Source organism: Cydia pomonella, chromosome 1, assembly GCF_033807575.1.
Source record: "Cydia pomonella isolate Wapato2018A chromosome 1, ilCydPomo1, whole genome shotgun sequence".
Classification (NCBI taxonomy): Eukaryota; Metazoa; Arthropoda; class Insecta; order Lepidoptera; family Tortricidae; genus Cydia; species Cydia pomonella.
Genome location: NC_084703.1, coordinates 11,603,848 through 11,717,249, shown reverse-complemented (window position 1 = coordinate 11,717,249; position 113,402 = coordinate 11,603,848). Strand labels below are relative to the sequence as shown.

At 36.1% G+C, this 113,402-nt stretch overlaps 5 protein-coding genes and 1 non-coding gene across 8 annotated transcripts; 1 reads left to right on the top strand and 5 right to left on the bottom strand.

Annotated features, from left to right (window-relative positions):
• Positions 1-4,467: 4,467 nt before the first annotated feature.
• LOC133529504 (sodium/potassium/calcium exchanger 3-like) lies at positions 4,468-24,719 on the bottom strand. Its single transcript, XM_061867228.1, has 10 exons — positions 23,828-24,719; positions 18,505-18,629; positions 14,862-15,080; positions 14,466-14,602; positions 11,104-11,274; positions 9,616-9,841; positions 9,371-9,490; positions 8,383-8,604; positions 6,778-6,879; positions 4,468-4,799 (listed from the first exon to the last, which is right to left on the bottom strand). The coding sequence occupies exons 2-10, from the start codon at positions 18,575-18,577 to the stop codon at positions 4,468-4,470; spliced, it is 1,602 nt and encodes a 533-aa protein (XP_061723212.1). The 5' UTR covers positions 18,578-18,629; positions 23,828-24,719.
• Positions 24,720-32,349: 7,630 nt separating this feature from the next.
• Positions 32,350-61,349, bottom strand: LOC133534811 (sodium channel protein Nach-like). Its single transcript, XM_061874100.1, has 12 exons — positions 59,104-61,349; positions 56,338-56,434; positions 55,271-55,380; positions 54,632-54,797; positions 53,965-54,125; positions 53,206-53,338; positions 51,574-51,738; positions 44,441-44,552; positions 42,149-42,199; positions 41,042-41,177; positions 37,736-37,842; positions 32,350-32,732 (listed from the first exon to the last, which is right to left on the bottom strand). Exons 1-12 carry the CDS (start codon positions 59,283-59,285, stop codon positions 32,491-32,493), a joined length of 1,662 nt encoding a protein of 553 aa, XP_061730084.1. The 5' UTR covers positions 59,286-61,349; the 3' UTR covers positions 32,350-32,490.
• A 6,231-nt stretch (positions 61,350-67,580) lies between these two features.
• Positions 67,581-77,692, bottom strand: LOC133534793 (peptidoglycan-recognition protein LE-like). 3 transcript variants are annotated; one of them, XM_061874072.1, is made up of 5 exons: positions 76,862-77,692; positions 75,974-76,105; positions 73,644-73,829; positions 70,251-70,414; positions 67,581-68,103 (listed from the first exon to the last, which is right to left on the bottom strand). In XM_061874072.1, exons 1-5 carry the CDS (start codon positions 77,232-77,234, stop codon positions 67,693-67,695), a joined length of 1,266 nt encoding a protein of 421 aa, XP_061730056.1. In that variant the 5' UTR covers positions 77,235-77,692; the 3' UTR covers positions 67,581-67,692. The 3 variants fall into 3 exon arrangements, with proteins under 3 accessions (XP_061730056.1, XP_061730065.1, XP_061730074.1); XM_061874081.1 differs by lacking the exon at positions 73,644-73,829; XM_061874090.1 differs by lacking the exon at positions 73,644-73,829 and having other exon boundaries at positions 70,251-70,411.
• A 1,440-nt stretch (positions 77,693-79,132) lies between these two features.
• LOC133534775 (RUS family member 1) lies at positions 79,133-85,361 on the top strand. The gene is made up of 9 exons (XM_061874050.1): positions 79,133-79,664; positions 79,796-79,957; positions 80,388-80,526; positions 81,261-81,418; positions 82,121-82,262; positions 82,526-82,734; positions 82,908-83,164; positions 83,493-83,694; positions 84,266-85,361. Exons 1-9 carry the CDS (start codon positions 79,577-79,579, stop codon positions 84,571-84,573), a joined length of 1,665 nt encoding a protein of 554 aa, XP_061730034.1. The 5' UTR covers positions 79,133-79,576; the 3' UTR covers positions 84,574-85,361.
• Positions 85,362-89,787: 4,426 nt separating this feature from the next.
• Positions 89,788-112,954, bottom strand: LOC133534782 (probable citrate synthase 2, mitochondrial). The gene is made up of 9 exons (XM_061874062.1): positions 112,796-112,954; positions 103,349-103,510; positions 102,044-102,273; positions 98,554-98,710; positions 98,038-98,237; positions 95,692-95,824; positions 94,658-94,803; positions 92,159-92,321; positions 89,788-91,197 (listed from the first exon to the last, which is right to left on the bottom strand). The coding sequence occupies exons 1-9, from the start codon at positions 112,838-112,840 to the stop codon at positions 91,036-91,038; spliced, it is 1,398 nt and encodes a 465-aa protein (XP_061730046.1). The 5' UTR covers positions 112,841-112,954; the 3' UTR covers positions 89,788-91,035.
• Trnay-gua (transfer RNA tyrosine (anticodon GUA)) lies at positions 99,570-99,657 on the bottom strand. The gene is given in 2 exon segments: positions 99,570-99,606; positions 99,621-99,657. It is a non-coding gene; the product is annotated as a tRNA-Tyr (tRNA).
• Positions 112,955-113,402: the final 448 nt, after the last annotated feature.

The following is a 113,402-nucleotide window of genomic DNA, read 5'->3' as shown; positions in this document are numbered from 1 at the left end:
GAGCGTTTTGGGCGTGAATGCGTCTGTCAAAATATATTTAGTTAATTTAACATATTTAAAGCCGTTTTTAGTATAAAAGTTGAATTTTAGGGCAACTTTTAGTTAATATAGAACGCAATACAAGCGTTTTTCAAAAATTGGAAACAACCCTATTGAACTGTGTCAAATTGATAAAGGGTCTAAACTTAATTGAGATGTTTACTTCGTGTAGGTAGGAGGTCAGTCGTGAGGAAGTTACAACAAAAATATTTATAATTATTAAATAAATGTAATTGACACGGTTATTGAAAACCCCGAGTTTTAAACGAATTCATCTCATACAATAAACAATATGGAATGTGTACTTAATATTTTATTACACCGTACCTACTTTAGGGACCATCAAATGAGTTAAATGAGGACAGAGGGGTAAACATTGGACGGTAGCAATTTATCACTATGAACTAGCTACATTAAGCTTGTTATAAAATTGACCCTAGGAATAGCAGCGTTGTGCTTGTGCTGCAATTAAATTGTTGGGTGTAAGTAAACACTCATTTATACTGGAGAGTGTGTCCTTTGTCAAACGTTACCCCTCTATCTCTATATCCAGTTACTCTTATGTTAACTCAAGCTTTATAACCCAATCGGCAAGAAGAAACACTACGGAGTAGAAAGTAAAGCCGGGAATACACTTGCATAGCCCTCCGCGACCCCTCCCTCTTATTGCATGCTAGTAAATGAAATTGCTTACGATCTACTTGATTGCCAGATACTTACATGCCAGTTAGTGTTAGTACCAGGAACTGTTATGTAAGTGTGCCAGCTAAAAGCATGTGTATTCCCGGCTAAACGTCATATTATAAACATTTTTAGTCATTGTCATATGGGTAGGCTACGGTCCCAATTTGTCGGATGTACATTTTAAGTATGGTACAAAGCGCGATTGAAAAAATCCATTTTGAATCCCAAAGGAGGTGACATGTCCTTCTCCGAACTGTAGCAGTACCGGTAAACCTTTTTAAGTAAAAACACCTTTAAACAATAATATTTAAATAATTTAAATGATAATTAGATTGTGTCACATTAAATACTTAGCGTAGTGAGGGATCTAAGTGTGTTACGCCCAAGATTGAAATAATTTTGCTACCATGTGACACATACTGCTTTACACATCACCTGTGAAGAAAATTATGCTGTAAACAACATATATTTAAACAAAAAACATATGCAAAAAATTATAAAAATAATGTCCTAGAACAGAAAAGTGCCATTTTGATCCCTCCTGGAAGATAAAGTCGAATTGGTGACGTGAAAAATAATGTTTTACCATTGATTAACTTTTGACATTACTATTTCAGTTTATAACTAATTATTATATTTTATATTTGATTGCCATGCTTTACGTTGTAGCGAATACATATAAAATATAAACAGACAATGCCTTACTTCGTTCGTAGCGAATACAACCCTACCTTCTCAGAGACTACTTTCTATAAGCTACTACCTTTCTATTAGTACGATTTATTGCTGAATGCCTATTATAAAGAGCTGATTACCATATACAAATATATTTTTTTGGGGTTACGTAATCAACGTCTGTCGTCCGTCCGCGGCTTTGCTCCGTGGTCGTTGTTGCTAGAAATTGGATATAAATTTATATGTATTATAGCTGATTTGAGCTGTTTTTGAGTTTTTTCTTAGTCTTCCCTTTGTAGTAGAAGTACCGCTAAACCTCTTTTTTGTTTTTTATACACAGGATACCACCAAATAGCCTCCGTTCAATCGGCAGCTTATTGTGAAGGACTAACTACGGAGCCCTACACTCAGCATGGCCCGAGATGCTGTTGGTCGGTTTTAGTTCTTCATAGTTGTGCAAGCCTGCGTTACATGCTCATATATGAAACAGCCGATAAAATGCAATAGCCCTCTTAACTAGAATTTGCAACAAACAATACTAAATTGGTTGATTGGATTCAAACTAGGTATTCAAAGGCCCACACCTGAGGGCCTACCGCGAACCACGTTTGACGTGTTGCCTCTCTGTCGCACTTGTAAATTTGTACGTTAGTGCGACGGGGAGGCAACACGTCGAACATGGTTCGCGGTTGCTGTTGCCGCCTTTTTTCGGCACTCCAAATTTATCGGCACTCATTGCGAATTTCCTACTATTCGCACTTGTATCGTAATTTACATAACCGGTACGCAAATAATACAAATAGCACAATCGGAATAGAACCAACCTCGAAATCTCTGGAACAGTCCTGAAATATGGTATGTATGTAAATTAAAGGCCCTCTTGTCATGTCCACACCATTTGATATTTGGGGACCTCGAGGAATCGCAGCCATCTTGGAAAATATGTACCATCCTGAAGAAATTAGCGTTTTACTCAAAATCTACGTTATCTAGAAAAATATAGTGTAGGTCTACATTAGAGCTTATTAATTTTTTTATATTAGCTTCCGTTTCGCCATACACAATAATTACATAAAACTCATAGATTCTAAAAAAAAAATAGAAAAAACTAAAAAGACGTATACTTCTTATGATGGCGCCTGATCCTCGTGGTCCCCAAAGCTCGAATTTTAAGGAACGTTAACATGGATCACATAGATTCTATGTGTCAAGTTTGATTGCTGACACTATTGTTTGAACCCCATTTAAGGCGTAAAATCTGTTTTTGCAATCATAAAATTCAGCCCTAAACATTTTTCCTCTGTTCATTTTAGTAATTTTGTATTGCATAGCACTCGTGTACCAATTATCGATCTACTGATGTCTGTTTTATTGAAATCCGCTCAATAATTTAGGCGCTAGACGAAATAATACGATTTAATATTCGGAGTCCTCTCAAGGCGGCTCTACTGATTTTTCTTTAATAAATCAAGTGTAAACAGATTGTGAAGGGCAAGAGGAATCTACCGATATGTCATTTTTTTAAACCCGGCCAGTATCCTAAGCTACAGGTTGTACTGAATCATCAGTACTTAAACCCATAACCCTACTTTCTGGAGAAGTCGCAGTCAAGTAAAATGTTGATATTGGGGTAGATCATGTACAAATGTATACACTAAAGTGGAACTCATATTCCTCAGAGTTTCTTATTAAAAGAATGTCCCCTCGAATTGTATAAGCGCTAAACCTAGATTCAGCAAGTATTTTCTATAACAAGATGTATTTTTTTCGCCAAGATATCAAAGACATAATAATAAGCTTTAATGTTGTCTTACACAATATTTTCCTAGATAACTTAGATTTTGCGTAAAACGCGAATTTCTCCAGGATGGTACACATTTTCCTCGGGGTCCCCAAATATCAAATGGTATGGACATGAATAAGGGGCCTTTAATTTACATTCATACCAAATTTCAGGACTGTCCAAGAGATTTCGAGGTTTGTTCTATTCCGATTGTGCTAATATTTACTGGTGTAGTCAAGGATAACAAGGGAATGATTCCTCTAGGTAGTGAACATTATTTTACCGTTCGAATGGCATATCTAAGTTACTTAGTTAGTTTACTAAAGTTGATTGAATAAAAAAATTGACAGTTAGATAATTATGTTTAATATCAAAGATTGACTTAATCAACCACCGTCCAGTGGCTCTACAGGTACTGGAAGGATCACAGGACAACACATCGACGACCGTATTACCTATGTTCATGGTATTGAATGTATGGGGCTAACCCTAGCAATCAGATCTATCCGACTTACAACTCCACAGTGACACCTTATTCATTAGGTAATAATTACTATCAAATTAATTAAAAGCGCCGGTTCAAAATTCGATACATTTTATTAAGTGATCTTTGATCTCTTATGTGTAACTTAAAATTACTTAATCTTAATAGACACCGTGCCTCTACGGATTTACACCGCGTATGCTTGAGGTCAATAAGTAGAAAAATAAGACTAAGTCGAAGTAGCGAATTAATGATAAAACTCAATTATATTTGTGCTCCAAGATACTTATATTTAAAGTTTTTACATAGAAGTACATAAATGTAAAGTATTTTTTATTTAAACAATTTTAGCGAAGTAGTCTAATGCTTTGAGATCTATATATACAAATAAATTACCACACAGTGGTAACATCAAAACAACCAAGAATACGTTTAGCAGTATGCATTAAAGAGTTTTTTTTTATTAGGCCGCATCCAGATAAAGATTTTAGGTACCTACGTCATTGCATCTACATTAGTCGCTGAATATGACCTGAAACACAACGTTTAAATCCTTCGGTTTCTCTCCTGGGTACGGTGTATGTAATACGCCCTCCCTTTACCCTACACAATATCAGTTGCAGAGCCAACATCTGCACAAGTACGTAACTTAGTCGACATTCGATCCATTATCATTCGATCAAATATTATCTAGGAGGAATGTAGGATATCGGGTTCGAGTCGGACTATATGTTAAATGACTAAGGCAAAATTATATTTACTATTTACAAACTCATTTATGAGTTATCACTTTACTAGCCCGTTAACCACAGAATGCGACTGTTCGATCCAAGATTATGCCCATTTCAACAAGAATTGCAAAAGTTATGAAAATTGCATAAAATACAGCTAGAACACACCCCACTGTTTTCCTGAGAGTAAACTTTCCTATGTATAGAGTTATCCAAAGACAAGAGACAGCTACTATTAAAGAGCCAACGACAAAGTCGATGCCACTGGAATTTATGTACACGACAGCATCTTCGCCCCGCGCAAGCAGCGTCAGCGTGCGGATCAGCCACGGCACGCCCAAGGCGAACAAGATAGCCAAAGAGTTGGCGCCTAGCGCGTTCGAGACTCCCATACCGCCCTCGCCTGGAATCACATTTACAGTGTGAGTAAAATATATCCCATCAAAAACATTACATGTACAAAGATGCAAGTTTCGCAACGCAGTTATTTTACTACAAAAATGTTTTGAGATGGAAAGAGAAATGATGTCGGTTATTTAAGTCAATGCCGGGTGGTTTTAAAGCCGTATCAATATTAGATATCATTATTTTTTTAATACATTGAATAACTTGGCCATCGCACGGCTACATAATGACATAAGGACCATCGTCAACAATTGAAAATGGTCTTAAATGAACATAGCGCTAGCGTTATCACATGCAGTTTGAGCAATACACATACGAGTACGAGTAAAGCATTGAGTGAAAAACCAGGTATTATAAAAATGCAACCTTCCATAATTGACATCGCAAAGAGAAAACAAAAATATTTTCATTTATCATCTGATATCATTGTAATAACCAGGGATCGGAACCGGTTTTTTGGAAAAACTTTGAAATAAACATATATTTCGGTTTATTTTATACTCCAAATATAGGACTCGGTTGTGTTTTTAGATAACGACTTCGTATTATTAGATTGCCCAATTAGAAATGAAATAATTAACAAAGAACGAAAAAATACCCTTTTCGTTCCCATACAAAAAATACCGGTTTCCGATCCCTGGTAATAACTATTTAAAAAAAAAAAACATTTGAAATAAATACTCATACTGTTTTATCTCTGATTGGGTAAAGAGTAATAAGGCTGGATCTGTCCGACCGACTCTAATTTCCATTAAAAAAAATCTTATACTGTTTATTTTAAACTGTCTTTGTATCTTATTTGTTAAATCTGGTCTGAGTTAAGTCAGCCCTAGCGTATATCTCCCGCGCGTTTTAGGCGTCAATGTATTATTGCGTAGGTAATTTAAACTGTTTAAACTTTATTTAAGTATAAGAGATAACTATCTGTTCGTAAGTCGTCTGTATATCACATAATCTGTGATTCAGCGCAAGTCAATTTCTCGTCGCTGGTCGGAGAAGTGCCTTACTATAATTTGATTAACCCATTTGGTTGCTTAATCACGGCCTATTGTGCATGAAATAGGGCGCGAAATCCAATTATAACCGTAGATTGTGGTCACTTGAATCAACAGTCCAACAATGATAAACTGATTTAGGCTTAGAACGCACTGCGATTGCGGTTCTATAACTGCAAGAAAATTAATTTCAGTGCGTTCTAAGCCTTGTATGTCATATACGAAAGAAAAGTGACTAAGGCCTCCAGTGCCCAGGGCTGGGATCGAACCAACCTCTTCTGCATTCGTGGGAGATGCCTTAACCACTAGGCCACCTGAGTTGTTGCGGCGTGGGTCGATTCTTCTCGATAAACACTTAATTTAAGTAGGTTTGAGCCGCCCTTTGGCAAACCCTAAGGTAGAACAGCATAGTTCGCGTCATCCACGATGACGCGCAGATTTGTCAAATCTAACCTTTAATAACACGACAATACGAGTCAATGCACGCATCATGTTTGGTTTGGCATATGGTTTATACGGTGGTTGGTATTTTAATTCCTACTTAGTAGTATTTCTACTTAGAAATAACACAAATCAAAATATTTTCATAAAAATAATTTTATTTGTTATCTAGACCAACCAGGTTTCATAACACTACTTTTGCTTTAGAGGCGCTGATTAGTCGGCACTGAACCAATCAAATTATTTCCACATGTAACACCAGAAATATAAGACTATAGTATAAGAAATTTTATATCGGTTTGTAATTTAATTATTTATGCGATACCTATTTACCAAGCACTACTCGTAATATTTGTTTTTTTATTCAATGGTTAATGCAATAAATGATAATTCTAAAACAAAGTTTCATGTATATTTTTAGGGGCAATTTTGTAATACAAAATCCGGCATTATTATTGTACATATTAATGCCTATTTCATGTTGTTATCCATTAATTATACTCATGAGTATCCAACACATGCCAATTATTATTAACATACCTCTTCTAGACATGATGAATATAGAACACGCTTCAGGTAGGCACCCTCCGAAGGCCAGGAATGTCATCCCCATCACCGAGTCGGGAATAAAGAATGTGTGACCTGAAAACCCCACATGAATTTAGAACTTGTTTCTGTTTTTTTTGTGTTCTGTGAACCAAGTTTGGTAGGACACACTAAGAAGGAATCGTTATAGTACTACTTCCATGTCCATGTCTGTGAATCTCTTGTGTGCGAGATCAACTCGCACTTGACTGGTTTTTTCTTAACTTCAGAAATTGCAGAACGAATGTGCTACTTGATTCGAGCATAAGTAATATGACAGTGTTAAATTATGAATGCAATAAATGAGTTTTCTATACTTTTGATTTCTGTATCTTAACTAGATGATGTACCTTTAATTATGAAAAAATATCAATTTGAGTATTTTTTTCGAAAGCAATTTCTTAGATTTCATATTTTATATAACAATAAATTGAACACACTAGATTACAAGGTGATTGTAAATATCAATCATTTATAATTTAATTATAAATCAATCTGTTACCAATTGCGGTCAATCTGTTGCTTCGGCATTATAAATTCAAATTGGAATTATCGATGACAGCATTACAAGCTAACAAACCATTTTGTCGAATAATTTGCATAACTTTGTATTATATTTCTGTACATGGGGCTCGAAAGGAATCCTGAAGAAATTTATCTTCGTATTTTTAAGACCAAACAACAAAAAATAATATCAACCCGATTTGGCTATACTGCATTTTTTTAAACATATGATTACTTGAAAAAATGGCATTACTTAAAAAGCTGAATATGTTTTTTTACAGTATAATTTACTTAAACGGGACTTAATTACTTATAATTAATCTTTAAAATAATTTCCTCCGACGTTTCAAAGACAACATTACACTTTTTTACATTACGTGGTCTAGACTAGATTACATTGTAGCGCAACTTCGCAATCTAAAAAGCGTTTTGCGTATTGCTCATGATAGTCATGATGAAACCGTTATCAAAAATTATCAATTAAATAAATCTAATCCTGTGAATTCTATAATTACCTCCATTTTAATCTATAGGTACATAAATGTGATAAGAAAATAGTAGGTTAGGTACGAAAGAGATTTGTGCTTTTATAAAGCGAACTGTCATGCAAAGGCTAAAATTTGTTAATATCGAGAGATTTTAAAGTTGTAGATGTATAAAAAATATCTAGTTTTATATTCTTCTGGCACTAACGAAACACTGTTAAGTTGAACACTTGATTTCCTAACTTACACAAACAAAATAAAGCAAAACCAACTAGCAATCAAAAACTAGACTTAGGAAATGAACGTGTACTATAAAATGCTACCTATATTTAATAAAAAGGACGATACAGACACTCGCTCCTTTAGGGCCACCCCACGTCTCCAAAGCGCCGGCGTCTAGTCAACTTTATGGCTGTTGCTCGACGCAACGCGGTTGGCGCAACTGCGCAGTGCAACCATTTTTCATAGCGCTGATTAGATGCCGACGCTCAAAAGACGCTAATGTGGGGTGGTGCTTATTACACTCTAAGGCTTAGAATTTACATTTAATACGAAATGCAGAGATTCAAACCTAGAACTGTCATACTCCACGTGACGCAGTAAGAGTTGACTCCTATCCAGATAATGCACATGAAGAAAGCGAACGGGTACCACTTCCGCCTCGTGACCGGCGAGGGCACCGTGATTCCCAGCAGCAGCTTCAGCGGCCACGTGTACAACCACCAACACTTATATGGCCAGCCTTTCTCTTTTGGGAACCTAAACAAACTCTTCTTAGGTTTACTTGACTCATCTGTAAAAAAAAAAACATGTGCATGAATTTCAAACATTTTATACATAGTTAAACCCTTAATTAAGTAGGTCATTATTTATGCACACTTCCGAATGGAAAAATGGAATTAAAATTACCCATAACAATGTATGACTAATTTTAGAAAAATAATAGAATCTATTAAAATCTAGGCTTATTAAAGTTCTTAACTGGTTTTTTTATTATTAATCCATTTATCGATACTTAATCGAGTATCTAATAATTGCATTGATAATGGTATCGGCTTATATTAAAATTTGATTAGGCATAATACCAACTTATGCTAATAGAACTTTTTAAATAAATCATAAATAAATTCTCATTTTGTTTATTTAGTTTGAAAATCTATCAATATAACACATAATGACTGATTCTCATTTTCCAACCACCACCACCGCAGATTATAAAACTGAATCTGTGAAGTAAGTACCAGTCATTGGTACTACGAGTATCTATCAACAAACAAGTGACGAATAAAAATTTATTGTCTTTCAGATTATATTTTTATAATTTAATAAAATAATTTTGCTCTCGATATTGAGGTGAATGTGCAACACAAGATGAAAGTTGTATAGGTATATCACATTCTTTTGAGTGCTTCTCTACTTCTGTGATTATATCATATAATCTGTCATAGGGGATGTATAGAGGCAATAGAAGCAAAATCTAACTTTGCTCTTTTTTCGAAAAAATAGCTATTTAGGCCCGCAAGGTGTTAGCTATCAATATCATAGTCTAAAGTACCTACCGGCGTCCATATTCTTGCTATCGCCGTTGGCGGTATGGCCGTTGACATCTTTGTCTTCGACGCCTTCTTCCACAGGTTTGTCAAGTTCTTCTGTGTTTGGAATGCTCGTCCGCTCGTTTACTAAAAGGTAAATAATATTAACACTATTACAATAACTTTACTATGATTATGATATTTTTATTCGATCGAATGATGAACGTGTAAAGGTTCTAAACGAAGTTTTGTATTTTTGCAAACCAACTTACTGTCTTTAGTTTGGCGTTTGAAGCACTTATTAAATAGCTTGCTAAGGAACATAAACAGCCGCATGCTGTTAAACATTAGGATGAAGTAGAGGATGTACAATATGGCCAGTACCAGAGCCTCGTACCAGTCAACCTGGCCATCCCACACGATGACTACCAGAACGCTAACGTTCACCATGTAAATGAGAACGTCTCTAGTAACTGGCACAGGCTCAATTTTGATTACCTGAAAATAAATTCATATTGACACGCACATATTTTAACTTCACTTCGTTTACTTCGCTACATTTCAACCTGTGGCTAATCAAATTTGGTTTACCACCGTATGCCTGATGATGCAGTCGGAAAGTTTGTCGAGTGGGCTCAATAGAAACGTCTCATGTTTCAAAGAAAAGTAAAGTAGGGAAATAAGCGTTCTAAAAAAACATTATTAGTACTCGTAGATGTTTTTCGCCATCATGATTAAATAAAGAGCGACTCACATCACATCGTGCCGTACCTGGAAAGGGTCTCAGGAGGCGGTGCTTATAAATTATTCCAAACGTATTGGATGGAACACAGAGATTACCTCAAAGGCGATAAGAAACAATCTGAGTTTTGAAGAATTAGTGCTGTTTATCGATCAACCCAAGCCAAAGTTTTAACTAGAGGCAAGCTGTGCATTCGGAGTTTTCATTATCTTTTTATAGTTGGTCTGGCCATACCTTTACTCCAGGATTCTTGTTTTATTGGTCCTTTTGTTTCAGAATTGTTTACATTTAATTCTACAATTCTAACCATTTAATTGCAATAAATATTTATATTATGTTAACTGTAGTATTTATGTTGCTGTGTCCTTACAGGGCGTCACATAATATTAACCAAATAATATGTAACAACTTTATAACTGGTTTGTGACAATGAGTGTATGATTCATTGGAAGCTGGTTAAAGCCACCCCCCGCACCCCCCCACCCCCGCGCCCCTCCAGCATTTCCCAGTCCTTCCGACTGCAATTAGTGAATAAATAAATAAATGCACCATACTTATGCATACATACAAATAGAAAATACTTATATGAATGGAGATCTGACTGTACTATCATACCCTGATTAATAAATATATAAAATTTATTTGTAGTCAGCAACAACGTCTGTAAATGTTACCACAATGCTTAGAAATAAAGGATATGGTGTAAATATTCGCTTTCTTCGGGTAGGTTAGGTTAGGTTGGCAGAGCGATGGGTTGGTATCCCAGAGTCGCTAGTTCGGGTTTGGCCCGAGACTGAGTTTTTCCACTTTTCCATTATTTTTAAGCATTGTAATAAAGATACATTTCACGGTAGCAGGTAAGCTGTGTTAGCAGCGTGCGTCATCCTTTATCTTGTTATTTTATACCACCAATGATTAATTGTCTATCTATCATATCGTTTAAATTTATCGTATTAGTATCGTATTAACTTAAAAATAAACAATAAAATGAAATAACAAATTGAATATGCGAACCCACTCTGATCGCAGCAATGCCGCCAATTGCGGCTACGCCAAGGGCGTTGAAGATGGCGGAGCCGATGATGGTCCCAATGCCCATGTCAGATTCGGTGATGAACGTAGAAATAACGTTAACGAAAAACTCCGGAGCTGACGTCGCCACTGACATGAACGTCGCTGCTGCCACATTCTGAAACAGGGAAAACATAACACTTGTACTGTGATAAACAATTTGAATTTGAAGATGATTTTAAGAGATTAATACTTGTGAAAATAATGCTTAAATCAGGATGAAATTAAGAAGCCGTTATCGATTTTAGTCGCAAAAATGTCAAATTGATAGATTTAGTCAATGAAATTGTACACCTTTTGTTAACTATTAGAAATAACAAGTACTGGTATCTATTAGCACGTCTTGTTATCTTTCATTTTAATAAGACAATCGTTTAAAAACGATTTTTTTCTGATGGATGTTTAGGTAAACGCGCGTAAAGATTTTGTCGATCTTATATGTAAATTTGGTAAAGTTTGGACTGCTAAAAATGGTAATTTTGTATTACACATATCCTGTAGTTCTGCTTTAGTAAACTTCATTTTTGTTATTATAAATTTGAAGTAGTGTAAATGAAAGTTAGACGAAATCAATTTTCTCCAGAAATTACTTCAAAACAAGTGACAATTTCTTTGATAATCGACTTAATTTCAACGTAGTTTTGATATTTAAGCAATCTACAACATTTGCTGAAACTGTTCTTATACATCCTTTTGTATAATTTACCACCATAATTTTTTGATGAACTTTTAAAAACTGTCCCTTCTCGTCATATTACTGGGGACGCACGCTTGTGACCTCATTATTAAAAGGTAAGATGAGAAGACATGCTAATAGAAACCAATACTTGTTGTTTAGATATTACTTAACAAATGCGTACAATTTCAACGACTGAATCTATCAATTTTACATTTTTGCTCTAAAATCGTTACCGGGCTCCTTAAGTACAGTTTGGCCTAAAATACGTTGACAACAATCATACTGTGGCATATTGTAAAAAAAAAACGCCTCCCACATCAGCCGTTTACTCTCGCGTTGTCGGTGCAGCAGCCAAAACACAAGCGGGCTTCTTGCCTGCCTTGCCTCTCTGCCCTGGCTACATATTCGTTTTTTATAGTGGCGGAGAAAAAATAATAGTACTACGTAAAAGTGAGTTGCTGGAGAGATGACGTGTAGCGAGACACGCAAGTGAGGCCGTCGAATCCGAGTCCGAGCCGTTCCTGGTGCAAAGCCTGTCCACAGTAATCCAGGGTGGAAATGCTGCTAGCATCTTGAGCACCGGGAATGGCAAGGAGCGGTATACATGTATACATTTTTGTTGTTTAAATTGTAATTTGTACAGTCAGCGTCAAATACTTTGTAGCAGTCAAAGTGGTCAAATAGTTCGGTACACCATACTAAATATATGGTGTACCGAACTATTTGGCTACTTTGGTTGCTACAAAGTATTTGACGCTGACTGTACTGAATTTTAAAACTTTTAGGCGTAAGGCAACAATATACTTAGATAGCTAACTACGAGTAGAATAACAATGTAGGTTCTAATGACAAATTAAAACAATGAGTTAAACCTAATACAAGGTGATTCAGGAGTCCTGAGCAGGATCAACCCTACGGATTCAATTCAACAAAAGCTAATCTCTCATACTAGTATTAGTGTGAGTTAGTCATATCTTCGTATCTTACATCGTATCTTCCTTAAGTATGTAATTCATACCTAGTGCAACATTACTTAAAATAAATAAACGTATGAAAATCGCATGGCAAATTTTTTTATTGTAAAATCAAACAATAAAACTGTATAAAACATTGAAACAAAATTAAAAGAAACTTCTTTCTAGTGAAATAAGGTAATAATTTTACGTAATTACAAATAATTATTGATACTTTAAAAGTTGCTCCAAATGTGAGCCGCCTTGTTGTAAACAGAATCCCGCCCGTCGCCTGTGATGATTTTTTAGTCTCTCTAGAGCAAAATTGTTTGCTTTGACCGTGTCAAAAGCTGTAATAATGCGTTGCCGTAGTTCCTGCACGGTGGCACTTTCGCGTTCGTAAACATGTTGTTTGATCTCACCCCAATGAAAAAAATCTAGTGGAGTTAGATCAGGGCTACGCGGTGGCCAAGGGACTGGCCCACCGCGTCCAATCCATCGATTCGGAAAAAGATCGTTCAAATAATCACGGACACGATGTTCATAATGTGCCGGTGCCCCGTCGTGCTGATAATACAAATGTTGACGATATTGCAATGGTACATCGTCCAAAAGGATCGGAATCATGTCTCTTAAAATGTCCAAATAAGCAGCACCATTAATTCGTCCTTCAATAAAATGAGGTCCAATGATGGTATTATTCACTATTCCAGCCCAAACGTTGAGACTGAAGCGTGTTTGATACGCATTCCGTCGCGTGAGATGGGGGTTCATAACACTCCAGTAGTGTTCATTGTGAACATTGAAAAGTCCGATTCGCGTAAAAGTTGACTCGTCGGTCCAAAGAATGTTTGCTTGTTCATTCTCCAAAAGCCACTGACAAAACTGCCTTCTTAAGGGGAAATCATCTGGCGACATATCTTGAACCGGTTGGTAGTGATACGGGTGAAGCCCCGTAGCATTTAATAACCGCCAAACGTATGACTGAGACACATGGTATCGTCTGGAAGCTTTCCGTGTACTTCGCCGCGGGTCTCGAGCAAAATAATTTAGAATTCGTCTGTCCAACCTTTCTAAATCACGATGCTGGCCACCTCGTGCTTGAGCGTGAGTGGGCACTGTAAATTGCCCATAGTCACGTAAATTTTGAACCATCCGGAGTATTAATCCATGTGTTGGCACTGGCAAATTCGGGTAACGCTCATGGAATAAGTCCTTTGCTCTGTATGTATTATTGGTCTGGTAGTAAAGCCTTACCAGGTCGCATCTTTCAATGTTTGAATAATGATATGGCAGAAGCATGATTTTAAAGAACTTTTTTTGCAGAATTCAACAATATCAACAAACGTGACTGTTGACAATGCCAAAAATGACAATTTATTTTATTCTTTATTAAGTGCTGTCATTACAGTTAAAGAGGTTGGGTATCTTTATCAATTACTCATTATAGGGTGGCCATGATTAGAGACTTAAACTCTTATTTAACAAATAGTAAAAAATAAATAAAAAGATGTGGTGGTTTAATTAACTTACGATGTTAAACGATGCAGTAATATTAACTGTATATGTAGGGTTGATCCTGCTCACGTCTCCTGAATCACCCTGAATATCAGATTCTCAGGTCAGGTTTTAATTCAACAGACTTCTAAGAAAAATCAGCTCGGCTTTGTAACTCACCTGTGGTATTTTTAAATCGTCGCATATATTTTCCACGCATGGTATAAAGAAGTCATTGCATACTATAGCCAGCAGGGTGAACGAATATATGCCGAAAATGGCATATAGGATGAACGCTCCTGCTCGCAATTGATCATCTACAAAATAAGTTTTAATAGTTATTTACCTACTTATAAGTAAAGCAGAAAAATCCAAATTATCCCTGTAACCGATTATTTATCTGTTGCTATTTTAGAACTTAAATCCGAAATACAAGTTTGTCACGCCAACTAATATGTTAAAAATCGCAGTTAAAACTTAACTATAAACACTGAGTTCACATTTTAAGAAAATCGAAAAAATGGTAGGTGTAACTTATTCCTAAACAGATAAAATGCTTAATGTAAATGTACTTGCCGTCAAATAATCCGTCAGGAAAACTCTCGATCGAATTACCGTCGACGCACGCTGACTCGGCTAACACATTATCGTAGAGTTCTGTTCTGGTGCGCATCCACGGCGTCCAGTGCCACACATCTCGCTCCTCCTCCAACTTTCTTGACAACTCTTCCTTCATATAAACTATATCCCCATTTTTATTGACTACAGCTAAATACACCGGTTCGTCAGTGACATCTGAAAAGAATACGCTTCCGCATTATTACTACTGAAACATGATTCTACATGGCAGGACACTGTACGAGTGGTAATGTTTTCACATGAATCGATAGCCAAATTTTGACACCGACAACGCATTGCCACTCTAGATAAGGCTGTGACCGGTTTTATATTTTCAGATTTTACCATATTAATTCCGCGTAGGATTAGGTACTGTGAAAAGGACTACGGTCTAACTATGGTGGAAACGTCTTATCGAGATTTTTCATCATTTTGTGTTCCGTGAGCATACTTCATAATTCATAACTTATGTATATGTATGATTGAACTTAGTGTAAAGTAAGGACGCTAAATACGAAGAGTTTCGTACATTGACCCGCCTGTTCCTATCTCTATCGCGCGCGCATATTATATTACTGTCCAGCTCGCAGTGTCTAGGCGGGTCAATGTGTGAAATTCTTCGTGTTTATCTTCCTTACTTTAGTCTTGCGTATTGTAAGTCAAACATTAATGTCAAGCCTATCTAGCCTTCAACCGCTAAAAGACAGACAAGCTGTCAACTATGTACTTCAATACATTGTGAAAATGGTTTAAAGGTGCGACCAGACCGCAGCTTAAAAAACGGTCACGATACGGAATCGCAGTGACGCGTCGTATGCGTACCGTTTTTGACGCATGCTCCCCACACCGCTGCTTAAAAAACGGTGACGGTACGGAATCGCAGTGACGTGCTTCACGCGAATCCGAATACAGCTCGTAAGGTGACTTTACTCCATCTTTGGCCGGACCTGTCCTATTAAGAATATATACGGCAGTACTCACCATTTCAGCCCACAAAACCTGAGGGATTTCGTCGTGCGCGTGCATCATGGCTCGAGCTGACTCGACTATAGTCCTATTTTCTCGCTCGGAGCATCCGTTTTGTTCAGGAGTGTAAGGCATAATTAATCTTTGCTTAATTCCACTTGCCTTCAACAAATCCTTCACTCTCTTGTCATCGTATTCACGACCATTGTCGCTGAGCAGCTCTTTCACCGTATGTCCAGCATTCTTAGCTTCAGACAGCATCTCCTTGAGCTTTTCATATACGTCCGATTTGTTCTTCAAGAAGTATACATACCGGTAACGTGTACATTCATCCTTGAATAAAACAAAATATCGATATCCAGAATTGCTTCTTGCAAATGGACCACAGACATCAGAGTGCACCCGTTCTCCAGGCTTAGTGGCTTTATCACGAGTGCCAAACGGTTGTCTATGCGCTTTTCCAAAAATGCAACCTTCGCATAGCTCTCCACTCTTCACAGTCTTGACTCCTAATTCTTTTTCAATCAGTGTCTTAATGTGATTTTTGTCTTGATGTCCCATACGCTCGTGGTACAATTGAAGCACGTCTTTATCCTCAACAAGGTTTAAGTCAGCAACTGGCTGTATGGCTTTACAATCCAATTTGTATAGCCCTCCATATCTTTGCCTTGTTCCTGTCATAACAACCTTCCCGTTGATAGTCATGGAGCACTGTGTAACCTTTGACTCAAACAGGCTATTTGTATTCCTGTCCTGGGTACTGAGCACTGAAAAAAGGTTTTTGCTTATTTTTGGTACATACCACACGTCTCTTAAGTAAAGGTCATGCGTCTTTTTATTGACCGTGGCCTTCACATGAATTGTACCTTGTCCCACAGCTCCAATGACATTACCATCAGCTGTTGTGACGGTATGTGGTTCTCCAAAGTGCTCAAAGTCTGTATAAAGGTCACTGCGCATAGTGACATGGTGCGTAGCCCCGTTATCTACATACCAGCCCTCACTATCTGCGATAGAGTCAATCGAGCTCAATGTGAGCAGCATCATATTGGTGCTTGTTGACTTCTTCTGAGTGTCCCTCTTTGCTTGCGTCGGACAATCCTTCTTCAAGTGACCTACCTCTTTGCAGACGAAACACTTAAATTTACTTGCAGGTTTCTTTGCATCTTTCGATGTGTCTCCTCTGGCTACCTTCTTGCCGATTCTCACAGTCAATGCCGTGCCGCTCGACTCTCCGTGAGTATCCTTAGCGAGAAGCGCCTTTTCATGTGCACAAAGCTGGCTCGTAATGTTCTCCACTGTCCGATCTTTTTTCGCCATCAGTAGCCAACTCGATCTGAAGGCGAAAAAAATTTCTGGTAGAGTGTCCAGAATCTTGCAGATCAATAATACCTCAGGAAGTTCTGCTTGTTTTTCTTTAAGGAGTTCCGTTTTAAGTCTATGCCATAAATTCTTTAGTTTTGACACATGAGTTGCCATGTCGTCGGAGACTTCCTTCTTTAATTGGAAGAATTCAAGGCACAGATCATATAACCGATCCTCATTAGCACCCTCATATAGCCTGTGGAGTTCTTCCCAATCTTCCTTTGGTGTTGACAGCCTTATTACTTTGCCGAGTGTCTCATCAGTAATGTTAGTTGTTATCAAAAGTAGGGCTGTACTTTCCAACTTTAAAAACTCTTTTATTTCTGTGTTGTATGTTGCCAAAGCAGCAGCATGAGCAGCTGGTACAGCAGCATGAGCAACGGCATTTGCCGCATCACCTTCGCCACTGCCGACCAAGGGTCTAATTGGCCTTTGTGTGTTGCCCTCCACAATATCCATGAGTCCAAGACCGCGGAGCAGCGCTAGCATGCGGTATTTCCATGAAACCCAATTGTGGTCGTCTAGTTTGGTGATCGAAATTTTTGACAACTCCATTTTATTTTCAAATTTCCGGCAGCTGGGCCCGTAACCACTTACGCGTAAGTTCCACGCAGTGTCGGATAGGAGTCACAAGTGTTCTCAATTACACTAATCACATCACACACACAAAACAACACTAAATAAATATAACTAACAGTGTTCACTTCTACACTTTTGCACAATGACACATTAGACAGTCAACAAACAGAATAGTCTTTAGTTGCTAGGTAACTTGTTCTTTTTTCAATACCCATAAAGGAAGCAAGGATACGGTCAGCCATAATTAAGTCCGGTCTTATTATTGTAATTAATGTTAGTTTTTTACAATCGTTTTGTGACTCGGAATTTACCTTTTCGTAAAAGCATGTGCGGTCGTAGTCAATCGAGCCGATTATCACTCAATATATAAACAGATCGATGAGATTATCAGAAAATCACTCATGCTCAGTGGTAGATTAAACGTCACTACATTTAGGCACTATTATTCTCTAATCGTTTATGGCAAACTGACTCATTTGACATCGAAATCTTCTTATCATCTATTTGTATACCTACTTACATAAAGTTATAAGGTGATCCTAACTGAATGACTCAGCCTTTATCGTTGTGCCAGTTTGATTTGAATTTTCGCAGTTTTTGTTACTGTTGTTAGTCCACAACAACACATAACCACAGCGAACATATTTCAATTAAGTATGTGTAGTTGATAAAAGTTAGTAACATAACTTACTTAATTCTTCTGTTGCCGAGACATGTGAGATGAAGATGCAAAGAAACACCGCAAGGAGCTTGAGACCCGGCATCACGGTGCTCGAACACGAACCCGCCGTGCCGCCGCTGCGTGTCCCGTAGGTACTTTAACAGAATTATTAAAATAAATCCGAAAATCCTACCACGATAGGCGAAAATTAAATACTCATATAATAGCAATTCAAAGTATATAAGGGCCTCATGGTTGACCGGACACATCCATCCATAACATCTTCGATTTCATTTTCATATATTAAATACTCTCAGAGATAAGGGCCCCGTTCTGAATACGTTACGCTTTTGAATTAGTGCGTACTCATAAAATTACGGTTGATTAGGCCATGCAGTGAATCTAATAGTATCCTAATTAGTACTTAAATATCGTGTTACTACGAAAATTTGTTGTGAGTATACTAGTTAAATTAAAAAACCGGGCAAGTGCGAGTCGGACTCGAGCACGAAGGGTTCCGTACCATTATTTATAAAAACGGCAAAAAAATTATGTTTGTTGTATGGGATAATGGGATGCCCCCTTAAATATTTATTTTATTCTGTTTTTAGTATTTGTTGTTATAGCGACAACAGAAATACATCATCTGTAAAAATTTCAACTGTCTAGATATCACGGTTCATGAGATACAGCCTGGTGACAGACGGACGGAAGGACGGACGGGCAGCGAAGTCTCAGTAATAGGGTCCCGTTTGACCCTTTGGGTACGGAACCCTAAAATATATGTATTTTCAAATGATACATGAAATTTGCCAGCTGTACCTGATTGACGAGTTTTGGGCCAGCCTTTTCCAGCCGATCATAAGCGATCATGTTTAAAATAATTTTCATGGAAAGTCTTTATTAAGGTTTCATGACTTTTTCATATTTTTTGGACCCACTGTTCATGGTCTTTTAGAGTTATTATGTATTTATCCAAATGGCGTTTCTGACATTTAGGGCACATACAGGCGTGTGCGAAGCCAAAGCTACCACGTATGTCGTATAGCAGTGTTGACCATGTGTGAACCGTAAACCGTAACGGAGGGTTACAGTTTACGGTTCGATTTGTAATGGTCAATTGCATTAATGTTTCGACCATCACTGTCATATAGGCCTTTTTGACAATTTAATGAAATGAGTGTGAGTGGATGCTGCCTTTGCCGGTGTCATGGAACGCACGCACAGGCGGCACACGCCAGGGTTAAGGACTACTAAAATTAACTAGGGTATTGGGTGAAAGCACGGTAAACGCAATGAACTAAGTACTATGGAATATAAAACCTGACACGGCTGAGGGAAAAGAGATGTCACTAGACTTTAAACATAGAAAAACTAGCTATTTATGTTTCCACATCTGCCCTCAAGAATGTGAAGGTTTATTATTATTCTAAGTTTATGTATTTATTTAAAGGAGGTAATTACTAATTACCTACTAGTTTATATTTTTTTACTATGTTTTTATAAGTTTCGTTAGTGATTAATTTCGCGAGGTAATCCTTAAGTGATTAAATGGGTATTGCAACGACCCTTGAGTGTCAATGCCACTGGAATGTAAATTATCTGTATTATCTTAGCCTGTCATAATTACGGTATAATTTGTATATCGTTTATCTATAAATTCATAATTACATGTCGTTAATCTAAATCTAATTATTTTTATCTGTATTCATATCGCATACCGAGCCTAGCAATTGCAGGCCTACCAACCTCAACCCATAATAACTGAGACTTATTAACTTAAACAAAGTTAATTCCCTAGAGGAACCTACTGGTTTTGTAATTAACAAAATTGTAAAGAAAATAATTACCTAATTAATTGTTTATCTGATAAGGCTTACGAAAATGTGTAACTTTTAATGGATTTTTCGTATAGTCTAAGATACAATTACAAATTTATGCACCTAAGTATTACCTGGATTATTTATAAATAAAAAATATACTGCTGTGAGCACCTACCACCGATTAAACATATTGTATAAGCATATTTTCTAATAATAAATTAATCAATACAAAAATGTGCAAATTCAGGTCAAAGTTACCATGTTCTTGCAATGTCATTTTTGTAGAAGATTTAATTTACAAATCACTCAAAACTAGAACTTGCGCAGCTTCCCTTATCAACTAGAAAAGACTGACTATCTTCAAACTACTGAACCGATTTCCGCCTAGCTAGTAAACAAACATTATCTTTAAAAACCGGCCAAGAGCATGTCGGGCCACGCTCAGTGTAGGGTTCCGTAGTTACTCTCCCGTCACAATAAGCTAAACTGGAGCTTAAAGTGTAGTAAATGGTACCTTTCACCCGAGTTAAACAAATAGGCAAATTTGCATAATCAGTACCTAATTAAAGTAAGTCTTTTTACTATGAAGGGAAAACTTTTTGCGATAACTCAAAAACAGCTAAACTGATCATGTCCGCTATAGTTTTCATTTAATGTCTTTCTTAAGCTCTACTTCCACGATTTTTTTCATATTTTTTGGACCTATGGTTCAAAAGTTAGAGGGGGGGGGACACATTTTTTTTTTCGGAGCGATTATCTCCGAATATATTCACTTTATCAAAAAATGTTTCTTGAAAACCCCTATTAGTTTTGAAAGACCTTTCCAACGATACCCCACACTCCAGGGTTGAAGCGAAAAAAAAAATTCACCCCCACTTTACGTGTAGGGGAGGTACCCAAAAAAAAATTAAATTTTTAGATTTTATTGTACGACTTTGTCGGCTTTATTGATTTATATATCCATGCCAAATTTCAGCTTTCTAGCACTAACGACCACGGAGCAAAGCCTCGGACAGACAGACAGACAGACAGACAGACAGACAGACAGACAGACAGACAGACGGACATGGCGAAACTATAAGGGTTCCGTTTTATGCCATTTGGCTACGGAACCCTAAAAACGATTTACCCGTCTAATAGGTGCTACGATACGAGGTGCGACAAGGCGCAATCGTTGTTTTTTTTATTTGGCACAAAACGATAAATACCAAAATGAAAATTAATGAATGCACAGAAAATAACAAAATGTAGTCACACCGCGAAGCTTATAACATATTTTTGATTAATAATTGTAGTCTAAGATACATTTTAAAGAATATTTACCCTCCTTTGTTATTTATTTGTGATGAGAAATAAATGACAGATAATATTCACATTGGCACATAGGTTGCCTAATTAAAAGGCGTATAAACAGATTTTTTATACTTTTTTTTATTATTTAATCATATATACATAAATTATATCTAATGAAAGCTTATTTTATATATAATCTAACTGTAATATGTTGCCTTATTAAAAAGGTTGGTCTATGTAGTCCATGGTTGCCTAGATTAACCGATTTTTATCTAAAATCTGGGCAACCGATGGACTGCATCAACTTTTTAATATGACAACTTATTGCAGTTAGACTATATATAAAATATGCTTTTATTTGATGTAACAAACGATTAAATAACAAAAAGAAGTATTTTTTTTCTGTCCGTAGGTACGCAAGTTTACTAGACAACCTATTTGCAATGTGTCAATGTGAATATTACCTATCATTTATTTCTTATCACAAATAAATAACAGACGAGGGTAGATATTCCTTATAACGAATCTTCTACTATTGGAATATGTAATTAACATTGAACAGTCAAATCAATCACGACACAGAAATTAGTGTATATAGGTACCTATACTGTTTACATAACACTAATTCGCCACCGTGACTCTGAAAAAACCCATTAGTAATACTGTCTTGAGATCCATAGAAACGGTCATAAACTTTGTTTTTGTGGGTAAGTCTTATACCTCCTGTAAAAATTACGAATAGAATAAAATAATTTTGGAATTTTTTTGTAATACAAACTAAAACTAAAACACACCGGCCACCTGACCTGTATTAAATTTGGTGTGCGGGCTAATTAGACTCTTCTACGAGTATAGCATCTACTAAAATCAGGAGAGGGGTTAGGTAATAGTACATTTCGATGCTAGTGCGGAAAGTAGGCGAGTGGCAAGACTAGGGACGAGTGAAGAATGACATTTCCGCACGTGTATCCAACGACGTTTTTTAATACAGTTACGAAAAAATAAGAAAAACAACAAGTACTTTTTTATGCATGTTCTATAAGACAAAAACAATTGTAAATATAAAATATTATACTATTATTACCTAAGTATCGTTATTTACGATTATTTGTGTATCGTATATTTAAATTGTATGAAAACAATATCGAATGTTGCCTATGGAAACTTAAAATATTCTTGCAGTAAGAAAAAACGCCTTTGCTTTGACAGGCGTTTCGGCAGCTATTCCGTTCCATTCAAACAACTTATTAAGAACGGTTTTTCAATATTCAATATCAAAAAATAAACGTGTTATAATGATGAAGAGGTAAGTAATAAAATATGAAATATGCTTATATTTATTATTTTTACTTTAACAAAAGGTTTTTTATGTTGATTACGACTTTTAAAGGAAACTAACATTAACACTCATCAATAAGTAGTCATGAATTGGAACAAGTGGAAAAGTAAAAAGCACTAGTTCGCGAAATCTAACTTTCCGCACGCTAAACAGCTACGTAAAGTAGCACTTTATGAGCAAATGTATTAAAAAATAATATTTTAGGGTATTATTCGGTTTCTCGACTTAAAAATTACTTGCGGCGGGCTAGAACCTCTAAGACTCAGGTTTTTGATTGTTTGAGACTTCCACTTCAAAATATTACCTGCCAAAGTGGTTAGACTTTTGATGATTTAGACTACGCTGGATCCAGAACTAAGACTCTATGGGTGACGGGCATTGTGAAACATGGTTTCTTTTTTAATTCTTGAACCCCAAAAACTTGTTTAAAATAATTGATGTAACTGGGTCACAAATTTATATAAAACGGTACAAAACTAAGCTTAGATCTATCAGTCGCTGAGCAAAACCATTTTGAGATAGCTGACATATAGAAATTTTCATATGTTATATTTGCTATGTTATATTTTTTTACGGGGCACTAACAATACTTTTTATAACAATGCTAAGCCACTGGACACAATAAATATTAATATGACTATACTTATATATATTACGATGGTTCCATCTACTACAGTTTTTAACTGTTATGCAAACTATGTATCAGTCTCACTACGTAATTAAGTAGCAGGCTAACTCAAATCAATGAAACTAAATGGTACAGACAAATCGCCATCGCTCGATGTTTAGAAACTCACAAGTCATTAACCCAATTGTTATAAGGTATTTACACTCTCTTAAATATTGCCACATTGTTATTACTTATCTGATAATGAAACAATGACTCCGATACACTTACCTTATTTAAACTGGTGCATAAGTCGTGCTAGCTGTATCTGAACAGCCAATAAATTATTTGTTTGTCGATCTACACTATACCGTTCTTAGAAAACATTCACGACACTGGAAGACAGATATGAATGCGAGGGGTTTTTAAACAGATAATCTGATTTGATAAGACGCCATCGTAATGATTAGTAGATCCAATTACACATAATTCTGCTATTGTGATCGGGTGAGCGAATAATTCATTAATGTCAACCTATGCAGTTCACAGCAGCCCCAGCCCGCTTACACTAAATACACAGCAGTACGTAGCAGGTCAGTCCAAGAATTTAATTTCCGACCCATTTCGTACCATGCCAGAGTGACAATCAATATGAAAGTTGCTAGAGACCTCATACTATTGCCACTGTGACAAAGTACAAAATGGGTAGGAAATTAAATTATTTGACTGTACTATTTATATTAACGTTTCTTGAAGTGATAATGCATAAAAACACTTGATGAGGATGCAGGAACCAGCCATGCTGATGCGCCGTCTAGATCAAGCAAGTACTTCTGTAGTTATGAATGTCGCCATAACCTGCAATGACTGCCGGTATTACTTTATTGTTTTATGGCCTTATGTTAAATACGTCTTTTGTAATTGTTATTATAGATAATTTTCCGCTACCGATTAAGAGAAAATAATGTTTGAGAAATGTGTTGTCACATCATTAAACTTAATGATATGTGCTCTATAATGCATAATGGCAAATTCATAACCGGTAAGCATACATGCATGGTTTATTCTAATATTTATATGGTCTACATTCTGGATAATCGAACCTTTAACGTTAGTTCATTTGTATTCTTATATTTCTTATCCTATAAAAGCAATCACAATTTTTATTTAGGGTTTTTTGTATGATCGTGGCACGTGTAATTAAAATTAAAATAATACATTAATTGATTGATTACACGAATTCGATTGAAAAACATATTTCACATGAAATAACGATTTCAAGTTGAACTAAACATTTGTGCAACATAATTGTTGGTCTAATTAAGAAGTTATAGTTGTCGACCTCAGATCATAACCAATCAATTTTATACCTATCTATGGTATCGACACACAAAGTTGATTACAACGGGAGTATTGAGTTAAATCTATCGATTCCTCGGCTCATTCGTTTGATTATACTTAGGTACATTTAACTATTGTTATTATTATTAAATCTCGTTAACACCGTATATTAAAATTAAATGAACACTCAACACGAAATGAATCAGTGGACTGTTTAATTATATAGTTCGAAATATTGTTAGGATTGATCTCACAAAGTTCATTTAAATTGACCTATTTTACCGATGTGGGTCGCTGATTCTCGATTAGTAGCCGCTGCCGGGTGATATCTGTTTAGTTCAATCTCACGTGGCCAACCTGTTTCCTCCAAACTGTCTCGATGTTCCCAGAATTATGGGGTTCTTACTCCATTTCAAATAATTGCTTCGCTCGATGAAAATCTGACTCATTCCCTGTGGGATAGTTCTAGTAATTACTACGATGAATACAATATTATGAAAGCGACAAATAGTTAAAGCATCAGAGCGTTATGTTTTCAAATAACGGTTTAGTTTAACGCTTTTAACCGTCAAAAATTATGTGCCGACGGGAAGTTTACATAATTACGGAATTATCTTCGTTTTTGTATGGGGATCAAAACTTTTACAAAATGAAAACAACTTTCTTTTTCTTGTGCCCCATGTTTACAGGCATTTCCACATTTTTGTTTACAATCTACCGATCTTTGCCAAAAGAATGCAATGAGCTGGCCAGACGTAATAAACTATGACCGCTTTTGAAGAGTAAACGAAATATGTAATTTAATTTACGGCCGTTGTAATGCTACGGCAAAGAAACAGAAACTGGGCTTAACTCCTGTTTGTTTTCGTTATCTTTTGCTTTGAAACTGTTTGTCCTTATTGACATGTAGAAACATTTTCCGCCTACATGTAACATATTTTTTCAAGCCAAAATTCAAAATGCATTGTTAGCCATTAAAAGTTAAAATAGATATTCATACAGCAAACGTGATTCGGCAAAGTCGTAGGTCATGTCATGGTCATTTACGATATTAAAATAATATTTCGCAGGAAATTCCAATGCAACAATCCTTTGATTTATAAAAAGTTCGCAGTGCTGTTGCATTTAGCATCACTTTTTAGAGCTACACATAATTTTCAGGGTAGAAGTAAAGGCCGATGCAATCGCAAAGAAGTGTTTAAATTGATCGAGTATTTCAAATCAGAGGAGTAAATAAAAAACTTTTACTTACCGAGAAATTGATTACCTATTCTACTCGATTTATACTTAATAGATTCATTTTCATAGCAAAAATGTTATTAGTAGAAAACAGGGCTATTTGATATCATGTGAACAACTTGTGCCACTTTTCCGATTTATTATAACTAGCGACCCGCCCGGCTTCGCACGGGTTACATAAAACCTTAACAAATTACACACCTTAACCTTCCTCAAGAATCACTCTATTGATATTAGCACCATCGGAATAGAACAAACCTCTAAATCTCTTGACAGCCCAGAAATTTGGTATGTACGTAAATAAAAGGCCCTTTGTCCATAACATTTGACATTTGGGGACCTCGAGGAATCGCAGCCATCTTGGAAAATGTGTACCATCCCGGAGAAATTCGCGTTATACTCAAAATCTACGTTATCTAGGAAAATATGGTGTAAGACAACATTAAAGCTTATTAAGTATCTCTTTGCGAAGAAAATACATCTTGTTATAGAAAATACTTGCTGAATCTAGGTTTAGCGCGTATACATTTCTAGGCGACATTCTTTTAATAGGAAACTCGGAGGAATATTTGTTTTTTCTAATTTCTCAGGATATATGAGTTTTATGTGAATATCATTTTTATTAATAAGCTTCCGTTTCGCCATACACAATATTAACATAAAACTCATATAGGTACCTTGAGAAAAATAGAAAAAACAAAAAAACATATACATCGCATGATGGCGCCTGATCCTCGTGATCAAAGCTCGACTTGTAAGGAACGTTAAAATGGATCCTAGAGATTGTATGTGTCAAATTTTATTACTGACACTATTGTTTGAACCCCAATTAAGACCTAAAATCTGTTTTTACAATCACAATATTTAGCCCTAAAAAATTTTCGTCCGTTAATTATAGGAAATTTGTATTGCATAGCACTCGTGTACCAATTACGGATCTACTGATGTCTGTTTCATTGAAATATCCTCAAAAATTTAAGCGCTAGAAGAAAAAATATGATTTAATATTTGGAGTCCTCTCAAGGCGACTACTGATTTTTATCATAGTTTCCTATTAAGAGAATGTCCCCTGGAAGTGTTTAAGCGCTAAACCTAGATTCAGCAAGCAGTTTCAGTTTTTCCGCAAAGATATCTGGGACTTTTTTGTGTAAAATTAAATAAGCTTTAATGTCGTCTTACACTGTATTTTCCTAGATAACGTAGATTTTAAGTAAAACGCGAATTTCTCTGGGATGGTACACATTTTCCAAGATGGCTACGATTCCTCGAGGTCCCCAAATTTCAAATGGTATGGACATAAATAAGGGGCCTTTTATTTACATACATACCAAATTTCAGGACTGTCCAAGAGATTTAGAGGTTTGTTCTATTCCGATTGTGCTATAGGTGAAAACCGCATGTAAATCCGTTCACTAGTTTTGGAGTTTATCGCGCACATACAGAAAGACGCGCCAGGGGACTTTGTTTTATAATATGTAGTGAATAAGTGATAGGTATTTACTATCAGTTCCAGTAGAACCGTAATCGGTATTGTCAATCTCTGTTTTTAATCCCACATACTAAAACGACATTTCGATTGTCCAATTAATTTACAAATCCATGTCATTGTAGTACAAAACCTGACGGATTGGGTAATAAGTGGTAAGTAGATTAGCCCGATCGAGTTTATCATTTTAGTAACTGATATATAACACAGTTTATTAGTATCGCCAGAAAATCCTAGAGAGAATAGAGAAATAGTTATTTGTTTTACAAGGGGCCAAAGCTGTTGTTTGATCGCGGGTGCTAATATAGATCCCCGAGCAAGAGAAAGATTCCAAAATTTAAGTGGAATCTTGAGCGTTGCGAGGGTTTCAAAGCGCGAGGGTTAAACAAACTTTACCTCCGAGTGTAACAAAAATTTTCACCACACCAACGCGAAGAAAATACTAACTATGCAATACCAAAAAACTCAAACGAATTCAAATTGAAACGAACGTAATAAAAAATGGATCATTCAAATGCATCATTTAAAAGTCAATTGTACCAGCTAACATTAGGAAACAACTCAAATATTGCATCTGATTACTTTCCCCACATGTGGATAAAATGCAATTTTCACATTCGTTTTTGACCAATCAAGAGGGCCTTTACCAGTTGGTGTGGTAAAAATATTGTTTTGTTTTTTAAAAATCTCCCACAATTATATGGGCGATGACGTCGTTAATTATTGTTGGCGATATCGTCGAGGGATTTTGCTAATTCGTTGTTCCAAAAAATAGTACCTACCTACTTAGCAGTAGTCTATTCATTTCAAAGTATGCATACATATGCACGGGCAGAATAATCCATTACTTATTCGTAAATATCTTAATGCACCTTACTTTATTTCCGAAATCACTGCACATACCTAGGTACCTCTGCAATTATGAATACTGAATAGATAAAGGAAATGAAAGATAAAGGAAGAATAAAATTGACATTTCGTAGATGGCACAGCGACCTTGTCAGTTTACGGCGGTAAATTCAACAAATGTATGTAAACGGTACACCTCAACGACACGTTTGGCGACATATCTTCTTCGTTTAGATTATTCATCAAGTTACGTTTTTAAGCTACATTTTTATCAAGGATGACTTCTGATTATTTCAATTTAGTGTAGTAAACAGATCAGTCATACATTATCAGCAGTGGTCGTTCGTAAGTACCGTGAGACTATCTGTGCCGTAATTTTGTACCATCAACGTTCGTTTATATATAACAAGCAGCGTCCGGTACATCGACATACAAAATTTGGTAACCCATGGGCGTTGTTTAGGCAAAAAAGCAGTCCTCAGCATTTCTATTGGTGTAAGATGCTTTTTTTTATAACTATTATTATAAAATTATCATTTATCTAATTGAAAAGATGGTCACAAAACAGTATTTTTAACTTAATTAGATTTCGATTAAATTTAATATTTTGAGGCGAGATATTCCATCCACTTGCATATAGATAGAACCTTACCTATGGTATTTCCGCCCTTCTAATTCTGATTACATTTTCCATCAAGCGAACTTTACATAATTTTCAATCTGTAATTTTATTATGAACAATATCAGGAGACTGGGTGGTGGTGGTAAACATAGTGGTTGCTTAATAACAAACCGGCTCAATCTCTTTATTATAATTATTACAACAAAGCTTCATGGTACCTATAATAAATTAAAAAGGTCATCTGTAGACAATTTTGACAAAAGAATAGTGTGTACAGTCATGTCTGAAAATATCGATACGAAAAATGAGCCAAAAATATGTATAGACTACCTTAATATATGAGCAATAAAGTCGTGTATACATATTTTTGGCACTTTTTTCGTATCTATATTTTCAGACGTGACCGGCGTACTATCAAAGATACTGTGTACCTGTTTTTGGAACACTTGAAATGAATCTATCATTATAAATATGTTTATGTATGTATTTAAAAAAAGTGATGAATGTAATTTTACTCATTGGGTAACGCACTTTCGATATCAGTTGGAAGTTTTCTGATATCTGATATATTTACGGAATTATGGTCTGGCCACACTTAACGATTACACCCTGTATAGGTTTATGTATTTGATTATTATATCGTCCTACTTTTATGTGTATCCAAAATTCTCATATTGCTACTGTTCATATTGATTCGTCTTTCACCTGTTAGTGTTTGACCTTTTCGCATTTTCTCAAAGGTTAGCTAGAAAGGATAAGTCCGCCTTTGTACATAACATTTGTTTTGTTTTGTCTGTTTTATGTTAACCTATTTATGTGCAATAAAGTGTCATACATACATATTAGCAACGAATTAATTTCAAAATAGATGCTTGCATGTGCAGTCAAGGTTGTAATTAAATATTGAAACGGACAAAGTGCCAAAAATACATGTTATACAACCTTATTGCCTACACATTAAGGTATATTGTACATATTTTTCGCACTTTGTCCGTGTCCGATATTTAATACCTTGCCTGTACCATATTTTTTTAAGTGTTATAAACATAATCTTCAATATACATACTTTAAAAAAATAACAACTATCGTATCTATAAAGTAAAACTAAACTAAAAACGAATACTAAATAAAACTTAAATTCGTCTTAAAAAGGGTCTAGCAGGCTAAGCGAACTAGAGGTGCCCCCAACGACGGATTTGGTCATTCTTTCAGGTGGTGTACTGGCAAGTCCTAAGAACACTCTATGCTTAATATCAGTTCTCGATCTTCTTTTGTTTTCGAGTTATTCAGGATAATGTAAAATAATCAGCGTATCATGGAAAGTGGCATATTTTGTAAACTGTTCAAGTTAGATTAACGAAACAAAATTATATTTGACAATAATAAAATAGGCTACAAAATACACATTTTTAACCCACGTCTTGTACTTATACTTCATTGTGTAAAAAAACATTTTATTTTTCTTCACATTTATTTTTTTACTTTTCGCGGAGGTACACCTCCAGAAAAAATATGCATGGATAGCCACTAGTACCCGCTACATACACATATAAAAATATTTGCGTAAATCTTCGTGCGTCATGTCAAAAAAAAAATCGAATAAGTAGTTAGGAGCATATGTAAACAAAGTACTAGTGCAGGGTGTAGATAAGTTAGTATGTAGGTGTGCAACGTTTTCTTATAAATCTATTTATAATGCATCGCCGATGACATGTCGACGTTGATAACATTTGACACATATTCTAGCTGCATATGTTTTATTTGCATTTTGTGTTAGAAAATGGATAACACTAAGTGTAAGTCTTGTGATCGTATCGTTCCTCTGAATCACACACAAAATTATTATCATCGGATAAATTATAATCGGAAGCGTCGGAGGTTGCAGACGAAGAGCCAGCATTGCCAAGTGCTGTGCTGCTACACGTAGACGTTGATGCTACTACTCGTACTTTATGTTTATACACCAAAAGTCGACACTTACCACACAAAATATCATTGATATAAATTAGCTTATTTGTGCATTTGCTATATGAATCAGCCTCTTGACCAGTTTTTATGCATTTTTTCTTCCCATCAATATTTTTTAATGTTTTTTCACAAGAATTACACTTAGTGTTATCCATTTTCTAACACAAAATGCAAATAAAACATATGCAGCTAGAATAGGCGTCAAATGTCATCGTCAATGTGTTGACACGTCATCGTCGATGCATTATAAATAGGTTTATTTATAAGAATAGGTTACACACCTACATACTAACTTATCTACACCCTGCACTAGTACTTTGTTTACATATGCTCCTAACTAATAATTCGATTTTTTTTTGACATGACGCACGAAGATTTACGCAAATATTTTTATATGTATATGTAGCGGGTACTTGTGGCTATCCATGCATATTTTTTCTGGAGGTGTACCTCAGCGAAAAGTAAAAAAAATAATGTGAAGAAAAATAAAATGTTTTTTTACACAATGAAGTATAAGTACATGACGTGGGTTAAAAATGTGTATTTTGTAGCCTATATTATTATTGTCAAATATAATTTTGTTTCGTTAACCTAACTTGAACAGTTTACAAAATATGCCACTTTCCATGATACGCTGATTATTTTACATTATCCTGAATAACTCGAAAACAAAAGAAGATCGAGAACTGATATTAAGCATAGAGTGTTCTTAGGACTTGCCAGTACACCACCTGAAAGAATGACCAAATCCGTCGTTGGGGGCACCTCTAGTTCGCTTAGCCTGCTAGACCCTTTGGCCCCGCATGGTGCCGACGATGCTGGCAGCAATTCCCTGCTGTATTGCGATGCTTATACGTTAAGCGAGAAAGCTGCCAGCTCTTCGGTCGCCACTATCGCCAGTGAAGTCGGCCAGTCTTTAGCTCTTTGAAAAGTTGTAGAGTATTAGGACACCACGGGCCAAGAGTCTGTATTTATGTATTTTATATTTGTAAGCTTTTCGGCCGCTGTAACCGCCGCACCTACTTGGTTACGGGTTCCGGTGAGGTGGGAACTGGGAAAGAGCCAGTGTGTCTACACATGTTACGTTCCACACTGGCACCCTTCCCAAACTCCACGGAACCAGAGACATACCGTCCGGTCTCTTGCCATCGTCTCTAGTTATGCCGGTTGGCTTTAGCAAAGCTGACACGTTGACGGTTACAAGAGACCGGTGGATTATGTCATTTAGTGCGGCGTATTTAGAGAAGTGGCCAGCACTTTTCTGACAGGATAACCCGTGGAATCCTGTGGAGAAATAATGCAAACGAATTTAAATTAATTGTTTAATTGTAATTACTTTTTTAATTAGTTATTATAGTTAATTGTAAGCACCGCACATGGCATATTTTACATAAAGCATACAGATTTTAGAACTATTATTTGAAAACTTGACGTACTTGTAATTTTTTTTCAGTATTTTACATTTCCATAGCGCATTTCTGTCTCCCATTCCGATGGTTTTCCAACATAAAACTCTTTCGGGGCGAAAGAGGGCTTTCGCAGTTTACTGGAGTAGTCTCGTTTCAGATTTGCATTGGACGAAATTGTTTTCAATGCATCATAAGCTATTCTGTAGGTGAAGAATATGATAAGATCAAAACCCGATATAAGTGTGAATCCGAGCATCAGACTGAGTAGGCCGCCGAACGAAGCTAAAAAAAACAGTTTGTTAATAAAAGTAGGTAGTCATTTTAATCCTAAGTTGCACCTAAAATCAGCAAGACAGCTGTTAATGTGAATACAATATAGTTACTGTAAAACTATGGGGTGTACCGGAAAAAAAACTGTAAACCTTAAATTAAAAAAACTAATGCGATTGAGAACAAACTAAGGTTTTTAGAATAACTACAATATAAAGCGACTTTTAATTTAGATGTTTGTCAGTTCTTTTATTCATATTTTTCTGTAGGAATCATAGGCAGCTTCTTCTTAGCGCATTCAGTAGCAGCTTTTTACGCACCCGTTATTCATATTTGCCTGCATCAGCCCGTCACCTGCTGGAATTGATAGTGTTTTTTTTTGCATCTTAATACTTCTCTTTTAATACACTTTTGATTGAGGACGGATCTCCAAGAAGTTTGGAGCTCTTACTCTATTCTATGTCAACTACCAAATGCGATTTTTGTACGAAGGAAATTGTATCAGGCATGTAGGATGTTGCAAATTTTCTTGCTATTCGGAAATGACCAATTTTCAGTGATTCTCTCTTTTATTTACCGGTGTAAAGTCGAACAGCGTAAAATCAGAATTATTTATATTGGAATATATAATATAATAATAAGACTTTTTATCGCGGTAAGAATGCCTTAGTCATCTTGCTTAGAAACAAAATTACAGCGACTTGAAATTTACAGTTTTTTTTTTCGGTACAGGCCTTAGGTGAAATAACTTGCCCTGTTAATGCGTTAGAATTAGAATAGAAGCGAAATTTGATCCACTTCCGATTGAGTTGTAATTTGGCATACATATATAAATCGGATGACAATGCAAGATTATGATGATATGAAGCTGATCTTATGATGAAGACAGGAGGCGACCATGGGAACTGTGATAAAACAACGCAAACTATGTAATTGTGTTTGGGGTTGATCTGGGGGCACGGAAGTTTTTACCCTCCTAACTTGGGTTTGGATAGAATTGTCTCGGTGAGTTTTAACTAATTATTTGTGGAAAGAAATATAAAGTCAGCGATAAAAGCTTGTGCCAAAAATTTTTTTTTTGTACCGAAAACTTACTTATCTCAATCATAATAAGATGCTTCTACACAGCAGTTATAAAAAAATATATACCAATTATAGGACATTATTACACAAATTGACTAAGTCCCACAGTAAGCTCAATAAGGCTTGTGTTGAGGACACTTAGACAACGATATATATAATATGTAAATATTTATGAATACTTAAATACATAGAAACAAATATCCGTGCTCATCACACGAATAAATAAATGCCCGTACCAGAATTTGAACCCGAGACCATCAGCTTCATAGGCAGGGTCACTACCCACTAGGCCAGACCGGTCGTCATTGTAAGACAGTGTTTAACTAGGATAAGGTTCTGTAATATGTACAGTACTACCTACTGTCAAAACTTTGAACAGGATCCAGGAACATGGATTACTAAGTAGGTATATAGCAGTGGCGGCGCGTCACAAATATTCGTAGGGAACCCGGAGCTAATTTTACTTTCCTTTTCTTCGTGATCCGATCGTGAAAGTACTCAACGGTCTGAAATTAGACAAGCCGGTGGGAATCGAGTTCTTTAAACGATCCGCCACTGGTATATAGCCCACCGCCTCACATTTTATTTCTAATCTGTGACTGAATGCGGATCAATAATATTGTGCACACCAGCTGTGAATAAGTACAAATAAGATAAGATAAATATTTTTAATTCCATTTCATATCCATTCCAACCAAAAAAAATATTTTATTTTTATTGTTACAGCTTATTATAGATGGCTTTATCCATGGGAAAAATAAGTTTCACCTTTTAACACCACGCGATTGAAAGGGACTTTAATTTTTACGCTGTAGACAAATAAATTAATTAAATACGACCACTAACGATAGCTTTAGAACGGGCTAAATCGATGTACGTAATTCCGACAGGTGTTTACATTTAATCAGAACGAAATGATTAATCAAGCGTTTCAACCACGATACAATACCGCGTTCCTTATCACCAATATACCGAAAAGTCATTATTTTGCTTATGAACCATTTCTAAATATCAGCTATGAAGGTATATTTTTATTTGATCTATTCAAGATCGTAAACACATAGCTTACGTATTGCTCCTCTTGGTTATTTCTTATGCATTTTATAATAATAGGTACGCTAGAGAGAATATGGTTATAAAATAGCGTACAAATAATGAATAGAATCAGGCATTCATTTGCGAGTGTGCTTATCAGCTATATATATAAAACTCAGCACAATATCTCCGGGATTGATCCCATAGAGTGGCGAAACACGTGTAGAGTTTTGTACTTTTGGTGGTGGTTTGTTCTTTGCGTAATTATTTTCGCTACATACATAGGACACTATCACTAGCTAGAAGCAATGTTTGACTAGCACGTTGTCATTCCGCGTATTAGCAAAGGAATATTTTTGTTTTAATTAGTGTAGGAATCGAAAATACAGAACTGACCCTATTTCAATCTTTATTTTCCCCCTTAATAATTTTCCTATTTTATTGGAACATTTATGACGGCTACTTGTATACTCAAGGTGGTAAACAGACAATTCTAAGAATCTTCTCGTGTGAGGCAATGAGAAAAATATGTTTAGTGACTACGAATTTTTTTTTTTTTTTTATTTATTATTAACTATTAATTTTGAAACAAGATTTAACACAAAAAGCCACTATTGAAAACCTCTAGGGTTTATGTAATAGTTGGCGAGATCGCGCGGACCGATCCGCGTATGATTAATACCATTATTACATACTTAGTTATATTTTCCTGTCGAAGCTGTTTGGAATTCGAATTGATAGGACGACTACTTGCTGCCCGGTTGTTGTTTTACACGTAAAACCAGATCATCTTCATTTGAATCAGTAGAGAATAAAGCATCCTGATAATCTTATTTAGAGTCAGACCGAGATAAGTTGGCAGCGATTTTGATACCCCAGGCAGTGCAAATGTTATTTTAAGCGTCAAACTTCTATGAAATTATGATATTTACTTTAACACTTGCACAGGCTGGACTATCTAAATCGTTGCCAAGTTAGCTAAGTCTGACTCTAGTGCATTGTGTGTTTAATTGTAGGTATTTCAAAATATGGCGGCTAATTATAATAGCTCCGGATTACAAGAATATCTATGAAAATCATTCATTTTTATTTAACATTTTCACCCATAGTTACATGGAATAACACATATTCCGAAACCGAAACCAAAACGTTTATAAATAACCGTGTTAAAATCGTTTAATAAAATGTCATTGGGCCTTTATATACATACGAGGGCAACACTAAAAGTTCTTAGATAAGGCTGCTTAGAGATCATATAACAAAAAGGGCATATTATTTATGAAAATATATCCCTTTATAATTTTTTTGTGGAATATGCCATTTGGACGTTACATGTGTTTCAAGATTGCTGGCAATTTGGAAATTGTACGTCGAGCGTTATTCCAATTTCAACCCACGAATTTTGTGTCACTATTTTAAACGATTTTCATTGTGGGCTCAGGCACCAAAAGCGTTACAATAGGCTTATATTTTCATAACGAAGCCTAGTTCCCGTACGTCTGTTTATTCTTAAAATTTCAAAGTTTAATCGCTTTTGTAGGTCTTTAACGGATGATCATAGAGAAGCATGTTATTCTAGAGCGACGTCAAAAGTTTACATCGCAGTTAATAAAATTAAACTGTCATAAAATTGTATATCGGCAGTTTCTGACATCCCTCAGTATGACACTGTTAAAAAAATCTTGCATAGGTAAATATTTGTGTACAAAACCTCCGAGGACCTAACATCGCTATACAAAAAAGGCATTGGAAAAATGAGCTGTGTGCGCTTCAGGGTAATCTTATCCTAATGAAAATGTGTACGCGTGATCAGAAAGAGTTAGAGCATGCATTAAAATAAAGAGTGACGGCCTAATTACTTCAGCTTTTTCTATTCTATACACATTCAGTTTGCCCCTCCTATAAACTGTGAAACATGTATAATTGGTGCAAGTGATATTAAATATACCAAGTATTTTTTATTAATACTAGAAATAAGCATAAGCTCGTAGTGCCCTTCACTCGGCTTCATAAAATTAAAAAATCAGTCATGGGTAATTGTGTATGATTTTACAATAAACTTCCAAATTTCATCACTGAATTGTCTGTTAGTAAATTTAATAATTATGTGCACACAAGACAACATGAATGATGAAACACCGAGGATTTATTGTGATTGAAAATAATTAATGATTTATTATTATTTTAATAATTATGATAGTTTTTGTCATTTCGATTTTATTCTAGAAAGTTTCTAGACTAGAATTTTTTACACAATTTTGGTGTTTAACGATCCTTTAGTGAAATTCAATGTTTTTTTAATAACAATAATAAATGCATTAAAAATTGCACTGATATTTAGATTATGATGATATTTGTAAAATTTTACAATTTGACAGTGCTTGTTGCCTATTCGAATAAAGAATATATTGACTTTGACTTTTATACCACATCGGTTACAAACTAAAAACAAATTACTATTTGCTTGAAAATGAACAGTAGGGCTAAGATGGTCGGCTGTTTATCATTTGTCACCATGCCTGTCACATTCTAACAAGTATGTAAGTGCGAAAATGACGGGCATAGTGACAAGTGATAAAAATGGAATCATGCTGCCACCGCAATCAAAGCTATCTTCTGCATATCTCTTGCGTGATAATTGCACATTTCAGTAAGTGGGGCAACTATCGGTCAACTAGAGTTCGGTCGGACACTAATGTATTGAAAAGTTGCAGTTTCGGTTTCGGTAAATATCATATTATTCCCTGCCATGTTTGATGGCATACGTAATGTTAATTATCATTGTTATACAATACAAAGTATAACCGCTGTGTGAGAGCATCTTTGAAGTGTTGAAATTGCGAGTATAATATTTATTAAGACACATACAATATATCTATCGTCAGACGCATACGAACCGAGAATGTTTTGCCAGTTCAAATAAACATCTCGCCGGTATCTGGTCGAGACCAAGTCGTTGAAGAACACATTCAGGAGCGAGTGGTTGTCCAAATTGACGTCGTTACTGAAACATAACAGACTCTGTGAGCTGAACAATAGGAGCTACACTCACTCCGAAGACATGTAATCAACTAAAATGAGCAGGTAATAATGGACACTGCTATGTTTTACCTATAACATACATTCATTACTGCACTGTGTCAAGCATACAATGTGAATAAATTATATTTTATGCTAAGGATGCTAAATGTTAGCTATTTAGCTAATCTATCAATTGTATAGAAAGCTACTTTGTCAAACCAGAAGGGTAGGGTGACACATATCAAAAAGAAATTATAGAGGTGTGACAATGCAAATTAGAAACGTTTTTTTTTACGATCCTCGATTAAATCTGCAAAGGACATATACCTTATCGATTTTATTAATGAGGAATTGAGGATTTGCCTTTTTAATTTTATATACCTTCACAATTGGACGCGACTGAAACGATTTGTCCCTAACGGAATCGATACGGTCGATAAGTAGAATCAAACTCTATGATAATGGAGTTCATTTGTACATAATGAAACCCAACGATAATTAAAATTTATCTTTTTATTTTTATAAAATATTATACAGGGCAAATAAGAGTGATACACTTTGTTTTTAAATTTTAATTATATTAAGTGCAATATTATTCAGGATTGACAATTGTATTCGAAAGATAATTTCTGCCAAATGTCTACCTCTAGCAGCAAGCAATTTGATCTCAAATGTTTGTGTTGTTTAAAACACGTTGTTTGCTCGATTAATTTTGAGAAATATTGACAGTGATCGGCGCCCAAAGTCCCTAAATTTTGCAGCTCCTGATTTATTTATGTGGGGCTTTTTAAAATTACGTGTCAATGCTAACAAGCTCAAGAAATGTACACAGTTAAACCAGACTATCCGACACAAATTTACTAAGATAACGCCAAAAATGTGCGAATATATGCTGAAAATTGCGATACTAAGGGCTCACATTTGCCTGCTGTTAGTGGTGGACATATGTCAGACATTATGTTCCGCATGTATTTGCCAACCCTGAATAACATATTTTTATAACAATATTTAATAATCTTTGAACTTAATATAAATAAAATTTAAAAACAAAATGTATACTTCTTATTTGCCCACCGTGTATATTTTGGTGATTTCTGACTACTTATTACTCAATCACGTCATAAGTTCTGTGACAAAGGATTCGACTGATAAAATGTAAATTATTTGAAAGCCTGTTGTATACTGATCACAACGTAATATAATTAGTTTTAAATTTAGATCGCGTCTTTGTTACTACTTGTTTACTTTGAGATTGACGTTTGATGCGAATATGCGGCTGGTTCGTGAAAAATTATACTTTACAAAAGAGAGTAAAAATCAGTGTCACTTTACTAAAATAGGTACAATTGTTTATTTGTACGAACCTACTTTATTATAACGTTATTTTATCACCAGCATTTAGGTCTCCGACAAGTCAGAACTTCAGTTGATACCCTTCAAACTTAGGGTAGGTACTTTTCCGTGACACGCTAATTCTTGACTGCCATCCAATAAGTAAGTTTGGTAAAACACGTACAGTTACAATTTTGGTACCAGTGGCAATACACATGAATTACATATTTTATGAAAGATAAAAGATCCAGCTTTTGTTTTATGTAAGACAACCATTTATATGTACAAAAAGAATAATAAATAAATAGGGAACAAAATCACCTTGAACAGGTCGCTTATTATTTGCTTGTTTTTTATAACATTTTTCCGAATATTACATAGAATTATGCAAACCCGAGACAGCAAAATACGAGTACGTTATATTATATTGCAAGTAAATCAGCATTAAATAGGTTTCAACCTATATGTACAATGTGTTTGTCCACATATAGTGGAGCCGTTAACCACGCATAGTATGATGAATTTTATCGACACATCACCGCCCATACCTATGTTTTTTCTCAACCATTTTAAAAATGCACAAATGCAAAGTTTTATGATGCCAAACACTACTGCACTTGGTTTTGGTTAATGTACCATTATCTGTCCATTTACCTAACGTACATTTAAAAAATAATAATCATTCGATAGGTTATGAATTAGGGCATAAATTCAAAGCATAAATGTCACAGAGAATATTCCACAATTGACAACATTTTATATTTCTGACCCTATAATTTTATTGTTTCTCTACATTTTAATTGAAACGAGGAATATGCTAATGGTTTTTTTTTTTCACTAGGATTAGTATTTAATTTATTATTAATTTATTTAATATGTACTTATTCTAAAATGGCGTAACTCCAGTTCTAAAACATCACTTAATTCATCTGACGTTATCTGTCATTGTCAATGCTTTAAACTGGTCCGTTATTGTATGAAAACAATTTTGATAAAATATCAGATTTCTACGACGATTTAGGTATAATAACGGATACTGATATATGAATACGACACCAGGCTTTCATACGACGGATCGACGGATAAATATTAATAAATGTAATGTAATTAAATGTTTGTTCGATATCTTCGATTTTTGGTATTTTTGCAGTAGGTAAGGGACGAAACAGTATTTGGTATACTTTGGATACTCCTGTATATCCTTCATGGATCCATACGGCTTTGTCCATTTAAAAAACGATTTGTAGATAGTAACATAATTATGTAAATTCTTTGTTTTGAAATTCAATCAATACGACGTATTTAATTGACAATGTCAAATCCAATATTAAGTCAGCAATTTTTTTTAGTGATGATTGGCAATGGCATTTCACCTATTGTGTCGTAGAATTGGTAAAATCACAACATTTTTTTTATTCTTTTGTATTTTTTGTAATAAGCCATATTAATTTTTATATTTTATTTATATTAATATATAGCAGTATTCAGGAAGCAAAATACTTCCAAATCATATGTAAAATATCAGGTTTTATAAAAATTAAATTTTGTCAAAATACGTCGCGTCATGTTTGAAAAATACTATAGTATTTTGTTTCACACACATAAGTATTCCGTATCAACATTTACGAAATAGAATTTCATTATTTTATAAAATTTTATTGAAACGGGACAATTCGCGTGTATAATAAATTGTGTAAATTCAAATAAAATGGAAAATACACTTTGTTGAGCATTGGATAATGGAATAAGCTTATTCGTTCATTCAAAAAAAATTGTCCTTTGTTCATCGAAGCCTTTAACGAGAAATAATAATAGGCTGAACAAGCAGTATTGGTGGAGGAGGTGCTAACAAAAATGCGATCCCATTCAGTTTGGCTTGCTTTGCCAGCATGCCCAGGGCCACTTCCAAAGGATAGTCGTAATGCTCGCACTCTGGCAAGCACTGCACAACGTTGTCGGGCTCGGGCTCGCTTGCATTCGTTGATCCTATAACAACAAAGCCTTTTTATAATCCTTCAACCATTGCTTGTGTGCCACAGGAGGGTTCATGGGATTATATTTTTTACTCGGTTATCAGTGCCAACCAACTATAACCACAGCCACACTAAAATATTCTTAAATTGTTCAGCCATCTCTTTTTTACGTTAGCCATATCATTCTTATCAGTTATCACCCAAAAGGAAGGTATGGTATGATATAGTATGTAGTATACAATATTTTCTCCAATATGCTGGGAAATGTTCACCTTATTGTAGCAGAAATAGTACGAGAAGTTTTTCATTATGATCAAACTCAAATAATAAAAAATCAAACCATTATTGTCGTGTTTTAGCGGACGGGAGTTATTACTGTATTGTTTTTTACTTTTTTTAAACATGTGTCCACTAAGACAAATACAAACAGCCAATATACTCCGCTTCGCGTCGTCCGGCAAAATCGAAGCTCATCCACGAATTGCCCTTTCCCGACCTCTGCAATAATGTACTTATTATTCACTTTTCTACTAAACTCATGAATATCAAGACGCTATTGTACCTACCTACCTATTATACTTACGCTCCACAAACCTACACACCTTCCCTTCATAGAAAGCATAGCGGCAACAGAAATACATAATCTGTAGAAATTTCAACTGGCTAACTATCACGGTTCATAAGATACAGCCTGGTGACAGACGGACGGACGGACGGACAGCGGTTCGGAGCCTCAGTAATAGGGTCCTGAACCCTTTGCCCCTTTGGGTACGGAACCCTAAAAATACGATATGTAAATTTTAATCGTTTTTTGTTTGTTTGTTACAAATAACTTATTATATGTTAGTGTTTTGGCTTATTAAACACGAATGCATGTCCCCATTTATCTACAAAACAGGTAAACCCTGATATGGTTTCCTTAAAATGCTTCGTGATAAAAATATGTAGGCATAGGTATAAGATCTTAGGGCAGTTGTCACTTACCTATTTTTTCTAAGCAATCTAAGTCCTTAAAATTACATTTCCGATGATCATCTGAAATCAAAGTAGGAGAGTCTTTTTATACAGTATGTCGTGGTCCACTAATTAAGAACAATCACATTTCATAATTTTCACAACTATAATTTACATAATTTAGCACAATACAAGTAATTAATGTTAATTCAAACTTTATCATAAATGTAGGCAATCAATTAAAACAATTTTGTTAACATACATTAGTTCACGAACCTATTGATAATTGATGCATATAATTATTAACATTTAGCGGTTTAAAGTACCTACTTTATTACTGGTACTCTAACTAGGTACGAGTAAGAACAGTGGATTGGACTACTCACTCAGTTCATTTGAAAAAAATTAACATGACACTTGGCTTTCTGTTTCTCGGCCATTGTATTAATATTTCTTGCTGCATGGAAAAGATTAGTACACACTGGGTACAAACCCTGGTTCTGATGCATCCATCAGGGACATCTTATAAGAGTTATAAGATTGGTTTTAGAGTCAGTGGAAATATCAAAAGGTTACCTCATTAGCATAATAGATAGTGAATGTCTTTGTTTTAAGGGGGGGAGAAAAACCAATGTATGATAGTAAACAACTTGTATTACTAATTGTTTAATATTCGAAAACAGTAATTGAAAATTGTAAACTTATTTTCGTTGAAAAGGGAAAGATGTAGCATACTCTATAAACGCACCTCTCATAACATCCTTTGTAAATGCAACGTGGTGTCAAACCTTACCAAGTGTCACTGTGACAGCCATCCATCTTCCCTTATATCCTTGAAACGGCACACAGCTCGCTCTAATCTAATATTAATAATATTGATAATATATTTAAGAAGATGTTATTAATAAATACCCAAAGACATTCTACTCTCGTTTTATTGAAGATCATACATAGCTGCGCATAGCATGGCATGGTGAGGTTAGGTTAAATGTTTGAAAATTAAGTATTCTTTCCATGAAGTATTTAATGCAATCATATATTTTAAGAAGAATCAAAACATGAAAAAACAACGTATTTAAGACAACCCTCGAACTGACGCCTTTATTTTTAGAATGGCGAAAAATAATCCTAAACTGTCTCCTACTGAGATAAAACGTCCACTTTTTGGGGAATAATCTGGTCTTGCAGCTCGCACTATAAGGAAACGACTGAACGAAGCGACTTTATTTAGTAGAGTAGCTCGCAAGAAACCATTAGTGAGCGAAAAACAGAAATGCAAGGATTAAATTTTCAAAAGAACACAAAGACGACTTTTCTCAGTGGAAACATGGGTTTGTGGTTGAATGAAACTAAAAAAATACGAATAGGATGGTCTAGTGATGATCTGATGATCAAATTTTCGTACGCTGTCCACCAAATACGGCGTTTGAACCCAAGTATATTAACGTAACATAGAATATGGCAGCAGAAATTTTAATTTGTGGGGCTGTTTTTCTTAGCATGACGTCCCACATTGGTGCGAATTCACGGTATTATGAACCAGCATATACAGAGGTTTGTTGGAGAACACAATGCTGCCGTACGCTGAAGAAAATTTGACATCGCACTACGAAATCTGTAAAGGCTGATTCCATCGTAATTCTGTAATAACTTGGCCCTCCTGCAGTCCAGATCTAAATCCTATAGATATAGATAGTTCACTTCTGGAACGACGTCAAAAAAACTCTAAATCAAAACGAACTTTATGACGCGGCACTCGATGCGTAATCTGGGCTAGCTGGGGGGCTAGCCAAGATGACTATCGTTTGCGACTAACGAAACGCTATCTATCTCTATCGCATTATTATGGAAGAGTGATAGACAGCGTAGCGTAAACGGTAGTGATCTTGACATACTTGACTAGGCCCTCTGTAGAATGATGCCGAGTCCTTGTGGAGTCTATTACCAAAAGATGTCTCACAGTGCTACAGAATAAGGGATTCCATAGCAAATACGAGTATTATCATTAGTTTAGCATTTTCTTTAAAAAATCTCGAATTTTCGTTTATGTGCTCAATTAGTGCGCCAGCTTATTTTTCTGTCATAGCATAACTTAATTCCAATTCTTTTTTATAAAAATCATTTGCAATACTAAGATTATTCTTAATTAGTGGGCCACGACAGTACCTACATAAATTTCAGTGTACAATATTATTATAAGAGGAGGCGTAAAAAAAAATAGCGTTCACGTAATCCGAACGAACGTATCATATTTGGAAATATTTTAGAAAGCATTTCATAAGTTGGTAAATCAGAAAGATTGACGAGAAATTATGAGCTTACCTATAGTTGGAAAGTAGAATGGCAAACAATCACACATTTTCTTTATATACTGCACCTTCTTGAAAGCCATACAATTATGGTAAGAGTAGTAGCGGAACTGGCTAATTTGACGCTGAAACAAGTACAGTTATTGATTACCTATTTTCCTATGATACGTGGAATAACGTATCAAAGTAAATTGAATAAAGGTAGCACTGAAAGCTTTTAGCAATGGTTACCTATATGAAGGCAATCGCTTTCAGTTATTTCAGCGTCGTATATTTTAACAGGATATTTTTTAATTTTTTAATTTATAGGAAAATATGTTCATAAATTTTTTAAATTTGTTAAAAAAATAATTTTAACCAATGTTTGCGTTTGTCTTTCACAAAAAGAGTATGTTTTGAATCTAATACGTTGTAATTAAATAATTATCGTTTTAACTTATAATGACGTGTGTAAAAGATGTGTGTCGACGTATTTTGGGCCATCTTGAGTTGAGAGAACAACTTTTACTGGGTCGTTCTCAAATTATATGAATGTCAACTTCGTCATACTTTTCATACATTTAGTTTGATTGAATGGAGTTTCGAGGCAGGCACAAATCTGGACCCTACTATAAAGGCAACCCCGACACAACCCCTCACAGAAATAATAAATAAAAAAATAATAAATATTATAGGACATTATATTATTACACAAATTGACTAAGTCCCACGGTAAGCTCAATAAGGCTTGTGTTGAGGGTAGGTACTTAGACAACGATATATATAATAATAAATAAATAAATAATAAATAAATAAATAAATAAATATTATAGGACATTATTACACAAATTGACTAAGTCCCACAGTAAGCTCAATAAGGCTTGTGTTGAGGGTACTTAGACAACGATATATATAATATATAAATATTTATAAATACTTAAATACATAGAAAACACCCATGACTCAGGAACAAATATCCATGCTCATCACACGAATACATGCCCTTACCAGGATTTGAACCCGGGACCATCAGCTTCGTAGGCAGGGTCACTACCCACTAGGCCAAACCGGTCGTCTATATATGTAATCTGCCGAAATGTATCTAACGCCTGTTTTTTTTCTGGATTTAAAAGTTGATTGATCCGTAGGTTGACCGAATTAGGTATGTACTTACACTTTTTCTAGAACACATTTGATAAAGAAACTCAATCAGTAAGTACTGTATAGGAATCTCAAGTTAGTAACGATGGTAATTAATGTTTTCATGGCGTATCACCAATACAAAAAATGGGGAGGGGTACAAAAAATGGGGAGGCGCCACTGAGCCATTGTTTACATTACTCTCCGTATTTTTAAATAAAAAGAAATGTTTTCCCCGAGAAATAACTGTTAAAAAGTGCAAGTGTGATCTATTTAGTGACAATGAATCGTGTGAACAAATAGACATCTGAAAAATATTGACAATAATTGGTGAAAACTACAAAAATACGTCTGGAACTGTGATTACCTACATACCCACCTATCTAAAAAGTGACAAAAGATTTGTGAAAAAATTATTAATGAGAAGTCAATTCAAGATATGACTTATTCGTGATATTTATTAAAGTGAACTAAACAAGTGGAATACAATAATTGACTTTATATCGCAGAATCCATGGTGAAAACTCAACTGTGTTATTGATATTAGCGCCATCTAGCGATTAATGTTGGAATAATTACAATAGCCACTAAAGTAAATTATAAGCTACTCTTAATCCGTCGATCGCTTTAACCAAGAACAAATTTCTTCTACAAAATTTAAATAGAGGGCGCGAAAATCAAAGTTGAGCAAAATGAATGTAATAGAAAAACTTTTAACGGAAATGAGAAATGAGATGCAGGAAAAATTTGCTAACATAGAAAACTCCATAGCCAAATCTGAAGAAAAAATTACGGCCAATATCATAAGCAATATGAATGAAAAATTCAGCACCTTATGCGGCGAAGTGAATTCTTTACGCACCTTAACAGAAGAACAAGAAAAGAGGTTAAACGAAATAGAAAAGAAGTCAGTTCAGAGGAACCTAGTATTTTTTGGCATAGAGGAAGGTGAAAAATCATATCTAGAATTGGAAGAAAAACTACACAAAATTACAAAGGAAAAAATGAAATTAAATATATCTGCATCAGAAATAGAATCTGTTAGAAGGATTGGCATAAAAGGGATTAAAACCCGACCAGTATCCGTTACTTTCACAACCCTAGGAACAAAAATTAAAATTTTAAAGAATAAAAAATTATTAGAAGGGTCTGGATTATATATTAAACATGAATATCCGGCAAAAATACTAAAAATCAGGGAAGATTTAAAATCACAACAAAAGCTCGAAAAAGAGAAAGGAAACGAGGCTTTTATTCGCTACGACAAGCTAATAATAACAACCAACAAGAAAAAAACCAGTAACAAAAGACCACCATCGTCATCTCCATTGCAATCACACGATGAAAGCTCCGAAACAAGGGAATTACTAAAAACAACTAAGAAACACAAAGTTAACAATCTCATAACAGAATACATGAAACCTTCTGAAAGCACGAGCACTGAAGTGACAGATCGCAGCATGACGGCATGATATAAAGTGGCCCCCTCCCTATCAATAAAAAAACACAATACAGAAAACAATACTCAACCTCCCAATACGGCTGGTCCCCGCGGGAGCGTCAGACCATTACCCTCCACTCCAATACCAAATGTAACGAATAAAAAGAAAAACAAACACACGGATGAAAAACTCTATATTGCTACATTGAACGTGAGATCTCTACTAGGAACAGGTCGCCAGGAAGAACTCGAACACGCTTTAAAGAATATAAATTGGCACATACTCGGTCTCTCAGAAGTGAAAATAAAAGGCACTAATTTACAGGAACATAAAGACTACATGCTACTATATACAGGGAAAAAAAGTGGAAGAAACGGTGTGGGATTTATGATCAAAACGGAAATAAAACAATACATCGTTGATTTTAAACCCATATCCGACAGAGTAGCAAGATTGGACCTTATGATAAATAATACCCAACTAAGCATTATTCAGGCATACGCCCCTACAAAAAAAGCCCCTGAGGAACATATAGAGACGTTTTATAATGACATACGCCACGCAATGGAGCATACCTACGCAAACATGTTAATCATAGGAGATTTTAATGCGAAGATTGGAATGCCTACCACCGAAGACAACACTGTTATGGGGTCATGGGGATACGGTACAAGGAATTGTCGAGGTAAAATCCTAATCGACTTCTGTCTTGAGCATGAACTATACATAATGAATACTCATTTTAGAAAAAACCCAAAACTTCGTTGGACATGGAAGTCGCCAAACGAAAAAGCTCATAATGAAATCGACTTTATTATAACTCGAAAACAGAACATTAAAACTATACAAAATGTGGAAGTTATAAATACTACACATCCGACGGACCATAGACTACTTAGAGCAACATGTTATTTACTGAAATCAGACAAAAAATCTAGAATAGCGTTTAAAGGTAAACTGAAGGAATATAATCCAATAGAAAAAGAGTCCTTAAAAAACATTTTTCATTCAGAATGCGCCGAACCACTTCAATACATCAATATTCAGGACAGTTACACTAAGATTAAAAATAAAATAAAAAACTGCACCTTAAGATTACCACCTGAAACTGCCCCTAAAAACACAAACGCTACAATAATAACAGAAAAAATACAAAATCTAATAAATGAGAGAACAAAATTGAAGAATCAAACATCTAAATCGGCTCTAGAAAAAAGGAAGCTCAAGCAATTATATTCAAAAATCCGCAATAAACTGAAAGAAAATAGACTCCGTCATCGAATGAAAGTTATAGAGGAGGAGCTTTCTAAAAGAGGATCCGCTAAACGCGGAAGCAGACGCATAAATGACCACAAAATGTGGATACCCTCGCTTACCGATGATACAGGACGACAACATACAAACCGTAACAGTATAATCAGATTAGCAACAACATTTTACAAGACTCTATATTCTGAAAACAAAGACTCTACTCCGAGAGACGGACAAAGAACACCGACGACTATAGCGCCACTATTAGAAAGCGAAATACATTCTGCTATAAACACATTGAAAAATATGAAAAGCCCTGGCGAAGACGGCGTAACTAACGACATACTAAAGGCAATAGGAGAACCCTTAACTCCTCACCTGACAGCTCTTTTCAATGAAATAATTAAACAAGAAAAAATACCCAGAGAATGGGAAACATCGACTATTACACTAATATTTAAAAAAGGAGATCCATCTAAAATAAATAACTATCGCCCTATAAGTTTGCTCCAATCGACGTATAAACTATTTACGACTGTAATCTTAAACAGAATGCGAAAAACACTAGATTTTGAACAACCTGTAGAGCAAGCAGGGTTTAGACGCAACTATTCGACAATCGACCACATTTTCACTCTACAACAAATAATAGAAAAGTATAGTGAATATAACAAGCGACTCTACATAGCTTTCGTGGACTACAAGAAAGCTTTTGACACTATTTCGCATGAAAAGCTTTGGGTCGCACTCGAAGAACAGGGAGTCGACAGCAAATATATAAATATTCTTTCAGAAATATACAGCAGGGGAAAGTCGCTAATTAGGTTGGAGAAGAAAGGAGAGTACTTTGATATTAAACGTGGCGTGAGACAAGGAGACCCAATCTCGCCCAACTTATTTACGGCTCTCCTAGAATACATATTTCGAAGACTAGACTGGCAAAACTATGGTATTTCCGTAAATGGCGAACGGCTTCATCACCTGCGTTTCGCTGACGATATAGTTTTGATGACAGAAGACCACGACGAGCTCGTATACATGTTGAAAACTTTACAACATGAAAGTAAAAAATGTGGTTTAGAAATGAATCCCGAAAAGACATGTATTATGACCAACGGCGACACTAAATCTACGACAATAGCATCTAAAAATATAGAATACGTTAAAGAATACCTATACCTCGGTCAAAATATAACTGTCAAGGATCGCGACCCGGTTCAAGAACTCGAGAGACGAATTAAAAAAGCCTGGCAGGCATACTGGTCGTACAAACACATATTTAAGTCTAAAATAGACATAAAATTAAAGAAAAAAGTCATGGACTCCGTAGTAACGCCCACCCTATTATATGGATGCCAAACTTGGCCATTAACTAAAGAACTTGTGCAAAAACTTAAAGTGTTTCAAAGATCAGCCGAAAGAAGCATGCTAAATCTTAGGCTAACAGATAGAGTACGCAGTACAGATATCCGCCGTCGCACTAAGATAATAGATGCAGCGGAAATGGCTTGCAGATTAAAATGGCGATGGGCTGGACACACGGCTCGCACTAGTGACGGACGATGGAGCGAAAAAATCCTGCATTGGTACCCGCGCGGCGCCACGCGGCACGCGTACCGCCCGCGGCGACGCTGGCGAGACGACATCGTCGCCGAGGCGGGCATCACCTGGACCCGAGTAGCCGCTGATAGGAACGAGTGGAACAGGAGGGAGGAGGCCTATGTCCGTAAATGGACAGCCCAATAGATAATAATTAGATACTATAATACTACTAATTAATATAAACTAATTTATCATCTAATATATATATATATATATATATATTTATTTATTTTAGCATAAGACATTAATTTATATATATATATATATATATATATATATATATATATATATATATATAAATTAATGTCTTATGCTACTGCTATTTATATTGCTAACTATATAATTATACAATCAAAATAATAATAATGTAATTAATATATCGAAGCGTGGAATGTAATCTATTGGAAATATATGGCTTAATTATTATCACCAATTCATCACTATGGCGTCTCATTGTTTGAAGTAACATACAAGATATACTCTAAGATTTCTATCTTCTACAATAGCAAGGTAAACCAATCAATGAAACTCGGATTTAAAAAGATGTAAATTCCATAAAACTTGTTTGGGAGTTGTACTCCTTTTCATTAGAATCAATTAGTATCGGTTGATTTGGGTAGATAGCGGGAAAGATTTTTAAATAGATTAATATCTGTATTCAGTTTTGCGTCAGTAAAGTGCGTCATAGTATGTATAATCGTCAATAGATACCAAATCTTGATATTGCTAAAGTAAAAAAGTGAAAAGTGTCTGCAGTAAATGGAACGCAGAAGAAACTTACTAACATGAATAATTAAGTATAACTTCTATTCTAGGGCATACTGCCGTAGTATGTTTGTTTTTTGTTAAATCTATCCATACTAAACTAAATTTAAACAACTAAGGGCCACTTGCGCCTTCCAGGAGTAGCCACTGACTTAACCGGTTAAACCCGGAGTCAACAATACAATTTAACCCTAGTTTAAGGGTTACTCTGAGTTAGTGGCTAACGTAGGATTGGTGCAAGAGGCCCTAAGCTAGAAAAAACAAATCATACCTTAGAATGTCTGCTCAATGTCACAGAGTTTTAAAATTCTAGCATTAATTGGTAGCAGAAATCGACCGTAATAAACCCTACATAAATAATAATAGTACATTACGATACAAGTGCGAAAAATAGGAAACTCGAAACGAGTGGCGATAAATAAAATTTAAATCGACACGATTTGCGAATTACCTAATATTCGCACATGTATCGTACAACGTTTTACAGTACATATGACCCTTTAAATGTTCGACATAGTAACGTAATATGCTAATTTTCGCACTAGTGCGGTGAAGTAGCACCATATGTTCTGTAAAAGATTTTATAATTGTCAACGTTGTGAGTTATAACTACAACGGTCGAAAATCGCAATATTAGGACAGTCATGCGGTCCGGGCCCAGGACGAGGCTTCCGATACTTCTTTTTCTAGTTATGACAGGTGATCGGTGATCACGTGATGTTTCTGTAGAAAATTGAAGTGTCGGACGCACCGGCCTGGGCTATAACCGCAAAAACCAAAGTTCTTCAATTGCGAGCATTTTTCTCTGTCACTCTAATTACGTCTTAGTGAGAGTAAAAGAGTAAAATCCCCGCAATTTGCGAAATTCGGTTTTCGCGGTAGTCCGTAACTGTAACTAATTACCAATCCCCTGGGCCCGGTCCGTTGTAGCGTGAGTCATCCATAAAGGTCTCACTACATTTGTTACCTCGTCGTTGTAGTAGCACTGCCGCTGTTCCGGCGGAAAGGACTTGATGCCAGGCGTCGCATATGTGCGTTCGGGCGACAGCGATATCAGCACCTCAGTGGAAGGGTTCACCATGCGCGCCTGCGAGTCCAAGTCCGGCAAGTTGTACGAGTCGTCTATGAACACCTGGGCATAACGTGACACTTGAATTATGTCCAATAGTTATGTGCGAAATGGCCCTACTCGTACTAGGTATAAAAAGAAAGCTCCATACGTTCTTACTTTAGTAAAAAAAAAATAGACTTTCTAGCCGAACTCAGGCAGTTTCCGTTTGAGGTACATTCAGCCCTTTTTTCAAAAATACCTAATGGAGATAAAATAAAAATACATCGCAACAACATGATGAACGTTTTAATGTCCGTTTTACTATTTTCTTACTATGTCCGTATTATATAAGTGGTATTTAAGTGATAATATTGAATGATAAATATTTAATTACGTTCATTTGTAAATATAATTCGTAATGTTTAACAGTTAGTATTTTCCTAGCGTTAGTGGGGTGTTTTTTTGTATTTCACTCGGAAGCAAAGTTTGTTTAATCCTCATGCCATGAAACCCTAGCAACGCTCGAGATTCGGTTTAAGAGGAATTTCCTCCCGCGAACGCTTCGGCTGTGGAATGAGCTTCCTGCCGAGGTTTTCCCGAGCGGCTACAGTATGGGGTTCTTCAAAAAAGGAGTGTACAGGTTTTTAAAGGGTCGGCAACGCGCATGTAATGCCTCTGGTGTTGCAGGCGTCCATAGGCTACGGTGACTGCTTACCATCAGGCGGGCCGTATGCTTGTTTGCCACCGTCGTGGTATAAAAAAATAAAAAATAAATTCCACTTTACAAACCACTCGCTATGCTCTAAGTTCAATGTTCGAATCATTTGCTTGCTCAGGTACCAATATTATGGGTAGCACGAGGGGTTAAACAACAACTTGCCCCCTTGTAAAACCAAATACTTAACTATTCCCATCTCTGCGTGCCATCAGCATCACGCGCAGTGACGGGAACAAAGAGTTTTCATTCCCAAAACATAACAATTTTCCCAATTCTATTTACATTATTGTTGGCTGCGTCCGCGCCGTGCGAGAGGCGGCGGTGCAACGTCGACGCTGCTAAAATAAACATTTAGCACTTCCCGTTTGAAAAATTAATAAAAAGCTATATCAATTTGGGATGACTTATCAATTCAGGAACGTATCTAAATTTTTGCGAGTAACATGATTTGCGAGTTTTGCGAGTAAGTTATTTACGCCACCTAGTGGACACTGATTCGAAGGCAATGCGAAGGTGCTTATTAATCAGATTAGATCAAATAATCGGATTGTAGCATTGATATTATTGTAATATGTTCAACTTCCTCGTCTAAAGTGATAATACTGGACAGTTAGAATAATGACAACGGTTCTATTTAGACCGAAGCAAGATAGGATTTATTCAGGTTTAGTTAGTTTTCAGGGTTCCGTACCTCGAAAGATTACAACAGAAACCTTATAGGATAGCACGACGTGTGTCTGTCTGTGTGTCTATCAGAGCCAATTTACTAGTGAATGGGTTATGAAGACACGCCTTCTCGCCCAGCTGGTGACTACAGACACAACACGCACCAGTGCGCCCTGCGAAGCCACCTCGGAGCTGTAGTAGTCGTCAGGTGAGGTGTTTATGAGCACGGTGAGCGCGGTTTGGTAGCCGCAAGAGGCCACGCGGCGCGGCGCCACCTGCTTGCCTATCTCGTTGGTCCTGTGCACAGATTAATTATAGCTTAACATTCGCAGCTGCGAAGAAAAAAACTCAATAGTAAACAGTGGTCTTTCATAGGGTCACCAGATAAAAATTTAGAATTTCCTAACAAAATTCCTGATTTCCGAAGAGTGATACCTACGTTACGATCTACGCTCCCTCGATTACGTATAAAATACCACGCGCGCAATTTCCGATCCTTGTATTATGGCGTCCAGTAGTAAGCATTCTTCTTAACAACATATCCGTTCTTGGCTGAATGCCCCCCAGGATTAGGAAGGGACCCCAATAGTGACGTGTTATGCAAAATTTGTAACAGTACATTCTTAGTTATTGATAAGGTTAGTGGATCTCATTTATTTATTTATTTTTCAATGTTTTTGATTAATTTAAGTAAATAAAAAGGTACCTTATAATAAAGTCTATCAATTCAAAAAAATCCTGACATTTTCGTGTTCCGTCCCCATTCCTGACAAAGGGCCAAAATTCCTGTCATGTCAGGAAAATTCCTGTCATCTGGTAACCCTAGTCTTTCACGTATTGCTGGACGCTCGACCATATTCGCGCCATCCAGGAAACAAACAAAAATAATTTCAAGTTACTTCGGCCACGTTCTTCATACTTACGCATGCAATGTGTTGAGAGAAACGTTGACCGCAAAGTAGTTGAACGCGCAGCACAAATTGAGCTGCGTGAACACCTGCTGGAAGATCATCTCGCAGCGGTACACGGTGTTCTTCCACATGCAGCGCTGTACCAACTGGCCACACGATGACACTGGTGACATCTGTGAACGCGCAGGGAAATATTAAACTTCTTCTTCTTGTTTCCATCCTGTTACCCCCCGCTGGGGTATAGGCTCGAAACATTTTCTTCCACTGACTACGGTCCTGGGCAGTTTGGGTAACCTCCTCTCACCCCATCCCCAATACGAGTACATCCAACTCTTGCTCCGCGGAACGGCGCCAAGTAAATTTAGGGCGACCATGTTTCCATTTTCCGTGAAATATTAAACATGGCCGCTAAAAGTCTTGTTCACCATCGCGCCATTTTCAATTGCTTTATCTGTGATGTGACTGATTGCGGCCCAATGAAATCGTTATTTAGTTTTAAAAACGCCTTTTGAAGCATTTTCGGTAGGTAATATAATTTTTAATCGGTTACGTGTAGCATTTAGCAGCCGATGATCCTGATGATATGACTAGTGAAGTAAAAGCACTGTCGGCGATATAAATTTTGTTATTCGACTCAATGAACATAATTGATATTTTGTACACAAATTAAATCACTTACACTTGCAAAAAGTGTTTCTGTTGTAATTTTATTGAGATCTAGCACATCTTGCAGCTTGCTTAACATATATTTTTGTGTGTCGTTGGCTTGAAACGAGGAATGGAGCAGAGGAGCCCAGCGAAGGTACTCGAACACATTATCCGCGGTGATGTTCGGAGGGAGAGTCCTGAAATATGTGCAAAACTAATATCGTCGGTGAAGGGTCGTGACTAACCTTACCAATATTCGTCGCCCATGACACCGTTAAATAATATATAACTGAACCGTCAGCAGAGGGAGACTTTCAAATCAATGTATTTTTTTACAATTATTCTTTTACCATTTATATGTTCAAGTGTTCTGATTCTCTGAATTAAGTCAGGGCCGTAGCCAAATTTGAATTTATTAAGGTGCAATACCTACATTATCAAAGTCGATGGTATTTCTCAATTTAGGGCATTGCCCCATAATGATAAATACGTAAAAACAAGGAGGAGCCAGCAATATTTAGAAATGGCTAAACTGGGAATGATCTGACTCTAATTTTATTATCTTTAAAGCGTTTAGAACAGCTCGTCCGCTTAAGTCGCTTAACTACTTCAGTGTATAGAAACGTAATCCACCGCCTTAACGCTTTATTGCCTAACTACAGATACCGACACATTTCCGGCGAACTCCTTTGCCGCTCTCCGAGAAATGGTATTCAAATCACAAATAGTGACAGCTGGAAATGGCACGTCCCAGACAGGACCGTGAGTGCTCTCGATTACCTGCAAAAGCAATATATCAAATATGTAAGCGATAAGACCGCCTGTTGTCTGCCACTATCCCTAATCAATTGTTTTTCTTTAAGCTGTATCTTTTACTGAGGTGTGCCAATAAAGAGTATTCTATCTATCTTCTATAATATATAATATAGTATCCTGTCTATTAACTTAGGGCACATTAATATCTTTGATTAATATATAGCACAGTAGGGTAAACATCCATCAGATCGATTGATCGCGTTTCTATGAGAGCTAGTACGCAATCGTACATCTAATAAACACCAAATGAAAATAAAAAACGTTTTCGGGATGACAGATGCTACGAAAAGTCACGTAACTATTTCCATACATTACTTAATATTTACGTTTATTTTGAAGTTTTCTATCAAACGATTCTCCTCTTGGCTAGGCCCATGGATTTTATTGATTACGATTTTTTTCTCTCGCACTATTACCACGCTTATCTCCGGTGGATGATAACCCTACGAACTAATGACCAAACGTATATGTCCGAACATTTAAGAATTCACGCACACACAAGCACGCGTATTTAATTCAGACTTAAAGAGTGTAAGCCTGATTAGAGCAACTTTTGCAGGGTGCGCATAGAGCGCGCAATCTCCATGAAACTATAGAATGCGCGTTTGCGGCGCATTTGCCAGATTTAGGGCCCATTTTCCGAACGCAGCTAATAATTATAATGTCCCCCGAATTGATAATTGCGGCAGTCTGTCACGGATTTTGCACCATTGTCGAATGTTAGTGTATGAAATCAAAATGGTGATTCGTATTTCTTTCTGTTCGCCGCTCTCTATATTTAAGCTAATTAAGTAAATCAATTATACCTACATTAATCTAGATAAGTTGCAACAAATTGAAATATTTAGGGTGTATTAATGTCCTGCCTTCCTTTTTCTTAAGATAACTTACAAACGTTCAATAATATAATAAATGAATTACCGTGACGATAGGATTCCGAGCGTACCAACGGTAGGCGGTGACGACGAAGTACGCCGCAACGCCGACGCTCAAAACCACCGCCAGCGCCCACAGGCTTCTACAGAACATCGCCTTAATGATCATCCTAATCGACTTGATGTCATGTCCGTCGAAACATTTTACCATCGGCAACTTGGGATTTCACAACAAAATACATATGTCATAGTAAAGTCGATGTCAATAGTAGATTATTAACCAAGGGATGAAATGGTGCCTTTCACCCTACTTAAACACTCTACTTTTCATTTCAAATACGAGGAAAGTAAATACATTGCAATTAAAAAACAAGGCTAAGTATAAACTTCACGAGAATTTCTTGAGGGTACTTTCAATTAACAATTTAGGTAAAAATATCGTTATTTACGAAATCGGGAGTTAGTTATCAAAATTATATAGCATAGCTTTTTCCTAGCGTTGTCCTGGCATATTGCCACGGCTCATGGGAGCCTGGGGTCCACTTTACAACTAATACCAAGATTTGGCGTAGGCACTAGTTTTTACGAAAGCGACTGCCATCTGACCTTCCAAGCCAGAGGGTAAAACTAGGCTTTGTTAGAATTAGTCCGGTTTCCACACGATGTTTTCCTTCACCGAAATGCGACTGGTAAATATGAAATGATATTTTGTACATAAGTTCCGAAAAACTCAATGGTACAAGCCGAGGTTTGAACCCGGGACCTCCGGATTGCAAGTCGCAAGCTCTTACCGCTAGGCCATCAGCGCTTCTGACCTACTTTCTGAGTATGAGAAATGAAAAACATTTTCATTTCGTCTTTCTTAGTCCATTTTACAAAGGTACCTCCTCTTTGCAGGTTTGTCTGCCACGTCTACATAACCAACTAGAAATAGTATATAAGTTGAGGGAATGGTCATATATCTGATAAATATATTTTATGCCATATGTGTAGGCATTTCTCTGTTATTATACTGTAGGTACAGCTCGCGGTTTAGCGATTTCGACTAACCTAGGGTTGCCAGATGGAGGTCGGAAATAATTTGCCTTTTGGATTCTTTTGGCATGAGGTATGACAACCGAAAACAGTTTTTAACAATATTATTTAGAAACAGTTAATATATTTAAAAAAAAAACATTCACGCCTCAGGCAAAGTATTGATAAGCTCTAATACATAATTAAAAGCAAGTAAACAACTTTCGGACTCTCGCTCATGAGCGATCTCTTCCAGTAGAGAAAGACTCTTGTCGAATGAAGGTCCCTATGATAGTTCCTTCAGGTTTTTGATTGGGCTTTATTTCATAAATTATCTGAAAAATATGTTTTTACCGTATTTTTATTCCTTAAATGTTACATTTCTCAAAATATTACTTAACATTTTACGTGAAAGCTTCTCCCTATAAAAATAAACTGTCATATTGATCATCATATAAGTATAAACATAGAGAAATAAGTAAGCATAGTGTGCTCACTCAGTATAAAAACCTACACGTATTTATAAGAAGTTCCGAGCTTTGTAAGAGATTATATCTTGGCTGTTGATTTCTTACATTATCATTTATGGCATTCCAAGCTGCTTTGGCTACATTTTCACCATTCATTATGCATTTGTAGATGCTTAGCCGCTGAGTGTTACTAATTTATTTCTTTTGTAACGTAGAATATTTTTTTGTAGAGGTTCTTTGAATTTGGGGTTTTCGAATTTGGCTTTTATTTTTATTTTATTTATTTATACAAGGAATTCCAACAGCTATAAAAAATACATTAAACTTTTTAGATAGTAGTACAGAGCCAATTACAGGAACTCGCAAATAACTGAAACTGTATATATAATAACAAAATACACACTAGATACAAAAGCACATGTGACACAAGATATTACAATATGAAATATATCAAGGTTGCAATTAATAAAAAAAGAGAGACCAAGAAATAGATATGAGCAATAAGCAAGAACACTTATAACTTATGAAATTACACTAAGATAAACAACTTATATTCGCATTTAGATGAACAACATGGACCGGGCTCAAATATACATTAAAGTTACAGATCACTTCAGATTTTATAGAATCCTTGCAATCTTCTTTAAGCATTCTTAACTTGACTAAGTTTTGTACGGGAAGCACATTACAAAATTAAAAAAGGTGGGGATAGCCTTCACTATTGTTTATTTGTTGTTGTTATTATTTATTTGTAAGTAAGAAAACTCATGTATGGAGTGAGCACTCTATGCTTACTTAATTCTCTATGGTGTAGTATGAGTAAAGAAATAACAAAGGATTGTCAAATATGTATACCTACTGATAAAAAAACTGAAACTAATTTATTATGAGAAAAACTTAGTAGTCTCAGTCAGTCCCGCCGAAACGCTTATAGATATTTTGTCAAAGTGCAAACCGAGAGAAAAAAATATCGTAAATAGGTACTTGCTTATTTTTTGTGGAAATTCTTTGGCCCGACAACCCTAGTTACCGACCCTGATTCGAGAACTCTATCAAGGCAGGACATCCGATCAAATTTAGTCACCTTAATTGCCGAGGCGGAGGGTATTAATTTAAAATTGCTTTAGTTATTTGTAACACTCTGGTAGTATGGATTTTTTAAGTTTTATTTCTTCAAAGGTTTGAAAGAATATAAATAATGTCAAATGGAATGTCCATAACTAACACTACACACGTACGACCTACGAGTAAGTAGGTAGGGATGCACACATTGTAAATTTAATATTTCAGTTTTTCATCAATATGTAAAACAAAAAATATAAACAAACCTTTCCGGCATATTAATATCCTCCATAACAATATACTTGTAGCCATGCAAATCTGTTCTGTTGCAAAACTCAACAAATTTACTAGCAAGGAATCCCCTTTTCGGTGGTTTTTCAAACCAATGGTTCTCGTTTACGGATCCTTTGGCTTTCAGTCCCGTGTTCCCGCCGCCGTAGCGCACCATGGTTAGATTTGTTTCTACAATTATAAAACAACTGAGTAACGTAAGAGATTATGCAGAGTCTATTAATATGGTATCCACTACTCAATAAAGAAGGTGTTCAACTAAAGTTGTGAACAAGTAAAACCCATGAATTTACTACAGACGGAATTATTGCAGCTCGCGTGCACGTCTATTGCGAGCTTAAAGTGACGAATGGTCGTGAAACGTCAACTATTGAACACACGAGCCAGTAATTATAAGCATAGATCACCAAATTAGATATGCAGGCTTCAAACAAATGTCGTTTAGTCCCTGGGCACACTAAAGCGTTCGACAACAATAAATTAGCTAGGCCATTTCCCGCTAACAGCCGACCTGACACGCGTACCAATTATGCAAAATTGTGAATTAGCCTGATTATTATGTATAAAATACGGATAATTGGTTATGACAGGATAGGTAACACCCTCTATAAATATGGTAATTAAGGTCTGCTGACATTTTATGTCCAAAATTGATTGCTTAAAAGAAGGGACAAGTCGAATATGTCTCAATATGTATATAGCCTATAGTGTCCCACAGCTGGGCAAATACCTTTTATTTTACCCAAATTAGTATGACTATAAAATTCGTCACAAAACTAAAGTACCTACCTAAGCTGGGACAATACAATTGGGTCACGTACTTTGACCGATCAAGGGTGGATCAATTAAACATTCATGGACACGCTATCGTATACTTTAACTAAATTCTAATCTGGGGATCACATAAATTATATATTAGGTGAATATAGATAGAGTGAAAGTTTAGATTGTACAATACAAACTTTAATAAGGTTTTGAACAATCAGTAGCGACTGATTGTTGCATTTGTAGTTCTTGATAATGCCCTCGATATGATAGGGTGTCCTTAGATATCTCGATATTACTTATAAGGGAACATACACAATTATAAAGGGTATATTAACCGTAGTCCCAATTGCTTTGTACCACAGTGGCTCCACGGGTATTTTTTTACCCGTTGTACCACCGTTCTAAACAGGGGTTTACGGTCTAATTTATTTTAACCATGGTCCCACCGCACTGTTTCTTATCAAAAAAACATTTTCTTCATAACTTAACGCGGGGCTCCTATTTCCGGCCGGTTTGCCCTTCGGGCATCTGAAGCTACCTAACAAACCTAACCTAGGTTATCTACCTATGCTTTTTCCTCAAAGTGTAATGTTGTCACGGACGTCACACTAAATCAATAGCTAGTCTAGTTAAGTTGTGAGGTTAAAATAAATTACCCGTAGACCCCTGTTCAAAACGGTGACACAAGGGGTAAAAAAAATACCCGTAGAAAAGGACCCACTGGGGTCTGGCCAATCCGAAGGAAAGTTTTTCAGAACTTATGTACGGAATGCCTATTGATATTTACCACTAGCTTTTCAACCCGCATTAGGCCAGCATAGTCCCTGTCGCATATGAGAGGAGGGCTACCCAGCAGAGGGACGTACGTATGTAGAAATAAGTAGTTGTATCATATATTTCACGTACGTACGTACGTTACTACACACGTAACTATCACTACGCTACTAACCATGGACGCTACTCATTTCTCTATATTTGCATAAAAGAGTCTCCATTTAGCAAGTCGCTTTTGGATATCTAAGAAATGAAAGACAAAACAAACTTCCTGGGCCATATTATCCCAAAACAAGTTAGCGTAAAAGTATCTAATAGGTAATAAAACACTCGTTTTACTAGTTGATTTATTGTCCTCTCCTACTCGTAGATAGGAAGATATCTGTACAACAGTCAGAGTTTATAGAGAACTTGTTAAATTTGCCAGCTAATTAGTTGGCTGAAGAACAACCAGCATTGATCGCAACGCAACGTTTAACCAGATAGCTGAACGTCCTGTATTCATTTAGTTAATTTGAACATTAATGAATTTGATGTACGGTTAGGTTAGTATTTTAGGTATTGTAAATTTATTAATTATTTATGTAATCACTTAGCTGAGTGAACCAGCCGTTTTCAAAAAGCTGACTATCAATACGCCAAGTTTTTAATCGTTGAGTGATTTTCTATAGGCCTAGGCGACTAATTGTTAGCAGGCTAACGTAACGAGATATCTGCAAGAAATACATTTCTAACACTAATGCAATGGATTAAGGTGAAGAAATGGATACATATTTATGAACTCGACTGTACTCTAGGTATCTGTCAACTTGCGAAGTTACCTTTTTTTTACGTGGAGTAATGCATTTAGGCATTCCGCCCAGCCGGGGAACTAGGACGGATATGTCGGACTCGTAGCCAAAGGGCCAAATACCGACTAAACCCTCCACGGTATGCCCGTCTCGCAGCAATGGTGGCGGTGACACGAACGCAGTAAGCATTCCACCGCGTACACCACCTGCTGCCGACAGCCGAGGCTGTCGTCTCCTTGGACTCGAAGGCCCTGGAGCCAAAGGTCCCCCTCTCAAAGGTAGTAGATATGCATGGCGACAGCACACACTGGTCTCTCATGACAACCTCTACGTCGGAAGGAGATGGAAAAATCCTGATTTTTTTAGAGAGGTGGTCATCCTCGTGGACAACACGCCTACGCCGGCCAGCAGTGGTAATTAACCCCCCGGCCGTCATCATAGGCCCTCTGCCTAGACAGTTACAGGGACCGCAGTTTTATACAGGGGCTGTAGCACGGTCGCATTTTTATCACTTGTCATTATGCCAGTCACTTTCGCAGTTACATATTGTGTGTGTATTAGTGATAAAAATGCGACCGTACTACAGCCGCAGGTCAGCGGCATTCCACGCAGTGCTCTCACGCGCCCAGCCCGAAGGCCTCATCCACGACCGCAGCCCCCTCCAGCACACACTCGGGTGAACTCTCCCTCATTGAGAGGACACCCTGTGCCGAACCCCATGACAGGACATTGACAGCACCGGTAAGCAATTACTTGAAAACCACGAGATAACTCACCGTTGCCCCCGGGCCGCACCCTCCAAGAGCCCTTCCCTTTCCCCCGGATCAACTGATTCCTGTCCGTAGCACCCCGCGAAGTTACGACCGTGCCGGGCGGCTCGCGGTAAGTTTTATCAAATCGTCCGTAGAGAGATTAACGATTGATATGTTTAGTATTATCAATGAGAATTTGGTACTATATAGTAACAAAGGAGTATTATACGTTAAGTTGCTACTCTGCCACTAATTCGCACTTACCGCTTTGCTTCCAGCTTTGTTATGCAAACGACGAAGAAATGGAACTAACATCCTGAAAGTCTATTCTCAGTCCACAATAACTTAGATCTTATCAAAACGAGAGTAAATCTCTCTAAGGTTATGCTTCATCCTAGACCGCATCGGCACTTACCATCAGGTGAGATGGTGGTCAAATGCTTACCTTTATCCAATAAATAAAATATTAGGGACGTATCACCACACTAACTGTGGAATGAGCTGCCTAATCCTGTTTTCCCAAGGGTGTAAGCAACTATAGATATAGTAGGTTAGAAACGGGTAGTACAGGTACCCACTACTTAAGACCATATGATCGTTCAATTTGCAAGTGAATAAAAATAAATATTATAGGACATTAGACAAATTGACTAAGTCCCACAGTAAGCTCAATAAGGCTTGTGTTGTGGGTACTTAGACAACGATATATAAATATTTATAAATACTTAAATACATAATAAACACCCATGGCTCATCACACAAATAAATGACCATACCAGGATTTGAACCCGGGACCATCGGCTTCATAGGCAGGGTTACTAACCCACTAGGCCAGACCGGTAAGTGAATATGTGTGTTAAGGCCCAATCTGTAACACACATGATGTAACACCCGGATTTGCTACGCCCATAGGCTACAGTGAACACTCTCCCTTACATAGATACTCTCAAAACGATCCGCCTTACATTCGTAAATCAACAACTGAATAATTCCTATGTAAGTATTGAAACTTTCAGCGATAGTCTACTACACTTAAGTATGAAGAGATACAGCCTGCATCAAAAGTAGCTGATCAAACAACGCTTCAAAAGTATCTAAAAATCATTCTGCAAAAAGTGATGGTTCTATATGTATATAGAACAATGAACACTAAAGTAAGTATATACTTTTGAACGTGAATTTTAAAGATGTATCTATATTTGGAAAAGTAATCCGCAAAATCAGATACATTTGGCGCGTTGTTTCATCCGCTACTATTGATGCTGACTGTAGGTACAATAAATTTATTTTATTACTTATTACAATTTTATCATACCCGTGGCACCATCTAGTGTTATTGTTTGGAAATTGCCTGGCGACAAATAATTTAGCTGAGCGCTGTTTTTAGTAGTACGGTGTTAGGATAGTTATACCTAGCTAGAAGGCTAACAAATTTCAAAGGTAGACCGCTAGAGGGCGGTTTCATAACTTAAATGAAAAATCTTATCCAGAATAATAATAATAAATAAATATTATAGGACATTATTACACATAAATAGGAAGGAATAGTAGTGTGTCACAAGGTATCAAAATGACATATATTTACGGCGAGGGCGTATATTAAAGTGTGGAGTGGAAATCAATTTGCTGATGTGATACTGCTTTACACACTACACCTATGAGAAAATTATTATGTTTGATCCCCCGTGGCAGGAACCAAAAGTCCGCTTTGATCCCTCACAGCAAGGAAGATATAGCCCTTATCAGAATAGGTGTTGTCAATATTATTTTTATCAACTCACTTCAATGGAAAAAACTTGGAAGTCGATTTTAACCAACTTTGAATAGGCTGAGCTGTTGAAAGAATCAGGAAATTGATAGTGGAAGTCTTTGATAGCTGGTAGCTAGTTTTGACAGTCGAAAACAGACAGTCCAAATTTTGTTGTATGACTCTTTGACTCACTTCGAGTATGGGCCTCAAAAAACAAGGTAATATTAAGAAAACTCAGTATTTACTTCAATACTTGTATTCAAATCCATGATTTTTAAAAATGGTAACAATAAAAAATCTACTTTTTTCATCCTACGGATAGCCAAAAGTCTTGAGCACAAAGTGTTGTATCACATATTTGGCACTTATAGGCCTATCTTAAAACGTCCCGTCCCTAATATCGGTCGACCATGTAAACGTAAACCGTAACCGATGAGATGGTTCCTAAGAACAGATCTTCGTATGTCTTATAGTTTCAGACTTCCCATACTGACCGATCTAAATGAGCCAACCTGTATAGGTGCATTAGTATGATGATGATGATGATTTTGTCACCATTGATAAAAAGTCGAACGTATTAAGCAGTACTAGTAAAACAATACAGCACTCCATAACCGATGTAGGATACTTATAGAAAACACTACACCAACTTCGAGAATAAAAACGCTTTAGGAATGTTATCCTAGGTCATAAAAATGGTTACTTATAATATTGGTCAAAAATCTAAGTTAAAAATGCATAACACAACAGAGTTTTCATGTACAGGTAGTAAGCAAGAAATACAAGGTATACACCGCTGAAAAAATGAATGGCCACTTTATGAGTATATTCCATTCATGTGTCCAGGCAATTTCACAACTCGGTGTACATATATTAAGTATAAATGCGAGGAATTGATAAATGTATACCAACAAGGAGATAATAAGAGTAAAAATAATAAAAATACCTATACACCGTGTTTTTTTTTTCGTTAATTTCATGGGTGCATTACACCGGTATTCTAATTAACTCCATTTCGGAGATAATAATTTGTTATATCTTATAAGGCCCGACGAGCGTGCACTTGCCTTAGGGCCTGTTTACATATTAATTAGTGTTTAGTACGATTTGCTACTAAACGTAAGGACTATGTCGGACGATCGATGTTCGAAATGACATATGTCACAATGGTTTGATTGAGTTAAATATAATGCCCGTGTTACAACAGCGCTATATATGCAACATTTAATTACTTTTTTATAATAAATAATAATAATAATAAAACATTATTTTTAAAGTTACAATTGCCATTTATGTTAAGTTGAAATATGTATTTCTCAGTAAGTGATTATTTGTAATCTTTTGAGAAATAAACATCTTAAACCATAAACCATCTAGTTTTCTTAAACGTACTTACTCGTCCCCCGAAGTTAACGGAATTCAAGAAAAAACACGGTGTATATCGATTCCATTACACTCAATTGACATTCACATTTTCAGTCTTAAATTTTCACGTGTTTATTTGCGTATTTTAACATCAACATGTTTAACAATCCAGCGACAATTTAATTAAATAAAAATAAAAATAATAAATAAATATTATAGGACATTATTACACAAATTGACTAAGTCCCACAGTAAGCTCAATAAGGCTTGTATTGAGGGTACTTAGACAACGATATATATAATATATAAATATTTATAAATACTTAAATACATAGAAAACACCCATGACTCAGGAACAAATATCCATGCTCATCACACGAATAAATGCCCTTACCAGGATTTGAACCCGGGACCATCAGCTTCGTAGGCAGGGTCACTACCCACTAGGCCAAACCGGTCGTCAAATTGCCATTAAACAATTTCGGATTCCACTACGCTAAAGTATCGGTAGTTTATGCATTACACTGTCGCTAGTGGAACTAGATGTTTAACCCCAGGTGCAAATGCCATACCGACAGATCTTATAATTTTAAACGTATTATATATTACTAGCTTTCCTATAAATCCTATTTTTTACATATACTTGGTTTAAATTGTTTCCTACTGCCGACATTTGCAGAATAATAAGCCTTTCCTAATTGTTGGTTGTCGACAAGGACAATCTCTAATTGCTAGACTTAAATCGACCGGGATATAACCGACCGACTGGAGTGGTTTACCTTACTTACAATAACAATAGATGTTGTAAAAATCGTAACCCTAACACAATTAATAATTTGGACATTCTGTAAATATGCCGTATCTAATAATCTTATCACATGAGGCGTTTTTATAAGACAGTATTTTTTTTACAAAATATAGTATATGAACTGCATATATACCACCTAATGTTTACATAAGTAATATAATATACTAACTAAAAATATTTGTCGTAGTTAGTCTCATAAATTTACGTTTTACTAAATTATTTCATATAATACCTAACCCATTTATTCATAAAACTTTACAAGCCTCAATTAGTTAATTTGTGTTTTATCCCTTTTTTATTTACAAATACTTAGTCAAAATGACAGATTGGGGCAAACAATTATTAGATAATTGTGTCTTGTACTGCGTTTATGAATAAACTGTCAGTTTTTTTCCTTGAAGACTAATATTATATTATTTAAGGATCATCTAAATGAAAATGCAACTAAACTAAACTTATTAAAATCAAATACGAGATTAGTTCCGAATCATAAACTCAATGCTGTTAACTTTTATGTAGGAGTTGAGAGTCGTTGTAACAACGATGTACATACTACAGCATCGAAACTGTAAGAGAGCTCTCGAATCTAGAAAAACAACGTTATGTCTAGATATTAAATGATTAGCGCTCATTTAAATTTAGAATTCTTATCTTCATACATACTACTTATATGTGTAATTTCTGTCCATCATAGTAAGTGCCTGGGAGACCAAGTTTGGCTCGGAAAACATAAAAACTCAAAAATGCGCATTTTACCAGAGCTAAAACCTAGCTAGATAAATTTTCGCCAGCGAAAGCCCCATCCATATAGCAAATTTCATCGAAATCGTTGGAGCCTTTTCCGAGAACCCCGAAAAAAAAAACATATATTCATATATATATATAAATTGCTCATTGGAAGTTATAAGATATGTAATGCACTCCATATTCAAATTCTTATACATTACAATATTTTTACCAATGCTTCGTCTTAATACATATGTATATTTCATGGCACGAAGTATATTGTTCATAATCCAACTAATACAAAGATTTTTCCTGCTTCTCAATCATAAATAAACAGTTTTATGGCTGTGTCCGCGACGGGTATGAATATAATGTTCTTAAACCCATTGAATAGAATAAGCATTTAGATAAAACTTGAGTAACGACCATTATATAACTGTACACGTAGTAGAACAAATGATCAAATGATAGAACAAACTTACTCCTTGATACAATATAATACAGCTGAAGGTCTGGAACTAAATTAATTTCATTTGATTACTCTTTATTTTCGGTACATCGTACCAAATTCATCACAGTTATGTTTTGAGAGGCGGTAATATGTAGTCTGATCCTGCGAGTATACTAGTAATAGGAGATAGCTTGATGAAGATGATGATACAAGTCTTAAACGGAATTCAAATTCTAAAGGTCATATTTACTAGTGATATATATATATTATGACTAGGTAACAAACACTTGTCTTCGGAGATTTCCCTTATAATTATCACTTAAACACTTTTACAATTCTATAAAACTTATACTGGCACAGACAAAGAATCACATCCTATTCAATATTTTGGCAAGAGAGTCTCTATTTGGCTCATGTCTTTAACGAAATGTGGCCACTCGTGCAGTATTTCGACGAGCTTCTTTCCAGGGCTCTCCCACCCCGTCAGTTGAGTGTGGGCGAACAGTTTGTAGTCTTTGGCGATTTTACCAGAAGCGACACCAAGGTCGATAAGTTTCTTGCAGGCATCGAGCTGTTTCTGCGGCGGGGCCTCCTGGGAGAAGGTGCCTATGAAGGCGATGCCGATACTATACTTGTTGTAGCCGAGCGTGTGGGCGCCCTGGTAGTCCCAGCCGCGGCCGTAGTAGGCGGAGCCGTCGCCGCCGACGAGGAAGTTATAGCCGATGTCGTACCACCCGCGCGACCCGATGTGGTACTCCTGCACCAGCCGCACGTTGTACACGCAGCTACTCTGAAACATCAACAAATATTACCTCATTCACCTGTACAAAAACTATAGTAATAGAAATATCTACATCTGAATAATTATGTTACTGAACTTTTAACTACTTAAATAACCAAATTAAAACAAAGTATTTTTTTTTGCTGGCCCTTGTACGAGTATATAGACGTGAAATCGTCCTATGCGTCCATATTAAGATATACATCCATGTTTAGGGTTCCGTACCCAAAGTGTCAAACGCGACCCTATTACTGAGACTCCGCTGTCCGTCCGTCCGTCTGTCACCAGGCTGTATCTCATGAACCGTGATAGTTAGCCAGTTGGAATTTCTACAGATTATGTATTTCTGTTGCCGCTATAACAACAAATACTAAAAACAGAATAAAATAAATATTTCTTTCCAATCTCGAGGTTCTCATCCAATCACCGAAGTTAAGCAACGTTGGGCGGGGTCAGTACTTGGATGGGTGACCGTTTTTTATAGATAATGGTACGGAACCCTTCCTGTGCGAGTCCGACTCGCACTTGGTCGGGGTATTTTTTTAGTTATCCCGGGTTTTACAATTTTTATTTGTCTAAAAGCAACGACTCTACAGACCACGCAGCGATCCTGTAATGTAATAATAATCATACTTTGTCGGTCCTAATAATAAGAATAATACTTATTTATAGATTCTTGGTTAACGCGTTTAATAAACAGCAAATTATTACAGTAAACAGCTATAGTTAACATATTTAAAGCGAAGTCGACACGTACGGTACGTGTATGTATAAAGAATTTCTCAAATTTCAAATCTATGGACGGCAAAGTCGACTTTGCCGGTTAAAATATAAAAAGTTCGCGACTTCAAAGTTGCGTACAAATTGCATCAGTTGTCGAATTCCGTTGATATGGCCATACGAAATGAAGTCATAGGTCCATTAAAGAGCCAACAGATGATCAGTACTTATTATTATAATCAGACCCCGTTATCAGTGGTGAAGAAACATTAAAAATACTAGGGCTGGCACTACATTAATATTTACACCTGTATTTTGATATATGTACCTAATATAAATATTTGATGAAAACAATATACCTACTTATTTCATTCATCAATTAATATTATAAAGAGGAAAGATTTGTTTGTTTGTTTACATTGAATAGGCTCCGAAACTACCGGACCGATTTGAAAAATTCTTTCACCGTTGGAAAGCTACACTATCCCCGGTGAACATAGGCTATAATATATTTAAAAAATAAATGTTGAATACCCGTGCGTAGCCGGGGCGGCCGCTAGTAGGTATATATAATGTGAGGCCAATTGCCTTAAAAAAAGTTTCATTTGGTTGTTGAACTCTATAATAATACTTAGGTACTAAATTGACATTTATTTGTCAAAATATGTCTGATGTCATATACTTACTTAATTTTATGTTCGTTAAAAATATGAACTTCCTGGATAATCGTGCTGAATTCTCTCAGTTTAAAATGGAGCTAATGGCAAAACTGGAAATAAACCGAATGCGACGCGGAAAAAATGGTTTGTAATTTTAGTAAAACTGTGCAATAGACAATATTTTTTCTCCAATAGTTATTGATAGTTTTTTTTGTGACAAAATTTAATTTTTTTATCCTACAGATGTAACTATGAGTGAAATATAATATGTAAAACTGTGAATCATCTTGAAACTCATTTTTTACCTATTTCCTGTATATTACATATGTGTATTTCTACATTTCGTGACATAGATACAGATTCGGTGACAGTGCAATAATAAACCAAAAATAATGCGTTTCATCTTAAATTGTTTTAAGCGACATTTATACCCGTGTGTCAAATGTACACGAATTAAATGAATATTGTGTGACAACCCTATGATTCTATTTCAATGAATTTTCACCACTGATAACGGGGTCTGATTATAATATTGATACCGCGACTATTTAGCTCTCTCTCTCTCTCTCTCTCTCTCTCTCTCTCTCTAATAGGTTAGGCGTATTTACGGCAGAAAAACACACTTCAATTTTTTAACAAAAGGAATGGCGGTAAAGCAAATTTAGCAAGTAGCTACTCCCAAACCTCGACAATAATTTCCAATTAATTTTGGCTGATCCAGCAGACCCAACTTCCTCTACAAAGAATAGGCAATGCCCGATTATGAGTAATAAATACCTGGTTGTAACAAAAGTTTGTAGCCGTGTGACTAATAATGACCCACGGAGCCGGCAACCGCAGCATATCCAGGTTCCCAGTTGCCGGCTGCGCCAACCACTCCATGCGCGACACGATCCTCAAATGATTAGGCGCTATCAGCAGATCTCCTGCTGGCGCGCCTGCTGGAACATTAAGTTTTAATATTGCAAAACAGCAATGCTACCGTGCTACCAATAAATCCAGGAATCACATTTGAAAACTCAAGCAATTGTTTATCGAATTTTCGATTAATAAGTTCTCTATTTAAACGATTTTTCTCACGCAATTACTGGCATAAATAGCATGCCCTGCCACCACCCTGCCACATTCAATTCAAAAGCATGAAAATACACTACCCGTTATCCTAAAATCATGGGAATGGTCTTATTCGATCGATAGGACTCTAAATCCCACCCGTCATCGCCACATACATACGGGAAGGAATCATTCCAATCTGTCCTAGTTCCACATTATCGTGGTGGACAGATGGTATTTTACCGTTATTTAAAATAAATTGAACCAAAATCTGAGTCAAAGTTTACCTACTGAGTTTGTGATATCTTTAAGTAGGTGTCAGAATTTTAAACAAACTTGCATAAACCTTAATAGTAAATAGATATATAGTATTTATACACCCTACACCATTTTTATAGGAGGAACCCATGCATGCGTTTTGTAACGTGTTTTGTAGGTACAAGCCTGGCAAGGTTACGTACTAATAACACACACAACTGAAAAGCAAAGTAACATACCTATTTACAATAGAGGCCAATTGTTATCAAAACGAATGGAGTAACCATATGATTCATACCTATCTCGCTGTCCGAGTACTAATCTCTTTTATACATGCATATTCAATTAATGTAGGTACTTTATTTTTTATTGGGTTTAAATGCCAAGGTTACAAATAAATGTGATATATTTCCATTTATAGTCTCATGTATGTAGGGGTCAACATCAATAGTAGAGTATGGAATCACGCACCAAAAGTATGTGCCCCCCTAATACTTTTCCCAATAGATTCAAAAGATTCAAAGAATTTATTTGCGCAGAATACACGTATATACATGCAGATCATATTGGTACAAAAAAAAAAAAACAAAGTTCCAGTGTATTCAGTCTGCGTGCAGACATGCAAAGATTATAGATGAGCACATTCTAATAGAGATATATCTCAACAGTTCGCGTTCAAAAGTACATATTTGCAACAGTTTCATTTTATTGTTCTACATAGTGTGCGTTTCTCTTATTTGCATTTTTTTTTTCAGTAAGGGCCTGTTTCACAATGTCCAATTAAAATATTGGATAGCTAATTATCAAATAAATTAACTGCCAGATAAAACTTCCTGCAAAAAGCTTATTTGAAGATTGTAAAACGCCAACGATGACTTTATTCGTCAGATAAATGGCAAGTAGCTTATTTAGACCTTTACCTGGATATTGTGAAACAGGCCCTAAATATGACAAATGCAAGTGACGCTGCGACGTAACTCAATAACAAAGCAAATTGTAGTATTTTTGATTAGATTGCATATCGAGCGAACCCTTTGTTCTCCGTCTACCTAAATCGGATTGTGCCTATGTAGCTCTCAAGTCTAAATCGCACATGAAATAAAACGTCAAGTTCCTAATTATCAACATGCCATTACAGCTTTTGAACTAAAGGATATTAAGACTAAATGGCTGTTAAGCTACATCGCATTACGACTAACACGCATTAGGACAATAGCGGTATTATGACTGACTTAGGTATGTGCTCGAAACAGGCAGTGCACTGTATAGAAGAACAACGAAATGACCTATCGCCCATGAAAATTGAAGTTTAGGCAAAACGTGAGTTCACTTAGAGAATCAGGCACGAGCTCAAAACAGGCGGTCCACTATATAGACAAACAGCGAAATGGCCAGCAAGCTAGATAGTCTTTATGCCTTTAAGGATTGAAGTTTAGGCATAACGCGACATAGGCACAATCCGTTTTAGGCAGACGGAGAACAAAGGGAGCGAACTATAATGTACTTATTAGTGTAACTACGAATCACAACATGGATAGACTTGGTGAGGCGTCCATAGAACTCAATTTCCATCGGCTTAGGAATTTTGAATCAACTTCAACTTGGTACTTCATTCTTTACAATATGGTCACGAGGAACCCGATAGATTTGAACTACGTATTTATGAGGCCAAAAGAAGGAAACAATATTAGGTGTAGGAATATGAGATTAGGTGAATTTCACGGAAAAAAGTGGTATGATAAGTAAAAACTGTTAAGATATTATAACTATGACTTTATTAAGTACTAATTGGTACGTTTATTTAAAAACTTAGTTTTTGCTTGTCACTTTTTGGTATCTGTCAATAAGGATATTTAGATTAAGGGCCTGTTTACAATGTCCAAGTAAAGTATTGGATAGGTAATTAACAAATAAATTAACTGCCAGATAAAACTTTTTTCAAAACTTGGCACTTTATCTACCAGTTCAAATAAGCTTTATATTTGAAGATTGTGAAACGCCAACGATGACTTTATTCGTTAGATGACTGGCAAGTAGCTCATTCAGTACTTTACTTGGACATTGTGAAATAGGCCCTAAGAGTAGGCCCGATAGTGGCAACATCGTTACATCGCCATCAAAAAGGCGTTTTGCTCTGAAACTAGGTGAATTACAGAACAGTTTATAGGACATTTTAGTCTTTAAAAATGATCAGGAATACACTGTTGAAATTTCGGGTTCCTCGTGAGCATGTTGTATGTCGTATATCTATCTCATAATAAGAAAAGTATGATGGTTAATATGACGCCCTGCCACTGTACACTACAACAGCTAGCACTAATAATGACTCTAAAGGTTGCCATTACATATTACTGAATAGACAGTTAGCCCTTTGAGTAAACTTTACTCACAGGGCTAACTTAGGGCTAATTGCGTGGATCAACTATTTCTTGCCCTTTGGCTAACCCTAAGGTAAAACAGTAGGTATGGTTCATACCTCCCATCCAGAACAAGTAAGATACTTCCGAAATAGCGAGCGACGTCACTGCCATCAATCTGAAGTGGAGGCCATGATAACTTTTTAGTGGACTTGGATTCGTATATACACCGCGTTTTTTCACCTTATTGCAATGGATTAAGGTAAAGAAATGTATACATATTTATGAACTCGACTGTACCACATTATATTAACACGCTGGATAGATGATCCATAATGAAAAGGGCTTATAAGTACCACAAACATTTTAAAACCAGTGTTTAAACTGTGACGAGGGAGAATGTAACCATTTAATTGACCACCAAGTGACGAAAACTAATTGATTCACCCAATTGTAGCAACCCACCCTTAGCTTGAATTTTGTTAAACCATAATCAAATTACCTATATCTTTTGGTTTCTTTTTAGCAGTCCCATTCACTGCATGCCACTTTAGGAAGCTAAACGAAAACCGCAATTTCATGGTTAGTAGACAGTAGGTTACCCACGCCGAAATGAGTGATGTCATAACAATCGCAACCAGTCTAAGTTCTGATGAGTATTCATGACATGAGCCCGACACCAGTTTGCCTGAAATAAATGTAAGTTTCACCAACAAGCTAAATAAACATATACCTTGAGTGAGTAAGGATGTTGGAAAACATAAAGTCTGAACGGAAAGAGACGAGACATAGAATGTATCGGTTTCCTTATATTCCACAACTTTTCTCTTTCAGCCCGGACTCCAAGTGTTAACACAAAAATTTTTAGCATATAGAGTTAAATTGTGTCACATTCAAGCAGTAAATAAGTATACATACATTTCAAAATGGAAAAATATTATATTCTGAGCTTTATCTATTAGGCATTTTAAAAAAAACAGAGAAAGTTATATATTTCGTTTCTTTTACAACTTTAAATATTGTATTGTATTTTGTTTATTTGTTATTTTCAGTTACAATTCAGAAAAAAAGATACTTTGTAAATAAACATCAATGAAACTTTAACGATAATAATTGACAGGCTTTGAGAAGCCAAATATATGTATGTACCTAGCAAATAATTAATTAACTATTACACAAACTCCCATAAACCACTCGTCTAAATTAACTACATTTGTCAGAAGGTAACTTTAATCATTGTGGTGACTGTAATGTTCTTTTTGATTTTATAAAGCTATATTAGGCTAGGTTCACTCGTAATTTTTTCCCGTACACGCGATTTGGTCGAATATCGTAGTGACAGCAAAATTTGTATGACAAATTTCAAAAACGTTCATACGGCATCTATGCGGGAAAGACGTCTAGCCTTATTTTGGTTATGAATTAATGAAAAAAATCTGAATTACTGAATAAATAAATATTATAAGACAATTTTTCACAGATCGACCTAGTGCCACAGTAAGCTCAATAAGACTTGTGTTGTGGGTACTAGACGACATAATTTAAAGTTATACATAAATACTTATATACACAGAAAACACCCATAACTCGGGAACAAATATTTGTGACCTCCCCGGACCTCTTGCTTCGTAGGCAGGGTCACTGCCGACTAGGCTAGAGGGCTGTCAAAATCTAATGAGTTTCTATATATAACCAAGTCTTAATAAGCCCTGAATTTCATCCGGACGGTTACTTGATTGTTTTTGGTAGATATCCCATTACTTACAAAAACCATGAAATGTGCGTACTTTGCTCCAACATTAAAATTTAATTTAAATATAAGTAAAAGTTATATATGCTGATTTAAAGTAGAGCATCACTACTATCATTTTGTAACACTTAAATGAGTTTGTGATAATAGTTTACTTATATAAAAACGTTGCAGCACTATCACCCAGTGGGGAGCAAAGTAAGCACATTTTATTGAACAAGGCAACAAGGCCAGCATGCGTTAAACAAATGTTAAACATATATTTACATCCTTCCATCCAATACCCTCCTTGATAGATTATTTCTTATGTTGTTGTAATAGTACATAACTAGGACACGCGGCTGGCAACCCCGTTGCTCGCCGAGATTTGTATACTGCTTTTCTCAAACTTGCAATGAAATAAAAAAAGTGTAGTTAATTTGTTTTGTGGCGATCTACTCGACTTGCCCCTACACTAGCGGACTACCTAAGTCTGCGCACCTGCATGATGCGCCACCACCATTGCTCATCAACAAATATCGCAACAGATCTAGGTTTACACCACTTAAAACAAATTACGAATCTACTACTACTTTTGGCTACTTTAGTTTTTCTATTAGCCATTATACAGTTTAGTGTTTAACACCTTGGGTACAGTGATGGCAGTCATCTTCTTACAATTGACAATCTCAAACCGCAAATTAGGTTGAGACAAAGAGAATTAAGAAGACCAAGAGTGCTCACTGCATACAACGGTTTTGTTACCAAAAATACTATTATTTTCATAATCTTATGCCGTCATAGCCGTTGTATGGAGTGAGCACTCTTGGTCTTCTTAATTCTCTTTGGTTGAGATTATTGCAAATTTCATTTCACTACAAGTTTGAGAAAAGTTCTTGACACTGTATGTTTTAAATACATAATAGTCTGACCATGCCAAGGTTTCCTGCTAAATTCTACATACAATATGGCACTTCTGTGGGAAACATATGGATGCATTGTTACCAAGTCAGCATGGTCAGAGTATTTTATAATTTATGTTAGAAATAATGAGAAAGTGTTTTTATAAAATGTGTATGATAATTATTCATAGAAAAACTTACTTGAGTGCTCATCAAAAGGTCCATCTGACCCTTTAGGTATGCCAAACACAATGGCACAACTGATTAGTACAACTAAGGCAGTTACAGCTATTGTAAGTTTGTGCCATGTCTTGAGAACAAATTTATCAGAATCTGCAATGCAAATAAATAATGTTCTTGATTTTTACGAACTATTGTATGTATGAAATATTTAAAGAAAATTATTGTATTCACCTCTAAATAGTTTATATTACATATATTTTGTTTACAAGACAGAGACTTTACTGAGCATTGAATACACTGAGCAAGCACAAGTGCTTTTTAAGCCATACCTAACCTAAAGTCTTGGAGTTCACTTTAACAACATAATCCTAGGGATTGGCACAGGTGCCAGTTTTTGCATATCTTACTACTACTAATTCAAAGGGGAAACAGGTCTTATTGGTATTAGTCCAGTTTCCTCACAATATTTTCCATCAACAATAAGTGACCTATTTAAGGTGCAGGGTAGGGCAAGGCATTCTCCATACAAACCTTGTGCAAGTTTTATTTTTTTTGCTTGCATATATTGGTTATACGCAGAACTTGATGTATAATTTTTCTTTATTAAAAAACAATAAAAATACAAAACAAAATAATTAAAAAAAATAATACATCAAGACCTAGCTAACAGAAAAATAAGCATATTTACCAAAAATAATAACTGCAGCGCAAACTCAAACGAAGAAAAACGCGCACAAAATTTGTATGGAAAGAGCTTGCCCTACCCTTCGCCTTAACTCTAATGATAGTTTCTACATAACTTCCAAGAAACTCATTGATCGAACCCAGTTTGAATCCAAATTTTTTAAGTTCAGTAAAAACATTGAAAACTATGCAAATTATAAACAAAATAATATAAAGTCTTACCATTATCAATATCAGGATCTTTCCTGTTTTTATTTGGTGGTGGAACATTATCATCGTCGGTTTTATCGTACGAGATATTTTCAATGCCAGATTTATGATGAATAATTTGCTTTATGACAACGGGACCTTGGAAATACGTGTTATTTCCAAACTGAACGTTGTCGGAGTTGCTTACGGTAACGGAGCCGAAGACAGGCGGCACGTTGGGCTTAGCGACGGCAGTGACCGCATTTGACGCCATGTGTTTTGGGCCATCTTCACTGTCCGAAGTATCTTCGAATATTTCCAGACCATTGATCTCTCCCACAACACTTACGTCGAGGTTTTTATTTTCATCGCAAAAGTTTACTGTATCATTGGTAATAGCCATCATGCAATATTTAAGTATTGATGGCCAATCATTGATGAATTATTAACCCAATCCTTAAAAAATACTTCTTAACGAACAACAGTTAAAATGTCCAATTTCTGATAAGTATACATTGTTTTGCTTAATGAAGACATCTTGTTTGACAACATACCTACTCGATAATTAAAATGTTCTAAAAGGTAATTAATGTATAATTCATAATTGTCTATAATAAAATTATATACATTGTAATAAAATCATACGAAAAATATAATTCCCTTGAAAGAAATTACTTGACTTCTTAATATACCTATTTCAATCAACTTTTCGTGTTATGGCTCCACCAATTTGTTTGTTAAACTTTTTCCTGACACTCCTCAGTTCCTCACCCGGTCTTCTATTGTCACTTACTTTTTTTTTAAGTTAGGTATTCGTTCTGAATCTGAATGGATGTCACTTTCGGAATCGTTTATGATGATCATATGATCAATTTCTAATATTGTAAATGATGTGCTGATAATCGGTGAAACGGAAAAAAATATATTTCTCGGGCCCGAAATTGGGTCTATCAAAGAGCATAATTATAATCACTATATATATATATATATCAAGCCTGGGGGCCTACCGCGGAAACCGAAATTCGTCAATTGCGGGCATTTTTCTCTGTCACTCTAAATACATGTTAGTGAGAGTAAAACAGAAAGATCCCCGCAATTTGCCAATCTTGGTTTTCGCGGTAGACCCCAGAGGGCTTACCGCGAACCACGTTCGACATGTTGCCTCTCTGTCGCACTTGTAAATTCATACTTAGGTGTAACAGAGAGGTAACAAGACGAACGTGTTTCGCGTTAGGCCCTCTGATAACTTTTTGACAGTGCGAGCCTCATGGTTACGTCTTGGCAACATTTTACATAAATATGTTTAAATTAAATGGGGTGTAGTTAGTGATTCATTGATTATATGTTCTTTGGTTAGAGGTAGGGTTGCAAAAAAACGGTTTTTGTTCTGTCTTGAAAAAAAACCTGAAATCATCCGTGAAAAAGAAGTCTTTTTTCTAGAATATGTTTTTTTTTTCAAAAGTACGATATATCAAAATTTGCAAGGCAGTTAATACTTTTACACGGTTGTTTTAGACTTTATGTTAACTATTAAACTAATTAAATTAAAAATAATAATTTCTGGTTTTATAAAACTAACATTAATGAAATCTGTAGTGGTAGTTATAGCCATTTACTGTTGGAAACACCACCGCCTTTCCTCTCCACGTCGGGATTACCCAATAAATATTTGTATACTGAATGTTTATCGAATTAAAATGTACGTTATTGCTATTGCAACAGAGCCTAGTTTCTTTTGTAAGTTATACTTATTCTGATACTGATCGAATTAGTGTTGATAGTGCTGCTGTTAGTTCTAGTGAATGTAGTGAATAAGTTCAAAGATTTTTTTTACATTTGCTGAGAATAGATTAGTTTTAGTTACATAACATATACTTACTTTAATGTATTTAGTTTTAAGTTGCTTATATAAATTAATCACGAAAAACCGTTATCATCGTATTATTTATTCATCTGAAAAAAAACCTTATTTAGAATAAAAAACAATGGTGCCAGGTTTTTTTTCATGTTTTTTTCATAAATTTGAAAAACATTTTGTTTTTTTTTTTCTATTTGCAACCCTAGTTATTATAAATTATAAAATGAATGCAAAGGTCTATATAGGTACCTCAATATACCTTTGCATTCATTTTATAATTTATAATTATATATTGTTTATTACTTATTCATAACATGAAATTTATTCACACCCTGAGCTGCGTTACCCCGCTGAACTGCCAGACTGATGCGTTGAGCGAGGTAACTGCCAGCTCTCCGGTCCCCAGTTGCGTCCCTGAGTCTCTTTGAAAGGTCTTTAAAGAGACTCAGAGCGCCAGGACCCCACGGACCCAGGGTCTCGACGCCGAACGGAACAAAACTGTATTCGGCACCACGACCGCGGTATTTCCCCACCTTTGCGTTTTTACTTTTACTAAATGACCATACAAGTTTTTCTAGACTCTGAATTTCTTAAAAAACTCCGCTCACGTGGAAATGTCTTAGTCTGAGAACGTGCCCATGTTTGACACTGACAGCTGATGTTTATGACGTTATATTGATGGCGTTGAGTTGATCCAAGTGATTATATGCTCTTTGAGTTGATCGTTGATTTGGTTGATTTGCTTTGCTTGACGTGTTGTGTTGAGATGTGAACCACAGCTTTTTCATTGATTAATAATACCGGGTAGGGTAGAGAAAACTATTTCAGAAGCGAAAATTGTCTGTTTTGATACATAATTCTTAAACATTGTAGATAAAATATAATCAACAATGTCTAACTTTGGAAATGAAGGAGAAATTTTATTAAGGGAGAAGTATGTTTCCTCATCAAAAGAGAGGCTTTACATCAAGCCACCTGGTTTGTAATATTTGTTACTAAAACATTTGTAAACAAACAAATTCAGAAAAGATGTCTCAAATGTATGGTTTTGTAAGTTTAATTTAGGTAACGAAATGATAGGTATTTATGAACTATTGTTATACTTTCAGAGCAGCACAACATTGTTATATTAGAAGAGAGGCGGTTCAGTGATATAACTAGCTGGTTTACCCAAATATTTCTACCTCAGGGCTATCCAGACAGTGTTAGCAAAGATTACTTACCATACCAAGTGTGGGACACAGCGCAAGCTTTCTGCAGTACAATTTCAGGTGACATACTGGTTTCTTCATTTTCGTTTTCTAATTTATTCGCTGTCCCAAGTTATATAAGTAGTAGTGCTTATTATATGGGCCTATAGAGTGGGGACTTTCCAAAAATATCTAAATTATCCCATCCTCTGGTAAACTTCTGCAGAGGGAATGTCTATTTGAAGTTTAATAATCTGACATAAAGTTAAAATTTCAACAATACTAAAACAATGAAGGGTGAAGGGATTGGGTATTTTCTACTTCATGTGTCAATGTAGTATGACAGTTCCCCCAAGTCGCTTTTGAATAGGCTTAATATCAAAAGTGTTTGAAGAAACATCTACAAATATTTTACATGGCAGCTGGTCCATATATAATTGAACTCTGATATTGATCATAATTGAATGCACAAGGTATAGAACAAATAATGAAAATGAGTTTTACTTTGCAGGAATTCTTGCAACTCAGGAGGTACTTCGAGGAGTGGGGGTGGGAGATACTAATGCCACCCCTCTTGCAGCTACTATTACTTGGGTCCTGAAGGATGGTTGTGGACACATTGGGAGAATATTATTCGCTTTTAGTCACGGGTAATTAAAAAGTGTTATTTGGTACCGAGTTATTTTTAATATGGTGGGTCTGGGTGCCATATTTAGACTACTTTTAGGGTATCCAGAGAAGCACTTTCAATTTAGTATATTCCAAATGCATGTGAGATGGTACCTAAATCTATTATGTTGTTTGTAAGTCTTCTATGTCCAAATTGAGCTAAAATATTCCCCAACATGACTGTGACACCACAAACCAAATTTTCCACATTATCAAGTAATGCGCGCTTCACTTCTGCTTAGTGACCTGAAGAAAAACTTAAGTGAGAACATGTGCGCCTCCACACAACACAAACAATGGATGCTGTCAAATTTCGGCACTAATATTACCACTTGGAAAACTTTTATAGCTAATTTAAAACTCCTTTTTTGTTGCTTAAATAAATTGCAAGTATTTATTGGGAATAAATTGAGTCTGATTTTCCTGCAATGCCCCATTATAATTTTACCACTGTTTCAATTATTGAGTACAGTCATTTTCTTCTGGCATTAGCCGGGTCCACACTAAGTGAGCATTTAGCAGAAATTTCCTCACGCACAAAACGGCCAGTGTAGACGTGCCTCGGCCGAGGCGGGGCGCGCAGGCGAGGAAAACCTCCGCTATTGAGATTTGATTTGCTAATATGGGAAGAATGCTTTATTGCATTAGAATTATTGGCTTAGAATGTTTCATAAGTTTTGCATAATTTAATCACTACTTTTATCTTTTTATGCAGAACTTTCCTAGATGCATACAGTAAAAAATGGAGACTTTATGCTGACACTCTTAATGATGCAGCAATGTGCATCGAAATAGCTTTACCGATGTTCCGGAACTACACTACATTTGCATTATGTGTCAGTACCGTCATGAAGGCTATTGTGGGTGTTGCAGGTATGATCTTAATTTTATTAATAACTAACCCGAATGCCATGGAACGCATGTTCCAAACATCCACGCTCGACTCGACACTGACGCTAATCACCATACGTTGGTTAAAACAAATATATGGCAGTCGGCATCACCATCCAAACTTGCATTTTATGGCCGAGGCGTAAGGAATGTCAAAGTTCACCTAACTACATGCATTGCAGTCAAATATAGTAGACCAAGGATTAGAACATATTAGTGGTTGTAGTATTAGCAGATTCAAAGCGGTAAACGATATAAAATAATGAAGGTTGAATCGTTCTTACTTATCTAATCAAAATGAAAAGAGAAATAGAAATGATTAAATTTTGCTAAACAATTTTGAATAAAGGACATTGGATAGATACATTTACATTAAGAATTTTGGATAAATACATTTACATTATACCACTGACTGGTCTGTTCATTATACACTGCTCACGAATGAGGCAAACTGAAAGCATGCAACAAGACTTATAATCATAATAACTGGCCATTAGTAGGCACACAGAACATTCATGGCCTTACGCCTTTGCAAAAATACTTTTGGATTGTCATTTACTTGTAACGGTTGATGCTGGTAGCTGGTTTCGGCTCTACATGGCTATACTTAATTAAATTTAGCTGCTATGTTAGTCTGAACCAAAAGTTCATTTTTGAGGTAATTTTTGTATACATGTATTTAAGGTGGTGCTACTCGAGTAGCGATGACCCAACACCACGCAATAAGAGGCAATATGGCTGACGTATCGGCGAAGGATTCTGCTCAAGAAACTGCGGTTAATCTCATTGCTTCACTCACAGCACTGCTAATTATTACGTTATTTGGGTATTGTCGTTGATACTTTTTTAATAACGATGTTATTGTTTTTCATATCTAAAGTAGCTACTTAGCTTATTTATAGGCGCTGTAAACTTGCTTAACATTGCTTATTATACTACTACTCTAAAACTATGGTCGTCTATATACTATAGGTAAACTAATTCTTGCAGCTTTAGCTTCATATATATGTATATACAAATTTGCAACTAATAATAATGTAATCCTATGTTGGCCATCAATTATGTTATTACTATTCTGTCTTATTTCAGAAATTCTATTATAATATTTATATTGATGATTATACTTCATATTACGTTCAACTATTTTGCTGTACGAGCTGTTTGTTTAAAAACATTGAATGAACCAAGATTCCTACAAGTAATCGAAACATATTTGAAGAAAGAAGTTTTGGCTACTCCATGCGAAATAAATCAGAATGAACCAATCATATTTTATCAATTAGGACCAAATCTATTAGGTAAATAATAGTTGTGCATGTTATTTTCTTTTTTGGACACTAGTTTAGAAACAGCTCGTTTTAGTTACTTTTTACTTCAGTACTCCATATAACTGTAAGTCATTCTTAAAAGACATTTTCGTAAAATTCCATAGTAGAAAGCTCATAATATAAAACTAACAAAAATTTTACAGACTTGAAGATAGCCGGATTTCAGATAAAATTAGGAGGTTCAGTAAAGTCCTTTCTACAGCGTAATCCCAAGGCAGCGTGTTTGAAGGTTCTGAGCGAGATCTACGAGCGTCGCGAGTACATGCTGCTCCCGGACGTGGCGAGCCGCCAACTGTTAGTGGTGGTGAAGGATATGGCCGCGCCGGACGACGTCTTGTGTGCATACTTCCACGCCGTGCTGCTGTCTATCGTGACGTGCGCTATCAACGACCACCATTTGGTGAGCGTTTACTTTTGCGAAGTTTAGTATGCTATATTTTGCAAACTGTTAAGAAGTGTTTAACAAGTCTAAGGACTTCTCTAAAATTATTTCTAGTCCAGTGGACTAGGAATTATTAGTAGTAGCAATAAACTCTTTATTGTACATAAATACATATTAAAAGTAACATACAATGAGAAAGCTATGTTTTGCGGTGTTTACACCGACTGTGTAAAAAAGTGGTCTTCGGGATATTTAAATTAATACTAAACTGACATTTTTGTTTTAATAAGGGATTGCCCATTTACTTTTACTGAGTTCACGTCGCAATAAATAATTTGTTTTTTAGCCAATATATCAAAGCACAGGCTATCCCCGGCCTTTCGCCCTGGTGTGTCAAGCGGTGCAAGCGGCCGAGTGGAGCCGCGTGGCCGCGCCCGGCGCCGCCGCTGGCCGCTTCTCGTACGGGCCGTCGGCGGAGCTGGCGCGCTACGTCGACAAGATCGTCAACAAGGAGTGGCATCGGATGAGGGCTGGTATGAGGCAGACAGGTAATCAATAATAATAGACCTATATTAATGTATCAAAGCAGCATTTTTCGCTGCTGCGCCAAGCTGACCACCGTGCTGACGTGCGAGTGCGATCTAAAGGCGGTGTACGGGCTATTGGAACCTATGCACGTAGATACATTGTAAATGTATAATTGTTGGTGCAATAAAGAATATTTACTTACTTACATTCGGCAAAATCTCTACTAGTAGAAACTGTTATTTATTACACAAAATTAACTTCTTAGTCTTGCCACTACGTCTAAGTAATATTAAAACTTCTTTGGTATCAACCCTACTAGCCATAGCGAGGAGCGCTAGGTGGGTTCTATAGTGACTGATGACTTGTCTGGCATCAGAGCAAAGTTACATACAGTAAATCGTAATAGAAACGTAATATTTATCTATAAATAAAGTTCTAGGTATAATTATATATACTGTTATGTACTATCATGCTAAAGATATATTATAATTTTGTTATGTCGCTTTATGATGCATTTGGCTTTGGCTTCGATTATTTGAATCATAACAATAATAAGACGTTACCATTTAACAGAGCACACACCATTTTCAGGTTGGGACTTGAGTAAACACTTGCTAATGGTGGACGAATGGCGTATATGTAACCAAGCCAACGCCACAGAAGAACCACCCTCGAATAAATTTCATTTAAATGAAGAAATCGGTAAGCCGGGCAACAAATTAGCATTTGGCGACTTACTGGGCGAAACCATGGATATCGACAATAGAGAATTCACGGTTGAACCCAATGGGAAGTTCGAGAATCAGCCGAGTGGAATGACATTTAGAAGACAATCTGATGCGAAAGTACTGAACGCGACCGAAGCGATACCCGACGTGATTGATCTCGACAAGCAATGACTGGTAGAAGTCGACGTGGATGTTATTAAGCTGCGTCCGCTGCTACCTGTTAAAAGCAAGCTTTAGGACTGAATCACTTGAATCACCGAACGCATCAAACAGTAGATCTACGACAGATATCCTCTTTGAGTTACAAGAAAGATCCTCTGTTGAGTTGTCACGTATAGCATTCGGTCAAAGAGTTTGTTTTCGATAGGAATAAGTATTCTTGGAAGCACAGATGGAGGGTTGCAGCAGTCTTAACCGTAATCGGAGCATACCTATAGACTTTCAATTCGCAATGTTTGAGTTTGATAACAGGACTACCACAGGCAAATGAACTATTAGATGTGAGTCAGTATGATAAGCCTTAACTAATTGATGCCGATAACGATTATCGACATTTTGCGTTACTTACTTTCACAATTATTAGGACTTCTCTTTTTTCGGAAGGCGATAATTCACTCATAAGCTCAGTTCTCTATACAAACGTAGTTACACTCTCATTAACAACTAGCTAGATTGCTCTGAAACTTGGTACTTACAATACGATAAGGTATACCTTCTATGTCTATAGTTTCAGATCCCATAGTTAAAATACGGTTAATTTAAAAGCCTTCGTTAGTTGTATAAGTTGGAGCTATAAGTATACCTCATGTCACAGACATATGTCTAAAGTTTCATTACGATCCAACATGTAGTTTTAAAATGAGAACGAAACTTCGTTTGTATGGGAAGATAAAATTCGGCCGAGCTTGCCGAGGACTACTAAAAATACTTCCTAATTCCAATACATTCCATACTCTGTATTTTATAGCTAAAAAAATAACCTAATAATAATAATAAATAATAATAAATTCTTTATTAGGCAGGCAAGAAACCCAAAAAAAAAATTACAATGCACATAATATAAGGTGTAAATAAAACATAAAATACAGTAAAGAATAAAAATAAAACAATAATAATGCTTATAACCTAAAACAATGAAATAAAACATTTACAAAACTTATGCACTAAATATGGCCGTTCTCGGACCGGTGCAGTTTTCGCCAATGTTTGTTAAATTCGTCACTGTAGTCTTTAGCTAAGTAACAACTAATCATCTTTTTGTTCCGAAAGGCTAGGGTTCCTATGATATCTATTATTGCGATACAATAATATGTAAACGATACTATAATTCAGGTCATAGCTACTCAGATTTAATTTTGGAGGAAAAAAGTTACCATTAAATTTGAGGTTAAAAAAATTCTAATTAAAAAAAAGGGGTTTAAACTTGTGAAAGTGGTCTGTTGTAGTTTTATATACAAGTGATTCAGGAGATATGAGCAGGATCAAGGCTGCGCATTCGCAATATATGATATAAGTAGGTATCTAAATTAAAAATTGAGGTTTTGTATTTTTGTACATGATTAAATTATTGTGTATATGTACTTATACAATCACAACGTTCCTTTGCATAGGTATTTCATTGTTTTTCACCACACCAGCTGCTAAAGGCCCTCTTGATTGTTCAAAAACTGATGAGAAAGTTGCATTTTATCCATGTGTGAGGCAAAGTAATGTAATGTAAATTTTGATTGGTTTCCTCGTGTTTCCATGTTGATTTTGAATGATAAATATTTGATATCTTACAGCTAATATTTACTTAGGGCTGGTGTAGTGAAAAAAAATTGTGTTTCACTCGGGAGCAAAATTTGATTAACCCTCGTGCCTTGAAACCCTCGCAATGCTCAAGATTCCATTTTCGAACCACTCGCTACTCTCGTGGTTCAATTTTGGATTCTTTCGCTTGCTCGAATATCAATATTGGCACGAATGGTTAAACAACAACTTTCACCCCTTGTAAAACCAATAACTATTTATAGGGAATGTATATAATAATTAAACAGACTGACTGAGTAACAACCTAATTAATTATAAGTAAATTGTCGATTGTATTTATCTGTTGAATACTGTTTCATATAATGTAGGTTGACGAAATTTCTTATAATTAATATGTATAAAAAAAGCCGATTATAGGCTGAAAAAGTGAAGAGGAAAGCGAACGACCGCTTCTCCATACAAACGTAGTCCTCATTTTCCTCTCTAGATATTAACATTACGGAAAATATTTTTACACAATTTGATGTATACCTTCATTTGTATTTCGATTTTTTTTAATATAAGAGTAAGCTCCTTTTTAAAACCGGACAAGTGCGTGTCGGACTCGCCCACCGAGGGTTCCTTACAAAATTAACTTTTTTTATTTATTTACTAACTTAAATAATATTTTTCCCTATACTTGTAGTGTAAAATGACATTACTTGCCAAATTTCATAGTTCAAGGTCAACGGGAAGTACCGTATGAATTTGATTCCCTTGAGAGTGTCGAAATATACGTTTTTTGCGGCATAATCGGCCGTTTCTTTTTTTACGTTAACTTAGAAGATTGATTTTTTCTCTCTAGGGTCTGCGTTATGCGTTCCCGAGATTGAAGGGTCTTGACAGACGGTCACACAACAAAGTGATCCTATAAGGGTTCCGTTTTTCTCTTTTGAGGTAAGGAACCCCTAAAACTTGTATGGAATTTGTTTTTCACGCCTAATCAAATCTTATAAAATCAAAAACCGAAAATGTCAAATGAAGGGAAAGGGAATACAATATACAAAAACATGTTTTACATTATGTCAATATTCAGAGAGGAAAATGGGGACTAAGTTTCGTTTGTATGGCGAAGGGCGGTGCCAGCGGTGTGACCGTCACGCCAGTCCGTCTCTCCCTAGAGTCGGCAGGGCCGCCACTGCAGATGATGCTTGATGTCTGAAATATATTTGCACTGAATGTCTAAGCATCAGCTTATTGTATGAACCCCAAAAACTTCCGTTACATATATGTATTTGATATGATGGCAGGAAACAAGCCAAACTTGTGCACCTTGTGTAAGTTTTTTGTAGAAGCTGTAGTATATATTGTGCTTAGCCTTCAGGTTGACTGGTAGAGAATGCCTCGTGGCATTAAGTCCACCTTTTGTACCATAAGATTGTTTTTCTTTTGTGCAATAAAAATTAAATAAATAAATATACCTAATTAATAAAATTATCGTGGGCGTTCTTATGAAGCTAAAGTACCATTCAATATAAGTACCTAAATGTAGCTGTGAGACGAGAGTACCTAATATACGTTCAAGTAGAAAACAAGCATGCCCCTCGGACTTGGCAACGAGCAGGTGAGAATAATGTGTAATACAAACTGAAATAAATGTCATAATACTAAGGAAAAGTGACCAAGGCCTCCAGTTAATTTGTTCTATTGTAATACGTCTAATAGTAATGTGTAATACATACCTATGTAAAAAAAATGTGCAATGATATTTAATCCAGTTTAAAAATAAAAATCATACGAATCTAATTTTTTTTTAATTTTTCACCAAAGTAAAACATATATTTTACGAATTCATAACAATAATCAGCCAATGTTAAAGTTCCAATGGCAGTCTTTGGTAACAGAAACTATATTAGACTTTGTATAGGTATAGCAGATTTTGAGCTAACCTAACAAAATATTCACGCTGCGGAATTGGCTGTTATAGCTCATATCCTTCAGAACATTTCAAGGTTATAAAAACATTTTTTTTTTCGCCACACCAGCGCGTAAAGACTCTTTGTGCTTCAAAAACTGATAAGAAAATTGCATTTATACACATGTGAGGCAAAGTAATCCCATGCACATTTTGGATAGAATAGACTTTTTAAGTGATGATTTTGAATGATAAATATTTTGAATCTGATTTGTAATGTTTTACAGTTAGTTTTTTCCTCGCAACAATTCGCTACGTTCGTGGGTCAATTTTGAAATCTTTCACTTACTCGGATATCAATATTAGCACAAGGGGTTAAACAACAACTATGCCGCCTTGGCGCCTTGTAAAACAAATACTTAACTATTTTATTTCTTCGATGTTAACTAAGCAGCAGCATACTCAAAAATACATCTTCGTTATTGGTACTAGATTGCGCTCTTTGCTGGTAATAATTCTCCATCCTCTGCGTCTGTTTAAAAAAATAGTTAATTTAGTGGGATGCTATTAATATCTTTTTTTATATGGTGGTTTTTACTACTAAAAGACTAGCTGCAGCTCGCTATCCCTTCCCGAGGATTCCGTACGTGTTCTGCACATGTATTTACTTTGCCTGTAACAGGCAAATCCTTACCAAAAAGGTAACTAGTACAATCAATTGGTATCGAGCGTATTATTATGATATGTGTAACGGTTTGCATTGCAAAGGGTTACCCTTTCAGTACGAGTAATGTATGCTTGTTTAAATCTATTTAACTGCATAAAGCACACTTAGCATCTAAAACAGAGCCATAAGTTTGGCTTGTTGGTGGCGACGGTGGCATGTTTAACTAGAGTAACATAATACACTGTAAGGCAATGAAAACTAATAATTAGGAAATTCCAAATTTTATATTAAAGAAAAAATGGAAAAATGTACGCTTCCGGCAGGACTTGAACCCGCAACCTCCGCAATCCGTGCGTTTGCTCTTAACCAATTGAGCTACGAGTTGTAAGGAAATTTCTTTACAAATTGACCCAATTTTATTGTTATTGAGTTTAAAAATGGTTTAGTTTTATAACAGAAAGGCAAAAGTAACAAGAGAAAGCAATCATCAAAAAGTTCCCTGATGGATTATCAGTTGGTATGGGTTAGCCTGTCGTTGGGTAATCCATTGCAAAGGCCAAGAGATGGGTGAGCGGGTCACTGGCACTTATAGCAGAACACATACAATCAGCGGTCATAAATATTGCTCAACGGTATTGAACTATTACTACGTAGAGGACCAGTATTTTGGGCCATGGGTTCGACAACTATGGAAGTGGAGTGTGAATCTCGCGTCCTAAACGCGGAAACCCATAGCTGTGGTTGATATACATCAAATTGTGGCAAAATATTTTCAATGGAATATATGGAATTAAAAATTCTGAATTAATTAAATTGAATATCCAAAGAGGAGAATGGGGGCCACGTTTGCATGAAAAGGCGGTTTTGGGGTAGTCGTCCATATTAGTCTTATCGTCATACTAATACGATCAGTGATACGGTCGCCACTGTTCGAAAACAGCCAATGGTCTCTTTCCAATGACGGATGGACAATACTTATCGCCTGTTACTATAACTGTAACCGTTGTCTGTTTCTAATATGATACATGATACACGAGTAAACGTATATGGGGCTAATAAATAATACAAGCAATTTCTACACCGTACCAATTTATTATTAGTATTGTCAAATTATTGGATCGCGTCTTGTATACAACTACAGCACACGCTGACAAACCAACGTTCCCATCTCCCACAAGACGGAGGGCCGCCAACACTAAATGAGATGGCTTTAATAAATAGCAATGAATTCACTATGTAAATGAAGATCTATATGAATATAACTCCAAAACCAACCAACCAGTTATATGAAGATAACTCCAAAACCACGGCGTAAGGTTGGTTGAAAATATCTGCTTTTCTAGCATGAATACATAATTATGATATAATTTTATATCGCGTTCGTGGGGTCATAGTACGTTCGGTATCAGCACTGAGCGTATTCCGACCTTCGAACGGCGCAATAATATTAAATCAAAAACATAGTGTACATTCAACAACCTGGTACATACTTTGGTAACTCAAAATTAAATTACAATAGCTACCTAAACTTACTTTGAAGATAGAAAATTTGAAGTGACAGATATTTCAATGTAATAAAGGAAAGTATAGCGAAGTATGACGTAAATCCCCGTTAAAATCGTACTCTAAGCGACTACGCTAGTGAGGAAGCTACAAACTTGAAAACTTTTTATGTTCTATGTACTTTAACAGCTATTGCGGTTACAATGCAGAAAAGAATACTGAGTCAACTACAAAATTGTTTACTCGTTTTGTTTTCAATAAATAGTGGATGATGTTGATGTGTATACGTTAACACTATAATATACATAATTTTCTATAGTGCGGTATGCACAGCATACCGCTCTATGAATTAATTATTGAATTCTACAACACTAGGTAGTTTCGTTCGTTACACAGCTAAGTGAAGTTTGCAGTCGAATCACACCACTAGTCAATCAGATACTTGTCATAATAGGTATATAACAAACATAATTTTAGCATAGTAAATAATATTAATAATTATAAATAATATTAATAATTTACAATACAATATATAAAGTTAAACAATAATATCATCACAGAAATAAGTACACGGGTAGCAATATTTGCTTACGTTAAACAACAATTATAATAATTATAAATTCAAACAGCAATCAAACAAATGCATCACTTACTCTTACTACTAGATGAAATAATAAATTAATACAATTCTAGGTGATTGGTTTCTGATCTGTGACGCTGAGCGCGTCGGTATTGACTATCGGGTCGGGTGTGAATCGAACTGTTTGTTCAATTCATTGGACCGAGTGGTCGTTGTGAATTGTTGGTGTTGTGGCGGTTACTTGCCGAGCTGCTTGATGAGCATGTCGGTGCTGAGAGACTTGGGCCGCTCGATGGGCAGGCCGAGCGCGCGCGACCACACCATCTGCGCGAGCACGCCGAGCGCGCGCGACACGCCGAACATCACCGTGTAGTAGCTCATCTCCTTCAGCCCGTAATACTGCAAAACATACGCTCTCGTTAACACTCGACCACCGTCATTTTGCAAATAATCTAATCGTTTGTCTGGACTTCTCATCGTGATAATATCTGTATCAATTTTGTTTGCGATATAGGGTTGACTTCATTTCGTAGACGCAAGCTTCATTGGAATACACGAAACCAATCGAATGATCTATCCACCGATTTTGTTTACTAGTATTTGTTTATTTTTAAACAACACTTGCGGCCTCCGCGCATATCGTGCCATCAGCATTGAAGATAACGACAGAAGTGTTCCAAACGTTTGAATCAGAGGCGTAGAAGCCGATTAGATTAGCCATGTCAATTAAGTTGACTCAATAAAATGTATACTCTCACGGGCGGTCTGACTTGATAACAACGCTAATCAGGGTCACGGTAGAAGGTTGTTTAAACAGCATATGATCACTTTAATGGGCGACAGATCAATTAACTCATTTCATATTTTGCAAATAGCATACAAAATCAATATTACTTTACATGCAGAGAAAGATTCAGTTATTTTTTTTTATTGAAAATAAATGTGGGAGCTACTGTCCTTGACAATAGACTTGAGTCCACTCAAGATAAGGAAATATTAATATGTACAATGTTAAAACCATGACACGTTTTGTGTAAACATTAATAAATTGTTATAATTTAAATAGTACTCCTTTTTCCGTTTGCGATAAATTAGGTGCCCTGCGAACAACACATTACATATTAACGACTAACTAACTTGGTAATCGTCATTTTATCTTTACTTATGATCTCAGGCGCGCAAGACTTGTGGGTTTTTTAGGTTGGAGTCTACCCTTGCCATAATATACTTAGTCTAAGTTTTTTTATTCAAAGGCAAATGAAACATGTAAAAATTAAATATGAAATCTACAATTTTGCTTTGAATAGCCGCCACAGGTAAACAGTCGCGTTACGCAAGTCATAAGCGGTCAGAAACGTACCTGTAGAAGGACGCCAGAGTGGGAGTCCACATTGGGCCACGGGTTCTTGACCTTGCCGAGCTCGGTGAGGATCGGGGGCACCACCTTGTACACGCCGGCGACGAGTTTGAACAGGGGGTCGTTGGGCAGGTGCTTCAGGGCGAACTCGCGTTGGCAAGTGTACCTGGAAACAATAATTATCTAGTTACTTAGTTAACCTTTATTTCTTCAATTTAAAACCTTTTGGAGGTGACTACAAAAGTGAAAACGTGACTTGTCACGTACTGAAGAGATGGATCTCTCTCAAAAGAACAAGAAACGATAATCTTCTCGGCGAAGTAATCCATAATTATTAATTAGATAAGAGTAAGTAACGTTTATGGGCGTGTCATTAATGAGATTACCGCGAAAATAGATCGTGCATTCACGAAGACGTGTGCCTTGGCTCGTAGCATCATGTTAATAAAGGTTAAATTTGACAAATGATGATTGATGACCCGAACTATACATATTATGTAAAAACTTATTGTATTTAAAAAAGCAGTCCTGTCGGCAATTCGGCATTTAAAGTAACGTACTTTTTTAACATAAGGGTATTTTTGGATTTTTTGGACTTGGACGATATTAAATTGACTATAACGTTGACGAATTTAACAAGGAAAATCTTTGACGTTGAGGCCTATTAGAGACTAAGTTGCTTTGAAATTTAGAACAAATAAAGACAATGGCATTATGATATTTACAATATAATGCCATTTCGTGATTCTACACTTCTTCATATTACTTATACAAAATTAAGCCATTATTTAAAACTGAAACTGCTATCATTTTACTATAGCTAAAATATTTTCAGTAGAAAGTACGCTCCTTGCTTAAAAGTATTTGATGCTGTTATGCCTCGCCCTGCTGAAATTAACGCTCTAAATCAGATAAGAGAAGTGCGCCTTAATCTAACATTTTACGCTGGGACTCTATGGGACAAGGTGGTTAATATTTTAATTAAATTTATTTATTAATAGTTTTGAAATTATTGTTTTGCTATCAACAGAATAATACGTTTCCAGAAACATCAGTTAAAAGTGTGCACAGCCAATATTAAGGCGGGATTCCATCAGCGTGCGTCACAAGCATATTCGATACAGAAATGCTAGTGGCGCACACTGGTGGCTTGCGCCTTGAAGCTTAACTGCGTATCAAATGTCGAAGTGCGTTTAAAGGACATCTAGACACTTATGCTCTTTACCCTTAGCCCCCTTAGCTAAGGTATATCAATCAGAACTGCTTTAACCCCTAGCTTCCGAAAATTTTATTTTTCTAAGACTATTGGATGGCAAATACATATATGTAGACCCATGGGAGTTGAAATATTAAGACGCGTTACAATACGTTTTGCTTTATTCATATTCATATTCCTTTATTGATAAAATTACAAATTTTACACGTCAAAAGGTAATACAATATATAATTAGGTCGATGTTAATTTAAGTACAATTAAGATAATAAATAATAATAATCAAATTCAATTACAGTAAAATAAAACAGTATAAAAATAATCAAAACAATTCAAATATCCAATAAATTAAATTAAATCATTATTATAATATTCTGACATGTCATAATTTTCAAATTAAATAATATAAAATATAACAATATAAAATAGTAATAATCACCACAATTCATACATCCAATAAATTAAATTAAAATTCAAATCATTATTATAATATTCTGACATGTCATAAAAGGCATTTGTAGTCAGCCATTTTTTTAATCGAGTGTAGAATATCAGATCATTTTCAATATTCTTTATGTTGTCGGGTAGGTTATTATAGTTACCTGGCCCCGCAACATATACCGTTTTGTTGGATTTCGCAAGTCGACAACATGTCGAGTCCAACATATTTTTGTGTTTTTGTGTAATACGTGAACTTTTAAATGTCTTTATTGGAAATAGGTGTATGTTACTTCTAATATATTTAATTATGTAAAATAGGTATTGTGATGTGAGTGTCATTATGTTTCTATTTACGAAGAGTTGCCTAGCGGGTGTTCCGTGTGGGGCATATGATATAATCCGTACTGCACGTTTCTGCAAAATGAATACACGCTGCCATTCCGCAGCCGTGCCCCAGAACTCTAGACCATAGCACATCAGTTGATCCGTATTTTATAAGCCGTAATTAGCAGACAATCGTTTTTACGTACAGTTGTAACAGGCGATGTTATTTTTATTTAAAAAATATTTTTTTTAAATATAAAAGACTTACATTCCAGCAATAATATATTACTTATGCTTTTTATTGGCGCAAAGTAGCTTTGTTGGGTCTATTTTGGTCTGGGTCTATTATAAAAGGATTTTTTGTCAGCATGGTGAGCTGCCCGAAGGAGCCTAGCGAGACGATGCAGCGGCGCTAAACGCATTCCATAAAGACAGTACATCTATGATGGAGAGATTCAAAGGGTGCACGATTTTTATCACCAAAAAGGCTTGATAAAAAAGGTATTATTCATATTTATAATTACCTGGGATCAGTCTTCCTAAGCACGGCGTGTCCGTAGCCAGGCACGACCTGGCCAGACTTGAGCGTCTTCCAGATGAACTCTTTGAGTCCCTCCTCCGTCCAGTTGTCGCCGACCTGTTTGCGAAGCTTCTCTAGCCAAACAAGTACCTGAACAAATAAAGTTTATGTATAAGAAACCGGCGAAACTTTGCCAAATGATATGGGTATTAATAGAAAAAAAAATAGGCATTTTATGGTATTAAATCAGTTTAGGATAAGATAAATCATGTAATGTTTACTTTACGTTATCCAATCTTGCAGTTCAAGGATGTAACTGGACAGAATTCCTGTATCTTTAGTGCGTAATACTTACATAAGCTACTTCAGTGAATCAATTTGTAAGCATGCATATTCTCCAAATTCAATACTTTAAATTTTGCTACAATATGGAAACTAAATATACAATACATTTATAAATAACAACTAGATGTATAAAATTGTCCTTGTAAAATATGCGTGTTTACAACAGACAACCGATATGAATGGATAAGACACCGAATAATGTAAAGTAACTGTTGACACAAGTTTCATTCAGTTTAACATTTGTCCAAGTATGTACCTACATGTACTAAAATATGTCTGTAACGAAGCTATTTCATGTATAATTTTCGCCGAGTTGCCATATCAGTTGATCCGTATTGTACATTATCTAATCAAAGATGAAACAAATGTATGTTTATCTACATGTAAAGCTCAAAGGTTACATTCTTCTACGAGGCTATCAAATTAAAAATAAATTTTATTATGCTTTATTTCAGTCGAGAGAAAAAATTTACTATTAAGTATTTTCGCTACGCGGATCATCATAATTTTAGGAATACCTGGATAAATATAAGATATATTTACCTAAACCCAGTTATTTCTTTATAGAATTTTAGCTAGGTCGGTATGTTTAAGACTGTTTATAAATTAACCGTTTTGAACCAAAAGGGTGCTTGTAATTGGTTAGACGGTTTTGTGGACAGGTTCGTTCTGATACATTTTAATCATTGTTACCTCTTGGTTGGCGAGACCGTGCAGGGGTCCAGCGAGGCCGTTGAGGCCGGCGGCGAAGGAGAGGTAGGGGTCGCTCAGCGCAGAGCCGACCAGATGGGTTGTGTGCGCGGAGACGTTGCCGCCCTCGTGGTCACTGCAGAACAACAGCTCATTATACATCATACTTCATGTTCAGAATTTGGGTACAAAAAACCATTGTCCATTGACCTACTTATCGTTTTTGTGGGGTTAGAGCGGGTTGCCGCACTTCGCATAAATACCACTGAGTAATTTTGCAACTACAGACGGTGCAATCACCCTAGTCCTAGATGTGTGGAATCAGAGTGAGAAATTTGAGCAATTTATGATAGCTAGGTTAAAAATTATGTTATACAAAACATTCGCAATTTTATGAAATGTGTACAGTGGAGTAAAAATTGTCGCTAAAGCTCAAGGTGGTTAACTCTAACAAAACTATTATGACTTCCAACATAATCAAACATTTACCCCCTTACTCATAAACGTGTACTAAAGTTCCGATGCCGCTGATCATCGTTTGTCCCTTTCCGACGTATTGGTATGATGGAAAGGGACAAACGATAATCAGCGGCATCGTAACTTTAGTACACGTTTATGAATAAGGGGGCTAGTATATTCTACTACGTTACATTTTCTAATCCAGCCCCTTTAAATTATCTAATTAATCGCAATCAGTCAATTTAGGAGTTAATCCTGTTATTAAAGGTATTTAGTGTTGTCTTAATGACATGTTAATTATGGACGTAGTTGTGGTTTTTCCAGGCGTCATTATTTTATTATAAAGTTCATTACGATACGGTTAACATGACAGAATTTTTAATCTATTGCAACTAAATCTTTTCAATTTCTTTTAAAAGTCAACTTTACAACTATTTACGTAATAACAATATACTTAAATTACTAGTTAAAAAACTAACTAAATGGGATTAAAATCATAAACTTAATCTAATTATTTATGGTGGCAATTACTTTCGGTCAATTTGATTACGTGAAGTCAAACGTCGTCATTACGTAAAATTAATCAATTTATTTATTTTAATTTATAAATATATGAGTTGCAATCGTGGCCTGCAAATGGTCTCGCCGGAAGATCAGCGGTGACATTTAGGTCAGCATTATGCTGAGGCGAGCCCATTTCGTGGTAAACAATTGGAATATGTTTTAGTCTTTTTTTTTGTAATATACCTATGTATACTTCTGTATGTAAATTAAGTTTTACCACGAAATAAATGATTTATGAAACGGAGGACGGACATCCAGGTCAAACCATTTAATTTGTAATATTTCGCATTGCATCTGCTTCCACAGAGGGTTAGGTACTGTACAGAAGATAATAAGTAGATAAGATAAAACAGCCAGCAAACAACACGGCACACAACAAACAACGGTGATGAAGTTAATGTCAGTTACATTGAAGGACAGAGCGCTCGTGACAAGGAGCCTTATAATTTCGCATTGCCAAGTAGACACGCAGCCGTCAGGCACGCTAAGACCAAACGCTTGCCAATTATTGACATTACCATTTTAAGTACGTCTTTTGTATGAATGGTTTACAGTGTTAACACCATTTCTGACAATTGTCTAAAATTTATTTTTTCCGTGATAATATTTTGTAACAATAGCTAAGCAAAATAAGGCATATCGTAATGTTCATTACTATAATACAAAGCGAGTTACGTAAGATTATTTGCGATATTTGTAGTATAGTGGGCACTTATCGGGAGAAGTTATTTCGTAGTCAATGTTTAGTTAAGAAAAACAATAACAACTATAGGATTATCACACCATGCTTTAAACACTGTGAGTGAATCACCGCCTATATATTCCTTACTAGTCACAACAGTGTAACATAAACAAGCAATACATTTTTATGGTTTACAGTCCTTTTATATCACGTGGACGTAAGTGACAATATAAAACCTAGCAGCTACGAGAAGCATTATTTTAATTGATAAGCATCGTAAGCCCGGTATCTAGTACAGCTTAGTCCACGTCTATGTTTAGTATGATCACACATAATATAAATTATAGGAATAAGTACCAAAATTTCACGGGAGAAACTTACGAAGCCTAGTACTAACATGTTTAGTATGATACTGTCATATCATACGTCTTTGTACTGGTATATCGTTGGCTAAAGTCGCAAAGCTCGTAACTCCATTAAAGGACATTAGGGTTTTGCTGTTTATTTCAAGAATACCTAGAGTTGCAAACCTCGTAACGTAACTCCTCCGGAGAATTTTGCGATATTAGCCGACGATGTATTTTGTGGCATAAGGCGGACCATCCTTTGTGTCGTGAATGGCGGCACGACTTAAGGTAACCAACCTGTGGATGGTGAGGTACAGGCGCATGAGCTCGGTGAACTGTGGGTCGTCGAAGCCGAGCATGGTGCAATAGTTGGCGGACCAGTCCTTGTTGTCGTCGATGGCGCCGATGCCCTTGCCGTCGCGGAAAGTGTTTCGGTATATGGTGGCGGCGATCACGGGCAGCTTGGCGATCAGGTTCATCGAGTCCTCGTACACGTACTAGGGGGAGAAATTATAGGCTGTATGGCTGTGTATTATGTATTAAACTACATAAATGTACATTTGTACAAGTCAAATATAATAAATTTTTTGTCGATAATTTCATTTTTGATACGAGATTTTATCGCCGAATGTACTTTTCTTTCAACACGCATCTACTACTCATCAAAACAATTATATCAAATCCAAACACAATTAGGTTGCGTCGTTTTATCATTATTAGAGTTCCTATGGCCTCCTTCTGTGTGCATCTACAGTCAGCGGATCCAGAAAGCCTTGTAAATAAATTAATACTACGAAATGTGTAAGTACTTACCTCCCAGTACTTGGACTTGTGTACACCCTCGGAGTAAGCTTTGGCAAAGGTGGACTCGCTGTTGAGCGCGGTGACTGCCGCGGAGAATTGCGACATGGGGTGCAGCTTGGCGGGCATGTTGTTCAGCATCGTCACCACGTGCGCGGGGAGCTCGGCCCTGACAGCAACAAGGAAAACTTATTGACGACTCATCATCACAGACCAGCTCAGCTACTAAACGGAGCACATACGACTATCGAGGTCACCAGACATAAGCGCTCCCGTACTAATTTAGTATGGGAACGAAACCGCTTATTTCAGTTGCGCCCACATTTACGACGAGTAACGTAAGCTTTAGGAGTTTACCTGGGCTGTTGTAGTATAAAATGATGAAAAATACAACTTAGTTGCTGCTTCTAAAATTGTAGCATATTACAAGTAAAATTGCACCCAAGTGTGGTGACCTGGTAGTGTTTGTAAATATTTCATAATGCGGTGTCTGTGTAGGCCTTCAAAGAATACATACATACGTTCGAAAAACATTACCCTTCTTTACTACCCGCACCACTTTAAGCCAAAGTTCGTGGGACTAAACCACTGTTTTGTACCGATGAATTTCTGCCCCTCTGGGTTGAAAACTCAAAAGACAGTTGCTTCCTAAAAAGTAGTGCCTCTGCGAACTTTTAGGATTAGGTTGCCGAGTAGATCCCTCCCCAAGTGAGGCGTGGCTAAAATGTCGGGACTATGCTACGTAGATGATGACTGCACGGGAGATCAGCCTTTGTCCAGAGACTAAGTTATTTTATGACATTAACTATACTTATTACTACAAAACTACTTAAAAGAGGAAATGGCGTAACAACCCAGATACCCCATTTCCTCTTTCAAGTAGTTTTTTTTGCGGGTTTTACTATTTTAGCACACTAGAATAGAAAAAAAATCAATTAAAAGAAAATGTCCGTTTTCCCGCAACTGGATAAAATAAAACAAAAATTAAACCCCATTTCTTTTTTAAATCGGATAAAAAAGCAATAAGCTTCCTTCGAACCGGATTTGAACCAGTGACCTATGGATAACAGTTGATAACTCTACAGTCCACCGCTCTACCAACTGAGCTATCGAAGATGTATGTGACAGTGCGAATTTATGGTATACTTGTTATCATTTATAATAATAAATTTAGAAAGATGTCGATGAAAGAAATACTGGTTATGCGATGTAAGATGTAATACCCTCCTCTACTCCCTCTTAATATTAATGTAATGGATATCTATCATACATAATTCATGTAAATCAGTCATTTTGACACAGGATACGTAGTTTATTAATAAAAATCAGAGTAAACGGAAATAAAACATGGACTCCGCATTTGAGAATATTACCGTTCAAATTCTCGGGACAATTAGCACACATACACAATTGGCTACTTGACAGTTTTTTGTAAATAATGTCAATCGATCTTGATTTTCCTGAGCATCAAATGTCTACATAGGACTAATGGCATTAAGCAACACTAAGGTCAGAAATGAGAGTTAAAGTCTGACGCTCGCACTCGACGATTGAAGCGCTATGATAATGTGACGTGACGTCACATATGAGTCTGTCCTAAATGTGTGGAAGATCAAGAAAATTGCCCTTTTAACCCTGAAATATTGCGTATTTTTCAATAAAATGTAAGGAATCGAATGGTACCATTTTCTTTTCTGTTTTTGAAAGACAAAAATAGTACATTATTGCAGAGGCCGGGAAATGGCAATTCGTGGATGAGTTTCGATTTTGTCGGAAGACGCGTAGCGGACGCGTAGAGGAGCTTCAACTAATTTGAAGGCGTACTGCGTTGAAATACGGCGAATAAATGCAGTCAGGTAATTCATTATTCTGTTACGAATGGGATTGTGCGAATTATTAGAACACAGGATGGTAAAACTAAATTTTAAATACATATATAGTTAATATAGTTTTATCCACCTTGAAAACATCAATAATATGGTATTTTTTTTTTCTTTTTAATGCATATAGGTACATATTTGATAGTAGGAATACATGAGGTAAATCGATCCTAAATACAGGTACTTGAGGAATGACGTCAATCGTTTTTTTAGTGCAAGTTCACGTAGCAAAGTTGCAGCTCGCAGCTATTTCCTTCCAGAATTTCCTGTACGTCAAGTAAAGTCATTTTAAGGTTATCGAGTGAGCGTCATGCGATAGCATCTCTGACACTGACTCGTTCACGTGCGATAGTATTTTGCACGCACGTGTTTTCGCTCCCAGAGGACACGTCCGGACCACGGAGACGGAGCACGGATTGTTATCGCATAATTTGATACTGACATTTTTATACTCACTTCGACGTAGTCAAAGTATTCAATCGGACTTTGGTTAATGCGTAGGTACGCAAAGCAAGTAATCACACTCAATAACAAAAATATTGATGAAACAAAGAATAGTCACTGGACGGATTAATATACAATAAAATTAGGGCTACAGCCTAATAAACAGTGATCGGGATTTTGGATGCCACACCGCGGTATATCAAATTGAAATAGTAATATGCATACATCTTTAATACCTATTAAACAAACATTTTACCACTTTGGAAGTGTCTCTCGCGCAAGTTTAGAAAAAAATGATATTTTTATTTTATTTTATTTTATTGGAGAAACAACAGAAGCAAGTACAATAATAGTATAAGTGATAAGTTATACATTGCAATAGACGTGCACCTACCTCCTAAAAACGCTCTCACTAAGAACTATATATAATATAGGTAAGGTAATGCTACAGTAAACTATGCTAAACTTAACGCGCTCTAGCGACTAGATGGCAATGATACAAATTGTACGAAGACACTAAGTTGTCTCACCTAGTATTTCAAGGATTTGTTTTTTGAAACTTACTCTACTTGTATTATGTATTAGAAACATCAATATTATTATTGAAGAAGAAAAGAAAATTGAGTCCAAAAAACACTAAATTTTGGGGGTTCCCCATACTTAGAATGGGGGGACACCCCCAAAATTTTGTGTTTTTTTTTCTATTTTTGTATGAAAATATTAATGCGGTTCATAGAATACATCTGCTTACCAAGTCTGAACAGTATAGTTCTTATAGTTTCGGAAAAAAGTGGCAGACGGACATAACGAATCTATAAGGGTTCCGTTTTTTGCCATTTGGCTACGGAACCCTAAAAAGTGCTATTTAAGTGATAGTAATATATTTATGAAATATACGACATTAAATTAGCAGTTATTGAGGTCATTTACCCCGAATGGCAACCTAAACCCCGATCACTGCTAATAAACGTCTTATAATCATGTCTCTTTTAGACACACATGGTAGAAAATTAATAGGAACAGATATCAAGAAGAGATTTTTAAATGTGTTTTAGACTCGGTTATAATACGAGTATTGCGCAGTCGAAAATTTAACCATCAAGTAAGTTAAATGAGAACACTATTTATGTACTCTTCGAATCCGACTGTATATGAATTTCATTTGATGTAAGGCTTACCTCTGTGCCCACTCCTTGGAGATGGCCTTGACTTGAGCGTCGGTGGGAACATCGCCGGTGACAAGCAACCAGAACAGACCCTCGGGTAGGGGCTCGGAGCCGCCTTTAGCCTTGGGCAAGGCCTTTTGGCACTCAGGGATGGACATGCCGCGGAAACGGATGCCCTCGTCGGCGTCCAGGACTGAGGTCTCCCACACTAGACCCTTGATGCCACGCATGCCTCCGTACATCTAACGAGAAAAATACGTTGTTTATAGTAATATATTCAAGTTAGGTGTATACGATATCAAAGATTTGGTTTAAGAAATTAAATATCATGCAATTTTACGAGACACGTGCGATTTTGCGAGACACGTGCGATACTGCTATCAGCATGCATCTTAAGTATTTAGTTTACGTTGCATCTTTATTATTGAGTTGTGCGTGCAATTTCAATTGAAATCATAAATGAGTGTAAACATGAACGAATTTATTATCATTTATAATGAAACTGGGCACGTAACTCACTCCACTAAACTCTTCAACAAAACGTTGTGTACATATTGCTATGCCTGCATATAGCACAATTAAAGTTCTAAAAATGTATATATTTTTTCCTTTATTTAATATTTTATTCACAAGAGAAATAAATCATAAAAAAGTGTTCCGCCGCATACTCGTAAATCTGTCGCAGTTTCTTTAAGTATGCGACGAAGCAAATGGAAGACAATATGTGAATTTAAATTATGTTTTATTCACCCGCGTGCTTTCTCTCAAGCTCGGTGTGGCGGATGTCAACACAGATGTCATTGGTGAATCATCGTAATGATGTGAGTATCAGCCTCGTCGCTGCTAATTGGTGTTAAACCACATTCCTCATGCCAAATATACATAAAGGATCCTGTAAGTCTTTAATTTAAAAAAATATGAACTTTGGACACGGAATATCTGTAAATATTTATACATATTTATATTTAGAAAATTTGTTTTTAATTCTCGATTTAGAATGTAGCTACGAATAAGGGCAAGATTTGAAGTACATATATTATGCAGATTGTATTTGAAATGCAAACCTTAGAACACCTCCGACCCATTTAACAAAAACTGCCAAATTGGGGCCACATCTCTTGCGACCCATAGTTTGGCAAATGCTGCCTAGAAACATGTTTCGTGTCAAAATCAACTTGAATGGTTACCGAACTTCTGCAGTAAAAAAAAATATTTTCTACTATGTCTCAGGATCTAGTGAGAAGCTTAGTGGATCGCCCGTACCACTTACTTAAGAACATCTTTCTTTATTAGTTTAAGAGTTCCAGTGAGACTTACCATATCGACGGTGACCTCGCCGACTTTAGTGCTGCCATGCTTCTTGCGGAAGTCGCGGATCTTCTCCTGTTCCTTGGGGATCTTTTCTTGGAGTACGCTCTTCAGGTTGGTGTTCTCGGCGCTCAGGCCCCGAAGCAGAATAGATGCCGTCGGGCATGCTTTCTGTACGACAGAATAAATATAAATATAAGTACGACGTTTTAAGCGTACCGACACGCTCTTTTATAAAGTTATCTATCATTATCAAGACTTCTTGAGATCAAGCCATTCTTCCAGTAACGTTTTTGGGTGGATTACGTTCTACTAATATGCTAAGTAGATAACCCCATTATGAAAAGAATTTTTGATTATTTTAACTACCATAAAACCAGGGTTTTAAAAGTGATCCAGGCGACCGTAACCATGGCAATAAGTGAAACGAAAATGTTGATCCACCCTTTTAATAAGTTTCGGTTAGGGTATTTATTCTTTTATAATCATTATTAACCTTCAAAAGGGAGCGCTTTTATAGTCTATGGCGGTCGATGGATCAATCGTGGTATAAAAAGATCGAGAGTATCGAAGCCTACAGCTATTTAACTCGAAGTCAGGCAAACATGAAAACCAAATGCGGTGATATAACACCACAATCCACACACCGGTTGATACCACAAACAATACTCGAGCTGTAACCTTTGGACCGACAGTAATTAAATCAAACCGTGATATTGAACCATTCAAGGTGATCACCTGCCAGAGCGTCGCGATTGAATCAATGAAGTAACTCGACTGATTCGTTAGCGTAACTCGATCAGAGCAATTGTGGGCCAGCGGCTCAATCGGTGGCGCCAGGCAAGGGCCGCGCAACCCGCTAATCGAATTGAACCCTACTAATAGATCACTTACAGGTTACGGGGCATTCGTATTGTAATTTATGTAGTCCTTTCTCGAAACAATTTAGTAACTTGGTACAGTTAAAGAGCTGTTCGTTTTGCTTTCGTATGATAAAAAAGAATATAAGTATGTCAAATCCGTTGGAATATTCGTGGCGATGTCTTTTAATACTTTATGTACTTGGTAATACTTAAATTATAGATAGAGGTAATAAAGAAACTGTAGGTTGGTACTCGTTTTTTTTTCATGTAGCCTTGGTCTTTTAGAGGAAGTATAACAAGCTATGTACAAAAACATCTCAATTCATTTATTTATTAGTTCTCCGTACAAAACTGCGTTAACGGAGCACTTTTTTTATACAAAGTCATGCTGCGGAAGTAAAGTCCCTACAAGCGCTCAACATCAATGTGGAATTCCTTGAAATCGAAGAAACAGTACTGGTAAACCATGTAAAACGCACATTAACACGGCAATTTACATACAATTATAATAAACAGTAGAAATAAATAGTACAGGTAAATTCATTATTTACGTAAGAGCCGTGAACTATTTAACGTATAAGTAGGGTCTTAAAAACTTCGATTACCCTTATTACCATTTTAAATAGGTGCACATACACATATTTAGTCAATACCTATAAGGACCGTGCGCGTTGAAGGGTCTGCCATCTTGTGGTCTGAATCGGAACCATAAACAGGCACATTTACATGTCAAGTGTTTTCTTGTGCATAGTAGGTTCTGCCATCTTGTGGGCTCCATCGGAACAAAAAACATCACATTTACGCCTCGCGCCAAAAATCTGACGGCTCCTGTGCTGCCTCCTATAGTTCATGCACGCTCCCAATCCGTAGCCGCAATATTTAATTCAGCCGACGGCTAGTCGATCGATGCACCCGACGGCGCTATTCTAATTCGATCGTCTTATGTAACCTAATATCACACACGGACACGGAGGCCGCGAAAAATGTATCGCTAGCGTTTTGATGCAACTCTGTACATCTGATATTTATCATTTGTCGCCATGCCTGTCACGTTCTATCAAGTATGTTAGTGCGAAAGTGACAGTGACAGGCATAATGACAGGTGATAAAAATGCGACCATGATAACGCTGCAGTCGAGGTCTCTATTAAACCAACTTCCAAAACAGGAAGTGTTTTCTATCCTGAATTTATAATTTTTCAAGCTTAACCCTTCTAAGGATTTCTTCCCACAGAAGTCACAGAACTGAGATCAAGCAGGTAACTATGGAAGCACGTAACTAGGACTTTACAGTGCTTTTGGTTTTTCAAACTATAACAGCGTCTTGTAAACTGGTCTTCCATTTCTTGTTTCGATATATGTAGTGATTCTTTTTAGGGCTCCGTACCCAAAAGGTAAAAACGGGACCCTATTACTACACTGTCCGTCTGTATGTCTGTCACCAGGCTGTACCTATCTCATGAACCATGATAGCTAGACAGTTGACATTTTCACATATGACATATTTCTGTTGCCTCGGTGGGAGAGTCCGACTCGCATTTGTCCGGTTTTTTTTACTGACATTATTAGATTAGAAACAACCAATCACCGATCAATCAAATCGGGTACTACCGAGGGAGAGCCGCGACGAAGACCAAGTACCATTTTTATCGTATAAGCCTACAAAGTGGCTTTCATTGACTTTAATCAAATGTAATTCGCACTTCATCCGCATTCATCCGATGTTGTTAGTGACGTCATGTCATGACCTCGCCAAAAGTTCCGACGCTTGAAGCCAGTTACCTACCTACTTGTACTTAATCCAGAAGACATTTCTTCTCGAGCCTAGTATAACTTGGTGATTTCCGTTGCCACGATTACAATCAAATCAAAGATCACATCTGGTCTGGAGAGCGTTTTAACTTCAGCGTGTGCGTTTCGATTCGGCATCTTAATCAGTTTTCCCTTTAACGCGTCAATTAACAACGTTTCATCAGTGCTTATAGGCCAGTAAGGTAAAGTAGCGGCAGGAAGAAGTGTTTGATTTGCACAACCGGCAATATTCACATGCCTTATATTTTTTATTTATTAATAAAACTTAAATCTATCATTACAGGTTTAGCCTAATGCGATAGATAAGCGACAAACCAATAATCAGGGTTATTGACTATATAATTATAAACTTAACCTAATGTTATCATTGCAGCCTTTGTGAGATCATTCAGAGAGCACGTAAATATGTCCAACTTCAACGCAAGTTTATTGATAGTGCGAATGGCCCTCGTTAGCGAGGCTTCCCTCAGCAGTTTTGTGCGAGCAAGGGGTACTTGTAAGACTAGTGTTCTGAACCTGGGAACGTGACCATTGTCGCAGTGTACTCGATACCTGCGGCCGTGCCGTACTATCTACAGTACGGTATGGACATTATCAAGTTAAGAGGTTCAATCACCTACGTGAGCGACCCAGTAAACTTATCTGTTCTGTTACGCGATTAAGTCTTTGACAGTCTAGTCTAGACTTTGTAAGAACTCATGTCTCCGAGTCTAAATTAAAGACTAGGGGGCCTAGCCAAGATGACAATCGTAGATAGAAAACGTCAATCATGACTTATCTTAGCATCAGTCATGCCGATACATTTTTACTTTTCGTTTAGCATTAGTCAATATAAAATTGTCATTTTGGCTAGGCCCCCGGGAGCCCACTTCGATAGTAGAAAACTAACGTACTTCTAACGTCACAGGACGTGGTGATCGTGGTAGATATCTATTACTTGCAGTATCGCGTGAATTTTCTCTTTAGTCAAACATTATTCAGTCACACACCTTGATCATTCATAATTTTGATAAAGTCTACAGGAGTCTTTCGAGTCACGGATAAAGTGAAGCTTGAATCAAAAAGAAACCGCTATCAATTAGAGGAGTGTATAAGTGCTTGCATATTGATATGCCACCAAAAACTTAGGTCATATTGTCATAGACAATGCCTTGAAATTTAATGTAAAAATATTAAGTAAAGCACTTTTAGTTAATGACTTCAATGTATGGAAGAGTCAGACCAAGAAAATGCCATGCCATTTGCAGTGAGAATGTCTGGCAATGTCATCAATTCATGATTAATGTCAGAGTTCTACGAAAATATCACGTTTGCAACATTGACACTCCCTCACTTTGTTTCAAATCGAAAGTTAGCATAGACGAACTCTAATTCATTGACAACGCAAAGGGAAAGAATGCTTTTAATAAGATTTGAAAGTTTAGTAAAATTACTTATGGAAACAAATAGAGATGATAACTGATATTACTTAAATGCTCTAATATTGTAAACCATGTTGACCACAAGCTTACATCACTAAAGCAATTACCTATATCAGAATACATATGCCTATATTATACTATAAAATAATATAGGTATGTATAGGTATAGGTTGATAAAATAAATACCTATGTAGGGTAGGTTTAGAAGCATGTTTTGAGAAACTTTGTTTTGGTTAAAAATAAATGTCACTGGACTACTAAACAGGCATTGGCAACTACTAATAACCGGCCAAGAGCATGTCGGGCCACGCTCAGTGTAGGGTTCCGTAGTTACTCTTCCGTCACAATAAGCTAAACTGAAGCTTAAAGTATAGTAAATTGTTAACCAAGGGATGAAACGGTACCTTTCACCCGAGTTAAACAAATAGGCAAATTTGCATAATCAGTACCTAATTAAAGTCTTTTTACTATGAAGGGAAAACTTTTTGCGATAACTCAAAAACAGCTAAACTGATCATGTCTGCTATAGTTTTCATTTAATGTCTTTCTTAAGTTCTACTTCCACGATTTTTTTCATATTTTTTGGACCTATAGTTCAAAAGTTAGAGGGGGGGGGGGCAACTTTTTTTTTTTTCTTTCGGAGCAATTATCTCCGAATATATTCACTTTATCAAAAAATGTTTCTTGAAAACCCCTATTAGTTTTGAAAGACCTTTCCAACGATACCTCACACTCTAGGGTTGAAGCGAAAAAAAAATTTCACCCCCACTTTACTTGTAGGGGAGGTACCCTAAAAAAAAAAATTTTTTTAGATTTTATTGTACGACTTTGTCGGCTTTATTGATTTATATATCCATGCCAAATTTCAGCTTTCTAGCACTAACGACCACGGAGCAAAGCCTCGGACAGACAGACAGACAGACAGACGGACAGACGGACATGGCGAAACTATAAGGGTTCCGTTTTATGCCATTTGGCTACGGAACCCTAAAAACGAACACGAATGACGCGTAAGAAGCCATAACCGCCTGGGCCTTGACATTGAGAGCGTCATATCTTACGACTAGTCAGAGGATGGCGCTCGGCGATCATGACCGTTTGTTGTGCTCGACACTTGATTTATGTAAACCTTAAGGCGGGATTCCACCAGTGTGCCGCATAAGCATATTCAGTACAGAAATGCTTGTGCCGCACATTGGTGGAATCCCGCCTTGAGATCATCACTATACCTGCTTGCATTTTCTGTGCACCTTGGCCACAAAAGTACCTTTTTTTGTTATTTTCCGTATTTTGAACTAGTACTATAACGGGCAGCTTACGGTTATTTATGATTTAGGTACGTGTAGGATGGTCTCCTCAGGGTAGTGATATTTATGTAAAAACAAGTGTCAAGCTCACTAGTATAACCACATTTACGAGGGTTTTACGGTTTATAGTATAAATGTGGTTATACTAGTGAGTGAGCTTGACACTTGTTTTTACATAAATATCACTATCCTGAGGAGACCATCCTACACGTACCTAAATCATAAATAACCGTAAGCTGCCCGAACCATGCTCAGAGGGCCTACCGCGAACACCGAAGTTCGCTAATTGCGGGCATCTTACGTCTTAATTAGATTAAAAGGGAGTCGGTAATCAGAGTGACGGAGAAACATGCCCGTAATTTGCGAACTTCGGTCTTCGCGGAGGTTCGCCCCAAGGTTCGTAGGCGAGCATTGGGATTTCCCTGCAGTTATAGCCGTAATAGTTAATAAACTAATAAATATGAGTAAGGGACCAGTCCCTTACTCATATCACAAGTGACGGGGCATTTATGGAACGTACATAGCTTCCACCGACTGAAAACTTAAGGTATTAATTTTAAACAGTTGAGGAAAATGTTAACTGGGTCGGCTCGCAGCTTGCCTACAGAAATGTTTAAGGCCCCGATACTGATAGCAATATAGGTAACTAATCATAAAGGCAGAGTTTATGCCACTTCTTTGTACAAGTTTACGAACGACTATGAAAGACTTGAATTTCTTGTGATTTTAATACTATTTTCTTAACTCAGTGTCTGAAGGCAACAGAGTCGTATCTTGCCTAATTTACGCGTTTAAAATTCTTGGCGCATTGCCAAAATTATGGAAAAAACAGCACAAGTGCGTACCTTTGGTAACTGGCTCTGCTCTAAACCCACGTACTTAATACCAATGGAGAGTTCCATTATTGAATAACGAAGCTACGTAACCATTTGCGTTTACATATTTGTTTATATTTAGCATAGAGATTGTGTGTATAGGTATACAGTAAGAATATTCGTAAACTTAAAGAAGAGATCTCTACCTAATTGCAACCATCTGAAGGCATAGATTTCATTTGAACGCATTCACTATAGGTATAGGTTTTTCACGCTGTCATGGGGTTCAAAGTGCACGGTTAGTGTTCATGTTGGTAACTGGTCAACATTTGGGCGCGTGCCGAGCGCCGCACTCGGATGAGCGTTTATCTTTAGAGCAGGGGGCGAAACAGAGGACACGCATTGCAAATGAATGTCATCGTATCCCAGTCGAGATAGCGAAATCGGAGACTTCTCGAATACATAAGCACTATCGTGATAGATGCTGCGATAATCCCCTGTTATATCACGTGGTGTCGCAGCGATGGCACGTGACGACACCGCTGTTGGCGCTGTTGCCATCTCAATAACTTTTGAAAGGCAAGTTGTCTCGCTACAGACCGACTACGCTACAAATCTTCCGACTGGTATCGTACAGCCTTATAAAACAATGATTGTTTATGATACCTATTTCAATTCTAAAGTTATTTTTCAGTTCTCCTGCACTAAAACGGTTAAATAAACCTATTTTTAGGTCGGTTCAGTGTTCTAATTTTTAATATAGCTATGTCTAAGCTAAATGTAACCGCCTATCAAGTGGGAATAATCGTGATGGCACTCGATGGATGACGTGCCAGTTATCTAGTAAGCGCCACCGTGCGTGACACTGACACAGATCGCTACGCAAGGGCGCCGGTTTTGAACAACTTGATGTAAACATTATGCTAGTTGGCAGCTGGTTGAATATATTCTAAGTTTCCTAAACACGGCGTTTTAAACTAAATTACACGTTCAAATATCGACCTCGCGCCTTTAAGGAAAATTGTTTAATTAATACCGTTTACTAGGAGGTATAGGTAATACCTACGTACCTATAGGTAACACAACATAAAAGATTATGAAGAATGATATGTGTCACCCCTTCAAGCAAAAACTAACTAGTAAGCCATAAAACATATATATTAAACTCTGCTCTGATTTTATGAGTAATAATTCTTAAGAAAATACAGTGCCCACAAGTACCTATTAAGCATTATAAAAATGCAAGTTACTAATATTGTCTTTTAATTCACGTTTTTCTTACTATTGTCTTAAAATGCAAATGAAATGTGAAGTTAGCAAAGTAATCTTTTAGATTACTTCCTTAAAGCAGTACTAACTTAGCTATGTATGTATGTACTTATCTAAATCTTTTACTGATTAAATTCAATTTTATCATTATTACATGCAGGAATTTTGTTGTAATGCATAATAATTAATTATGTATCAGCATAGTCTGACTTTATAACTTTTTTAATACAACTTTTTAACAGTTTCTCCTGATTGAGTAAATGAGAATAATTCTTTAAGTACTTATTAATAAGGACTACCTAATTCAAGAAATGGAAAAATACCAGTAATCTTATCAATCTTATCACATGCAACTATGGTGATATTTCAAATTTGTTTGTTTGAAAATGTTAAGCAAGGTTTGAGTTGGTCAATTCTGCTTATTGCGAAATACATAATCCTTTACTTCTACCCTTAAATATTAACTTTGACTAATATTTTATAAATTAATTAAATGCTGAAAATATATAAATTGTAAACAATCAATTAATTGTACTTATAAGAACACTTCAGCCATTTTATTGTATTGTGCCTTTCATGCCCAATGCTTTATTTTTTACTGATCTTTATGCTTAGGGAAGACATTAGACGCTCGAAAGAGTGAAGAGTATCACTGAGCCGTGACCCTTTTGTCCTGCTGCAACGCACAGAGTATGTAGGTAGGTACTTTTATTTTATTTTATTGTTTATTAATTATGCCTATTTTGTTGTCTCAATTTTCTTTTGTGCTATTTTTATTTTGTTCCTGTAATAATTTGTGTTCTTTATGATGATTTAAACTTTATATTGTGTGTTTTTGCAGCTGCCAAATAAATGATTTATCTATCTATCTATCTATTAGTAATTTTCAGGTCAGGTAGGTATTTTTTTAAAATCTGGTAACCCTATTTATAATTGGATTCATTGCTTTTTTATTTAGTATGAATGAGACAGTTGAAGTACAGTCCGCAAAGCACACATCCCATACATACAAATTTGTATGCAGGGGTGCTAAGCCAATAGTTTACAAACCATAAATAAAATTGAAAAATGTTTAAATGATATAGTTTCCTTATTGGCACCTAAATACAATTAATCTCTTTTTATTAGAATGATTTTATATTCTGTTTAATCTGTCCAACCAACCAAGCCAATTACACCAACCAACCAACAACAAGTTACCCGCTAAGTTAACAACCCGGTTAAGTTAGCAACCAAGTCGATTACATTTTCTTCAACTTCTTCAATTCAATTTACCCATCAGGAGGAAAAGTAAAGGTGAAAATGAAGTTGTAACATAAATGCATGTAGATCGATTGTGTTTCATGATCGCGTCAAAAATGCTGAGCCGATTTTGAAGAATGATGCATCAACAGATGTTTAGTGACCATTCAATTCCTAGAAGAGTTAAAGTAGGCAAACTTTAAATTTTTCTGAAGTTCCTGTATTTATTAATAGCTTCATAGGGCCATACACTTTGGTTTGAAACATACCGTATACGCTGTAGTTACGAAAACTTCACAAACATAAAAACCAGAGATATATTACATACATTTTATAAAATATAAAACACTAAAATAACTAATACAAACCTAAACCAGTCAGCCGTTATAAGTAATACTTGTATCCAAAACGTGTAGTTTTTGATACAAACTGAACGACACTCGAGATAGGACACGCCACCAAATGCCTCACCGGCAGTTGAGTGCAGCTCGCTAAAATGGGCCCGCGGCGCGGAATAGTGTCGAGTCTTATTCTTATTGAAGGTACACTAATTTGTTTAGCATACCTGAGAAGATTCATATAGAAAGAATCCTATTATTACATAACTTCAAACTCAAAATGTGGCCAAGTAGGTTATATAAAGTATTGAGATAACACCAAAAACAGTAGCGAAAAACATGGTATTTGCGTTGTTAAGAGAAACGTAAATACGATATATAGTTATTTACCTGCACTTCTACTAATTTCGTAGATGTAATTCTGAACAGAGCCATTTTTGATCCCGCCGAGCGCCAAGTCTCACGTACCAACCACGCACAACTACTAGAAAAGTTGCAGAGCGCGCGGAACGAACGAGTAATCGATCGCGTTCGAATGAATGGCCAAAGACAAATAGTATCACACGACCGGATCTGTCACATGTGTCAATTTTTTACATCAGTTTTATATTCTGTTTGAATAATTGCTATCATAATAGATTATCGTTTTATTTTAGGTTTATTCTAAAATATTTACATAGTTGGTAGCAATTTCATTTTCTATATTGAGTGCTAAATATTTTCATTATTTTCAATCATATGTTCAACAGGTCCATACGTCTAGAATAGACTTTATTTATCCGTTCCTAATTAAACTTACTTATTAACCTTGTTAGTACTTTGTGAACACTTAATCAAAATAGGCATATATTCGCATTAATTATCTAAAAAAATCATGTTATATATTTATTTTATGACTATATAAATTATTAATTAGAATTCATTCTTAGTACATCATTAGTACATTTAGAGTTGTAATTTGATCTGTGGATCATAGTGCAATTCGGACATGACTTAA

Excerpts from the sequence above, each read along its gene's own strand:
- LOC133529504 (XM_061867228.1), bottom strand. The coding sequence starts at position 18,577 with ATGCCGGGTCTCAAGCTCCTTGCGGTGTTTCTTTGCATCTTCATCTCA. Across the intron at positions 11,275-14,465 it reads ACGATTTAAAAATACCACAG|AATGTGGCAGCAGCGACGTT; the intron begins GTGAGTTACAAA and ends TCCCTGTTTCAG. Across the intron at positions 6,880-8,382 it reads GTGGAGTATGACAGTTCTAG|GTCACACATTCTTTATTCCC; the intron begins GTTTGAATCTCT and ends TGGGGTTTTCAG.
- LOC133534811 (XM_061874100.1), bottom strand. The coding sequence starts at position 59,285 with ATGGTGCGCTACGGCGGCGGGAACACGGGACTGAAAGCCAAAGGATCC. Across the intron at positions 42,200-44,440 it reads ATTCTACTTTCCAACTATAG|ATGATCATCGGAAATGTAAT; the intron begins GTAAGCTCATAA and ends CTTTGATTTCAG. Across the intron at positions 37,843-41,041 it reads CTGAATGGGATCGCATTTTT|TAACGACGTCAATTTGGACA; the intron begins GTTAGCACCTCC and ends GTTATGTTTCAG.
- LOC133534793 (XM_061874072.1), bottom strand. The coding sequence starts at position 77,234 with ATGATGGCTATTACCAATGATACAGTAAACTTTTGCGATGAAAATAAA. Across the intron at positions 76,106-76,861 it reads AGATCCTGATATTGATAATG|ATTCTGATAAATTTGTTCTC; the intron begins GTAAGACTTTAT and ends TTTGCATTGCAG. Across the intron at positions 68,104-70,250 it reads CAAACTTTTGTTACAACCAG|AGTAGCTGCGTGTACAACGT; the intron begins GTATTTATTACT and ends TTGATGTTTCAG.
- LOC133534775 (XM_061874050.1), top strand. The coding sequence starts at position 79,577 with ATGTCTAACTTTGGAAATGAAGGAGAAATTTTATTAAGGGAGAAGTAT. Across the intron at positions 83,165-83,492 it reads CTATCAACGACCACCATTTG|CCAATATATCAAAGCACAGG; the intron begins GTGAGCGTTTAC and ends TTTGTTTTTTAG. Across the intron at positions 83,695-84,265 it reads GGCTGGTATGAGGCAGACAG|GTTGGGACTTGAGTAAACAC; the intron begins GTAATCAATAAT and ends CACCATTTTCAG.
- LOC133534782 (XM_061874062.1), bottom strand. The coding sequence starts at position 112,840 with ATGGCTCTGTTCAGAATTACATCTACGAAATTAGTAGAAGTGCAG. Across the intron at positions 98,711-102,043 it reads TCCAAGGAGTGGGCACAGAG|GGCCGAGCTCCCCGCGCACG; the intron begins GTAAGCCTTACA and ends TGTTGCTGTCAG. Across the intron at positions 92,322-94,657 it reads CTTAGGAAGACTGATCCCAG|GTACACTTGCCAACGCGAGT; the intron begins GTAATTATAAAT and ends TATTGTTTCCAG.